The sequence below is a fragment of the Lethenteron reissneri genome, chromosome 71, assembly GCF_015708825.2.
Source record: "Lethenteron reissneri isolate LAM-NWPU_2019-01 chromosome 71, ASM1570882v1, whole genome shotgun sequence".
Lineage (NCBI taxonomy): Eukaryota > Metazoa > Chordata > Hyperoartia > Petromyzontiformes > Petromyzontidae > Lethenteron > Lethenteron reissneri.
The window spans coordinates 984,417-1,100,698 of NC_083849.1; the positions used below are offsets into that span (position 1 = coordinate 984,417).

The 116,282-nt window shown below is 53.7% G+C and overlaps 5 protein-coding genes and 1 pseudogene across 5 annotated transcripts; 4 read left to right on the forward strand and 2 right to left on the reverse strand.

Moving 5' to 3' along the window:
- Positions 1-2,881: 2,881 nt before the first annotated feature.
- Positions 2,882-8,630, forward strand: EDF1 (endothelial differentiation related factor 1; the record flags this gene model as incomplete). Its single annotated transcript, XM_061580064.1, has 4 exons — positions 2,882-3,059; positions 4,498-4,658; positions 6,053-6,146; positions 6,566-8,630. Coding segments are annotated over 4 exons (501 nt in total), but the record flags the coding sequence as incomplete, so codon positions are not given.
- A 5,392-nt stretch (positions 8,631-14,022) lies between these two features.
- Positions 14,023-22,322, reverse strand: LOC133361151 (THAP domain-containing protein 2-like). The gene is made up of 3 exons (XM_061580016.1): positions 22,105-22,322; positions 17,287-17,473; positions 14,023-15,649 (listed from the first exon to the last, which is right to left on the reverse strand). The coding sequence occupies exons 1-3, from the start codon at positions 22,173-22,175 to the stop codon at positions 14,858-14,860; spliced, it is 1,050 nt and encodes a 349-aa protein (XP_061436000.1). The 5' UTR covers positions 22,176-22,322; the 3' UTR covers positions 14,023-14,857.
- Positions 22,323-22,755: 433 nt separating this feature from the next.
- RPS5 (ribosomal protein S5) lies at positions 22,756-31,733 on the forward strand. The gene is made up of 6 exons (XM_061580047.1): positions 22,756-22,824; positions 26,324-26,429; positions 27,185-27,394; positions 28,854-28,982; positions 30,252-30,350; positions 31,615-31,733. The coding sequence occupies exons 2-6, from the start codon at positions 26,325-26,327 to the stop codon at positions 31,681-31,683; spliced, it is 612 nt and encodes a 203-aa protein (XP_061436031.1). The 5' UTR covers positions 22,756-22,824; position 26,324; the 3' UTR covers positions 31,684-31,733.
- Positions 31,734-34,019: 2,286 nt separating this feature from the next.
- SNAPIN (SNAP associated protein) lies at positions 34,020-38,723 on the reverse strand (the record flags this gene model as incomplete). The annotated part of the gene is made up of 4 exons (XM_061580011.1): positions 34,020-34,224; positions 35,680-35,798; positions 37,784-37,830; positions 38,539-38,723. Coding segments are annotated over 4 exons (450 nt in total), but the record flags the coding sequence as incomplete, so codon positions are not given.
- A 5,669-nt stretch (positions 38,724-44,392) lies between these two features.
- LOC133361145 (interleukin enhancer-binding factor 3-like) lies at positions 44,393-90,511 on the forward strand. Its single transcript, XM_061580013.1, has 22 exons — positions 44,393-44,645; positions 50,138-50,369; positions 50,999-51,209; positions 52,855-53,066; positions 54,838-55,075; positions 55,996-56,171; positions 61,752-61,842; positions 71,348-71,443; positions 72,696-72,800; positions 75,125-75,229; positions 75,694-75,784; positions 75,914-76,009; positions 76,301-76,506; positions 77,113-77,361; positions 79,044-79,184; positions 80,519-80,656; positions 81,713-81,806; positions 83,212-83,274; positions 84,585-85,547; positions 86,109-86,579; positions 88,343-88,426; positions 89,725-90,511. Exons 2-22 carry the CDS (start codon positions 50,188-50,190, stop codon positions 89,901-89,903), a joined length of 4,191 nt encoding a protein of 1,396 aa, XP_061435997.1. The 5' UTR covers positions 44,393-44,645; positions 50,138-50,187; the 3' UTR covers positions 89,904-90,511.
- Positions 90,512-95,718: 5,207 nt separating this feature from the next.
- On the forward strand, positions 95,719-107,897 carry LOC133361221 (arrestin domain-containing protein 1-like; annotated as a pseudogene).
- The last annotated feature ends 8,385 nt before the right edge of the window (positions 107,898-116,282 follow it).

The following is a 116,282-nucleotide window of genomic DNA, read 5'->3' on the forward strand; positions in this document are numbered from 1 at the left end:
GTGGTGTGTGTGATGTGTGGTGAGGGTGTGGTGTGTGTACGTGCTGTGTGTGTGTGTGTGGTGAGTGTGTTTGTGATGTGTGCTGTGTGTGTGGTGTGTGTGGTGAGTGTGGTGAGTGTGTGTACGTGCTGTGTGTGTGTGGTGAGTGTAAGTGTGCTGTGTGTGTGTGTGGTGAGTGTGGTGTGTGAGTGTGTGGTGAGTGTGGTGTGTGTGTGTGTGGTGAGTGTGAGTGTGCTGTGTGTGTGTGGTGAGTGTGGTGAGTGTAAGTGTGTGTGTGTGATGTGTGGTGAGTGTGTGTGTGTGGTGAGTGTGCTGTGTGTGTGTGTTTGATGTGTGGTGAGTGTAAGTGTGCTGTGTGTGTGGTGAGTGTGATGTGATTGTGTGTGATGTGTGGTGAGTGTAAGTGCGGTGTGATGTGAGTGTGGTGTGTGTGTGTGGTGAGCGTGTGGTGTGTTGAGCGTGTGGTGTGTGGTGAGTGTAAGTGTGTGTGTGGTGTGTGTGGTGAGTGTAAGTGTGCTGTGTGTGTGGTGAGTGTAAGTGTGGTGAGTGTAACTGCTGTGTGTGTGATGCGTGTGGTGAGTGGTGAGTGTGGTGTGTTTATGTTTGTGGCGCATGGAGTGTTGTAGTTGGTTTTGTAAATCAGATTTCCTTTGTGACAGAGTACAACCAAGTTGCGTAGGCCGTCTTGTCACCCTACACAACATGGCCACCACCCTCCACAACGTGTCTTGTCACCCTACACAACATGGCCACCACCCTACACAACATGGCCACCACCCTACACAACATGGCCACCACCCTACACAGCATGGCCACCACCCTACACAACATGGCCACCAGCCTACACAACATGGCCACCACCCTACAACGTGTCTCCTCACCTTACACAATATGGCCACCACCCTACACAACATGGCCACCACCCTACACAACATGGCCACCACCCTACACAACATGGCCACCACCCTACACAACATGGCCACCACCCTACACAACATGGCCACCACCCTACACAACATGGCGGGCCTGTTGTGATGTGGAGTGTTTCATCTGTGCGACGTGAGAGTTTGTGGCTGTGTCGTTTGTGTGTGTGCGTGGGACTTCTTTTGCACCGTACGTAGCCAACTATCAGAGGTGCGGCGGATGGGACCGCAAACTCGGCACAGAGAAGCAGTTTTAAAGAAATTGAATTTTCATTGGAGATTTAAAGTGCATAGTGTGTTGTGTAGTGAGTGTGTAGGGTGTGTAGTGAGTGTTTAGGGTGGGTAGTGAGTGTTTAGGGTGGGTAGTGAGTGGTGAGTGTTTAGGGTGTGTGGTGAGTGGTGAGTGTGTGGTGAGTGGTGAGTGTGTGGTGAGTGGTGAGTGTGTGGTGAGTGGTGAGTGTGTGGTGAGTGGTGAGTGTGTAGTGAGTGGTGAGTGTGTAGTGAGTGTGTAGTGAGTGTGTGAATGTTTAGGGTGTGTAGTGTGTAGTGAGTGGTGAGTGTGTAGTGAGTTTTTAGGGTGTGTGGTGAGTGTTTAGTGAGTGTTTAGGGTGTGTAGTGAGTGTGTAGTGAGTGGTGAGTGTGTAGTGAGTGGTGAGTGAGTGGTGAGTGTGTAGTGAGTGTGTAGTGAGTGTGTAGTGAATGTTTAGGGTGTGTAGTGTGTAGTGAATGTTTAGGGTGTGTAGTGTGTAGTGAGTGTGTAGTGAGTGGTGAGTGTGTATTGAGTGTTTAGGGTGTGTAGTGAGTGTTTAGTGAGTGTTTAGGGTGTGTAGTGTGTGTAGTGAGTGTTTAGGGTGTGTAGTGTGTAGTGAGTGTGTAGTGAGTGGTGAGTGTGTATTGAGTGTTTAGGGTGTGTAGTGAGTGTTTAGTGAGTGTTTAGGGTGTGTAGTGTGTAGTGAATGTTTAGGGTGTGTAGTGTGTAGTGAGTGGTGAGTGTGTATTGAGTGTTTAGGGTGTGTAGTGAGTGTTTATTGAGTGTTTAGGGTGTGTAGTGAGTGTTTAGTGAGTGTTTAGGGTGTGTAGTGAGTGTTTAGTGAGTGTTTAGGGTGTGTAGTGTGTAGTGAATGTTTAGGGTGTGTAGTGTGTAGTGAGTGTGTAGTGAGTGGTGAGTGTGTATTGAGTGTTTAGGGTGTGTAGTGAGTGTTTATTGAGTGTTTAGGGTGTGTAGTGAGTGTTTAGTGAGTGTTTAGGGTGTGTAGTGAGTGTGTAGTGAGTGTTTAGGGTGTGTAGTGTGTAGTGAATGTTTAGGGTGTGTAGTGTGTAGTGAGTGTGTAGTGAGTGGTGAGTGTGTATTGAGTGTTTAGGGTGTGTAGTGAGTGTTTATTGAGTGTTTAGGGTGTGTAGTGAGTGTTTAGTGAGTGTTTAGGGTGTGTAGTGTGTGTAGTGAGTGTGTAGTGAGTGTGTAGTGAGTGTGTAGTGAGTGTGTAGTGAGTGTGTAGTGAGTGTGTAGTGAGTGTGTAGTGAGTGTGTAGTGAGTGTGTAGTGAGTGTGTAGTGAGTGTGTAGTGAGTGTGTAGTGAGTGTGTAGTGAGTGTGTAGTGAGTGTGTAGTGTGTGTGTAGTGTGTGTGTAGTGAGTGTGTAGTGAGTGTGTAGTGAGTGTGTAGTGAGTGTGTAGTGAGTGTGTAGTGAGAGTGTAGTGAGTGTGTAGTGAGTGTGTAGTGAGAGTGTAGTGAGTGTGTAGTGAGTGTGTAGTGAGTGTGTAGTGAGTGTGTAGTGAGTGTGTAGTGAGTGTGTAGTGAGTGTGTAGTGAGTTATGTTGATGCTGATATAGCATTCGCAGGTTTGCTCTTATTTTCTTACATCTTTGTACTTGCTACGGCAACACAATTATATATATATGGTACGTGTGTGTTTCCCTGCGTCTGTGTGTGTGTCTCTGTGTATGTCTTGTGTCTTAACTTGCACACAGCCTGGCACAAGCGCCATGGTGTCGTCACCGCCACTTAGTGGCGAATGGCGGCGGTTGTTGTTGTTGTCTTGTGTGTCTCTCACTCCGTCTCTCGCTCCGTCTCCCGCCCGTGGTCCAGGCCGTCACCACGGCCATGCGCAAGGGCGAAGACGTGGAGACGTCTAAGAAGTGTGAGTGGCCAACGTGGACACGGACGGACAAGACGCGGCGAGAGAGACACTGAACAACCACACAGGGACATGAACAGCGACGCACGGACACACAGACAGGCACACACAGACACGTGCAGACAGCCCGTGTGCGTAGCTGTTGCCATGTCCGGTTGACCTACCAACTGGTGTACCGAGTGACGAACTGTCTGGGGCGCCACGGTGGCAAGATGTTGACTACCTCGCCTGGTACGCAGGAGTTCGTGGGTTCAATCCCGACCCTGACGCCTGCTGCTGTATATTTGGAGTTTGCGTCTCTCTCTCATCATCATCACGGTGGCTAGGAGATGTTAACTACCTCGCCTGGTCTACAGGAGGTCGTGGGTTCGATTCCGACCCCGACGCCTGCTGTATATTTGGAGTTTGCATCTCTCTCTCATCATCACAGTGGCTAGGAGATGTTGACTACCTCGCCTGGTAGGCAGGAAGTCGTGGGTTCGATCCCGACCCTGACGCCTGCTGCTGCTGTATATTTGGAGTCTACGTCTCTCTCCCCGTGGTCGTGGGGAATTTTCTCCGGGTCCTCTGGTTTTTCCCCTCCACATTTCGAATCGACGTCGCCACTCGTTCAGGGTATTTGGCTGCTACAAATTGCCACGCGAGGGTGATGAGGCACGTCTTTGAGCTGCTATCATTTGCGATGGCGAGGTCGCGTCTGAATAAGTAATATTTAAAAAAAACTTTCTTTATAAACACGCTTTAATGTACCGTACTCGTAATAGCAGAACTCCACGACTCCAGGAAGTGGCCCCGAAGTTTGCCACGTCAGGGGCCGTGGCCAATTACAGCCAACGTCAGTTGAGCGTGGACAATTAGACCCAAGCCGAAACATAACATCAAAAATGATGTTTAAAAAGATAGATTTTTTTTAAATGATGGAATATAGTATTGTCATCAGTATGACATACGTATACCAAGTTTGCAGTCGATACCACATTGGGAAGTGGGTTAAAATTGAGTTGCAAGATTTGAGGATACGACAACAACAACAGTGAGTTAAATAAAAGCGTGTAAAAGAGATTACTACGCATCTCAGCGGCCCCTTACCTGCTAATATAAAGTTTAGTTTATTCTAGATTTGCAGCTTTCGTGACTGCAAGGATTCATACCCTTAGGTTTTTTCGGTAAAGTCACGTAGGTAAAAAATAAACAATAAAATAAATAAGAAAAATTATATAAATTAATTAATAAATCCGTTTAGTTTATACTGACTGACTCACCGACTGACTCACCGACTGACTCACCGGCCTGACTGCCCTGGCTTTTGCCGTTGACGACGCTCCGGCCTGACTGTCCCCGGCGGTTGCCGTTGACGACGCTCCGGCCCGACTGCCCCCGGCGGTTGCCGTTGACGACGCTCCGGCCTGACTGTCCCCGGCGGTTGCCGTTGACGACGCAGGGTCGGCGGGTCAGAACCGTCAGCACGTCACTCACCGCAACACGGCGAAGCTGGACCGCGAGACGGAGGAGCTGCACCACGACCGCGTGCCGCACGAGGTGGGCAAGATCATCCAGAAGGGGCGCCAGGACAAGGGGCTCACGCAGAAGGACCTCGCCACGGTGAGCAGCTGCCGCAGGGTGCCGCTGTGCCCCCTGCCGTGCGCTCTGTGCTCGCCCTGGAGCTCGCTCTCTCCGTGTGTCTCGCTCCGTGTCTCTCCCCGTGTGTCTCACCCAGTGTGTCTGTGCCTCTCCCCGCGTGTGTCTCTCTCCCCGCGTCTCTCTCTCCCCGCGTGTCTCTCTCCCCGCGTGTCTCTCTCCCCGTGTCTCTCTCTCTCCGTGTCTCTCTCCCCGTGTCTCTCTCTCTCCGTGTGTGTCTCTCTCCCCGTGTCTCTCTCTCTCCGTGTCTCTCTCCCCGTGTGTGTCTCTCACCCCGCGTGTCTCTCTCCCCGCGTGTCTCTCTCCCCGCGTGTCTCTCTCCCCGCGTGTCTCTCTCCCCGCGTGTCTCTCTCCCCGCGTGTCTCTCTCCCCGCGTGTCTCTCTCCCCCCGTGTCTCTCTCCCCCCGTGTCTCTCTCCCCCCGTGCTCTCCCCGTCCTCTCTCTCCGTGTCTCTCTCCCCGTGTGTGTCTCTCACCCCGCGTGTCCTCTCTCCCCCGCGTGTCTCTCTCCCCGCGTGTCTCTCTCCCGCGTGTCTCTCTCCCCGCGTGTCTCTCTCCCCGCGTGTCTCTCTCCCCGCGTGTCTCTCTCCCCCGTGTCTCTCTCCCCCCGTGTCTCTCTCTCTCCGTGTCTCTCTCCCCGTGTCTCTCTCTCTCCGTGTCTCTCTCTCTCCGTGTGTCTCTCTCCCCATGTGTGTCTCTCTCCCCGTGTGTGTCTCTCTCCCCCGGTCTCTCTCCCCGGTCTCTCTCCCCCGCGTGTCTCTCCCCCCCGTGTCTCTCTCCCCCCGTGTCTCTCTCCCCCCGTGTCTCTCTCCCCCCGTGTCTCTCTCACCCCCGTGTCTCTCTCCCCCCGTGTCTCTCTCCCCCCGTGTCTCTCTCCCCCGTGTCTCTCTCCCCCCGTGTCTCTCTCCCCCCGTGTCTCTCTCCCCCCGTGTCTCTCTCCCCCCGTGTCTCTCTCCCCCCGTGTCTCTCTCCCCCCGTGTCTCTCTCCCCCCGTGTCTCTCTCCCCCCGTGTCTCTCTCCCCGTGTCTCTCTCCCCGCGTGTCTCCCCGTGTCTCTCTCCCCGCGTGTCTCCCCGTGTCTCTCTCCCCGCGTGTCTCCCCGTGTCTCTCTCCCCGCGTGTCTCTCTCCCCACGTGTCTCTCTCCCCCTGTCGTCTCTCCCCACGTGTGTCTCTCCCCCCGTGTCTCTCCCCCCGTGTCTCTCCCTCCGTGTCTCTCCCCCCGTGTCTCTCTCCCCCTGTGTCTCTCCCCCCTGTGTCTCTCCCCCCGTGTCTCTCTCTCCCCGTGTCTCTCTCCCCCCGTGTCTCTCCCTGTGTCTCTCTCCCCCCGTGTCTCTGACTATGCGCGTCCCTTTGCCGCAGAGAATCAACGAGAAGCCCAACGTGATCACGGATTACGAGGCTGGCAAGGCGATCCCCAACAACCAGATCCTGGGCAAGATCGAGAGAATCATCGGTGAGTTCGGGGGTGTGTGTGGGTGTGTGTGGGGGTGTGTGGGTGTGGGTGTGTGTGGGTGTGTGTGTGGGTGTGTGTGTGTGGGTGTGCGGGTATGTGTGTGCATGTGGTGTATTGGGAGCGGTGGTGCAGCCTTTAGCGCTACGCTGCGCTACGAACCCGGCGACCCGAGTTAAATTCCCGCTCACGGCCAATGCCAGTGATGATTATCCGAACCGGTCCTGTGCCTCCCCTAGGTCTGCTCGGCCTCAAATGAGTACCTGGTGCGGTGTGCGGTAAACATGGCCACTCGGGAGACACAGGCGGCCGGGCGTGGTGCTGGCCACCCACCCCTCGTGCGCCGCTGCTACTCGCTAACGGCATCGGCCTCTACAAGGCCTAAGTGGTGGTGGTGGTGGCGTCTGTGTCTCTGTGTCTAGGTCTGAAGCTGAGGGGCAAGGAGCTGGGAGAGCCGATGGGTGCAGTCATCCCCAGCAAGAAGAAATGAAACCCTGCTGCCCTTCCAGCCCTGCCCCCGCCTGCCCTTCTCCCTGTCAGTCCCCTGCGTGACATGAAGCTACGTCGGCTGGGCTGACGATGATGCCGCCAGCCAATGCTGTGCTGGTTAATGCACGCACTCGCGTACGCACACACGCATGCGCTCGCACACACACTCACGCACACACACTCACGCACACACACACATGCGCTCGCACACACACTCACGCACACATACTCACACACACACTCGCACATGTGTGCACGCTCACACTCGCACGCACACGCATGCGCTCGCACACACACACACGCACACACAGTGCCACACACACTGCACACCTACCCACACACACACAGCGCCACACACGCACACACAGCGCCACACACGCACACTCGGACCACCTCACCACAGCTCCAACTCCAACCACCAGTCCGTGGTGGTTGCTGTCAATTGTGAACCCCCACGCCACTCACCACGCTACTCACCACGGACACTCACCAACGGACACGCTTGCAACGCGGCCCAGTCACACACCTCGCCCCCCCCCCCCCCCTACTCCACAACCACTCGCTCACAAGTGGACAAAGGGGTCGGAGGGGCGGATTGCTTCCGCTGTGACCCCCCCCTTACCCCCCCCCCCCCCGTCGCCGCTAGGTTGAGCTGGAAGTCCGAGATAATTCGGGGGGGGGGTCAGGTTTGGAGCGTTCGGGGGGGGGGGGGGTCATTGTTCAAGGGGTCAGGGTAGACGTGGCAGGAGGCTGGTGCTTTGGTCTTATGATTAGTCGTGTGGTTGGGGTGTCAAGTGTTAGGACTCGTGTGTGTGGGGGTGACGTTAGTCTCACGGCGGCTGTGTGTGTGGGGGTGACGTCAGTCCCACGGCGGCTGTGTGGTTGGGGCTGGTGGTTAGCGTTGGGGTTCAGTGTTGGTTGCGAAGCTACGTTGAGTACTTGGGGCTACGATTGCTTGCGTCATCTGTCGGCCATCCGGGTTTTGCCGACTTGAGCGCAATTTGGTTCTTCTTGTCACCCGCTAATTGGCGACGTTCTCTTGAGCAGCAGCAGCAGCAGCAGCAGTAGTAGTAGTAGCAGCAGCTGCAGTAGCAACAGCAGTAGTAGTAGTAGCAGCAGCAGTAGCAACAGTAGTAGCAACTGCAGTAGCAGCACCTCGCCTGTCACTGGCCTTTCCCCGGTTCCTGTCGCCCACACGACCGGCACTCCGACTCCAATTCCTCTCAGAGTACAAAACAACGCAGTCTTCCCACTCATCATCACCACCACCACCACCACCCAGCCCACCCACTACTTCCCCGATACAGCTAAATAATTAAATATGTTTTTATATTCTAATTGACACACGTGGTTTTCTTTTCCATTTCTTTTATGCAGGCAACCTCGCCCCCCCCCCCCCGGTACTCTTCTTTGGTGTTTTTTTTAACCGACCCAAAAGTTGCTGCTTATAATCCACAAATTTTTTGTTTTTTAGAGAATTGCTGCAGCAACCATTGCCCGTGACACGTGCCCGTGACAGTCGCCATACAAAAATGTCCCCGGTGTGTCGCGGCCTTCGAGGCTCGGGGAAGGGAGTGGAGGGGGGGGGGGGTCTTGGGTTGCATGCAACCAGAGCCGGGTTGCAACGCAATCGAACCACCCGCAAGTCACCGGCGATTCCCGGTCAAAATCTCCGAGCGGTCTCGGTTGAGCGCTAAAGCCGTTGTTTGTTAGTGGTGGCGATTCGGTGCTGGAGGAGCAGCAACTGCGGACTTAGGTGGAGAGCATTTATCTGGTCCTGGTCGCGGTGGTGGTGGCTGTTGTTGTTGTTGGTTGTTGCAAGTTGTGGTCCTGCGACGGACAACAGTGTTGGGCTAAAAGCACGCGCGTGATTTTCTTTTTGTTTTTGCCGAACTCTCTCCTCCAGCCCCCCCACCCTCCCCCGTTACACCATCACCACGAATCACATTTTCATGAAAAAATAAAAATGTCATTGAAAAAAGAATTCCTTGAGCCTTCGGGTCGACTTTGGTAGATACAACAACAACAACAACCGCCATTCGCCACTAAGTGGCGGTGACGTCACCACGACGCTTGTGCCAGGCCAAGTGCACCTTGAGGCCACGTGAAGTGTCGAACGCCCGCTGGCAGGCCACGGGTCGACTGACCGATATGACCGAGATGACTGGCTGATGCACCACCTGTGCCCCCTACTGTACCAACTTGCTGTGCTTTAGCCACCCGGCGCTCCGCTCGTTGTTGTGAGCGTCGCTCCTCCGCCCTCCGTTGTTGTTGGAGGGTGACTGCCTCCAACTGCCCAGTAGCGTCCTTCACGAGCCTCCTCCACTGAGGCCGATCTTGACACCGCTGGTACCAGTCATTGGCAAGTCCATTCAGCTCCACGTCCTCCTGTGCCACATCACTCCATCTCTTCTCTAGCCCGTGCCACGCCCGTTTATCCCCCTCGATCCGGCTAAAGAAAATCTGTTCAAGCATGCAGTGGCTGGGCATGCGGGCTACATGGCCCAGCCAACGCAGCCTTGCCTGCCAGAGGAGCTCACCGATGGGACTTTGCCCAAATATTTAAAGGATTTGTGAGCTCCTCACACAATCCAGCCTGGTTAAACCCAGGATGGATCGTAGGCAGGCCAGCCTAAATGTTTCCAACCGGCTCCATTACGGGGGTCCACGTTTCGCAAGCGTAGAGAAGGGAGGGAATGACCGTGGCCAAGAAGACCTGAAGCTTCGTGCGGAGTGACAGACCAGGTAGCTTACACACAGCAGTATTACGCAATTGATGAATAGATAATGCCGCTCGACTGATTCAGAGTGAGACCTCTGCTGTTAAACTGGAGCCGGTCATAAGCACACTGCCCAGGTATGGGAAACTCTCCACTCTCTCCACAACTGCCCCATCACCGATTGGGAGTTGTGTGGGTGGAGTGTCCAATGGTACAAAATACCTAGGCAGGTGCTTAATTTTGGTGGGGCTGATGGTAAGGCCCCACCTCTCATACACACACACACTGGCATACACACGTGTACATAAGAACAAAGATCCCCCATATAGCCTGTAACAGACTGTTGGGGCAAGTGCTGTTAGCGAGCACCTATGAAGACCGGCTCGCCATACAAACGGGGTGGGATGTGTGTGCCCAGAACCACGCCCGGCCGCCTTTGTCTCCCCAGTGCCGATGTTACACGCAGCGTTGACGTTCACACGTCAACGCACTCGTTTCGGGGCCGAGTTGACCTCGAGCGGGGCCAGATCTCGGGGTTTGCCAGGTTCAAAGGTCGGCACGCGAACCACCGCATCGATGCGCGGGGAGCCGTCGACACGGCCGGCGAGCGGAACGTCGAGTAAGAATGGGCTGCATTAAGTGTTCCCGGATCTTCATAAAAATGAAAGTCGGGCCTGTAAGGTTGTGGACGAGGCACGGGGTCGAAGAAACACGGCCGCCAACGTACGTCAGAGAGTGCGTAGAGGGGGAGCAGTGGTGTAGCAGCGGCGGTGTGTAGTAAACATCGCCACTGGGGAGACAAAGGCGGTCGGGCGTGGTGCTGGCCACCCACCCACTCGTGTGCCGTTGCTTGCCTTCATAGGTGCTCGCTAACAGCACTTGCCCCTACAGTCTTAGGGCTATATGGGGGATCTTTGTGTATGGGGGAGCGGTGGTGTAGCGGTTAGCGCTACGAACCTGGTGACCCGAGTTCAATTCCCGCTCACGACCAACACCGGTGACGATTATCTGAACCAGTTCTGGGACTCCCCTAGGTCAACTCAGCCACAAATGAGTACCCGGTGCGATGTGTGTAGTAAACATCGTCACTGGGAGAGACAAAGGCGGCCGGGCGTGGTGTTGGCCACCCATCCGCTCGTGTGCCGTGCCGGCCTTCACAGGCGCTGCTCGCTGACAGCACTTGCCCCAACAGTCTGTTACAGGCTACACGGCCTGCATGCTGCTTTACATTACCACGCGATGATGATGATGATCTTCTTGATTCTTTCGGTAGTCACGTAGAAGCGAAATAATAAAATAATTCTCACGACGTTTCGGCCACAACGCAAGCAGCGGTCCTCAGGTGAAGAACAGGTCTGTCATTCAGACGCTGTCTTCCCGACAGACCTGGTCTTCACCTGAGGACGGCTGCTTGCGTTGTGGCCGAAACGTCGTGAGAATTATTTTATGTTTTATTTTTATTATTTCCCTTCTACGTGACTTTGCCGAAAGAACCAAGAAGATGAATCCCTGCAGTCACGAAAGCTTTACGTCGAAAGATGATGATAATGATCATCAGCCGACCACTTCCTTGAGCTATTAATTGCGATGGCCTGGGTCGCTTGTGCACAAAAAGAGCTCCACACCTCAGTTGGGGTGGGGGGGGGCGAGCGATCTTTGTGTTGTGTGTTCAACTTCTTTCGCGCCGTACGCACAACCAAAAAACCCGCGGATATCCGACTTCGCCAAATGTGACGGGACCTGCAACTCGTTGGCGGTGTTCGTGGGGGGAGGTGAGTGGGTGGCGTTATTTTATTTTATTGAAAAAAAAAATAGCCAGCGGCGTAATATTTACTAAACGCGTCGAGCCGAGCGAATGATCATCGGGATACGCGTTGACGGCTCGGCCCCGTCAAGTCACGTGGGGGGGGGGGGAGCAGAGGTCGTAACCGGGTACCCGATACCCGTACCCTACCCGATACCCGGCTACCCGTACCCGGCCGGGTATCGGGTACGGGTAGGCCGTGAGTCACTGGTGAGTCACCGTTTGTCACTCATTTCCCAACGTCTTGTCTCTTCTCACAATTCAAGTTCCTAGAATCAACCCACCCGCGCCTGCAACGTGGCTTCATCCCAGAGGTCGCAATCGAGTACCCGGCCGGGTACGGGTAGGGTACGGGTACGGCCGGGTATGGGTACCCGTTTGCGACCCTGGTGCGGCCGGGTACGGGCAAGGAATCAAAACCCGTTTGCGACCTCTGACCCTCGCCGCCGGCCCCCCCTCGCTGCCGGCCCCCTCTTAAGGACGATCCAATATGAACCGAGCGTCGCGTTCAGCTGCTGTGCTGCCGTGACCGCGGGGGGAGCGAGCCGTCCGCGGCCGCCACGAGCGCCCGCGCTGACCCAACGTGGTGAAGTATGGTCAAACACCCCCCCCCCCCCCCACTACTACGACCGACACGATTGGGAAAAGGCCTTCGTCCGGCATTAGATTAACAAAGGGTTGTATTATCATATGTACATGGTACTGTGCGTACGCGTGAGAGCGCGCGCGTGTGTGTACTGGTGTGTGTGTGTACTGGCATGCATGTGTGTACTGGCGTGTGTGTGTGTGTACTGGCGTGCGTGTGTGTACTGTGGACACACGCACACCCTGTGCCGTGCATGGCGAGTTGGTGCGTGTGTTTGTACTTGTGTACGTGGGGAGCGGTAGCGTATCGGTTAGGGGCCATCCATTTAGTACGCACGCAAACATCGGTAAAAATTTGACCCCTCCCCCCCTTCACTTTTTACACCCTCCCCTCCTGCGTTCGCTCGCTTGACGCACCACCCCACCCCCCCAGAATCCCATAGAACGGCCGATATTTTGTATAGGTTCAAAAGATCTGTTATATTCTTTGAACCCATCAACGTGACTTTACCCAAAGACCCATGAAAGCTTCAAGTCAAGATTTCAACGTCTCTTGTGATCTCAAAACACAATTAAAACTCGGTGAACTTGTCTTTATAAAAAGTGCGTCGACTGACCATCTGCTGTAACAGGAGCCCGATGCACAGACCAGTATTAGTACTCAAGTCCAGGCAGCAGCAGCAGCAGCACAGAGCGGCAGCTAAAATCTTGAGCGAGCGGCAGTCTGCAGCGAGGCAACATTGCAGGATGTGTGATCATCGTCCATGGTGGTACAGGCCGCCAGACGATGAGAGACTCACTGCTGAGCTGAGTGACAGTCAGGGGCACAGTGGCCAGAGGTCGCAAACGGGTTTTGATTCCTTGCCCGTACCCGGCCGCACCAGGGTCGCAAACGGGTACCCGTACCCTACCCGATACCCGGCTACCCGTACCTGGCCGGGTATCGGGTAGGGTACGGGTATCGGGTACCCGATTGCGACCTCTGGGATGAATTCTAGATTTGAAGCTTTCGTGACTGCAAGGATTCATATTCTTAGGTTTTTTCCGGAATTTCTCTCACTTGATACAGCAATCGTGCTGTAACGGTTTTCACCCGAAGACGGAAGCTTGTGTTGCCTCCGAAACGTCGTGGTTTTTATTTGATTTTTATTTTACTCTGGGATGAAGCCATGTTGCAGGCACGGGTGGGTTGATTCTAGGAACTTGAATTGTGAGAAGAGACAAGACGTTGGGAAATGAGTACCCGGCCGCACCAGGGTCGCAAACGGATACCCGTACCCAGCTGGGTACGGGTAGCCGGGTATCGAGTAGGGTACGGGTATCGGATACCCGGTTGCGACCTCTGACGGTGGCACGCAAGCGACACCTCTCCCACAGTCCCACTTCTCCCGGCAGTACAGCTCTAGACACTGAACTGTGGCTCACTTGAAGGCCGTATGTCGACAATTTGTTACCGAGGCTTCACACCCCCGTACATTGTCGGTAGACCCCCGATACGCAAGCGAACGCATTTGGGTTAACCCCCCCTCCCTCCCCCCTCCATGCGTACGGACTCAATGGACGGCCCCTTAGCGCCACGCTTGCGAACCCGGCGACCAGAGTTCCATTCCCGCTCACGAACACCGCCGACACCACCGCTGGCGATTATCCGAACCGGTCCTGGTGCCTCCTCCCCCTAGGTCGGCTCGGCCTCAAACGAGTATCTGGTGCGACGTGTAGCAGACATCGCCACCGGTGGGAGACAGAGGCGGCCGGGTGTGGTGGTGCTGGCCACCCGCCACCTCGTGTGCCACAGCGCCGGTCTTCGTAGGTGCTGCTCACTAACAGCACTTGCTTCCAACAATCTGTTAAGGCTACACAGGGGATCTTTGTTGTGTGTGTGTGAGCGAGTGTGTGTGTGAGCGAGTGTGTGAGCGAGTGTGTGTGTGTGAGCGAGTATGTGTGTGTGTGAGCGAGTGTGTGTGTGACCGAGTGTGTGTGTGAGCGAGTGTGTGTGTGACCGAGTGTGTGTGTGACCGAGTGTGTGTGTGAGCGAGTGTGTGTGTGTGTGAGCGAGTGTGTGTGTGTGTGAGCGAGTGTGTGTGTGTGTGAGCGAGTGTGTGTGTGAGCGAGTGTGTGTGTGTGAGCGAGTGTGTGTGTGTGAGCGAGTGTGTGTGTGAGCGAGTGTGTGAGCGAGTGTGTGTGTGTGTGAGCGAGTGTGTGTGTGACCGAGTGTGTGTGTGAGCGAGTGTGTGTGTGTGAGCGAGTGTGTGTGTGTGAGCGAGTGTGTGTGTGTGTGAGCGAGTGTGTGTGTGTGTGAGCGAGTGTTTGTGTGAGCGAGTGTGTGTGAGCGAGTGTGTGTGTGTGAGCGAGTGTGTGTGTGTGAGCGAGTGTGTGTGAGCGAGTGTGTGTGTGTGAGCGAGTGTGTGTGTGAGCGAGTGTGTGTGTGACCGAGTGTGTGTGTGTGAGCGAGTGTGTGTGTGAGCGAGTGTGTGTGTGTGTGAGCGAGTGTGTGTGCGAGCGGTTAGCGCTACGCTGCACTACAAACCAGGCGTCCCGAGTTCGATTCCCGCTCACGGCCAACACCAGCGACGATTGTCAGAACCGGTCCCGAGCCTCCCCTAGGTCGACTCAGCCTAAAACGAGTTACCTGGTGCGTTGTGTAAACATCGCCTCTGGGGAGACAAAGGCGGCCGGGCGTGGTGTTGGCCACCCACCCCCTCGTGTGCCGTGTCGGCCTTCATAGGTGTTACTCGCTAACAGCACTTGCCCCTACAGTCCGTTACAGGCTACAACGGGGAAATCGCCGGCGCCGCCGCCGCCATCACCACCACCGCCATCGCCCTACATGGTGAGGGAGATGTCCGTGAGCGCCCTCTGCAAGATGGTGCTCGCCATCATCACCATCATCACCGTCATCATCACCATCACCACCACCGCAGCCATCATCACCATCACCACCACCGCAGCCATCATCACCGCTGCCATCACCGCCACCGCCGCCCTACATGGTGAGGGAGATGTCCGTGAGCGCCCTCTGCAAGATGGTGCTCGCCATCATCACCATCATCACCGTCATCATCACCATCACCACCACCGCAGCCATCATCACCGCTGCCATCACCGCCACCGCAGCCCTACATGGTGAGGGAGATGTCCGTGAGCGCCCTCTGCAAGATGGTGCTCGCCCTCCCGCTGGGAAGCAGCTCCTTGGCCTGCAACTCCTCCACGAGTTCACGGAGGTCGCGCCAGCGCCGCTCGGCCCGGCGCGCGCGCTGCCGGCACAGCTTCAGCTTGCGCCGCGCCCCCTCCAGCTCCTCCTCGAGCCGCACGATCTTGCGCTTGGCCACGCCGGGCGTGCCCAGCGAGTAGTTGTGCTCGAGGCCGACTCCGCGCGGCGCCGGCGGGGCGCACACGCCCGCCACCGACAGGAGGCGCCCCACCGTCGCCACGGCGCTGGCGCGGCTCGGGGCGCCGGCGGCGTCGGCCGGCGCGTCGCCGCCGCCGTCGGGGCCGTCTCCGTCGCCGCCGTCGCCGTCGTGGCCGGGGCTCGGCATGAAGTGCGTGGCGTTGACGAAGGTCGCCAGCTCGCCGGCCACGGAGCCGTCGTCCAGGAGCTTGACGCGTCGGCGCCGCCGCTTGGGGTGAGGGGACGTGGCGGCGGCGGCGGAGTCGGCGCCATCTTCCAGCTGCTGCTGCGGCTGCTGCTGCTGCTGCGGCTGCTGCGGGGCCAGCTGCGGCTGATCCAGCAGCAGCTGCTGGAGCTGCTGCTGCTGCTGTAGCTGCAGCTGCAGCTCATACTGCTGCTCCTGTTCCTGAGACAGTGGCTGTAACTGCGGTGGCGGCTGGGACTGTGATTCTTGCTCCTCCTGCTGCTGCAGTTGCAGCTGCAGCTTCTTCTTCTTGAGTCGCCGGCGGGAGGTGGAGGCCTGGAGGAGAGAGAGAGACGGAGGCTACGTGGGGTGGTCTGTGTGTATCTGTGCGTCCGTGTGTCTGTGCGTCCCTGTGTGTGTCTGTGCATCGGCCTCTGTGGAGGAGGCTCGTGAAGGACGCTACTGGACAGTTGGAGGCAGTCGCCCTCCAACAACAACGGAGGGCGGAGGAGCGACGCTCACAACAACGAGCGGAGTGCCGGGTGGCTAAAGCACAGCAAGTTGGCACAGTAGGGGGCACAGGTGGTGCATCAGCCAGTCATCTCGGTCATCTCGGTCAGTCGACCCGTGGCACCTGCTGGGTCTTCCCCGTGACCTCCTGCCAGCGGGCGTTTGACACTTCACGTGGCCTCAAGGTGCACGTGGCCTGGCACGAGCATCGTCGTGACGTCACCGCCACTTAGTGACGAATGGCGGTTGTTGTTGTGTGTCCCTGTGTCTGGGTGTCTCTATGTTCCTGTGTCCGTGTGTGTCCCTGTACCCCTGTCTCTATGCCTGTGTGTCTACGCGTGCACAAGCGAGTATATTCATATGGCGAGAGGCGCTGCAGCGGTTAGCGCTACGCTGCGCTTCAAACCCGGCGACCCGGGTTCGATTCCCGCTCACGGCCAACACCAGTGACGATTATCTGAACCGGTCCTGCGCCTCCCCTAGGTCGACGCAGCCTCAAATGATGAGTACCTGGTGCGGCGTTCATTAAACATCGCCACTGGGGAGACAAAGGCGGCCGGGCGTGATGTTGGCCACCCCCATCACGTGCCGAAACCGGGCTTCATAGGTGCTACTCGCTAACAGCACTTGCCCCAACAGTCTGTTCAGGCTACACGGGGGGTCTTTGTCTGTGTGGTGCCGGACGGTAACGCTGTGGTGGTCGTGAGCAATGCCAGGGAAGGAACGCCGATCACCTCATGGTGCTCACAGCCACCACAGCGGCCAAACGGGGGGCTCTGGACGGGTGTGGGGGGCCAGTGACCCCTCCACCTTCACTCAAGTTCGTGCAAAATATCGAACTCGGCTTGACCCTAAAGTGCACACAGCCTGGCACAAGCGCCGTGGTGACGTCGCCGCCACTTAATGGCGGTTGTTGTTGTTGTCTGTGTATGCTTCTGTGCAGAGACACGCGCAGAGACACTTGGGAGACGCACGCGCAGACATGCTCACACAGACGACACACGCAGATGACACGCACAGACACACGCAGATGACACGCACAGACACACGCAGACGAGACACGCACAGACACACGCAGACGAGACATGCACAGACACACGCAGACGACACGCACAGACACACGCGGATGACACGCACAGACACACGCAGACGACACACGCAGACGAGACACGCACTCACAGACGACACACAGACGACACGCACAGACACACGCAGACGACACGCACAGACACACGCAGATGACACGCACAGACACACGCAGACGACACACGCAGACACACGCAGACGAGACACGCACTCACAGACGACACACAGACGACACGCAGACGACACGCACGCTCACAGACAACACGCACGCTCACAGACGACACACGCACACAGACGACACACACAGACGAGACACACAGACGACACGCAGACAACACGTAGACGACACGCACACACGTGTTGGCACGCCGTCTCACCGTGTACTTGGGGAAGCTGAAGATGGAGGGGAGCGAGTTGTCGCGTAGCCGCGTGGTCTGCCCCGTGCGGTCGAAGCAGGAGGAGTGGAAGTGCTTGGAGCACAGCGACGTGTGGCGGCTCGGCACGAAGTTGATGCGGCGCACGCGGCGCACCCACTCACGGCGCCGCAGCGGGTCCAGCGGGAACCTGGGGGGGGAGGGGGGGGTGGAGGGGAGGGGTGGAGGGGAGGGGGGGAGAGGTGGGGGGGAGGGGTGGAGGGGAAGGGGGTCGTGGGGGGGGGTCGTGGTGGAGGGGAGGTGTGGGGGGGAGGGGTGGAGGGGAGGGGGGTCGTGGTGGGGGGGAGGGGGGTCGTGGTGGTGGAGGGGGGGGGTCGTGGTGGTGGAGGGGGGGGGGTCGTGGTGGATGGGGGGGGGTCGTGGTGGGGGGGAGGGGGGTCGTGGTGGGGGGGAGGGGGGTCGTGGTGGAGGGGGTCGTGGTGGGGGGGAGGGGGGTCGTGGTGGAGGGGAGGGGGGGTCGTGGTGGAGGGGGTGGAGAGGGGGGGGAGGGGTGGGGGGGGAGGGGAGGGGGGGAGCGGGGGGGGTCGTGGTGGAGGGGGGGTGGTGGGGAGGGGGGTGGTGGTGGGGGAGGTGATGTGTAAACACCGCATCAGGTTACTCATTTGAGTCTGAGTCGACCTAGGGGAGGCCCAGGACCGGTTCAGATAATCGTCACTTGGTGTTGGCCGTGAGCGGGAATCGAACCCGGATCGCTGGGTTCATAGCGCAGCGTAGCGCTAACCGCGACACCACCGCTCCCCACACACACGTACCTACACACACGTACCTACACACACGTACCTACACACACGTACCTACACACACGTACCTACACACACGTACACACACCTACCCACACACACACCTACACACACACGCCTACACACACACACCTACACGCACACACCTACACGCACACACCTACACGCACACACCTACACGCACACACCTACACGCACACACACACACCTACACGCACACACACACCTACACACACGCACCTACATGCACACACGCACCTACACACACACGCACCTACACACACCTACACCTACACACACACCTACACACACACACACACCGACACACACACACACCTACACACACACACACCTACACACACACACCTACACACACAAAGATCCCCCGTATAGCCTGAACAGACTGTAGGGGCAAGTGCTGTTAGCGAGCACCTATGAAGGCCGGAACGGTACACGAGGGGGTGGGTGGCCAGCACCACGCCCGACCGCCTTTGTCTCCCTAGTGGCGATGTTTACACACGCACCAGGTACTCATTTAAGGCTGAGTCGACCTAGGGGAGGCCCAGGACCGGTTCAGATAATCGTCACTGGTGTTAGCCGTGAGCGGGAATCGAACCCGGGTCGCCAGGTTCATAGCGCAGCGCGCTAACCGCTACACTACCGCTACCCACCTACACACACACACACCTACACACACACACACCTACACCCACGCACAAACGCGTTGTGCACCGTCGCACTTTGGGACTCGCTTGCGCCCAGGGGATGTTGCCAGGGTGGGGACCGTTACCTCCGGCGCCCCTCTCGCTCCACGCGCCTCTCACTCGTCCCAATCGTCGTCACCCATCGTTCACTTCAGAGGCTCACCCACCCACCCGCTCGCTCACCCACCCGGTCACCCACTCGCTCACATACTCACCCACCCATCCACTCACCCACCCGCTCACCCGCCCATCCGCTCGCTCGCCCGCTCGCTCGCCCGCCCGCCCGCCCGCCCGCCCGCTCGCTCGCCCGCCCGCTCGCTCGCCCGCCCGCCCGCTCGCCCGCCCGCTCGCCCGCCCGCTCGCCCGATCGCTCGCCCGCTCGCTCGCTCACCCACCCACCCGCTCGCTCACCCACCCACCCGCTCACCCACCCACCCGCTCACCCACCACCCGCTTACCCACCCACCCGCTCGCTCACCCGCTCACCCACCCACTCGCTCACATACTCACCCACCCATTCACTCACCCACTCGCTCTCTCACCTGCCTACCCGCTCGCTCACCCGTTCACCCACTCGCTCGCTCACTCATTCATTCGCTCACCTACCCGCTCGCTCACCCACTCGCTAGCTCACCCATTCATTCGCTCGCTCGCTCGCACGCTCGCTCGCCCCGCCCGCTCGCCCGCCCGCTCGCCCGCCCGCCCGCTCGCTCGCCCGCTCGCTCGCTCGCCCGCCCGCTCGCTCGCCCGCCCGCTCCGCTCGCTCGCCCGCCCGCTCGCTCGCCCGCTCGCCCGCCCGCTCGCCCGCTCGCTCGCCCGCCCGCTCGCTCGCCGCCCGCTCGCTCGCTCGCCCGCCCGCTCGCTCGCCCGCCCGCTCGCTCGCCCGCTCGCCCGCCCGCTCGCCCGCCCGCTCGCTCGCTCGCCCGCTCGCTCGCCCGCTCGCTCGCTCGCCCGCCCGCTCGCTCGCTCGCCCGCTCGCTCGCTCGCCCGCTCGCTCGCTCGCTCACCCGCTCGCTCGCTCACCCGCTCGCTCGCTCACCCGCTCGCTCGCTCACCCGCTCGCTCGCTCACCCGCTCGCTCGCCCACCCGCTCACCACCCACTCGCTCACATACTCACCCACCCATTCACTGACCCACCCACTCGCTCACCCGCCCACCCACCCGCTCACCCACCCGCTCACCCGCCCGCTCACCCACCCGCTCACCCGCCCGCTCACCCACTCGCTCACATACTCACCCACCCATTCACTGACCCACCCACTCGCTCACCCGCTCACCCGCCCGCTCACCCGCCCGCTCACCCACCCGCTCACATACTCACCCACCCATTCACTGACCCACCGCTCATCCGCCCGCTCACCCACCCGCTCTAATCACCCGTTCACCCACCCGCTCTAATCACCCGCTCTAATCACCCGCTCACCCACCCACCCGCTCACCCACCCAGTCACCCGCTCACCCACCCACCCGCTCACCCACCCGCTCGCCCACCCACCCGCTCGCCCACCCACCCGCTCGCCCACCCACCCGCTCGCCCACCCACCCGCTCACCCACCCACCCCGCTCACCCACCCCCCCGCTCGCCCACCCACTCACCCACCCACTCACCCGCTCACCCACTCACCCGCTCACCCACTCACCCGCTCACCCGGCCACGCGCTTGATGACCACTCGCGCACTCTGCCGCTCACCACCGAGTAGCCCCCCCCCCCTTAGCCTCACAGCTGTTACTCCACCAAAGACAAACGTCCCCCGTGTAGCCTCTAACAGGCTGCAGGGGCAAGTGCTGCTAGCGAGCAGCACCTATGAAGGCTACCGGCACTGTGGCACACGAGGGGGTGGGTGGCCAGCACCACGCCCGGCCGCCTTTGTCTCTCCCCCAGTGGCGATGTTTACACCACCGGACCAGTTTACTCATTTGAGGCTGAGCCGACCTAGGAGAGGCCCACGACCCGAGTCCAAATAGTCAGCTCTATGAGCGTGAATCGAAATCTCGGAGTCGCTGGGTTCATATCGCGGCGCGCTAACCACTGCGCCACCGCTCCCTGTCACAACCGCGCACGCGCGCGCGCCACCGCCACACAAAGCTGCCCCGTATAGCCTCAACGTGCTGTGAGGGGCAAGTGCTGTTAGCGATGTGCACACACACAGACACACACACACACACAGAGACACACACACAGACACACACACACAGAGACACACACAGACACACACACACACAGAGACACACAGAGACACACACACAGAGACACACACACACAGACACACACAGAGACACACTCACACAGAGACACACACACAGACACACACACACACAGAGACACACACACAGAGACACACACACACACAGAGACACACACACACAGACACACACACACAGACACACACACACAGACACACACACACAGACACACACACACAGACACACACACACACACAGAGACACACACACAGACACACACACAGACACACACACAGACACACACACAGACACAGACACACACACACAGACACACACACACAGACACACACACACAGACACACACACACAGACACACACACACAGACACACACACACAGACAGACACACACACACAGACACACACACCAGACACACACACAGACACACACACAACACACAGAGACACACACACAGACACACACACACACAGACACACACACACACACAGAGACACACACACAGACACACACACACACAGACACACACACACACACAGAGACACACACACAGACACACACACACACAGACACACACACACACACAGAGACACACACACAGACACACACACACACAGACACACACACACAGACACACACACACAGACACACACACACACAGACACACACACACACACAGACACACACACACAGACACACACACAGAGACACACACACACACAGACACACACAGACACACACACAGACACACACACAGAGACACACACACGACACACACACACAGAGACACACACACACACGACACACACAGACACACACAGACACACACACACAGACACACAGACACACACACAGGCACACACACGACACACACACACGACACACACACAGACACACACAGACACACAAACAGACACACACACACACACAGAGACAGACACACACACGACACACTCACCAACGCGTCCGTCGGTAGTAACACAGCGCGGCGGTCGAAGTAAAAACACAACGAACGGACGGGCCCCGACGTTTCGGGCGATGGCCCTCCCCCCCCCTCTTCTGAATCTTCGCGCGCAAACGACCGCCTTAGCCGCGCGCACCACGCGATGCTCACCTGTGGAAACTGATGTCGTTGTTTTTGCTCACCACGGACTTGCAGCCGAACGCGGCGCACGTCGTGGGCATCCTGGAGCCGGGGATTTACTTTCTTATTTCGTGGGGGGCGCCCCCCCTTCCCACCCGCGCGCCTTTGCGCGGGAAAAACCGCGGGGGCCTCGCGAACGCCTTGACTAAGATGGCGGCCGCGCGGGGCTTCTTCTCCCTCACCCCGGGGTCACGTGGGCAGCCCCCTCCCCTCCCCTCCACCAACCGACGTGGCCCCGCCCACAGGCGCGCGCCACCCTCCCCCCTTTCCCAGTGACGTCATCGCGTAGAGAGGGAAGGGGGGGAACGTGGCTGCGCGAGGCGACGTGAGCCGTGCGCGGTGACGTCATCACGCACGGCAACGCGAGGCGACGTGAGCCGTGCGCGGTGACGTCATCACGCACGGTTGCGCGAGGCGACGTGTGCCGTGCGCGGTGACGTCATCACGCACGGTTGCGCGAGGCGACGTGAGCCGTGCGCGGTGACGTCATCACGCACGGTTGCGCGAGGCGACGTGAGCCGTGCGCGGTGACGTCATCACGCACGGATGCGCGAGGCGACGCGAGCGGTGACGTCATCACGCACGTATACGTGAGCCGTACGCGGTGACGTCACGCGCCCCTGCGCCCTGGCCCAGGGAAACCCCGTCGCCCTTCTCTCTTTCCCTCTCTCAAGACGAGGCGACGTGCAGGTAGGGCCGCTTCGCTCCGCGTGTCGCGCCGCGTTCGTCGCTCGCTCTCCCTTCCTCGTGATCACCGCCGCGCTCCCTCGGCTCCACCGAGCGAGGAGACGAGAGATCGGCAAGGGAGGCGAGGGCTGTGGCGGATTTGCCGCGTTCGCGACGACCACGGGGTGCAAGGGGGCCGAGAAGGCCGCGCGGAGCCTGAGCTAGGCCCAGGCTGCGTTTCGGGCCTAGTCCAATTTTACAATTAAAAGTTAAAGAGAGTTAAATAGTATCAAGTTGCCTTCTCCCCCCCCCCCCGACACGTAGCTTATCGTATTGGTGTGTGTTTGGATTTGGACGGGTGGCAAGTTATTTTTTGTTGGTGCCAAATTTCCTGTTATGAACCCCTCACGCAGTCGGGGGCGATATTTTCTCATTTTAAATTGTAAAGTTTTATCTCGTCACGTTTCGCACGCACACAACACACAACAACGTGTCGCAGTGCACGACTTCGCCACCGTTTTGCTTTGATACTCGCCCAACCACTAAATCGTAGTTCACCCCTAACGCGTGTTTAGTTGCTTGTATAGTTAAGCCCGCGAGTTGTAGCTTGCGACAAAGTCGCATTGGGTTGCAACATTGCAAGGCATCCGTCCGACTAACCCTTTTAAAGCTGCCCACAAAGCGGTTTGGAGAGTTTCTTTTGTCGACTACGGCAGAGCCATAGACGTGGCGGAGGAGTACAGCACAACACTGGGTCGTGTTGCGTAGCGTGGGGGGCGCTGGTACAGCGGATGGCGATTCCCACACAACGTGGTAGCGTCAAATTTGATTTAAAGATTTCGTGACTGCAGCAGGGATTCATCTTCTTGGTTCTTTCGGTAAAGTCATCACGTAGAAGGAAAACAATAAAATAATAAAAATACAATTCTTCTCACGACGTTTCGGCCACAACGCAAGTAGCCGTCCTCAGGTGAAAACCAGGTCTGTCGAGGCGACAGCGTCTGAATGGTATTGTCAGTGGCTATTGAATCATGGCCCTCCTCACGAGTACGACCCATCCTAACGCGAGTACCTGGTGCGGTGTTGACCGCTAGCACTGGGGAGACAAAGGCGGCCGGGCGTGGTGGTGTTCGCCACACCAACCAACCAACTCTTGTGCGCTGTAACAAGCCTTTATTGGGTGCTTGCAAAAAAGCCCTTGCCCCGGACAGCCAAAGTAGCAAGTCCAATCAGCATTGGACTTGCATAAAAAGCCCCAATATCGTCAATCTATCTTCTTGGCTCTTTCGGTAAAGTCACGTAGAAGGGAAGTAATAAAATGATAAAACATAATAAAATAATTCTCACGACGTTTCGGCCACAACGCAAGCAGCTGTCCTCAGGTGAAGAAGACCAGGTCTGTCGGGAGAGACAGAGTCTGAATGATAGCTCCTTCGCCCGTGGTGTTTGGTTCGTTTGACCACGATGGAGGTCCAGGCGTGTTGGTAACGGCGATAGGGGGAGCGTACGTAGTAGAACCGGGTGCTTAAAAACAATGTTTACACGTCTGAGAATTTGCAACAATACCACGAGAAATTGTGTGTCTCTGGGAGACCACCTGGAGAAAATTCCGGGCACGTGTTGACAACGATGGCGATGAAATGGAGACTCATATTTTTGGTTCTTTCGGTGACTTTACCGAAAGAACCAAGAATATGAATCCCTGCAGTCACGTAAGCTTTAAATCGAAAATAAAAAAGTGGAGACTCGTTGAAATGTTGAAGCTATTGACATGACATTTGTTATTATGTTGCAGTTATTCGTTATTTTTTTCCGTTAAAAACGATAGTCCCATATAAGTGTTGACATTTTTTCAAGCACTCTGTATATAACTCACAGTAGACGGTAACAAGAATTACTGTATACCAACATGACTTTACCGAAAGAACCAAATAGTATGGATTCCTGCAGTCACGAAAGCTTCAAATGAAGACTATAACTAGAATTGACAATTTTTCCTCGACTGGGATTATGCGTACCAATCACCACCCACCCCCTACTGGCAGACGGATGCCTTGGGTCACTCTGTGCCATTATTCTGGCTCATCCTGGCCTTGATATACGAATATGTTTTACCCTCTGGCAATACAACATTGGTTAGGATGTTAAAACACCAAACAGAAAAAAGATGTTAAAATACCAAACAGAAACCTTTTGCAAGGAGCAATCGGTTGCAAAGACGATGCATATGCTACCAGAGCATGTATTTTGTTTGCATGTTAACAAGTATATGTGGTTAATGCAGACATGATTCCTTGCAAATGATTTCTGTTTGGTGTTTTAACATCTTAACACAACTATTTTATTGCCAGAAAGGATAGAACCTATTCTTATATTTTGATACTGGCAAGGAAGCTCCCATGATGTTGCCTCCGAGTTCTCACGGGTTAAACAAAGTAAACTCGAAACTGAAATGGAACTGAAAATGAAACAGGTTGCGAAGTGTTCCAAGAGGTATTCTTGGAATTTCACTGAGACACGGGTAGGACATGGAACAGATTGATAATGAAAGTGGACTTGGGCTGGCAACAAGGAATTATTGGTTGATTGAGTCTGGTGAGTGATATTCTTAGGTTTTTTTCTGTAAAGTCACGTAGGTAAAAAAATTAATAAAAATAAAATAAAAATCACGGCGTTTCGGAGGCAACACAAGCTTCCGTCTTCAGGTGGAACCGTCACAGCACGATAGCTGTATCAAGTGAGAAATTCCAATAAAACAGTCCGTACACCATTGGAACCTCATTTGCCAGTAAAAAATATGATAATTGTTTTTTTACCCTTCCATCTGGCAACAAGGAGTCATGCAAACATGACTCCTTGTAAAAAAAGGTGTCAGTTTTGTTGCCAAATGGAAGGGTAAAAAACCAATTATCAAAACAGTCCTTGTGTATATATATATACTGGTTGAGGGTGGGAGGAGCCAAGGTAGGCCCTGAATATAATTGTTGTGAGATTCGGTGCGGCTGAAGCACGCTGTTAGGAATGAGCCTTTGTTGTGTAGACTGGTGAGTGAGCTAGCGATTTGGTGAGCTGGTGGGCGAGTCCACAGACAAGTTGGATAGTAAAGCTGCTGAGTGGACGGGTGAGTTGGCGAGCTCGTGAGTGAATGCAAGGCTGAGTGGGTTTAGTGACGGGGTGAGCGGTTGAGCTAGCGGGAGAGTTGGTGTTGATGCTGGGGACTCCACACGGCCTGCCCCCCCCACCCCTTGGCTCCTCCCCCCCCCCCCTAGTACCCTATAACACATTCCTGCGGAGGGAGCTGGTAGGAACGTTGGGTTGCTGGGTCAGTGGACTGTTCAGAAACCGCGTTATCGTGTTGTGCATTCCACGTTGTAATTATCCGCGTTGTGGACGAACCGAAAACGCGGTGTATGAACTCCTCCACGCGTTAAGCGAGGACCTGCCGTACGGTGGGGGGTGATGTTTGTGTGGATGAGAGTCGTGTTAATCGAGATGATGCTGATGGTTTGCCGTGTGGGTGCAGAATGGCAGAGCTTGAGGTGGCTCCTGTGGTGGCCGAGGCTCCGGAGATTAAACTGTTTGGACGCTGGAGCACGGAAGATGTGCAGATCAGCGACATCTCCCTGCAGGTGCTTGCTCACAAGACACGCACGGAGACACGCACGGAGAGACGCACGGAGACGCACGGAGACACACGCACGGAGACACGCACGGAGACACGCACGGAGACACGCACGGAGACACACGCACGGAGACACGCACGGAGAGACGCACGGAGACACGCACGGAGACACGCACGGAGAGACGCACGGAGACACACGCACGGAGACACACGCACGGAGACACGCGCACGGAGACACACGCACGGAGACACACGCACGGAGACACACGCACGGAGACACACGCACGGAGACACACGCACGGAGGACACACGCACGGAGACACGCACGGAGAGACGCACGGAGACACGCACGGAGACACGCACGGAGACACGCACGGAGACACGCACGGAGACACGCACGGAGACACGCACGGAGACACGCACGGAGACACGCACGGAGACACGCACGGAGACACGCACGGAGAGACGCACGGAGAGACGCACGGAGACACACGCACGGAGACACACGCACGGAGACACACGCACGGAGACACGCACGGAGAGACGCACGGAGACACACGTTGACAAAAGACAAAATAGTTCACTGCTTTAGCCCACCGTGACACTTTTTTGCTGATTGGCCGTGTCGGGTGGTGGAGGGTTACGACACATTTATAAATAACGCGATCTAAACCCAAAAACGTTGATTTTGGACTTGTGTTTGTACATCGCTACGTGGCCGTCGGGAAGCAATGCCAAGTGCGCGTGTGTGTCTGTGTACAGGACTACGTGGCCGTCAAGGAGAAGTATGCAAAGTACTTGCCCCACAGCTCTGGCCGCTACGCCGCCAAGCGGTTCCGCAAGGCGCAGTGCCCCATCGTGGAGCGGCTCACCAACTCCATGATGATGCACGGACGCAACAACGGCAAGAAGCTGATGACTGTGCGCATCGTCAAGCACGCCTTCGAGATCATCCACCTTCTCACCGGCGAGGTGAGTTAACCCACGGGCGCTCGCCCACCTACTCACGTGCTCACCCACTTACTCACGCGCTCACCCACCTACTCAGCGAGTCGACCGCACCCTCGCCAACCTCACCGGCGAGGTAAGTTAACCCACGCGCGCTCACCCACTCACGCGCTCACCCACTCACGCACTCACCCACTCACCGAATCGACCGTATACTCACCAGCCTCCTCACTGGTGAGGTGAGTTAACCCACGCGCCCTCACCCACCTACTCACGCGCTCACCCACCTACTCACACGCTCACCTACCCACTCATGCACTCACCCACCTACTCACCGAGTCGACCGTATACTCACCAGCCTCCTCACCGGTGAGGTGAGTTAACCCACGCGCGCTCACCCACCTACTCACCACCGAATCGACTACACTCACCAACCTCACCGTTGAGGTGAGAACCAAGCAAGAGTCAACTCCACCTCACTGATGATGATGATGATCAGGGTGATGATGATGATGATCAGGCTGATGATGATGATTAGGATGATGATGATCAGGGTGATGATGATGATCAGGGTGTTGATGATGATGATCAGGGTGATGATGATGATGGTCAGGGTGATGATGATGATGATCAGGGTGATGATGATGATGATCAGGGTGATGATGATGATGATCAGGGTGATGATGATGATGATCAGGATGATGATGATGATCAGGATGATGATGATGATCAGGGTGATTATGATGATGATCAGGGGGTCTTCCTTGCAAGTTGCACTTTCCCCAACACCGTTGTGGACCACATGGGGGGGTGGGCGGGAGCCCTCTCTGTGTCGAGCTTGCGGTGTATGCGGTCGGTTGGCCCCAACAGTCTGCTAAGGCTGTACGGGGGATCTTTGTCTTGTGTGTGTGTAGGGGAGCGGTGGTGTAGCGGTTAGCGCGCTGCGCTACAAACCTTGCGAGCCGGGTTCGATTCCCGCTCACGGCCAACACCGGTGACGATTATCTGAACCGGTCCTGGGCCTCCCCAAGGTCGACTCGGCCTCAAATGAGTACCCGGTGCATTGGCACGAGGGAGACAAAGGCGGCCGGGCGTGGTGTTGGCCAGAGGTCGCAAACGGGTTTTGATTCCGTACCCGGCCGCACCAGGGTCGCAAATGGGTACCCGTACCCGGCCGGGTACGGGTACCCATTCCCTACCCGTACCCATTCCCTACCCGAAATAAGTGACCAACAGTTACTCACCAGTGACTCACGGCCTACCCGTACCCGTACCCGGACGTACCAGGGTCGCAAACGGCTACCCGTACCTGGCTGGGTATCGGGTAGGGTACGGGTATCGGGTACCCGGTTGCGACCTCTGGTGCTGGCCACCCACCCCCTCGTGTGCCACAGTGCCGGCCTTCGTAGGTGCTCGCTAACAGCACTTGCCCCTACAGTGTTAAGGCTACACGGGGGGGGGGTCTGTGTCTTTGTCTTGATAGAACCCACTACAGGTGCTGGTGAACGCCATCATTAACAGCGGCCCGCGTGAGGACTCCACTCGTATTGGTCGTGCGGGCACCGTGCGGCGACAGGCGGTGGACGTCTCTCCCCTCCGTAGGGTCAACCAGGTCAGTCCACTGCTACACTGCCGACACGCACGATGCAGGACCCAGCACTACACCACTCAATGTCACAGCGCACTGGGTCACACACACACACGTATCTGCCCTTCGTAGGGTCAACCAGGTCTCTCCACTACTACTTTGACGACACGCACAGACACTGCTGATGCAGGACCCAGCACTACACCACTCAATGTCACAGCGCATGCAGTCCTACCGCACTGGGTCACACACACACACACACGTATCTGCCCTCCGCTAGGACAACCAGGTCTGTCCACTGCTACACTATACTAATACAATACTCAACCCTACTCCACTCGGTACAACTCCACACAATGAGACAACTACACTCCTACTCACCCGCCCCTCTGCAGGGTCGGCCAGCTACAACCGATTTGTGTATGTTATGGTGGTGCTGTATTATGTATACTTAAGGTGTTTTTGTGGTGCGGATTGTGTATAACGGTTGTTGTGTGGCCAGGCTATCTGGATGCTGTGTGTTGTGTGTAACGTGTGTGTGGTGTGTGTGTAACGTGTGTGTGGTGTGTGTGTAACGTGTGTGTGGTGTGTGTGTAACGTGTGTGTGGTGTGTGTGTAACGTGTGTGTGGTGTGTGTGTAACGTGTGTGTGGTGTGTGTGTAACGTGTGTGGTGTGTGTAACGTGTGTGTGGTGTGTGTGTAACGTGTGTGTGGTGTGTGTGTAACGTGTGTGTGGTGTGTGTGTAACGTGTGTGTGGTGTGTGTGTAACGTGTGTGTGGTGTGTGTGTAACGTGTGTGTGGTGTGTGTGTAACGTGTGTGTGGTGTGTGTGTAACGTGTGTGTGGTGTGTGTGTAACGTGTGTGTGGTGTGTGTGTAACGTGTGTGTGGTGTGTGTGTAACGGGTGTGTTGTGTGTAACACGTGCGTGTGTTGTAACGTGTGCGTGTGTGTAACGTGTGTGTTGTGTGTAACGTGTGTTGTAATGTGTGTGTGTAAAATAACGTGTGTTGTAACGTGTGTGTAACGTGTGTGTAACGTGTGTGTGTGTTGTGTATAACATGTGTTGTAACGTGTGTGTGTAACGTGTGTGTGTAACGTGTGTGTAACGTGCGTGTGTAACGTGCGTGTGTGTAACGTGTGTGTCGTGTATAAAGTGTGTGTGTGTTGTGTATAACGTGTGTTGTGTATAACGTGTGTGTGTGTAACGTGCGTGTGTAACATGCGTGTGTGTAACGCGTGTGTGTTGTGTGTAACGTGTGTGTAACGTGTGTGTTGTGTGTGTTACGTTGCAGGCGATCTGGCTGCTGTGCACGGGAGCGCGTGAGGCCGCATTCAGGAACATCAAGACGATCGCGGAGTGCCTCGCTGATGAGCTCATCAACGCTGCCAAGGTCTCACCACCACCACTCGCCACCACTCACCACCACCACACTCGCCACCACCACACTCGCCACCACGACACTCACCACCACCACTCGCCACCACTCACCACCACCACACTCACCACCACCACACTCACCACCACCACACTCACCACCATCACACTCACCACTACCACTCACCACCACTCACCACCATCACACTCACCACCACCACACTCACCACCACCACACTCACCACCACCACACTCACCACCATCACACTCACCACCACCACTCGCCACCACTCGCCACCACCACACTCACCACCACCACACCACTCACCACCACCACACTCACCACCACCACACTCACCACCATCACACTCACCACTACCACTCACCACCACACTCGCCGCCACCACTCACCACCACCACCACACTCACCACAACTCACCACCACCACACTCACCACCACCACTTGCCACCACTCACCACCACCACACTTCACCACCACACTTCACCACCACACTTCACCACCACCACCCACCACACTCACCACTCTCACCACCCAGTGTATCGCAGACCTGCCCATCAACGACGCCAAGGGCTCACCACTATACAATCACTGCTCGCCATCATAACTCACCACCCAGCGTCCCGTCTTTTCGGTTAGTTCACCGCCGTACGAATCCGGAAACCCGAATTAAATTCATCTTCTTGGTTCTTTCGGTAAAGTCACGTAGAAGGGAAACAATAAAATAAAAATAATAAAACATAATAAAATACAATTCTCACGACGTTTCGGCCACAACGCAAGCAGCCGTCCTCAGGTGAAGAACAGGTCTGTCGGGAAGACAGCGTCTGAATGAAACCCCCCAGGCTTGGAGCGTCTATTTAAGCTGCTGGGTTGGAGGGGGAAGAGCGCCTTGACAATAATTTGCATATCAAGAGGAATTTAGCATATTTATAGTACCGTTGTTGCGGTGTGTAAGCATCCGCAGTGGGGAGACAAAGGTGTCCAGGCGTTGGTCTGACCACACCGCCCCGTCACGAGCCTTGCCGGGCTTCATCGGTGCCACTCACCGCCAACAGCACTTGCCCCAGCAGCCTGCTATGTCTACATGTTGTATATTTGTGTGTGTGTGTCCGTGTGTGTAACCCATGTTGCTGTCTGTGTGTAACCCATGTCGCCGTGTGTGTGTAACCCATGTCGCTGTGTGTGTGTAACCCATGTGGTCGTGTGTGTGTAACCCATGTCGTGTGTGTAACCCATGTCGTTGTGTGTTTGCGCGCAGGGCTCTTCCAACTCGTACGCCATCAAGAAGAAGGACGAGCTGGAGCGGGTGGCCAAGTCTAACCGCTGAGCCCCTCACCACCATCACCACGGAAACCCAATAAACATGGTTCCTGCAGATACTGCCTCCCCCGTGTGTCTTTCATTCACATCTCAAACATGGTTCCTGCAGATACTGCCTCCCCGTGTGTCTTTCATTCACATCTCAAACATGGTTCCTGCAGATACTGCCTCCCCGTGTGTCTTTCATTCACATCTCAAACATGGTTCCTGCAGATACTGCCTCCCCCGTGTGTCTTTCATTCACATCTCAAACATGGTTCCTGCAGATACTGCCTCCCCGTGTGTCTTTCATTCACATCTCAAACATGGTTCCTGCAGATACTGCCTCCCCCGTGTGTCTTTCATTCACATCTCAAACATGGTTCCTGCAGATACTGCCTCCCCGTGTGTCTTTCATTCACATCTCAAACATGGTTCCTGCAGATACTGCCTCCCCCGTGTGTCTTTCATTCACATCTCAAACATGGTTCCTGCAGATACTGCCTCCCCGTGTGTCTTTCATTCACATCTCACGAGGTCCCCCCCCCCCTACTCGGGGTCTAAACTTGAGTTGATCCCCTTTTTTTGGTTCTTTCGGTAAAGTCATCACGTAGAAGGGAAGTAATAAAATAAAAATAAAATAATTCTCACGACGTTTCGGCCACAACGCAAGCAGCCGTCCTCAGGTGAAGACCAGGTCTGTCGATAAGACAGTCTAAATGACACGTCCTAGGCTTGGAGCGTCTATTTAAGCTGGGAGAGAGGAGGAAGACCGCCTTGACAAAATAATTTGCATATCAAGAGGAATTTAGCATATTTATGGAAAATGCAGGAATGCGACTAGTGCTAAATAGACGCTCCAAGCCTAGGACGTGTCTTATCGACAGACCTGTTCTTCACCTGAGGACGGCTGCTTGCGTTGTGGCCGAAACGTGATAATTATTTTATTATGTTTTATTATTATTTTATTACTTCCCTTCTACGTGATGACTTTACCGAAAGAACCAAGAAGATGAATCCCTGCAGTCACGAAAGCTTTAAATCGAAATTTGATCCCCTTTGTAGAATGAGGCAGCTGAGGCCGTGCCAAGGCAGTCTGGCACGGCGTGGGAGGTTGTTTTTCCCTGTGGAAGCCCAAACGGTGCTGCTCAAGGTGTGTGTGGGGTAGAGGCGTGTGTGTAGGTGTTGTGGTAATATTGGTAGGAACCTCCTGGTTACACCGGCCCACAGGGGATTATTGTGTCCGTCTGTCATGCAGGGAGGGGCTGGGTGGGGAGGGGCTGGCTGGGGAGGGGCTGGCTGGGGGGTGGGTGGGGAGGGGCTGGTCACCCCATGGTGCCCTTATAAAACTCAACGTTTCACCTACTCACGCCGGCTTGTGCCCGCCCACAGTCGGGCATGTTTGCGGAATACACCACGCCGCTGTTGACCCTGCAGGCCATTGACCGAGCAACCGGACGTTCCTACCAGCTCCCTCCGCAGGACAATGTGTTTCTGCATCCCCAACGTGCCGAATGCCATTTGCACGTTGTTGCGAGTTTGAGGTCGCAAACACTTTGCTCTCCATTTGCCTGGGTGAAAAGCGTGCTAAGTTTTACCTAATTCTGCACAGCTCAACAAAACGTTATAAACATGACATTAATTACCTTGGTCTCAAGCCAGACTAAGTACTTCTTGTGAAAATAATAAATGAAAAATAACTAAATTAAATAACGACGTTTCGGAAGCAAGACATCTCCATCTTCAGGTGGGACCGTCAGCTAAATTTACTGTATCAAGACGGACACTTGTTGCCTCCGAAACGTCCGTGATTGAATTTTTTTTTTTACCTACGTGACTTTACCGAACAAACCCAAGAGTATGAATCCTTGCAGTCACGAAAGCTTCAAATCTAGAACTTCTTGTGAAGGCCATCATGGTCTGGTTCTGGCTATCCAAACAGACTGTACAAGGTACAAGAAAACCCTCCCCTCGTACCAGAGGTCGCAAACGGGTTTTGATTCCTTACCTGTACCGGGCCGCACCAGGGTCGCAAACGGGTACCCATACCTGGCAGGGTACGGGTACCTGATTGCGACCTCTGGGATGAAGCCATGTTGCAGACGTGGGTGGGTTGATTCTAGGAACTTGAATTGTGAAAAGAGACAAGACGTTGGGAAATGAGTGACAGTTACCAGTGACGGCCTACCCGTACCCGGCCGCACCAGGGTCGCAAACTGCTACCCGTACCCAACCGGGTACGGGTAGCCGGGTATCGGGTACCCGGTTGCGACCTCTGCCTCGTACTGGCCCGGTTCAAACATGGCAGTGGAAAAAGGAATGACAGAAGACTGGGTTGCACGCGGAGAGACGCATGGAGCGGAGTAGATATTACACTTTATTTGATCGTTAAATGAAGGGTGGAGAAGTGATCATGGGTACACGGGAGGTGGCAGGGAGTGGTGGCTGTGAGGGCGGGGGGGGGGGGCAGTCACACGGGCCCAGGGAGCGGAGGATCCGAGGGGTCCAGGATTGTGCGTCTCCGTGCAGACTCGCGCGACACGTTGTGGTTCAGTCTGGCTAGACGTTCCTGCAACGTTAACAAGGTCACCAACATCATCGTCTGGACCCCATTGGAACCTCATTTGCCAGTAAAAAATATGATTGTTTTTTTACCCTTCTATCTGGCAACAAAACTGACACCTTTTTTTACAAGGAGTCATGTTTGCATAGACCACAATACCTGCAGTCATAATGCAAACAAAAAACACAACTCTGATAATGTTTGTGCACTGTCCTTGAAGTTGATTGGTCCACACCCGAGACAGCTTTCCTTAGAGCCTAGTCTCACATGGTGTTGGACCAGATGATGCCAAAAAGCGCACAACTCAAAGACAATGCACCATCAGAGTATGAGAGCTCGGGGTAAGCATTTACACCATTGGAACCTCATTTGCCAGTAGCAAATATGATAATTGTTTTTTTACCCTTCTATCTGGCAACAAAACTGACACCTTTTTTATGAGGAGTCATGTTTGCATAGACCACAATACCTGCAGTCATAATGCAAAGCAAAAAACACAACTCTGATAATGTATGCACTGTCCTGTTGTGTTTTTTGTTTGCATTATGACTGCAGGTATTGTGGTCAATGCAAACATGACTCCTCGTAAAAAAAAAGGTGTCAGTTTTGTTGCCAGATGAAAGGGTAAAAAACCAATTATCATCATCGGAAGTTGTATCTATGCACTTCCAACATCACCGTTGGAAGTTGTATCTATGCGACTTTACCGAAAGACCTAAGAATATGAATTCATGCAGTCGCGAAAGCTTTAAGTCAAGATTTAAGTTGTATGTACACATGATCTGGGATCTTGGGGTGGTTGTACGTGTACATTGCATGGACTTATTTCACGTCGTAAAGTAGAACAGACTTGCTAATACTTGTGCGAGTTGGAGGTGTGGATTCTGTAAGAACTTGTGGTTGTGATGTATTGTACCTGCATACTCTGTAGGATCTTGTATGGTGGAGATTGTGCCTGCATATTTTGTAGGATCTTGTACGATGATGATGGTGGTGGTGGTTGTGGAGGTGGTGTTTGTACGTGCGCCTTCTAATATCTTGTCGTGGTTGTACCTGCACGTTCTGTAGGATGTGGTGGTGGTGGTGGTTGTTGTTGTACCTCCATGTTCTGTAGGATGTTGTGGTGGTTGTTGTACCTTCATGTTCTGTAGGATGTGGTGGTGGTGGTGGTTGTTGTGCCTCCATGTTCTGTAGGATGTTGTGGTGGTGGTTGTTGTGGTTGTTGTACCTGCACGTTCTGCAGGATGTTGTGGTGGTGGTGGTGGTTGTTGTACCTTCATGTTCTGCAGGATGTTGTGGTGGTGGTGGTGGTGGTTGTTGTACCTGCACGTTCTGCAGGATGTTGTGGTGGTTGTTGTGGTTGTTGTACCTGCACGTTCTGCAGGATGTTGTGGTGGTGGTGGTTGTGGTTGTTGTACCTGCACGTTCTGCAGGATGTTGTGGTGGTGGTGGTTGTTGTACCTGCACGTTCTGCAGGATGTTGTTGACCAGCACGACGCGTCTCCGCGCGTTGAGCAGTTTCTTGACGTAAACGTCGAGGTCTGGAGCCCCGGCCTGCTCCTCGCTCACTCTGCGCAGCTCTGCACACAGACACAGGTGAGGGCGAGCACAAGCCGGCGTGAGTAGGTTAAACGTTGAGTTTTATAAGGGCACCACGGGGTGACCAGCCCCTCCACACCCAGCCCCTCCCCTCACACCCCCCACCCAGCCCCACCCTCCCCAACCAGCCCCTCTCCACCCTCCCCACCTAGCCCCTCCCCACCCAGCCCCACCCTCCCCACCCAGCCCCTCCCCACCCTCCCCTCCCCACCCAGCCCCTCCCCACCCTCCCCACCCAGCCTCTCCCTCCCCACCCAGCCCCTCCCTGCACGACGGACGGACACAATAATCCCCTGTGGGCTGGTGAAACCAGTGGGTTCCTACCAGTAAAATTCTGCATGTTGATTCCCCAAATAAGATTTGAAGCTTTCGTGACTGCAAGAATCCATACTCTTTGGCGCTTTCGGTAAAGTCACGTGGGTAGAAAATTAAGTGACTTTACCGAGAGAACCAAAGAGTATGGATCCCTGAATAAGGTTCCTGATTTATTGCCAGAAAGGGTTAAAACTATTCGGTAAAGTCACGAAGATAGATCAAATAATTAAAACAATAAAATCACGACGTTTCGATCGCAACACAAGCAATCGTCATCAGGTGAGAAATATCGCGAGAGAGCTGCTGAGAATATATTTTGTGATTATTTGATCTTCGTGGCTTTACCGAAAGACCCAAGCATATGAATTCCTGCATTCACGAAAGCTTTAAGTCGAGGTAAAACCTATTCATACTCTTAGGTTTTTTCGGTAAGGTCACGTAGGTAAAAAATAAAATTAATAAAAATAAAATAATTTTATTAAATTAATCGCATATCTGCATTTCCCATAAATATGCTAAATTCCTCTTGATATGCAAATTATTTTGTCAAGGCGCTGTTCCTCCCCTCCAACCCAGCAGCTTAAATATACGCTGCCAAGCCTGGTGGTGCCCATTCAGACGCTGTCTTTCCGACAGACCTGTTCTTCACCTGAGGACGGCTGCTTGCGTTGTGGCCGAAACATCGTTAGAATTATTTAATGTTTTATTGTTATTATTTTATTATTTCCCTTCTACGTGGCTTTACCGAAAGAACCAAGAAGAGATTCTAATTTAAAATTAATAAAAGTAATAATAGAAATAAAATATTATTTAATTTCTATATTACTTTTATTAATTTTAATTATATTTTTTACCTACGTGACTTTACCGAAAACCCCTAAGAGAGTATGAATCCTTGCAGTCACGAAAGCTTCAAATCTAGAAGTAAAACCTATTGTTATAAATAAAAATGTGTCTACTCGTTTGTGTTTCTCCCTTGTGATGGCACTTTGTAGGATGAACGTTGAGATTGATAGGGGGCACGAGGTGAGACCTATAAGATCTGAATCGGTCTGCCGTGAGGCCGGGCACCTACAAGGGGTTCACAGATCTTCTTGGTTATTTCAGTAAAGTCACGTAGAAGGGAAGTAATAAAATAATAAAAATAAAACATAATAAAATACAATTCTCACGACGTTTCGGCCACAACGCAAGCAGCCGTCCTCAGGTGAAGACCAGGTCTGTCGGGGAGACAGCGTCTGAATGAAACACCAACACGCTTGCAGCGTAGATTTAAGCTGCTGGGTTGGAAGGGGGGAAGGGCGCCTTGACAAAATAATTTGCATATCAAGAGGAATTTAGCATATTTATGGAAAATGCAGGTATGTGATTAGTACTACTTGTGAAATGCGTAGGAGGTTATGGCGGGGGGTTTTTCAAAGTCATTATTGACAGATTTTAGATATTTTTCGATTTAAAGCTTTCGTGACTGCAGGGATTCATCTTCTTGGTTCTTTCGGTCAAGTCACGTAGAAGGGAAGTAATAACGAAACGTCGTGAGAATTATTTTATTATGTTTTATTTTTATTATTTTATTACTTCCCTTCTACGTGACTTTACCGAAAGAACCAAGAAGATTTGAGATATACGCAGACGCAACTCAAGCACCCACCTGCAGCCAGACACTCGATCTGTTCTCGGAGATCCATCTGCGATTCCCTGCACGCCACACACACAGACACACACACACACAGACACACACACAGACACACACACAGACACACACACACAGACACACACACAGACACACACACAGACAGACACACAGACACACACACAGACACACACAGACACACACACAGACACACACACAGACACACACACAGACACACACACAGACACACACAGACACACACACACAGACAGACACACGTGGTGAGTAGGCAGACGGACGGGATATCACCACAGCACTCGCTCACGCTCTACGACAACGCGGAGAGATGACGCCCCACGTGCAGATGGAAGAGGCTGACGGGGCAAGCGCCGCCAACGGGAAGTAGCGGCAGCACCGCTGACAAAGGTCGGCACGGCACACGGTGGGGGGGTGGGTGGCACGGGGCGGTTAGTGGGTGGCACGATGGGTGGGTGGCACGGGGGGGTGGGTGGCACGGGGGGGGTGGGTGGCACGGTGGGGGTGGGGGTGGCACGGTGGGGGGGGGGGGTGGCACGGTGGGGGGGGGGGGTGGCACGGTGGGGGGGGGGGGGTGGCACGGTGGGGGGGGGGGGTGGCACGGTGGGGGGTGGCACGGTGGGGGGGGGGGGTGGCACGGTGGGGGGGTGGGTGGCACGGTGGGGGGGGGGGGGTGGCACGGTGGGGGGGTGGCACGTCTCTCACCCTGCCCCCCCTCCTGCCCCCACGTGTCTCACCTGACTGCCCTCACGCTCTCGTCCACGTCTCGCACGGCGGGTCTCAGAAGCCCCAAGAGGCCCGCGGAGATCGCCTCCCTCCCGCGGTCTCCCTGCGACTCCTGCGTACCCTGCGTCCCCCGTGTCTCCTGTCCCCCCTGTCCCCCCCGTGTCTCCTGTCCCCCCTGTCCCCCCCGTGTCTCCTGTCCCCCCTGTCCCCCACCTTCCCCGTGTCCCCCCTGTCCCCCCCGTGCCCCCTGTCCCCCACCTTCCCCGTGTCCCCCCTGTCCCCCCTGTCCCCCCCGTCCCCCACCTTCCCCGTGTCCCCCCTGTCCCCCCCGTGTCTCCTGTCCCCCCGATGTCTCCTGTCCCCCCTGTCCTCCACCTTCCCCCTGTCTCCCCCGTGTCTCAAGTCCCCCCTGCGTCTCCTCCACCCGAGTCGTCATCACGGGAGCCGTGGCACGCGGAGACGACACAACAACAACAACAACAAACACCGAAGCTACAAGGACGCGAGGGAGACACACGTGTGGAGACAACACCGAGACACGGAGACACACGCGGAGAGACACACACTGAGACACGCGGAGAGAGACACACGGAGACACACACGGAGACAGACACGGCGCAGAGAGACACACGGAGACACACACGGAGACAGACACGGCGCAGAGAGACACACGGAGACACACACGGAGACAGACACGGCAGAGAGACACGGAGCTGCACGTGAAACCCAAGAAACCCGGACGTAGACGCGGCGCACGTGACCCGCGCGCATTATTTATTTATTTGCGCGCGCGCGAGGGTCACGTGATCCCGGTCCGCGCTCGTCGTCACCACCACCAGCACCACGTGGTCTGTCTTCAAGTTCAAGTTCATTTATTAGGCGTAGCCCTGTGAGCCATTCAGCTCTTGAATCGGGTGCAACCGCAACAAACAAAAAACAAAAACATGAACAAAAAAACATCTTAAAGTGACTATGTGACTAAGTGCAAACAGAAAATCCAAGAAAAGACAGCAAAAATATTGCTGAAAAAACACCGTTACACCAACGCTGTGTGCAAAAATCCCAGTGGGATGCAAGTCAAACAACAACAACAACCACAAGACAACTTAGATTAAGGCCATCAGTCTAACTCTGTACTACAACAACACAAACATGGCTAAACCAATACACTTTTCGAAATCACCAAAATAAAGCCATGAAGGCAATAAAAAAGCAATCATAGGAACTGACGGAATTTTCACAATAAATGGCATAAACAACATGTACTACCAAAACCCTGCAGCCATAGCTGGCTGCATGAGTCACTCCACAACAGCAGGAGCATCAATCGGAGTATTGTAATTTTTCAATGCACCTTTAAGATCAGCACACTAAATCAAAACACAGGTCATACTTTGTAGCGATCATCCGGAGCGAAACATTTTATTTTAGGTCACTGAATAGCACTGGCAGCTAGGGGTGTACAACTCCTCTAAAGCAGCTTTGAGTGAAGATCTCATAGGTAGTGACTCAAGTTTCAATTTATTTGCAACAGCATTCCAGACCCTGGGGGCATCAATAGCAAAGGCCCTTCCTCCAGTATATGTACGGCAATAGGGAATATTAAGCTGGTAAATGAGTGTAGACCTTAGGTCAAATTTGTTCTTTGAAACAGAGACGAGATCCAGCAGGTAATCTGCAGATTTTTTTGCAAGTACATCATGAATAAATAAGATCTGGTGCACAAGCCGTCGAACATTCAGAGATGTTAAGTTTGACCCAATGTAGAGATCACAGTGGTGAGTCCTATATGGGCAGTTCAATGCAAATCTTAAGGCCGAGTGATACATTGAGTCAAGCTTCTTCAGTACAATACTTGGGGCTGATTTATACACAATGTCACAGTAATCAAGTAGAGGCAGTACGGTAGCTTTAATCAATTCCAAACGGAACATAGGAGGGAAGCAGTGCTTGTGTCGATATAGAAAACCAATTTTAATTTTTGTCTTTTTCCCAATATAATCAATGTGATCTTTAAAATTCAGTTTTGAATCCAGGATGACCCCAAGATACTTATAGATCTTGACTTGCTCTATTTGATCATTATTTAAGGTATGCAATTGGGGAAAAATAACTTCCCGCTTTAGTCCTGGTGAGAAGCATAGCACCTTGGTTTTGGCAGGATTTAGGACTAGTTTAAGAGCAACTAGCTGATGTTGTAGTTTGTTGAAATCACTCTGGAGCTTAGCAATCACGTCATCCGGAGAGCGGCCAGCAGTAATTAGTACCGTGTCATCTGCAAAAAGATTTACCCTGGAATAATCCAGTTCAGTGCCCAAGTCATTTACATGAAGAGAAAACAAGAGGGGGCCGAGAATGGAACCCTGTGGAACCCCTTTTGTTATCTTAACACTGTTTGACCTCCAACCATCTGTGAATACAGTTTGGGTGCGAGAAAAGAGGTAATTTTTTAACCATTTTACTGTGTTTTCGGAAAAACCGAGGCAACTTATTTTACTAAGCAGGATGTTGTGGTCTACTGTATCAAAAGCTTTGGACAAGTCAAGAAAAAGACAGGCGCAGTACTGCTTATTATCAAGGCTACTGTAAATGTGATTCAGAGAGTCTAATGCAGCAGATGTGGTGCTGTATTTTTTTCGGAACCCAGATTGTTTTAGATGTAATAGATTGTTGGCGGACAGGAAACTGCTAATTTGGTAGGTCAATAATTTTTCAAAAATTTTCATCAACGGGGACAAAATTGAGATAGGTCGGTAGTTATTTGGATCATCTTTAGGGCCCCCTTTGTGAAGTGGACGAACATAGGAATGTTTCCATTCTAGAGGAACTGATGCTTCTTTGATGGACAGGTTGAAAATATGGGCTATAGGTTTGTATATTAGGTGACCAACAGTTAGTAGAGCAAAGACGGGAATACTATCTGCTCCGGTAGAGGAGGACCCTTTGAGGTAGGACAGTTGTTTCAGAACATTACTTTCGTGGATTGGCTGAAAACTAAATTCGCTTAATGTTTGGACAGGAGTGTAGGAATTTGCATGAGCAGGGGTGACTCCCAATACATTATCAAATAGGGTACCAGTTTCAGAAAAATGAAGGTTAAAATTGTCAACTATTTTTGGGGATCTGAAAAATATTCCCTATTTCGGTTAAGCTGAACGGGTGGAGACACCACCACCAGCAGCACCACGTGGTCTATCCACTGCTGGTGGAGACACCACCAGCAGCACCACGTGGTCTGCCTACTGCTGGTGGAGACACCACCAGCAGCACCACGTGGTCTGTCTACTGCTGGTGGAGACACCACCAGCAGCACCACGTGGTCTGTCTACTGCTGGTGGAGACACCACCAGCAGCACCACGTGGTCTATCCACTGCTGGTGGAGACACCACCAGCAGCACCACGTGGTCTGTCTACTGCTGGTGGAGACACCACCAGCAGCACCACGTGGTCTATCCACTGTTGGTGGAGACACCACCACCAGCAGCACGTGATCTGTCTACTGTTGGTGGAGACACCACCACCAGCAGCACCACGTGGTCTGTCTACTGTTGGTGGAGACACCACCACCAGCACCACGTGGTCTATCCACTGCTGGTGGAGACACCACCACCAGCAGCACCACGTGGTCTGTCTACTGCTGGTGGAGACACCACCAGCACCACGTGGTCTATCCACTGCTGGTGGAGACACCACCACCAGCACCACGTGGTCTGTCTACTGCTGGTGGAGACACCACCAGCACCACGTGGTCTGTCTACTGCTGGTGGTAGACCTCCCCACCACCACCACCATCATCTTCACAATAATTATGCTAATTTCGATTTAAAGTTTTTGTGACTGCAAGAGTACATACTCTTAGGATTTTTCGGTAAAGTCACGTCGGTAAAAAAATAATAAAAATAAAATAATAATAAATGAAGAAACTCAATTAAATCACGACGTTGTGTTGCTTCCGAAACGTCGTGATTTAATTTAGTTATTTTCATGTATTATTTTATTTCATTACAGTATTTGACTTTACCTAAAAAACTTAAGAGTATTCATGTTCTTGGTTCGTCGTGAAATTTTTATTGTTTTATTTTATTCTTTTATAATTTCCCTTCTACCAAAAGAACAAAGGAATAACAATGATGCAAGTGATTATTTTAAACCAAAACCATTTTATTTGACGAGATGTAAGGCCCCGCCTCGCTGTGTATCTCTTTTCCAGAAGCGACACCGGATATTTTAATTGTCGGCAGCTCAACGAAGGGGGCCCCATCATCGTCATCGCCACGTGGGACATTATAGCAGCGGCCAAATCGTCTAAACGCGTGGTGGTGATGTTGATTTGAAGGTGATGTTGATTCTAAATGTGGAGGGACTGACTGAGGTGACCGGTAGATGCACCACCAGCTGTACCCCCCTTCTGTGCCAGGCTAGGTGCAGGAGTTCTCGGGACAGACCCAGCAGGTGCCATGGGTCGTCTGACTGAGATGATCGGTAGATGCACCACCAACTGTACCCCTACTGTGCCAGGCTAGGTGCAGGAGTTCTCGGGACAGACCCAGCAGGTGCCATGGGTCGTCTGACTGAGATGACCGGTAGATGCACCACCAGCTGTACTCTCTACTGTGCCAGGCTAGGTGCAGGAGTTCTCGGGACAGACCCAGCAGGTGCCATAGGTTGGCTGACTGAGATGACCGGTAGATGCACCACCAGCTGTACCCCCCCTGCTGTGCCAGGCTAGGTGCAGGAGTTCTCGGGACAGACCCAGCAGGTGCCATAGGTTGGCTGACTGAGATGACCGGTAGATGCACCACCAGCTGTACCCCCCCTGCTGTGCCAGGCTAGGTGCAGGAGTTCTCGGGACAGACCCAGCAGGTGCCATGGGTTGGCTGACTGAGATGACCGGTAGATGCACCACCAGCTGTACCCCCTGCTGTGCCAGGCTAGGTGCAGGAGTTCTCGGGACAGACCCAGCAGGTGCCATGGGTTGTCTGACTGAGATGACCGGTAGATGCACCACCAGCTGTACCCCCTACTGTGCCAGGCTAGGTGCAGGAGGTCTCGGGTGTCTGTTTGGGTGTTTTAACATTTTTAACAGGGTGGGGGGAGGGTGGGGGGAGGGGTGGGGGGAGGGTGGGGGGAGGGTGGGAGGAGGGGAGGGTGGGGGTTGTGGGGAGGGTGGGGGGAAGATGGGGGGGAGGGGTGGGGGAGGGTTGGGGAGTGTGGGGGGCGGGTGGGGGGAGGGTTGGGGAGTGTGGGGGAAGGGTGGGGGGAGGGGTGGGGCGAGGGTGGGGGGGGAGTGTGGCGGGGAAGGGTGGGGGGAGGGATGGGGGAGTGTGTGGGGGGAGTGTGGTGGGGGGGAGGGGTGGGGGGGAGGTGTGGGGGGAGTTGGGAGTGTGGCGGGGAGGGGTGGGGGGAGGGGTGGGGGAGGGTGGGGGGAGGGGGGGGTGGGGGTTGTGGGGAGGGTGGGGGGAAGATGGGGGGAAGATGGGGGGAGAGGTGGGGGAGCGTGGGGGGAAGATGGGGAGAGGGGTTGGGGGGAGGGTTGGGGGGAGGGGTGGGGGGAGGGGTGGGGGGAGTGTGGGGGGAGGGTGGGGGGAGGGTGGGGGGAGTGTGGGGTGAGGGTTGGGGGAGGGGTGGGGTGGAGGGGTGGGGGGAGGGTGGGGGGGGAGGGTGGGGGGAGGGTGGGGGGAGTGTGGGGGGAGGTGGGGGGAGGGTGGGGGGAAGGTGGGGGGGAGGGTGGGGGGGAGGGTGGGGGGGGGTGGGGAGGGTGGGGGGAGGGGTGGGGGGGATGGTGGTGGGGGGGGGTAAGTGGGAGGGGGGGGGGATTCCTTGGCGGGAAATCGCTGTCAAAGTTCCTCCAATCAAATCTCCGGCTCAGCGTCACGTGGTTCCTGCCTAGCGACAGTGCTGGGCAAGGTTAAGGACAGTGTCGTGGGCGGGTTGTAGTTTTTATTAAATGGCATTTTAATTGATGTAAACTTTCAATTTTCTTTCTGCTAAATTAATGTTCGTAAGCTTGTGTTGCTCGCAGCAGGGCGAAGGGATTTATTAGAAATCGCGAAATTTTCGGTGAAATCGACAGCGGAGCGCGAAGGGCTTCTCCTACGGCTAGGCCGCGTTTCTGAGGTAAAATAATTTCGCTTTAAAATTAAACGAAAATATATCGCGTTTGGTCGTGAATCTCCGTAAACTTTAGATGCAAAGTATCTTTATTTTATTGAGAATGTATGTGCCCGGCTAAACGATTAACGCTTGTCATGTATTGCAGTGTACGTAACACGCATTTATCGCGTCTGAGAAAATTTAATTTTAAGTAAATTTTTTATTTAAAAAGAACAACTTTCTCCGATCAAGCTTAATCCAAATCACGCGTTATTTTAATCATACCGTGCAAGTGTGTCCCGGCGTGAACGCGGAATCTTATTTTTAATTTGTTCGTGTGTATTAATGACCATACTTCTCCGCGCTGGTCAATGCAGCCTCTAACAGTTGCTAAGAACGGTGGCCATCCCAACACTGTTCATGTTGGGTGGTGTGCATGGTGACGGTGATGGTTGTGTTGGTGGTGGTGGTTGTGTTGGTGGTGTTGATGGTTGTTTTGTTGATGGTGGTGTTGTTGGTGGTTGTGTTGATGGTGGTTGTGTTGATGGTTGTTGTGTTGGTGGTTGTTGTGTTGGTGGTGGTTGTTGTGTTGATGGTGGTTGTGTTGATGTTGTTGTGTTGATGGTGGTTGTGTTGATTGTTGTTGTGTTGATGGTGGTTGTGTTGATGTTGGTTGTTGTGTTGATGGTTGTGTTGGTGGTGGTTGTGTTGGTGGTGGTTATGTTGGTGGTTGTTGTGTTGATGGTTGTGTTGATGGTTGTGGTGGTGGTGCTTGTGTTGGTGGTGGTGGTTGTGTTGGTGGTTGTGTTGGTGGTTGTTGTTGTGTTGGTGGTTGTTGTGTTGATGATGGTTATTGTTGTGGTGGTGGTGTTAATGGCGCCGGGGCGGCTAAAACGCAGCGGGGGTTGTGACAGTAGGGGGCACAGGTGGTGCATCTGCCAGTCTTCATCTTAGTCGGTCAACCCATGGCACCTGCTGGGTCAATCCCGTGACCTCGTGCACCTAGCCTGGCACAGAGGGGTACAGCTGGTGGTGCATCTGTTAGTCATCTCAGTCAGCCAACCCATGGCACCTGCTGGGTCAATCCCGTGACCTCGTGCACCTAGCCTGGCACAGAGGGGTACAGCTGGTGTGCATCTGCCAGTTATCTCAGTCAGCCAACTTTGGCACCTGCTGGGTCTGTCCCGAGACTTGCACTTAGCCTGGCACAGTAGGGGGGTACAGCTGGTGGTGCATTTACCGGTCATCTCAGTCAGCCAACCCATGGCACCTGCTGGGTCTGTCCCGAGACCTGCACCTAGCCTGGCACAGTAGGGGGGTACAGCTGGTGGTGCATCTACCGGTCATCTCAGTCAGCCAACCCATGGCACCTGCTGGGTCTGTCCCGAGACCTGCACCTAGCCTGGCACAGTAGGGGGGTACAGCTGGTGTGCTTCTGCCAGTCATCTTAGTCGGTCAACCCATGGCACCTGCTGGGTCAATCCCGTGACCTCGTGCACCTAGCCTGGCACAGAGGGGTACAGCTGGTGGTGCATCTACCAGTCATCTCAGTCAGCCAATCCATGGCACCTGCTGGGTCTGTCCCGAGACCTCCTGCACCTAGCCTGGCACAGCAGGGGGGTACACCTGGTGTGCATCTGCCAGTCATCTCAGTCAGCCAACCCATGGCACCTGCTGGGTCTGTCCCGAGACTTGCACTTAGCCTGGCACAGTAGGGGGGTACAGCTGGTGGTGCATCTACCGGTCATCTCAGTCAGCCAACCCATGGCACCTGCTGGGTCTGTCCCGAGACCTGCACCTAGCCTGGCACAGTAGGGGGGTACAGCTGGTGTGCTTCTGCCAGTCATCTTAGTCGGTCAACCCATGGCACCTGCTGGGTCAATCCCGTGACCTCGTGCACCTAGCCTGGCACAGAGGGGTACAGCTGGTGGTGCATCTACCAGTCATCTCAGTCAGCCAATCCATGGCACCTGCTGGGTCTGTCCCGAGACCTCCTGCACCTAGCCTGGCACAGCAGGGGGGTACACCTGGTGTGCATCTGCCAGTCATCTCAGTCAGCCAACCCATGGCACCTGCTGGATCTGTCCCGAGACCTCGTGCACCTAGCCTGGCACAGAGGGGTACAGCTGGTGGTGCATCTACCGGTCATCTCAGTCAGCCAATCCATGGCACCTGCTGGGTCTGTCCCGAGACCTCCTGCACCTAGCCTGGCACAGCAGGGGGGTACAGCTGGTGTGCATCTGCCAGTCATCTCAGTCAGTCAACCCATGGCACCGGCTGGGTCAATCCCGTGACCTCGTGCACCTTGCCTGACACAGAGGGGTACAGCTTGTGGTGCATCTGCCAGTCATCTCAGTCAGCCAACCCATGGAACCTGCTGGGTCAATCCCGTGACCTCGTGCACCTAGCCTGGCACAGAGGGGTGCAACTGGTGGTGTATCTGCCAGTCATCTCAGTCAGCCAATCCATGGCACCTGCTGGGTCTGTCCCGAGACCTCCTGCACCTAGCCTGGCACAGTAGGGGGGTACCGCTGGTGGTGTATCTACCGGTCATCTCAGTTAGCCAACCCATGGCACCTGCTGGGTCTGTCCCGAGACCTGCACCTAGCCTGGCACAGTAGGGGGGTACAGCTGGTGGTGCATCTACCGGTCATCTCAGTCAGCCAAACCATGGCACCTGCTGGGTCTGTCCCGAGACCTGCACCTAGCCTGGCACAGTAGGGGGGTACAGCTGGTGTGCTTCTGCCAGTCATCTTAGTCGGTCAACTCATGGCACCTGCTGGATCTGTCCCGAGACCTCGTGCACCTAGCCTGGCACAGAGGGGTACAGCTGGTGGTGCATCTACCGGTCATCTCAGTCAGCCAATCCATGTCACCTGCTGGGTCTGTCCCGAGACCTCCTGCACCTAGCCTGGCACAGCAGGGGGGTACAGCTGGTGTGCATCTGCCAGTCATCTCAGTCAGCCAACCCATGGCACCGGCTGGGTCAATCCCGTGACCTCGTGCACCTAGCCTGGCACAGAGGGGTGCAACTGGTGGTGTATCTGCCAGTCATCTCAGTCAGCCAACCCATGGCACCTGCTGGGTCTGTCCCGAGCCTTAGACACTTCACGTGGCCTCAATGTGCACCTGGCCTGGCACTGGCACCGTGGTGACGTCCTTGTCACTTTGTGGCGAATGCCGGGTATTGGTATTGGTTGGTGGCATTGATCGTGATGGTGCTGTTGGTATTGGTGCTGTTGATAGATATCCCGATGCTGTTATCGGTGGTTGTGATAATGATGGAGGTGTGGATTGCTGCTGGTGCTTCCGTTGGTGGTGGTGCTGTTGCTGACAGTGCTAGTGGTGATTGTGGTGGTGGTTGTGGTGGTGGTGGTGCTGTTGCTGACAGTGCTAGTGGTGATTGTGGTGGTTGTGGTAGTGGTTGTGGTGGTGGTGGTGATGCTGATCAGAATATTTATCCTGGAGGCATCCGATGACCTATAATGCTCGTTTTCACAGACGTCCAGTCGTGGCACGGGGTCAGAACGTTGCAACAACAAACACAATACACACAAACACGATAGTGCAAAGTATAGGATCAGTAAACAAATCACTTAAAAAAATGTGTATCTTCTCAGGTAAAGCCCACTGAGCTATTACCTTATTAAATCCTTTATATTAAGTTCGCTTGCTTGCTTGCGTGCTTGCTTGCTTGCTTACGACCGTGCAAACCTTTCGGTCGTTTTTTAACCCACTTCCCGTGATCCAATCGAGCTGACATTTTGCACACAGACTCGTTGTGCGAGACAATTAATGTTCGTGAAATTTTTTCCCCAAAATTTTACACTGTTTAGGGAAAACAAATTAAATATTTAATTACCAATTGCTTAATACTGGCAGACAATCATCTGACCCATAGGTGGCAGCCATCTCAAGCCAGAGGACGAGAGGTCTCTAGCCGCCACGCATATAAAGGATTTAGAGTGAAAAACTTTGTTTTTACGGGTTATACTTATTTTTCAGATGTGACCTGGCCACATATGATGGTGCTGGTGTTGATATTGGCGGTGCTGTGGATGAGTGGTTGGTGGTGCTCCATCATATCGTTTGTTTTGGGTTCGATCGCATAAATATAACTGTGTCGTTAAGCCCGCCACCACCCAACACAGCGAATTAGTAAGGGTTGTCACGTAAACAAAACATGCCCATTCGTTACTACGGTAGTACAGCAGACCGGTGTGTTGGAGAGCAAATCTACAACATTTACAATCTTGAGTACGATGTTTCACCAGTAATTACAACTAACATTTTTTTCTCCTAAATCATACTTCTGCCAGTATTGATGCTGGTGCTGTTCACTTTGTTGCTGGTGTTGATGCTAGCAGTGTTGATTCAGATGACGGTGGGGCTTGTGTTTATGCTGCCACTGGTGTAAATGCTGGTTGTGTTCGCTTTGGTGTTGATGCTAGTGTTGTTGATTCTAGCTGCGGTGGTTGTTGTGTTTATACTGCCACTGGTGTTAATGCTGGTTGTGTTCGCTTTGGTTTTGATGCCAGTGTTGTTGATTCTAGCTGCGGTGGTGGTTGTGTTTATGCTGCCACTCGTGTTAATGCTGGTGGTGTTCGCTTTGGTGTTGATGCCAGTGTTGTTGATTCAGATGACGGTAGTGGTTGTGTTTATGCTACCACTCGTGTTAATGCTGGTTGTGTTCGCTTTGGTGTTGATGCCAGTGTTGTTGATTCAGGTGACGGTGGTGCTTGTGTCTATGCTGCCACTGGTGTAAATGCTGGTGGTGTTCGCTTTGGTGTTGATGCCAGTGTTGTTGATTCAGATGACGGTGGTGGTTGTGTTTATGCTGCCACTCGTGTTAATGCCGGTGGTGTTCGCTTTGGTGTTGATGCCAGTGTTGTTGATTCTAGCTGCGGTGATGGTTGTGTTTATGCTGCCACTGGTGTTAATGCCGGTGGTGTTCACTTTGGTGTTGATGGCAGTGTTGTTGATTCAGATGACGGTGGTGGTTGTGTTTATGCTGCTACTCGTGTTAATGCCGGTGGTGTTCGCTCTGGTGTTGATGCCAGTGTTGTTGATTCAGATGACGGTGGTGGTTGTGTTTATGCTGTCACTGGTGTTAATGCCGGTGGTGTTCGCTTTGGTGTTGATGCCAGTGTTGTTGATTCAGATGACAGTGGTGGTTGTGTTTATGCTGCCACTGGTGTTAATGCTGGTTGTGTTCGCTTTGGTGTTGATGCCAGTGTTGTTGATTCGGATGACGGTGATGGTTGTGTTTATGCTGCTACTGGTGTTAATGCTGGTTGTGTTCGCTTTGGTGTTGATGCTAGCAGTGTTGATTCGGATGACGGTGGGGCTTGTGTTTATTGTGCCACTGGTGTTAATGCTGGTTGTGTTCGCTTTGGTGTTGATGCTAGCAGTGTTGTTGATTCAGATGACGGCGGTGCTTGTGTTTATGCTGCTACTGGTGTTAATGCCGGTGGTGTTCGCTCTGGTGTTGATGCTGGCAGTGTTGTTGATTCTAGCTGCGGTGGTGGTTGTGTTGACGCCGCCGCTGCGCGTGGCGCTGGTGCCGATGTTCCCGGTGATGAAGCCGGTGTTGGGCGCTCAGACCATGCACAGGCTGAAGGGGCGCGGAGGCCGTGGGGTGCCCATGGAGGTTCCCATTTGGGATGAGCGCCAGGCCTACGAGGAACTTCTCTACTGGGAGGACCTTGTCCGTCGCGGGAAGCGTCTGCGGCCCGACGACTTTAAACGGTAATGCCCTACCCCGGCCTTTTGCTCTTGCCCCGGTGTCTTGTCGTTACTTCATGGCCCAGTGTGCATCGTACGTAGCCATCCGTGATAATCGGAAGGACAACAAACTAAACACAAAAAGCAGTTCTATTAAGTGAGTTTTCTATCGAGATTTTAAAGTGCCCTGCACACAACCACCCACCGTCCACTTGCCGCCCTTTATTTCGCACTGTTTTTCACTGCTTTTTCACCGTACTCTTTGGTTCTTTCGGTAAAGTCACGTAGATAGAAAATTAATGGGTCACGACGTTTCGATCGCAACACAAGCGACCGTCTTCAGGCGCTCTAGAACAGACGGTCGCTTGTGGTGCCATCGAAACGTCGTGATCTATTAATTTTCTACCCGCGTTGAGCTGTCATTTGTGATGGCCGGATCGCTTTGAAACAAAAAAAAAGATCGCTATAGCTCATTGTTTTTTACCTGTTAAATAAACAGTTTAGTTTAACATACGGACGAGCACACAGACGGACAGACTTACAGACCAGACCTTATTTACACGCATTTTCAACCTTAGCTTGATAGTGTTCAAACCACCTATTAAATTAACACTGCCCCACACTCGCCCCACCCCCCCATCGCTACCCAACAGCTACGAGGACCTGAGCTTCTGGTACGAGCGCTATTGCTTCGAGGAGGACATGCGCTACCAGGAGGACATGCGCGCCTACGAGGCGGAGATGCGCTACTGGGAGGAGTACCAGCGCTACGAGGAGGAGCTGCGCCACTACGAGTACCTGTCGGCGCAGGAGCGCTCCGACCAGGCCGTGCGCAAGCCCAAGCTGCCCTCTACACCCGGCCCGGTACTGACGCTCACTCACTCGCTCGCTCGCTCACCTGATAGCCTATTGGGTTATTCACTCGCTGGTTCGCTGGCTAATCTGCTGCATCACTCACTCGCTGACTAGTTCCCTGGCTAACTTACTTGCTGGCTTGCTCACTGGCTCGCTCAATGACTCGCTCGCTGGGTCATTCACTCACTCGCTGACTAGTTCCCTGGCTAATTCACTTGCTGACTTGCCGGATTGCTCACTGACTCGCTTACTGGATAACCCACCGAGTCACTCGCTTGGCTCGCTCAATGGCTCGCTCGCTGGGTCATTCACTCACTCGCTGGCTAATCCGCCGCGTCACTCACTTGCTGGCTAGTTTCATGGCTAACTTACTTGCTGGCACGCTCACTGGCTCGCTCACCGGATAGCCCACTGAGTCATTCGCTCGCTGGCTAGCCCGCTGCGTCACTCACTCGCTGACTAGTTCCCTGACTAATTCACTTGCTGACTTGCCGGATTGCTCACTGGCTCGCTCACCTGATAGCCCACTGGGTTATTCACTCGCTGGCTCGCTGGCTAACCTGCTGCATCACTCACTCGCTGACTAGTTCCCTGGCTAATTCACTTGCTGACTTGCCGGATTGCTCACTGGCTCGCTCACCGGATAGCCCACTGAGTCATTCGCTCGCTGGCTAGCCCGCTGCGTGACTCACTCGCTGACTAGTTCCCTGACTAATTCACTTGCTGACTTGCCGGATTGCCCACTGGCTCGATCACCGGATAGCCCACTGAGTCATTCACTCGCTGGCTAGCCCGCTGCGTCACTCACTCGCTGACTAGTTCCCTGGCTAATTCACTTGCTGACTTGCCGGATTGCTCACTGGCTCGCTCACCGGATAGCCCACCGGGTCAGTCACTCGCTGGCTCGCTCAATGGCTTGCTCGCTGGGTCATTCACTCACTCGCTGGCTAATCCGCCGCGTCACTCACACGTTCGCTAATTGGCCGGCTAACTCATTGCTGGCTCACTGGCTCGCTTGTTCGCTGGTTCACTCACGAGCTACCTGCATGGGTCGTTTGCTCGCACACTCGCTCGGTCACCCGCTGTCTTCATGCTGACTTGCTCAAGGGTTGCATGTATGCTTGCACACTGGCAAATAGATTAAATATGTACAGGAATGCAGGACGTTTCACTGTATTTGTAAAACAACGCAGACAGTGCCAACATCATTGTCACCACCTCCAGCCATGATCTATCCACTACTGCCTCCGTTCCTCACGGTCCTACGACACGACGCAATTCGGTGAAGAATATGGGTAGTTGTGCGAGTGAGTGAGTGCGTGAGTTAGCAAGCACGTAGACGGCTCGTGAATAAGTGAGCAGGTGAGCGAGCGAGCGAGTGAGCGAGTGGCTAGGTGACCGACCAAGCTAGTGAACATGTCAGCATCGAGTGGCTGACTGACTGAGTGAGTGACCGGGTTAGTGAGTGAACGAGTAAGCGAGTGACACAAAGCTCGCCCCACTTTCAAAATCCGTAATGCTCTCTCACCCCCCCCCCCACTCCTTTGTCTCCGTCTCTCCGCCACACTCGCCCCCATCCCCGTGCTTTGCCCCCTTGCTCTCCTGCCCCCCCCCCCAACGCCCCGCCGCCGTGGCGGTACCTGTCACGCTGAAGGCTCAGCGGCCCACGTGCCACTCAGAGTACGAGCGCCACGTGTTGGCCAAGCACACGGCCATCTACCCCACGCAGGCCGAGCTCGAGGCTGTGCAGACCCTGGTCACCGTCACCGAGAAGGCTCTGAAGCTCCTGTCCGATGATTTGGATACCGACGCCGGGGCTGCTGGTGCTGCTGGTGCTGCTGCTACTCCCGGAGCCGCCTCTGTCGGGTATTTTTAAATCCTTTATATTAAGTTTGCTTGTTTGCGCGCTTACGACCGTGCAAAGCTTTCGGTCGTTTTTTAACCCACTTCCCGTGATCCAATCGAGCTTACATTTTGCACACAGACTCGTTGTGTGTGACAATGCATTTTCGTGAAAAAAAAATTCCAAAATTTTACACTGTTTAGGGATAAATAAATATTTGTTTGCCAATTGTTTAATGCTGCCAGACAATCATCTGACCCATAGGTGGCAGCCATCTCAAGCCAGAGGACGAGAGGACTCTAGCCGCCCCGATGCCACGCATATAAAGGATTTATAGTGAAAAGCTTTGTTTTTACGGGTTATACTTGTTTTGTAGTTTAACACGTTGCACCCGATGAGTTGATGAGTCAATGATGACGTCACCCTGCTGCGGCTGCTGCTCTATTTAAGACCGGGAGCCAGAGCAGAGCCTCACCATTCTGGCGAATTGTCCGATGATGCTGGATGCAATTACCAGCGAAACGTCGTACTCAAAATTTTTTTTTGTTGTAAATGTTGTGGTTTCACGCTTCAACACACCGGTGGGCTAAAGCAGTGAACTATTTTGTCTTTTGTCAACGTGACACTTTTTTGCTGATTGGCCGTGTCGGGTGGTGGAGGGTTTACGACACATTTATAAATAACGCGATCTAAACCCAAAAACGTTGATTACGAATATTTTTTTGTACTTTCTGAAAATGAAACTTTTTTTGTTCAACGCAGGAAAGCCTCAAGGCTCTGCAGGACAGTCTTGCGGCTCTCTAGATTGAAAACTACTTTCTTTAGAACTGCTTATTGTAGTTTTGTCCTTCTCTCCCACACCTTGGCATGGCTGGACTATGTACGGTGAGAAAGGAGTACAACATACATACAGCATTGGGATGTCTGGCCGCATACCGGTTACATTCTATACTTTATTTATTTGTAGCTATTGGGAAACCGGAGAACCAGAGAAAACCCAAAGACACCAAGCGGGGAAACGTACAAACGGCACGCAGAAAGGCACATGGGTGCCGGGAATTTAACCCGGGCCCCTTCTTGCTGTCAGGCACGAGTGGTACCAGATTTGAAGCTTTCGTGACTGCAAGGATTCATATTCTTAGGTTTTTTTCGGTAAAGTCACGTAGGTAAAAAATTAAAATTACTAAAAGTAAAATAAAACATCATCCGCACATAGTTTACACAACAAAGGCTCATTCCTAACAGCGTGCTTCAGCCGCACCGAACCTCACAACAATTATATTCAGGGCCTACCTTGGCTCCTCCCACCCTCAACCAGTATATATACAAATGCTGTGTTCTTGGAATTTCTCTTACTTGATACAGCTATCGTGCTGTGACGGTTCCACCTGAAGACAGAAGCTTGTGTTGCCTCCGAAACGTCGTGATTTTTAATCTCAATTTTGGAGCTTTCGTGACTGCAGAAATTATCATTTGGTTCTTTCGGTTAAGTCACGTATAAAGATAAAATAATAAATTAAATACTAGCATACTACGACGTTTCGATTGCAACACAAGCAATCGTCATCAGGTATAAAAGAAATAGCAACAAAAATCTAACCAGAAAACTATAGACAGACACACAAGCAGACAGACATCACACACACAGAGAGAGAACACGTATCGGCAGAAAGAGAGAGGTCGTTTCTGTGACGAGGCCTTAAATATTGAGAGGGGGCCGGGTCGGAGACTTTACCGAAAAAACCTAAGAATACGAGTGCTACCGTTGCTCCCCACCCCGTTGTGTGCTTTCAGGGCTCCTGCTGCTGCTGCTGTTGCCGCTGGCGCCGGGGCTGGTGGCGCCGGCGGTGGGGCTGGCGGTGCGGTAGACCCAGCGGACCGCACGCTGCGTGGCGTGATGCGCGCTGGTCCCGTCGCCAAGGGGTTGCTGCTCAAGGGAGACTTGGAGCTGGCGCTGGTTTTAATCTGTAAGGACAAGCCGACCAAGACGCTGCTGGGACGCATCGTGCAACTTCTGCCCAAGCACCTCAAGGTTCCACTCGATAAGGGGGAGGATGGGAGGGGGGCTGTACATTTCAACGTCCATGATAAGGCAGCTCGCGCTCATTTGTGGCCGGGTCGCTTTTGAAAAATAGCTACATTGCTCAGAGGGCCTCGCCTGGTAAAAGACAAAATAGTTTATTGTTTAAAATAGTTTTAGACCTGCTCTTTGGTTCTTTCGGTTAAAGTCACGTGGTTAGAAATAAAATAAAATAAATCACGACGTTGGTATGTGCTGATCACCCGCCACACACGCGACCTGTCAACAGACTTAACAACAAGCGGTGTAGCCCATTCGTAGTTACGGGACTGGGTTTAAGAAACTTGCGCTGTCCGTTTCAACTGCCGTCCCAGGAGATGGAGTCGAACTTGGATTGCGAGTCCAGTGTGATGAGGACATGACACCCACAGTAGCATCACATCATATATCTTTCCAGAACAGGTCTGTCGGGAAGACAGAGTCAGAGTGTTCCCGACAGACCTGTTCTTCACCTGAGGACGGCTGTTCTTCACCTGAGGACGGCTGCTTGCGTTGTGGCCGAAACGTCGTGAGAATAATTTTATAATGTTTTATTTTATTATTTTATTATTTCCCTTCTACGTGACTTTACCGAAAGAACCTAAGAATATGAATCCTTGTAGTCACGAAAGCTTCAAATCTAGAATCAACACGGTTAAGTCAGTTGGCAGATCGCGCATGCGGTGGGTTTTCAGTGTGCATCCTCCCACCTCTTTTCCGAGACATTCGGCCGGACAGCGTGGAAGAGTAGGCCAACAACGCCCTCCTTAAGAGGTGCTCTCTCTGTTGGGAATGTCTCAACGGGCCGCCCCTTCTCCGCCAGCGTTGCCGCGCTGCGGGTTGGGTGGGCTGCGCTCTCTGACCTACGAAATTTTCCACTCTTGACCCTGCAGACGGTGCGTGCGCAGGCGGTGGCCGAGAACAAGGAGTCGTTCGGGGTGGAGAACCAAGCCAAAGAAGCAGCCCTGCTGGTCACCTGGAACCGGCCGGGGGCACCGACCCTCACCATCACCGTCACGCTCACCTGCCCCCTCATCCGTGAGGAGGCCGATCGCAAAGCCGAGGCTGACAAGAAGGCCGCCGCCGCATGTCGCCGCTGCAGCTACCGCCGGCGCGAGCGTCGCTGCCACAACCCCGACAGCCGGTGCCAAAGGTGCCGCCCCTAAAACGGCTGTCAAGACCGAGTCAACAATGCCTCCAGCGGCGGTGAAAAGTCAAAAAGGTAGTGTGAGAGCGGACGCCGGTCGCTGACGGTCGTGTTGGCGGTTTCCGTTGTGTCAAGTGCTGCTGCGTGATCGTAGCTTGTCGGTTAAACGCCATCAGTATTACCTATGTCTTTCTAAGGGACGGCAGACCCAACAAAGTGCTGGAGAACGCAAAATGTAGCCCAATTTTCACCCGGGCAACTGTAGATCGGCACATTACTAAGTGTGTCTGACCTAACATTAAAACTGACAGTTAAATATTTAAGAATCGCAAGAGACAAACAAATATATACTTTTAAAAAGAAGAATAAAAAAATGTTTACTTACTTAAAATGTCATTAGTGTAAACGTACACCGCCCTGATGCTTGTATTGTCGGCGTTGATGTCACCTAACCCTGAACCTTTTCCCAGTCTTCGCCATCAAGAGAAGAACAACTTTGTAGATCCTTCCGATAGATTCTAAACAAGCGCCACCCTCTGCATAAACATAACAACAACAACATTTAGCTTGCGCAGTAAAAAGAAAACGCTTACAGATCACAAACAACTCACGTGGCAGGGAACAAATTGCAGTCACTTCCCCATGCAGCACTCAGCATCGCCATATACCCGCCCACCCGCCCGCGACCGCGTTTGTCGGTCAATCCATCTGCCTACTCCACAACGGCTTCCCCTCTTGACACCGATCGCCACGACTCCGTAATCCCCGACACTGTCCCCCGTTCCGGGCAGTTCCAATCGGATCCCCAAACTACAGGGGACGGATCTCTGCGGCGTTCCAAAACGGCTCTTCAAATATTAGAACCCTTCGCTTTCGAGCATCTTGACCGCACGAATCGGGCGCTCGAACTTGCGTTTCAATTCGTGGTGCGTGCTGTTGCTCCTGTCACGTCCGTCATCGGCGTCGCGAGCGCTTTCATTGCAGGGGCTGCACCGATCCCGTCACCTTTGTTGCAGCTGGCTAGTTCGCGATAGCTGCAGCCAACGTGGATTCGAGACGCATCGCGTAGCAATGCTATCAATTTTTTTCCTCACACGTGCGTGTGTGTGTGTGTATCAATTCTCTCCGAATCGAATTGTGACCCCGAATCGTGGCATGAGGAAACACGGACCGACCCGTCGATTCAAAGCTCCCTTTCATCGCTCGCTCCCTCGACTCCGAGCTACGTTTGCCATCTCTTCCCCTCCGTAGCAGCTCCCCCCGTTCGGCACGGAGCGTGACGAACCGATCTGGTGCGATCGTCAATAACACTGGTCAACAACTAAAAAAACACTTTTTTCTGGCCTGGACTTTTGCAGCTGTTCTAGACTAATTTCAGGGTGCTGATTCCAAACCTGATCTCAGATTTGCTCTATCACATCTCATTTTATCGGCATACCCCTTTTTCATTGATTTTACCCGAAATTAATTCCGTCGCTTATGATTGCAAGTTGCGAGTTCAGTGGCTGCTTTAGTGTTAAAAAATGGTTCCTGTATTTTTAGAATAGTGTGTTTATAATATCATTTACTTTAGATATCCACATTTATTTAATATTTTTCTTCCGCAGTTTTTATTGACAAAATGCAATATTTGATATCTCAAAAACCTGATGTGATAGACAAAAACTGATGCCAGATTTGGAATCAGCACCTCAAAATTACATTAAAACCGTTGGAAATACCTCATGCCAGACAAAAGCGTGTTGACCAGTGTAGTAATAAACCCCCGGTCGGCTGTCCCGTGCGCTTCCGTGCTATGCTGCCGTGCGTTTTTCGGCACGATGTTTCCCGACACTTTTCGCGCTGCGCCAGTTTCCTCGGCGACCGAACGGAACGCCTGAATTTGTTCCCCGGGTTCCTGCGTAAGCGTTGCCAGCCGCTGCTGCAGCCTGTCGTAGGCCGGACGGTGTTGGTTATTTGGTTCGTTGGGGACGGAAAACAATCGGGTGTAGCCAGAGGGAGAAGCTGGAGCAGCCACAGAAAGCTCCCGTCACCTTGCCGAACAACGACGCGGTTCAACCCACGAGCGCACGGGAGAGTTGCGTGCGGCACAACTGCGGGAAGAAAAACCTCCGCAAGCGACGGAAACGAGCGCGGTTGTGTAGACGTGACACCGGATGTGGTTTACGTCCCCAAAAAACGTCGCACATAATGTTAGCGATAATAACACCGCCTCGAAGAGGTTGTTTTATTTCCTTTGAAACGTTTGGGTTCAGAACTGATCGCACCAGAGCTGATTCATTGTTCTTTTCGTGTCGAATAGGCGCTGCAGTTGCCAGAGGGAATGTGGTGATAGCGCCAAAGCAAATCGCACGTGTTGAAACTGATTTGGCTACAAGTGTCGGAAAACGAACAAAAATCTGCGGCCGAGTCACTGTCAGTCTTTCATTTTTTTGCCGCTGAAAATGTTATGTTCGCAGATTTTTCGTTTTTCAAAAGCCGTGCAAATTATCCGATCGCCGCACAGCGTAGAATCACACTGCCAGCCCGCAATTCCCTACGCCTCCCGGTGTTCCCAAAGGTGAATGAAGGCTGCATGGGGATACTGCAACACATTCTCGGTTACAATTCTAGGTTGTTATAACGGAGGCGACGGAGAGAGTTTGAGTACACCTTCGGCAAGCGGCATTCTGCGTGCCAGCCTGTGTCAGACCGGCCGTCCGCTGGGAAGAGAAACAACAACCCAAGCCAGCGGAACAAAATAATTTCAGCGAAACAAATGTCCATCACCGTTGCCGTCACTGTCATTTCTACCCCAAGTATTGCCTTGCTTTGAGCCCAGATGCTTCACGTTGCAATAATGCTCAATTTACTAGCTTATTGCGGGGCTCTTTAATCTGACGGACCGCCTTGATCGTGGCCCGTCTAGCTATGGGCCGCTCGCGCTTCCTTTTCCACTGCACAACCGAGCCACGCCTGGGGGCGTTGCCGAGCCAGCTTGACGTGGCTCGGGTCGTTTTTTTTCCACTGCGGAATCTCAAGCCGTGCCACCAACGACCTCGCCGTTCCCCCCGCCGCCCTCCCCCCGAGCCAGAATGGGACGTCCCCTTGAGGCCAGCGTAGCACGGTTTGCTTCCGGCTCTGCACGGAAAACGGCCAGTGGAAAAACCACCTGCACAGTGAGGGCCCCAAGCTTGCTCGGCTCAGATGTAGCAGTGGAAAAGGGGGCGCAAGTGGACACGGTTTGCCGAGACGTAAGGAGTTACACACTCGTGAAATCAAACCGCGATGGACGAGAGAGAGAGAGGGCTATCGGGAGGCGAGGGGCGGATTGACGGTTGTGTGTACAGACATTATCACTTTGACGCTCTTCGACGTAAAGGGCGGTGGGGTGGCACAAAGCGGAAACGCTCGTGCGCCACAGTAAGAAGGACTGGGGTTCGATTACCGAATCGGCCATCCTTCTGTGGGGAGTTGTGTACATCCTCTCTCCCCCTGTTCTGCATGGGTTTACTCCGGATTCTGTAAACGGCTATTGACCAAAACAACCCAGTGCTGATAAATTGGCTTGCAAATGAACTCAATTGGGATTGCAACATCGCCCCAAGACTGAACTTGGCAGGATCTTCCAGCAAAGAGAGTCTTGAGACTCGGTGAGGCTTTCCTGGGTAAAACAAGCGCTGGTGGTAATGTCTGTACACTGGACCCATGACATCACTATAGGAATTACTGTGGTCTTCCGTAACGTACATTCGGAAGAAACTTTTGTTCATTTGGGTGGAGCCTGGCGAGGAAGGGAATGTACACCGGATGAATTGGCTTGGAAGGTCCCTCCGCCCCGTCGTGCCAGTCTGGTGCAGAGCAATAATTAGTCGTGATGGCGACGGCAACGGCAATGTGACCACATTTGCATCGCAAAATCAAAGGGAAGAAAGAACGTGTTCACCGAAAGGGTCCAGAGACCATACGATCTTTTGGAAGACAAGACCCTCTTGGTTTTTCTCATCTTATTTTCTTATATATATTTGTCTAGCGCTTTATTCCAAGGCGCTTTACAGCAATTCTAAAATTGTAAATAACATGAGTGGTGTAGATAGTGAAGAGTGTTATTAAAAGTGGTGGTGTGGTTATGGTGACGGTGAGGAGAACAAGCGGGAAAAGTTAAGGAGGTTGGGGACGTCCTGCTCGTAGTTGGGGAACGTGGGCAGCAAGCAGCGAGCAGTGGTACTGATAGGAGTAGGGGTAGTGATAATGGTAGAGGGTAGTGATTAGCGTAGTGATGGCGGGTTGGGGTACTGATGGTAATAGGAGTGGTGATAAAGGCAGGGGTAGTGATAAGGGTTGGGGTACTGATACAAATAGGGGTAGTGATGGGGGTTGGGGTAGTGATGGGGGTTGGGGTAGGCCTGCTCGTAGCTGGGGCGCCCGGGCAGGGAGTAGCAGTAGCAGCAGGACGATGATAGTTGTTCTCAGGGAGGAATGGAAGCAGCAGGTTTCCATAGTGAAGATGGTTGTTTTATGTCACGTTCTCATTGGCAGCTTGCGTGACACAACCAGCTCGGAGAACGGTTTTAGTTGCCCTTGCCATTCATCAGCAAGTCGTAGCCGGTTCCCGCAGTCGATTAGAAGTCGAAGGTCGAACGTTCTCTCCTTTCGGTGAACGCGTTTTTCCTCCGTCAAATGCGCACAAACACGCACCACAACAAAACAATCAAATCAACTTCCACTTGGTGCAAACGATTGCCGGGACAAGTGCTGTTTCGCGAGCACTTATTAAGACCGGCGCAGCACACCAGGGGATGGTGTGGCCAACGCCGCGCCCGGTCCGTCTTTGTTTCCCCAACGTTAATTCTACACGTGGGTAAAACCGCCCGGTTCATTCGACTTGAGGGAGACCCAAGACTGGTTCAGCAATCGCCACCGTTGTTGGTTGCGAATTGAACTCCGGTCGCCAAGTTCGTCGTGAGTGCTGCGCCACCGCTGTTGAACAACTGGGTTCGCTCGTTCATCCTAGACAGGCCGTTGGGGCAAGTGCTGCTAGTGAGCACATACTCTTGAGTGAGGTACATGCTGTTAGTGAAAACATACGCAGGGAGTGTGCTGCACTGCATTCAACACCGACCCCCTCCGCAGAATGGCGTTACTCAAGTTCCTCTCCCCCTAGCACCCCACCCCTTACATCACCTCACCCTTTGCCTCACCACTCACTCTCCTGCCCGCCGCCTTACTCGTCCACTCGCCCACACATCCGACCAGCCACGTTGACTCACCCCGCCTGCCTACCCACTCTCTCTAACTCGCCCAACCAGTCGCCCACCCACCAACCAACATACTCACCCGCTCAACGACTCAACCCAGTCACCCACCAATTCACTCATTCATTCACTCGCCGTCCCACCAACTCATCCACCCACCACCACCAACCCATCTACCCAGCCCACCCACCCATCCGAGCGTCCCACACCTCTTCAACAAGCGAGCAGCAGCGGTGACGTCTCTTCCCCCTTATCGCCACCTAGAGCTGACGGCGCCCACTCCAGACGGGCCGGACGCGCTGGACAGGCAGAAATGCCTTGACGCGTTGGCGTCCCTGCGACACGCCAAGTGGTTTCAGGTTGGGTTTTGTCCCCCCTTTGTACCCCCCCCTCGCTCCCCCGCCCGTCACCCTATTACCCCGTTAACCGCGCGTGGAGTTACTGTGTACACACACGCACGCACGCATGTGCCCCTTCCGTCCACAATTGACGGACGGGTTGTGGGGAGCTAATTGTTATGGCTGGTCACTGGCGTGTACCCCCTCTCTCCCTGCCGCATGGGGAGTACGGGCTACAGCTTGTGACCTGCTTGTTCACTCTCTCGCCAAGGTCACCCCCGGGGCCAATGCTGCCCCGACTGCGCTCTGGTCGCTAGCTTAACGGACGATGCGACGCGACAGAATGACTGAGCGGTGCTCTACCTGCAGATGCGTCCCTGTGCCACGTGCCGCAGGCTCCGATACGAGTTTGAGGCTTCGTTAAATTCTATAAGTAAATATTAGGGGAGACGTGTGTCGCCCGCCATTGTGAATTGGCGTGGTGCAAAGTTGTTAGACTGTCGTCGCGGGGGCTGACATCACCGGAGCGCCAGGATGTATGGCGCTCTGTGGTGAACGTGAAGTCCTCTTTTGCGCATTTAATGAAGATTCAAACTCGTGTTTGGTCAGCCCAGTCCACACGGCCTAGGCGTGCATATCTACAAGGTAGGAGCTGCTTGGGTGTTTTTTTATCCGTCGCGTCCAACTTTGCACGTTGGGCCCGCTTGGTGCCATGATCGCGATGCCCGGATCGGTCGGAAGGGTCATCAGTGGGATGCCCAGTTGAAGGTGGGGGGGGTGAATGGATAGACTTGCCCGATCACCATCGTATCTCCCGGTGTTGATAAAACGAGTACCGAATTGTGGGAAATCCTGCAGAGAGAGAGACACACCATGGGTCGTTGCCCCGCTGTAGAGCCAGCGACAGAATTTTCACCGCTGGTTCCCAAACGGTTGCCCAATAGCCCTCGGGGGAGGGGTGGGGGGCGGGGGGTGATGGGAGTTGAGGAAAGATCTGGGAGGGTTCAGAGTTGTGTCAACCAAACCCCCACCTCCCCCCTTCCTCCCACCACCACCACTATCGTGTAGGCCGCGCAGCATAGCATTTCATACCAGGGCAATTGGTGAAATGGCATCGGCATTGCTTGTGGGGGTGACCTTGATGTGTAGGTGGGGGGGGGGGGGGTCCATGCGCTGATACATTTTGCTGTCCGATTGGAACCGTTGTGAAGAAAAGTAATATTTATTTCCACACCGGTCTGCCGACGATTGTAAACAACGTGATGTAAGAATTTATAGTCGCACTCGGATGACGACGAGATGTGCTCGTAATGCTCTCGTTGGCCCAGAGGCACCGCGGTTTCCCGAACTCTCTTCCGATCTGCGGCTCGACTTCTGTGCGCCGTCCAATTGGACTACGATGGGGCCCACAAACTCATTTAATTTGGAATTCAAACACACGAGGGGTGGGCGGTCACCGTGCAGACTTCTGCATTTGCGCTGCTGCTCTGTAGCTCTCCGACGCGCGTCGTGCAGCTCTTGCCTTGCGTAGTTTTGTTGTGCGCCGTCCCGACGTTTCGCCACCCCCCCTCCCCCCCGACACGTGCTCACGGCATCTTCAGGAACTCCCCCAGTACGGGCAGACCTCGCCGAGTGCCACCCCCCCCCCCCCCCCCATTTCAATTCTGTGAGTGCTCCCTTCCTCCCAGGAAGGAAAGAATCTATGGGCATCGAGCGAGGTCTGCCCGTATTCGGCCGCACGTTGATATTTTGGTTTTCCCGGGCCGGTGGGGCGGAACGTCGGACTTCGTGCCGAACAAACACACGGTACAGGCCCGTAACAGCATCGGAGGGCTAGAGTGCCACAGTCTGCGTTGGGTCCATATCAACCTCACCCCAGAACCTTCACCTCTAAGCCCCCGCCATCTCTCACATCCTCCAAAAATTGAAGCTGCCAATTCCACGATTGCCCTCTGCGGCAATGCGAGTGCCTGGGCCCGGTTTTGGCGGAGGCTGCATCCCAGTGGCGTGGCTCAGCTGTGAAGGTTGTTGGGGTGAAATGAGTTGAGCGGCGAGTGCAGGGTTTTAAAGATATTTTTGCGCACCGTTCGTTTGGCGAGTTTCGTAAAGGAATTGGAAAGCACTTCCCCCCCCCACCCCCGTCCGTCTCTTGTGTAGGAATTCGTTCAATGCTATGATGACAACCCACGGTTTAAATTGCTTGTGACGATGCCTGTACGCTACACGGTGACTCCACGCGCATGATGTTGTCCCTTTTGTAGCCTTGCGGAACTGATGTGTGTACCAATATTTCACCGTTACCAAGCGGCGATTGCCGTCAGGTGGTATTAGAAGCTTCATTGCAGCTCGAAAGCAGTGATCATTTGGCAAACAATTAGCAACGGAAATATTTGTCGAATCGTTTTTTTAGTTTCGTCGACGACGATGACTGATTGGACAGAACTGGTAAAGTGTGACGATGTCAACGCCTACTACTGACCACGATCATCACTAATACTACAACCCAACATCATCGTAACTGCTATCACTACTGTCGTGATCACTACTAGGACCCATCACTGCTACCACCACCATCGTCGTTACCGTCATTGCAAACACCACCATCACTACTACCACAACCATCATCATCACTACTACTACCATCACCATCTAGCTGTGAGACTGACTGTGACGAGACGTAATTAGTTTGAATGAAGATGCAGACTTGAGATAATTTGACAACATTACTGAGACTGAAGTGGACTAAAGGAAGACCAAGCATGGTAATTGGCTGTGTGTGTGTAGATATATAAAGATTTAGCCAGGTCACTGATTGGCTGACATGATAATATTGGTGTACCCTTCACACCAACATTTAACAAGTATCAGTGACTTAATGTTTGCTTTAGTCAGTGAGGCTAGACTAAGAGAATTACTCCATGAAATCCACAGATAGGTTATGATAATTGGTTTTTTACCCTTTTATCTGGCAACAAAACCAATTATCATATTTTTGCTACTGGCAAATGAGGTTCCAATGGTGCCACAGATAGGTTGTCGTCGATCAGACTAAGACTGTGACTAAAATAAGAAATGCCAAGTTAAATCAACTCTGTTTACAAGTCTGCGATGCCCAATTATTTTTTTAAGTTGCAGAAAGTTGACCGTTACGGAAATTGGCCAAACGTCTCGGGGTAGGACTCTCCCAAATAACCTGCAGTTTACTCGGTTGGGAAAACAATTAAAATTGGTAAGGTCACCCTCTGGCTACAGTGGCCCATTGAGCTTCAGTGTAGCCGGACCCTCCTGGAAGAGAGTCCAGAGACTCACTTGAGGATTTAATGTGGCCAGACCCTCCTGGAAGAGAGTCCAGAGACTCCCGTGAGGATTTAGTGTAGCCGGACCCTCCTGGAAGAGAGTCCAGAGACTCACTTGAGGATTTAATGTGGCCAGACCCTCCTGGAAGAGAGTCCATAGGCTCCCGTGAGGATTTAGTGTAGCCGGACCCTCCTGGAAGAGAGTCCAGAGACTCACTTGAGGATTTAATGTGGCCAGACCCTCCTGGAAGAGAGTCCATAGGCTCCCGTGAGGCTTCAGTGTAGCCGGACCCTCCTGGAAGAGAGTCTATAGGCTCCCGTGAGGATTTAATGTAGCCGCACCCTCCTGGAAGAGAGTCCATAGGCTCCCGTAAGGCTTCAGTGTGGCCAAACCCTCCTGGAAGAGAGTCCAGAGACTCACTTGAGGATTTAATGTGGTCAGACCCTCCTGGAAGAGAGTACATGGACTCCTTTCCATCAGTAAATGAATAACTTAAATTAAATTTACTTAAATAGGGAGAATACAATTATCCCTAGTGATGTTATGCAACATTTTTATTTTATGTATGTATTTTGAACTTCGTTTGTACCATACGTGTAGTGCTAATCGGAGGTGCAGGGGCTGGACAACAAACTAAACACAATAAGCAGTTCTAAAGAAATTCGTTTCAATCTCGTATATTGGTGTAGTGTACAATGTAGTGTGTGTAATGTAGGGTGTAGTGTAGTATTATGTATGTTGAACTTCTTTCGCACCATACGGAGCCAACCGGGCTAATCGGAGGTGCAGGGGAAGGACAACAATCTAAAGTACAGCAGCAAGCAATTAACGAGATGCCAAAAACAATAATTCTCCATTGCGTAAAAATAATGTTATCCCTATACCATTGTCCTGTAGCATATATTGATAATGCCTAAGAATCAGTCATGATTATTCTTAGGTTTTTTCGGTAAAGTCACGTAGGTAAAACATTAAAAAAGTAAAATAATGGTGACGGTCCCACCTGAGGACGGAAGCTTGTGTTGCCTCCGAAACGTCGTGATTTTTATTTTATTTTACTTTTTTAATGTTTTACCTACGTGACTTTACCGAAAAAACCTAAGAATATGAATCCTTGCAGTCACGAAAGCTTCAAATCTAGAATCAGTCATGAGGCTACGAAACTATTGTTTATGGGCTTTTTTGTTGTCTTGCCAAAAACTTGACAGAGTGACAAAAAGAAATGGCTCCGCAGTTTGAAAGTCAGTCGATTCTTAGTCAAAGCTTTTTTTTTTTAGAAGGAAAGAAATCTATCTGTACAAGCCGGTCGTTGCTGCGAGTTTCAACTCACAACTCATATATTTGGCTAACGCGGTTATCCTCCCTTTAGAGCCTACTGATTTATCGCTCATCTCAGTCCAGCGCGAATCTTTGCATTATAAGATTCTCCTGGTAACCGTTTAACGTGAACCCCGTAAATAGTACAGCGTTGTGGAGAATGTAGTAAAAAAACGACTCGCTTGAGTTGAGTAACAGAAATCGGTTATCTCCACACTGCTATCGGCTTGCGATGTCCGTCAATGCAAGAGTTTGTTGGTAGGGTAAACGAACTGAACATTTACACCTGAAAGGTCACCGTGATTGTCTTTTGCTCGGGAAAAGGAACTAAAAAATGAAATGTGCCGACTTGGATGAACGCAAAAAATTCCAAGAGGTGTTTCTTTTCCCCCCTTGTTTTAATCGGTGGAAACATAACTAAATAACATGCCGGCTTTTCGCGACAGAAGTGATATTTGCGGAACGTGTTTGTCAAAATCTAAAAGCCACCTTTTGCATCGACAAAGAATCGCCCTTAACACATTCGGCGGCCAAAGTGACGCTTGGCTCAATTTTAATTCCGATGGGTTGTCTGAAATTCTTGTATCGAGGCACGGACCTCAAAATCCTGAGCGCGGGCTAAACTGCTGAAGGTTCCGCGTCTTTTTTTTGAGAGTCGAAAACTGAGCGGTCATCAATGTGGTGTTTTGGCTGAAGTCTTCCGAATTGCCCCGTGCACTTCTTAATGGCGCTCAACTCCGGCAATTCACTCGTCAACCCGGCGGGGGGCGGCGGGGGGGGGGCACCACCTTCCGTCGAAAACAAAACCACAACCGCGTCACCTCACCTGACGCCCCCCCCCCCCCCCACAACGCCTCTCTCGGTCGTGTCCAGCTCCTCCCACCTCTTATTGCCTGTGAACAAGAAGAGGCGGAGGTGTAAAACTGGCGCGGTTTGTCCTGGTCGTGCCACGGCGTCTCCTGGTTCGCAGGCAGAGGGAATTTGCCCTGCCGCCCCCTGATTTGCACGGCAAAACTGGATCATGTGACACCCTCCTCCCCCCTCCCCCCCCCACAATATTTTTCTGAGCCATGAAGCGATGGTGCTGATTTGCTTGGACCGGCGGGGGGTGGCGGGGGGGGCGATTTCAACCACCCAACGATCTTGAAGGCGACGAATCGTGCCGACGCCACATTGCATTGTGGGCTTTTCTCATTCTCTGTGGCAGCGAAGTCCACTGGTTTTTACCGTTGGTTGCCACGGTTTAAATCAGAGGCTCCCAAACTGGGGGACGAATAAACAAAAACTCCCAAGCATTTTCGTCAACAACAACAACGCAAGGGGCAGTGTTGATTGATGAACGTGCAGAGCTTTGGTTATTTGCGCGCCACCGCCAACGTCGCAAGAAAGAATAGTTGAGCTCGAAAACTGGGGAGCTACGGCTTCCTATTGAGAGCGGAAGTCGAGTCCTATTATTTGTTCAAGGTGTGTCCCTCGGTCCAAATGAGGTTGAGAGAAGCTCCCCGTTGTGCATTCGGCTTGCGCCGCTGAATGGCGTTCGGCACACGGATGTGTGCGGCGTTTCGCCCCCACGTGCCGGGAGCATTCTTTCGAGACGAATGCTGTTGCCGTATAATGGAGGGAGAAAGCGAGCCGCTCCATTCAGTTCCTCAAGAAGCTGCTATCGCTACGTGGGGCTGAAACGTCAGGAGCTGCTATTGCCACGCGGTGGCGGCGGTGACGGCATCGGGGGCGCAATCCGAAAAGCGCGGCGGAGAGCCATGCAGCGGCACAGCCGTGAACAAAAACAACCGCACGCAGTGCTTGAGGAGGTCAGGGAGGAGCAGAGGATGAAGCCGTTACGTGAATACTTGGTGCAGGCACGAGTGTGGGACGCAGTCGGATGGCTCTTTTGGACAAAGCCAGACAACCTGGGGAAGTTTTCCCCCTCTCGAGACCAGACATCTCCACCCCGTGTCGTTCCAAAGAGTCTTGGCCAGGATGAGCACAGCAGTTGGATTGGGCGTTTCGATTTGCTTACTGCCCCGGGGGGGTGGGGGGGGCGGCGGGGGGCGGGGGTGGGAGGTTCGAGGTTCGCTCACAGGACTGCTGCTGATGGCAGGAAAAGTTAGTATTGATTTGGCGGACGAAACAACTTCAAGCAAAAACCTGGAGAACTCGCCCCTCTGGTCCCAAGTGCCGTTCTTCTGGGTCGGGCCAAGTGTTGAGCTTTTTTTCTCTCACGCTTTACGCCACGCACAACTTTCCCAGCAGTCGTCTCGAGGAGTTGCAGTGAAAATCGGGGGGTTGGGGGAGAGGTGCTTCAGGAAGCTCCAATTCGAATCGTTGGCACGTTAGGTGTTCGTGCCATTCTTCACGGCGCACGAGGCTTTCGTGAAGGGTAGTAGTCACGGTCATGTCGATTTGGTTTCGCCAGGAGAGTCTCATTTGCAAGAGTGACCCGTGGGGTCACCGTGGCGACGTGCTTCGCCGACGCAACCTGCGGTAGTTCCACGGCAGGTGGCGACGATTGGTGCGTTTTCGCATTTTGAGTAATTTCGCGGTGCGCTTAACTTTTCGAATTTGGAAAAAAAATTGGGACTGGAAACCGTCAACAGTCGGCAACGTGCGGCGAACGCTCTACTACACTCGGCCTTGTGTTTACACGGAGCTCGGTAGAAAGCAGAGGTCGCAAACGGGTTTTAATTTCTTACCCGTACCCGGCCGCACCAGGGTCGCAAACGGGTACCCGTACCCGGCCGTACCCTACCCATACCCGGCCGGGTACGGGTAGGGTACGGGTATCGGGTACCTGATTGCGACCTCTGGGATGAAGCCATGTTGCAGGCGCGGGTGGGTTGATTCTAGGAACTTGAATTGTGAGAAGAGACAAGACGTTGGGAAATGAGTGACAAACGGTTACTCACCAGTGACTCACGGTCTACCCGTACCCGTACCCGGCCGCACCAGGGTCGCAAACGGGTACCCGTACCCGGCCGGGTACGGGTAGCCGGGTATCGGGTAGGGTACGGGTATCGGGTACCCGGTTGCGACCTCTGGTAGAAAGGCGTGGGCCCCGCACCTGAGCGATCACGTTGCATGCAACTGGAATCGCTCGTGTGCGGAGGATGGCTCTGCAACCAGAGACCTCGTCCGTGCGTGAGCGTTCAATCGAGGTGCCCGTTTTTCTTCGTTGCTGCTGCGCAAGCGAACGCCAGGGCCGTGGGCCCGCCCCAAGAAGCCTGCCGTCGTGCGTTTGCCGGAAGCTTTTGAGAGAAGACGCGGCTCAACACGCGGCCTGACCCTTGAAGTAGCCCACACTTGGAGCTATGAGCGGCTGGGGCAAAACAACAACAAAAAGTGCTCATGAATTGACACCCCGGTCTGGCTGAAGCTTGCAGGGTTATGTGGCAGGGGAGACGGTGGCGCACCGATGCTATAGCTTATAACCTGGAACCGAAGATTCGGTGAACGGTGGCTGCCGAGTTCGGTTAACTTTCCGACGTTCTTCTCATCGGACGGTTAAACGAATGGGAAGGCGCGTCGCAGATGCATTAGGTTGCTTTTCAACCGGTTAGGGTCGGGGGTGCAATGCTTGTAAAATAAAAGATACAACTAATCCGGGCCAAAAGCAAAACCTAACTCGATGGGTTTGGTGTTTTGGGAATGACTTTGTAATCCAAGTGGATTTTGTTTTGGCCCGGACTTGCACTCGCCAGTCGAAAAGTCGAGCGGAGTTTCACTTTCGAAGTCTCGCCGTGAGTTTTTTTGCGACGCTCGCACGTTCGGTTATTTTCTGGCCGCTCGCGATGGATCGCAAACGGTCAAAAACGTAACGGAATCGTCACGATTTTCCAAGCGTCCCTTGAGTTTAGCGGGAATTGAGACGTCCCAATGGATTTGCCCGCTCAAAATGAACGTCGAGAAGGAGGACAGAGAAAAACAAAAGCGACGCAAATTGTCCCTCGTCGCAGGTGCAAACGCGTCTGCCTCCCACCTGAGGTTTACTTCAGGGTCTCATGAGGAGTCGGGCGTGTTCAACAAACGCAGCTCGTTTTCTTGGTTCTTTCGGTAAAGTCACGCAGAAGGGAAATAATAAAATAATAAAAATCAAACATAATAAAATAATTCTCACGACGTTTCGGCCACAACGCAAGCAGCCGTCCTCAGGCGAAGAGGACGGCTGCTTGCGTTGTGGCCAAAACGTCGTGAGAATTGTATTTGATTATGTTTTATATTTATTATTTTATTATTTCCCTTCTACGTGACTTTACCGAAAGAACCAAGAAGATGAATCCCTGCAGTCACGAAAGCTTTAAATCGAAATTCAAACGCAGCTCGGTCGCCAGCTGTTATCGACAAGAGCTCTCCGTATAAACCGCGGGGCCCTAAAGACACGCTTGAGATTTCCTCAACAGCGAAATGAATATAGAAAATAGGTTACATTCGTATCGTAGAATCTGAGTGTGTTCCCTCTGACTGTGTGTATGCATCTGTGCATTCTCTGGTCGTTGAAGTTCACTCCCCACAGCAAAAGAACAAACTGTTGACTAAGCGTCCCAATGTAAGCAGGCCCAAAAGAGTTGGTGATTTCCTGTCCAAGTGGCCATTGGCAGTTAACCTGCCGTTTTAAAGCCCTGCAGTGCCAGTGGTGTGAAATCACACGTTTCCCATGCAGTCTGTCCAGAGTTAAATCCACTCTTAGGTGTTTATTTTATCTGCCACGGAGGGATGATGGGCCGAGGGTGAACGCCCCAACCAGGGTTTGAACTCACTACCCACCACCGGGCTACCTGGCCGGTTCATTCCCTCCCAAAAGCAGAGTCTATAGATAACCAAAGGACGTTGTTATATTAATGTTAGTTTAAAATTTTTCTCGCATCGTCATTAATTTGTTTTTCTCCCCCCCCCCCACCACCGCCCCTCCCCGAAGGCCCGTGCATCGTCTTTGAGGTCGTGCGTCATCGTCATCCGCATACTCCGTGACCTGTGTGCGCGCGTGCCCACGTGGTCTTCACTCAAGGGATGGGTGAGTCCTTGAAATCCGTCGGTGTCCGTAAACGATGAGAACTTTTCTCGCCGCACAACGCGGCGGGTGGCGCGGTGGTGCCCCCCGTGCCTCACAGCAACGAGGTCGAGGGTTCGATTCCAGACTCGGACGCCTTTTCCACGTGGAGTTTGTGTGTTCTCACCCCGTTCTGCGGTGTGAGTGAGCGAGTGGAGTTTGTATGTTCTCCCCCTGCTCTATAGAGCGAGTGGAGTTTGTATGATCTCCTTTTGTGGTACAGAGCAAGAGTGACTGTGTGTCGTTTGTTTGATCTCCCCCTGTTCTACAGAGTGAGTGAGTGGAGTTTGTATGATCTCCCCCTGTTCTACAGAGTGAGTGAGTGGAGTTTGTATGATCTCCCCCTGTTCTACAGAGTGAGTGAGTGGAGTTTGTATGATCTCCCCCTGTTCTACAGAGTGAGTGAGTGTAGTTTGTGTGATCTCCCCCTGTTCTACAGAGTGAGTGAGTGGAGTTTGTATGATCTCCCCCTGTTCTACAGAGTGAGTGAGTGGAGTTTGTATGATCTCCCCCTGTTCTACAGAGTGAGTGAGTGGAGTCTGTATGATCTCTCCCTGTTCTACAGAGTGAGTGTGTGTAGTTTGTATGATCTCCCCTTGTTCTACAGTGAGAATGAGTGAGTGTAGTTTGTATGATCTCCCCCTGTTCTACAGAGTGAGAATGAGTGTGTAGTTTGTGTGATCTCCCCCTGTTCTACAGAGTGAGTGTGTGTAGTTTGTGTGATCTCCCCCTGTTCTACAGAGTGAGTGTGTGTAGTTTGTATGATCTCCCCCTGTTCTACAGAGTGACTGAGTGAGTGGAGTTTGTATGATCTCCCCCTGTTCTAAAGAGTGAGTCTGAAGTGACATCCGATAGCCTAAAGAACAGCGTGTCCAGGGTTACGGCGGAGACGACGATGGGCACAGTGGTGACGCCGCTGGTAGGGTTCATGATGACGACGATGATAATGACGACGATGATGACGACGATGACATTGTTGATGTTGCAGGCGATGGAGCTGATCTGTGAGAAGGCGATCGGCACGAGTGAGCGCCCGCTGGTAGGGTTCATGACGATGATAATGACGACGATGATGACGACGATGACATTGTTGATGTTGCAGGCGATGGAGCTGATCTGTGAGAAGGCGATCGGCACGAGTGAGCGCCCGCTGGTAGGGTTCATGACGATGATAATGACGACGATGATGACGACGCTGACATTGTTGATGTTGCAGGCGATGGAGCTGATCTGTGAGAAGGCGATCGGCACGAGTGAGCGCCCGCTGGGCGTGGGCGAGGCTCTGCGCCGCGTGCTCGAGTGCCTCGCCTCGGGCATCCTCCTCGAAGGCAAGAGCAGCACCACCATCATCATCAGCAGCACCACCACCATCACGAGCAGCAGCACCACCACCACCACCACCATCATCATCAGCAGCATCATCATCATCAGCAGCACCACCATCATCATCAGCAGCACCACCACCATCACGAGCAGCAGCACCACCACCACCACCATCATCAGCAGCATCATCATCATCATCAGCAGCACCACCATCATCATCAGCAGCACCACCATCATCAGCAGCAGCAGCACCACCATCATCAGCAGCACCACCACCACCGTCATCAGCAGCAGCACCACCATCATCAGCAGCAGCACCACCATCATCAGCAGCAGCACCACCATCATCACGAGCAGCAGCACCACCACCACCACCACCATCATCATCAGCAGCATCATCATCATCAGCAGCACCACCATCATCATCAGCAGCACCACCACCATCACGAGCAGCAGCACCACCACCACCACCATCATCAGCAGCATCATCATCATCATCAGCAGCACCACCATCATCATCAGCAGCACCACCATCATCAGCAGCAGCAGCACCACCATCATCAGCAGCACCACCACCACCGTCATCAGCAGCAGCACCACCATCATCAGCAGCAGCACCACCATCATCAGCAGCAGCACCACCATCATCAGCAGCAGCAGCATCATCATCAGCACCACCATCATCAGCAGCAGCACCACCATGACCATCAGCACCACCATCATCATCAGCAGCACCACCATCATCATCAGCAGCACCATCATCAGCAGCAGCACCATCAGCAGCAGCACCACGATCAGCATCATCAGCACCACCATCATCATCAGCAGCAGCACCATGACCATCAGCACCACCATCATCATCAGCAGCACCACCATCATCATCAGCAGCACCATCATCAGCAGCAGCACCATCAGCAGCAGCACCACCATCATCAGCAGCAGCACCACCATCATCAGCAGCAGCACCACCATCATCATCAGAAGCAATTTCACCATCATCAGCAGCGTCATCATTATCAGCATCAGCAGCAGCATCATCATTATCAGCAGCATCATCACCATCATCAGCAGCACCACCATCATCACCATCAGCACCACCATCATCAGCAGCAGCATCATCACCATCAGAAGCAATATCACCGTCAGCAGCAGCGTCATCATTATCAGCAGCAGCAGCGTCATCATTATCAGCAGCAGCAGCAGCAGCGTCATCATTATCAGCAGCACCATCATCAGCAGCAGCACCATCAGCACCATCAGCAGCAGCACCATCAGCTATCTCAGGGAATTATAAGGGAATGTTACACTTGTTTAGCCAGGAAAGCCTCATTAATTTAAATGTTTTAATTAAAAGCTATCTGAGGGAATTATAAGGGAATGTTACACTTGTTTATCCAGGAAAGCGTCACTGAGTCTAAAGGCTTTTGTAGGGTCATGCCAAGTGTTTGCAGTAGGGGGCGATGTTGCTACACGGACGGACAAACGGACGGACGATATAATCTATTGTAGGCTGGTCCACTTCGTTCCTACCAGTATCGGCATCATCACAATCAGCAGCATCATGGCAGTGCGTCTCTCTCTCTCTGTCCCTCTTACGCTGCCTGCCAGCAGCGTGAAGGAAAGCTGTAATGCAAGTTGAATAAAAGACCGGATTCCAGAAGTCGCCTCAACGACCCTTATTACATTCTAGATTTGAAGCTTTCGTGACTGCAAGGATTCATATTCTTAGGTTTTTTCGGTAAAGTCACGTAGGTAAAAAATTAAAATTAATAAAAGTAAAATAAAATAAAAATAAAATAAAAATCACGACGTTTCGGAGGCAACACAAGCTTCCGTCTTCAGGTGGAACCGTCACAGCCCGCTTGCTGTATCAAGTAAATGAGAGATTTCAGATTTACGGGATAGTATCTCTTGGAATCTCTCATTTACTTGATACAGCAGTCGTGCTGTGACAGTTCCACCTGAAGACGGAAGCTTGTGTTGCCTCCGAAACGTCGTGATTTTTATTTTATTTTTATTAATTTAAATTTTTTACATATGTGACTTTACCGAAAAAAACTAAGAATATGGACCCTTTCGATTTAAAGCTTTCGTGACTGCAGGGATTCATCTTCTTGGTTCTTTCGGTAAAATAATAAAAATATAAAACATAATAAAATTATTCTCACGTGAGAATAATTTTATTATGTTTTATATTTTTATTATTTTATTACTTCCCCTCTACGTGACTTTACCGAAAGAACCAAGAAGATGAATATGGACCCTTATTACAGATACATTGAGTATTGAAAGCTATCTTTGGTGGCCTTGTCTGTTCCCCACCTCGCAGACGGCTGTGGCATCTCTGACCCATGCGAGAAGGAGTTGACGGACGCCCTGGCCTCGATGACACAGCAGCAGCGCGAGGACATCACGCAGAGCGCGCAGGTGAGTCTGCTGCTCCGTCATAGTAATGTGGAATTTCCCTTGACACGCGGGGGACATCCAATGTCGCGTGAACACTCGGCGAGTATGTTCTTGGTTCTTGGTTCTTTCGGTAAAGTCACGTAGAAGGGAAATAATAAAGTAATGAAAATAAAATACAATTAAATTCTCACGACGTTTCGATGGCAACACAAGCAATCGTCATCAGGTGTGAAAACCGCGGCAAGAAAATTTGAAGAAAGTGGCGTTTTTTTCTTAACATCAGCACCACAGACAGCAATTGGAGGTTGTTCAGACTGACGAGTCGATCTATGCTCGGCACGGAGGAGGGGGGAGAGAAAGAGAATGGAATGCGGTCTGAAAATCACCGTAAGCGTGAACATACAGCACTTGTGCCAGTGGTCTGCGGTGGGCTACGTGGAGGATCTTTGCCTGTGTGTGTGTGTGTGTTGTTTGTGTGAGAGCAGCATGCGCTGCGGTTGCTAGCCTTCGGGCAGGTCCACCGTGTGCTGGGCATGGATCCGCTCCCCAAGAAGGGCAAGGGAGTCAGCGACGCAGGTGAGAAATGTCGGCCCGCGCGCAGCTTCTCCTGACGGCGCCATCGTTGTGATGAACGTGCCGAGCCGGTGGTTCGCTCGCTCGCTCGCCAACTCCTCGGTTTTCCGTTTGTCGCTCCGAACCGGGCAGGTGATACGGTACAAGGCGCCGGCCCCGTGGCTCTGAAGAGACCCCTGGAGAACTCCTCTCAGCCCGACGCCAAGAAGCGCAAGTTCGGCCTCAAAGGTAGGGCGTTGGGACGTCGCTCCAGGCCGACCACGGCGTGATGGAGTTTGGCGTTTTTGCTAAAAAGAAATCGGCGCGGCCCTCACGGCACCTCGGCGCGTTCCGTGCCCCGCGGCCTCCTGCCCAGCGGCGAGCCTTTGACACGACACGCGACGGCTTCAAAGCAGCCCCCAGCCTGGCGCAAGCGCCGGGGTTATGGGGGTGAGGACGACGATGACGACGTCACCGCCGCTCGGTGGCCAACGCCGGTTGTTGTTGTTGTTGTTGTCGTCGTCGCTGCTGCTGCTGTAGGGGAGGTTAAGGGCAAGGAGTCGAGCCAGCCGATGAATGCGGTGATGCGCCTGAACCACATCCGCACGGGGCTGCAGTACAAGCTGATCTCCGAGTCGGGGCCCGTGCACGCGCCCGTCTTCACCATGGGCGTGGAGGTCAACGGCGTCGCCTACGAGGCCTCGGGATCGTCCAAGAAGGCCGCCAAGCTGCACGTCGCTGTCAAGGTGTGACGGGGGGGGGGCGGTGGTGATGGGGTTGTAAAGGAGGTGGCGTCAGTGGGCCGGAGGTGTGGGCGGCAGGTGGGCAGGAGGTGGGCGGAGGCAGAGGTCGCAGCCGGGTACCCGATACCCGATACCCGGCTACCCGTACCCGGCTGGGTACGGGTACCCGTTTGCGACCCTGGTGCGGCCGGGTACGGGTAGCCGGGTAGGCCGTGAGTCACTGGTGAGTAACCGTTTGTCACTCATTTCCAAACGTCTTGTCTCTTCTCACAATTCAAGTTCCTAGAATCAACCCACCCGCACCTGCAACATGGCTTCATCCCAGAGCTCGCAATCGGGTACCCGATACCCGTACCCTACCCGTACCCGGCCGGGTACGGATAGGGTACGGGTACGGGTACGGCCGGGTACGGGTACCCGTTTGCGACCTCTGGCGGGAGGTGGGCAGGAGTGGACGGAAGGGGATGGGAGGGGTGGATAGGAGGTGGGCGAGAGTGGACCGGTGTTATTGTGTTGAGTTTTTATTTTATTTTGTGCACCGCTGCCAAGGCCAGCATCGGCAAATAATCTGTCTGATGTGTATACATCTCCGTGCATCTCTCACGACAGGTGCTTCAGGCTCTGGGCCTACCCACAGGCGTGGAGATGAAGATGATGGAGGAGGAGGCAAAGGCCAGTGAGGAGGGCCTCAAGGGCGAGGCCTCGGCGGGGACCTCGGTGGCCTCGGTGGCCTCGGTGGCCGCGGTGGTGACGGTTGTGGAGGCGGGCACGGCGCTGACCGAGGTCAAGGCGGAGGGCAAGGGAGCCAGCAGAGAAGCGGCGTCGGCAAACTCCGCCGCTACCACCAAGACTTGCGTGGTGAGCGGGCTCGGTGGAGAAGTCCTGCTCATAGACCCAACACTGCCCATAGACTTGGCACTGCACCATAGACTAACACTGCTACCCATAGACTCAGCACTGCCCAGAGACTCAACACTGCACCATAGACTAACACTGCTACCCATAGACTCAGCACTGCCCAGAGACTCAACACTGCACCATAGACTAACACTGCTACCCATAGACTCAGCACTGCCCAGAGACTCAACACTGCACCATAGACTAACACTGCTACCCATAAACTCAGCACTGCCCAGAGACTCAACACTACCCATAGACTCAGCACTGCCCATAGACTCAACACTGCCCATAGACTCAGCACTGCCCATAGACTCAACACTGCCCATAGACTCAACACTGCCCATAGACTCAACACCGCACCATGGACTCAACACTGCACCACAGACCCAGCACTGCCCATAGACTCAGCACTGCCCCTTTTCATTAAACAATCCTCCTCCTTCTTAACCTCCTTCCATTCCTCTTAAAGCCTCGAATGAGTGCCTTGTGCGGTGTGTAAACATCGCCACTGGGGAGACAAAGGTGGTCAGGTATCATCCTGGCCCCCTCACGTCACGTGCTGAGCCGGCCTTCATAGGTGCTCGCTAACAGCACTTGCCCCAACAGTCTGTTCAGGCTATACGGGGGATCTTTGTCTTGTGTGTGAAGTGGTCGTGTAGTGGTTAGCGCACTGCACTACGAACCCGGCCACCCGAGTTCGATACCAGCTCATGGCCAACACCAGTCATGATTATCTAAACCAGTCCTGGGACTCGCATATATTGATTCGGACACAAATGAGTACCGAGAATGATGTGTAAATGTAATATCTGATGTGTAAATATTGTTACTCGGGAGACAAAGGCGGCCGGACGTGTATGGTGATTATGCTAACGCCGTGTATGTGTGTGTGTGATGATGCACCTAGCCTGGCACAAGCACCGTGGTGACATCACCCGCCACTGATTGGTGAACAACGGTTGTTGTTGATAATTGGTTTTTGATCCTTTTATCTGGCAACAAAACTGACACCTTTTTTACGAGGAGTCATGTTTGCATAGACCACAATACCTGCAGTCATAATGCAAACAAAAAACACAACTCTGATAATGTATGCACTGTCCTGTTGTGTTTTTTGTTTGCATTACAACTGCAGGTATTGTGGTCTATGCAAACATGACTCCTCGTAAAAAAGGTGTCAGTTTTGTTGCCAGATTAAAGGGTAAAAACCCAATTATCATATTTTTTCTTCTGGCAAATGAGGTTCCAATGGTGTAAATGCTTACCCCGAGCTCTCATACTCTGATGGTGCATTGTCTTTGAGTTGTGCGTCTTTTGGCATCATCTGGTCCAACACCATGTGAGACTAGGCTCTAAGGAAAGCTGTCTCGGGTGTGGACCAATCAACTTCAAGGACAGTGCATACATTATCAGAGTTATGTTTTTTGTTTGCATTATGACCGCAGGTATTGTGGTCTATGCAAACATGACTCCTCGTAAAAAAGGTGTCAGTTTTGTTGCCAGATAAAAGGGTAAAAAAAAACAATTATCATATTTTTTACTGGCAAATGAGGTACCAATGGTGTAAGCGGTTGTTGTTGTTGATGATGATGATGGTGGCCACGATGCTAACGACGGGAGCGCGCGTGCGAGGATCACAGGCGGTGATGAAGCAGCCCGGCCTGGTGCTTACCGCGCAGGGCAAGAACCCCATCATGGAGCTGAACGAGAAGCGTCGCGGACTCAAGTACGAGGTCACGTCGGAGGAGGGGGGCAGCCATGACAAGCGCTTCATCATCCAGGTGGCCTGCTGCTGCTGCCGCCTCCTCCTCCTCCTCTCTTTCCTCTCTCCTCATCCCCCTTCCTCCCTCCACATCCTCCCTCCTCATCCTCCTCCCTCCTCATCCTCCACCCTCCTCCCCCTCCCCCCTCCTCCCTCCACAATCCTCCCTCCTCCCCCCCTGCCTCCTCATCCTCTGCCCTCCTCCCCCTCCTCCCTACCCGTACCCTACCCAAAATGAGTGACAAACGGTTACTCACCAGTGACTCACGGCCTACCCGTACCCGTACCCGGCTGGGTACGGGTAGCCGGGTATCGGGTAGGGTACAGGTATCGGGTACCCGGTTGCGACCTCTGCCTCAGAGGGGTCCTGGCTACCGTTGGCCCAACCGGTCCGGACTGGTTTCTACCGCTCCCCACCAAGGGGCGCGGGGGGTTCTGTGGGATCGCAGACGCTGCCCACAGCCCCCCCCCCCGGCGGGTCCCGGCTAAGAGTACACAACCTCCCCGTACCGGTAAGCACCCTGGTTCTGGCGTGTGTGTGTCAACGTGACCACCACACCTTTAAAACTAGAACGTGAGCGTGCTAGGAATGCACACGTGCACGCACCTGCGTGCGAACGTGCGCGGGGCAGTTGTGTGGCACTTGGCTCGCTGCGCTACGAACCCCGGTGACCCCGAATTCGATTCTCACTCGCGCCCAATTACGGTGACCAGTATCTGAACCTGTCCTGTGGGGCCTGCCTCTAGGACGACTCGGCCTTAAATACGCACCCGTCACGTGCCGTGCCGGCCTTGGTAGGCTCTGCAACTCGCGGGATCTTTGTGTTTGTTGTTGTTCTTCTTGGTTCTTTCGGTAAAGTCACGTAGAAGGGAAGTAATAGAATAATAAAAATAAAACATAATTAAATTATTCTCACGACGTTTCGGCCACAACGCAAGCAGCCGTCCTCAGGTGAAACCAGGTTTGTCGAGGCGACAGCGTCTGAATGAAACAGCACACATGCTTGGAGCAAATATATAAGCTGGGTTGGGAGGGGGGGGAGAAGGGCGCCTTGATTAAAGAATTTGCATATCAAGAGGAATTTAGCATATTTATGGGAAATGCAGGTATGTGATTAGTACTACTTATGTCCGTGCATTATGCAGGATTAGCAGCATCAAAGGGAGGGGATATGGGAAATGCAGGTATGTGATTAGTACTAAACGTCGTGAGAATTATTTTATTATGTTTTATTTTTATTATTTTATTACTTCCCTTCTACGTGACTTTACCGAAAGAACCAAGAAGATGAATCCCTGCAGTCACGAAAGCTTTACATCGAAAATTGTTGTTGTTGCGCTCCGTGGTGCCAGGTGGAGGTGGACGGTGAGATGTTCAAGGGGACGGGCAGCAACAAGAAAGTGGCCAAGGCCAACGCGGCACTCGCTGCCCTGGAGAAGCTCTTCTCTGGGCCCAACGTGCCGTGCCCCCCCACCAAGACCTTCAAGCAGGTGCAGCTTGGGGGGGGGGCTTGGGTGGGGGGGAACGGAAGAGGGGGGCTGCATACCCTCGGTGTACAAACCGTAGCTGTGAAACTCATTCGGTTTATCTTCTTGGTTCTTTCGGTAAAGTCACGTAGAAGGGAAGTAATAAAATAAATAAACTAAAACATAATAAAATAAAAAATATTATATAATAAAATATTGTTTTTTAAATCCTTTATATTAAGTTCACTTGCTTGCTTGCTTGCGACCGTGCAAATCTTTCGGTCGTTTTTTAACCCACTTCCCGTGATCCAATCGAGCTGACATTTTGCACACAGACTCGTTGTGCGTGACAATTTATTTTCGTGAAAATTTTTTTCAAAAATTTTACACTTTTTAGGAAAAAATAAATTATATTTAATTACCAATTGCTTAATGGTGGCAGCCATTCATCTGACCCATAGGTGGCAGCCATCTCAAGCCAGAGGACGAGAGGATTCTAGCCACCACGCATATAAAGGATTTAGAGTGAAAAACTTTGTTTTTACGGGTTAATTTTTTCTTGCTGTGGTTGCCCCACCTGATGACGATTGCTTGCGTTGCGATCGAAACGTCGTGATCTATTATTTTTCTACCCACATGACTTTACCGAAAGAACCAAAGAGTGTGGATTCCTGCAGTCACCAAAGCCTCAAATCAAGAATGCTCGCATAAAATATATGAATTGTCTTTCAAACCGATTGGCCTATGCCAGAGATGGCCTTCTTTATAGCCTCGTCTTACTGGAGAATGACAATTGAAATATTATCAGAGCATTTTTGTTTTCACCCTCACAATTATTCACCGCCGCCAATCACTGTTATCATCATCATCATCATCATCGCAACAATGAACATTAGCAGTATCATCCTTGCCGTCAAACACCATGGTCGTCAGAAGGTGATTATCGTTATCCTTACTAATACCCTCGCCACCATTACGGCAATTGTGGCGCACGCAATAACACCTTCACGTAACAGCACGTGCCCCCACAGTCTGTTTCAAGGATACACGGGGGGTGCATCTTTGTCTTTGTGCCATCAGAATATTCCTGGAGGTCGGGGCAGAGGATTCGGCCGTGGGAGAAGTCGTGGCAGAGGATTCGGCTACAGTTCATATGACGGCGGAAATAAAACCGGTGAGAACAAGTGGGCGGGGTTGGTGGGGTGGGTGGTGTGGGTGGTGTGGGTGGTGTGAGTGGTGTGAGTGGCGTGGGTGGTGTGGGTGGTGTGGGTGGTGTGGGTGGTGTGGGTGGTGTGGGTGGTGTGGGTGGTGTGGGTGGTGTGGGTGGTGTGGGTGGCGTGGGTGGCGTGGGTGGCGTGGGTGGCGTGGGTGGCGTGGGTGGCGTGGGTGGCGTGGGTGGCGTGGGTGGCGTGGGTGGCGTGGGTGGCGTGAGTGGCGTGGGTGGCGTGGGTGGCGTGGGTGGCGTGAGTGGCGTGGGTGGCGTGGGTGGCGTGGGTGGCGTGGGTGGCGTGGGTGGCGTGGGTGGCGTGAGTGGCGTGGGTGGCGTGGGTGGTGTGAGTGGTGTGGGTGGTGTGGGTGGGGTGGGTGGTGTGGGTGGCGTGGGTGGCGTGGGTGGCGTGGGTGGTGTGGGTGGCGTGGGTGGCGTGGGTGGCGTGAGTGGTGTGGGTGGCGTGGGTGGGGTGGGTGGTGTGAGTGGCGTGGGTGGCGTGGGTGGCGTGAGTGGCGTGGGTGGCGTGGGTGGCGTGGGTGGCGTGGGTGGCGTGGGTGGCGTGGGTGGCGTGGGTGGCGTGAGTGGCGTGAGTGGCGTGGGTGGCGTGGGTGGCGTGGGTGGCGTGGGTGGCGTGAGTGGCGTGGGTGGCGTGGGTGGCGTGGGTGGCGTGGGTGGCGTGGGTGGCGTGGGTGGCGTGAGTGGCGTGGGTGGCGTGGGTGGCGTGGGTGGCGTGGGTGGCGTGGGTGGCGTGGGTGGCGTGGGTGGTGTGGGTGACGTGGGTGGCGTGGGGTGGCACAGCCGTGCCAAGCACACAGATCCCGCACACACGTGTTGCCCACGCCCCTTCCCTGAACTCTCTCACCGCGCCACCACGTCACGATGCCGGTCCGCATTGGGTAGAGCCGCCCTCCTTCTCGGCGGCGCGTGTCTCTCGCGAAGCGATTCACGCGCCTTAAGCGACTTCCTCTCAACACTTTTGAAAATACACACCCACCCACCCCCCACAGTGGTGTGGGGGGTGGGTGGTTTTTGGGTGAGATCACGTACAGGTAGCCGGGTATCGGGTAGGGTACGGGTATCGGGTAGGGTACGGGTACCCGGTTGCGACCTCTGGCTCGCGGTCAGCACCGGTGACGATTATTTAAACTGGTTCCGGGCCCTCCCCTAGGTGGACTCGGCCTCAAATGAGTACCCGGTGCAGTGTGTAAACTTCTCCACTGGGGAGACAAAGGCGGCCGGGCGAGGTGCTGCCCAGCCCACCCCCCCCTCGTCTGCCGTGCCGGCCTTCGTAGGAGCTCACTAACAACGCTTGGCCCAAAAGTGTGTTACCGCTGCAAGGGTGGATCTTTGTTTTTTGCTGTGTCTACAGGCTACAACCCCAGCTCCAATTTTGGAAATGATGGTAACATTCAAGGCCATGGTGGTGGTGGTGGTGAGTATGTTACCATAACTCTTAAACACTTGGCACTATATCCCCCCCCCCTACCAAACTATATACCCATGTAAACTAACACTATACTCATATTCTATAACATCACCCTATTCTTTAAGGCTTATCATATATCCTAACTTCATACCTTAACCATATCGCCAATAGACTCAACACTGCATCTTAGACTCAACACTGCCCATAGACTCAACACTGCCCGTAGACTCAGCACTGCCCATAGACACAACACTGCCCATAGACACAACACTGCACCATAGACTCAGCACTGCCCATAGACTCAGCACTGCCCATATTCTCAACACTGCCCCTGTATGTTAAGCTGCCCCTCCTTAACCTCCTTCCATTCCTCTCTATGTCCGTAAAATAAGAGAACGCTTACACCATTGGAACCTCATTTGCCAGTAAAAAATATGATCATTGTTTTTTTACCCTTCTATCTGGCAACAAAACTGACACTTTTTTTACAAGGAGTCATGTTTGCATAGACCACAATACCTGCGGTCATAATGCTAACAAAAAACACAACTCTGATAATATATGCACTGTCCTTGAAGTTGATTGGTCCACACCCGAGACATCTTTCTTTAGAGCCTAGTCTCACATGTCTCGGGTGTGGACCAATCAACTTCAAGGACAATGCATACATTATCAGAGTTGTGTTTTTTGTTTGCATTATGACTGCAGGTATTGTGGTCAATGCAAACATGACTCCTTGTAAAAAAGGTGTCAGGTTTGTTGCCAGATGGAAGGGTAAAAAACCAATTATCAAGAGAACACTTGATAATTGTTATTCTCATTATGACGACACTTGAGCCTCAAGACTCCACATCAGTGAGCGGCCTCTTCTCGCCGTGCCGCCCTCCTCCTATAGCTGCAGAGTCTGGTGGTAGTACATGTTGTTGACGTCGCGTTTATTGTGAAAATTCGGTCACAGTTCCTGTGACCACTGTTTCATTGCTTTTATGGCTTTATTTTGGTGATTTTCGAAAAGTTTTTTGGTTTGGCCATGTTTGTTTGTTGGAGTACAGAGTTAGACTGATGGCCTTAATCTAAGTTGTCTTGTGGTTGTTGTTGTTTTGACTTGCATCCCACTGGGATTTTTGCACACAACGTTGGTGTACGGTGCTTTTTCTGCAATATTTTGCTGTCTTTTCTTGTATTTTCTGTTTGCACTCAGTCACTTTAAGATGTTTTCTTGTTCATGTTTTGTTTTTTGCGGTTGCACCCGATACAAGAGCCGAATGGCTCACAGGGCTGTACCTAATACATGAACTTTGAACTCCACATCCCAGGTGGCTTCTTCTCAAGCGGTGGCTTCCTGAGCTCCGGCTCCCAGAACCAAGGTGGTCCGGCAGGCGCCGGCAACGCCACGGCTGCCGCCGCCGCCGCCCCTACTGCCCCGGCACCTGGGCCATCCTTCCCCAGCAGTGGTGGTGGTGGCGGTGGCGGCGGTGGTGGTGGTGGTGGTGGTGCTGCTGGTGGTGGCGGTGGTGGTGGCGGCGGCGGCAGCATTGGGTCATCGGCATCATCCGCGGCAAATAAGAACCAGTACCTGCCCGCCAGTGGAGGTCGGGGTGCTGGGAAACCGCAGTACGGTGGTGGAGGAACAGGCGGTGGCTTTCGTGGTGGTGGTGGTGGAACTGGTGGTGGTGGGAGTGGTGGTGTGAGCGGTGGTGGTAGTAGCAGCGTTGGTGTGGTTAGTAGCGGTGGCGGACCTCCGCCCAAGCCGATTTCTGCACCAGCGACACGTGGCGCTAAATCGTACCACTATCAGAAACAGGGCGGCTACGGTGGTGGTGGTGGTGGCGGTGGCGGTGGTGGCGGTGGCGGCGGTGGTGGTGGTGGCGGCGGTGGCGGAGGCGGCGGCGGAGGCAGTAGTGGCGGTGGTAGTTACCACCAACAGCACCAGCAACAACAGCATCATCAGCCACAGCACCAGCAGAAGCCTCAGCAGCAGCACCACCATCATCAACAGCAGCAGCAGCAACAGCCTCACCACCATCAGCAACAACAACAACAGCAGCAGCAGCAGCAGCCGCAACAACAGAGTAGCGGCTACCAGAGCTATCAGACCCATGGCGCGAGCTACCAGGCATCCGGCGCTGGCTACCAGCAGTCGAGCTACGCGCCGGCGGGCAGCTACGGGGCTCAGGGCGCCGGCTACCAGAGCTCATCGGTGCCGTCCAGCTACAAAAGCCACGCGGCCAGCGCCGGCAGCGGGTACAGCACCCCGGCGTCGGCGTACGCCGGCTATGGTGAGTGTGAGCGGCACCTGCTGGGTCTGCCCCGTGACCTCCTGCCAGCGGGCCTTCGGCACTTCACGTGGCCTCGGAGTGCGCACAGCCTGGCACGAGCGTCGTGGTGACGTCACCGCCACTTAGTGGCGAATGGCGTTTGTTGTTGTAGTGTCGGTATGTGACCCGTGTGTGTGCCAGTGTGTGTGTGTGTGTGTCTGTGTGTGTGTCTACGTGTTTCACGTGTCTTCGCATGTGTGTGCCAGTCCGTGTGTGTGTACGTGTGTGTGTACGTGTGTTACCACGTGTCTTCGCATGTGTGTGCCAGTGTGTGTGTACGTGTGTGTGTGTACGTGGATGGCGGTTGTTGGTGTAGTGTTGGTATGCGCGAGTGCGCGTGCGCGTGTTACGTTGGTGTGCATAGTGACGCGCGTGCGTGCGTGCGTGCTTGCGCGTTACATGCGCGTGAAGCCGCTGGCGAGCGTTGGTTCGGGCGAGCCAGTGAGTGAGTGCGCACGTGCGGGCCGAACGTTGCCAGCCCCTTGCCTGCCCCCCCCTAAGGGGACTAACTCCCGTCCGCAGGCCAGGGCAGCTACTCCAGCGCCGGCGTCGGCGGCGGCGTCGCCGGCACCTCCTCCGCGTCCGTCTACGGCTCGGCCCAGCCGGAGCCGGCGCCCGTCGACCACTCCCTGCGCTACTACTCGTCGGCGCAGGGCGGCTACTCCGGCGCCGGCTACGGCGCCATCGGCCAAACCGTCGGCGCCACCACCGCCGCCGTGGCGGCCGCGGCGGCGGCGGCGGCCATGGCGGCGCAGCACAAGAAAGCTTACGACAGCGCCGCGTCGGCGGCCGGCAAGGCGGTGTACGCGGTCGGGACCACCGGCTCGGCCGCCGTCAAGCAGCAGCAGCAGCAGCAGCAGGTTGCGCAGTACCCGTTGGCGGCGGCGCAGGCGGTGCAGGCGGTGCAGATGGCGCAGTACCCGTCGGTGTACGGGGCCGGCGGGTACGCGGCGAGCTACGCGGCGCAGCCAGCCGCGGCCACCGACTACGACGGTGAGCGGAGGAGCGCCGACTTTCGCGGTGGAGTGTCTGGAACTTTTTCACCGTTGCCACCTGCCCCCCACGCTCGATGGGGATAGCAGATTCCAAGAACACCGGATGAGATGTTACTATCCTTTGTGCAAGCACGTTCAAGAGTCCATGAACAGCGAGCCTGGTGAAATTTGGGGAGCGCATCGTCAGTAGTGAACCTTTGGTTCCCAGGGTGTTTCGGCCTTTCACACTATACACCCTCCCCACAGGCGGCCAGCGACAGGGTGATCAATCCTAGGCTTGCGTCCCATTCCCAATTAGTCATAGGAGTTGCCTTGTTGTTGATAGCCAACATCCCATGGGACTATGCATGGCAGGGGCGTACTCCTCCCTGAGTCAAGCATTGTTGACCACATACCTCCTGGCCCTCTCACTTCGGGGCCCAGCTGGGGTCTTTCCTCTTCATCCGCCTCCGATACAGCTCTGATTGCCGAACGCTGGCTCTGGCCCTTAATTCCAGCAATACTAGTGATGCAGGCAGACCTCGCTTAGTGCCACCCCGTGGAACGCCGATTCGTTATGACAAAAGTGACAAAAAAATGTAAAGTCCTTACGAGTGAGAGAACGCGTACAGCACTGCCGCCTTGTAGGAGTACAGTAAAATCACTCGTGAGTGCAGCACAAGCCACTTGCCGACATTGTAATTAATTATTTTTTATTCATGAAATAATGTTTACCCACCTGTATTGATATCGCACTTTTATGAAAGCGCTTAACAAGATTGTAAATGGTAGATTAGTCATTGGCTGATTGGGGGAAAAAGGGATGGGATTTGAGTGTGTGGGGAGGGGTAGGGGATGGCAAGGAAAGGGTGGTGATGTTCTTCTTGGTTCTTTTGGTAAAGTCACGTAGAAGGGAAATAATAAAATAATAAAAATAAAACATAAAAAAATTATATTTATTATGTTCTATTTTTATAATCAATTTTATTGTTTCCCTTCTACGTGACTTTACCGAAAGAACCAAGAATATCTTTACATCTTAACAAAAGCTTAACATCTGAACATCTTAAAACACGATTTAAAGCTTTCGTGACTGCAGGGATTCATCTTCTTGGTTCTTTCGGTAAAGTCACGTAGAAGGGAAATAATAAAAATAAAACATAAAATAAAATTTTCACGACGTTTCGGCCACAACGCAAGCAGCCGTCCTCAGGTGAAGAACAGGGCTGTCGAGAAGACAGTGTCTGAATCGGAAAGACAGCGTCTCATTCAGACGCTGTCTTTCCGACAGACCTGTTCTTCACCTGAGGACGGCTGCTTGCGTTGTGGCCGATACGTCGTGAGAATTATTTTATTATGTTTTATTTTTATTATTTTATCACTTCCCTTCTACGTGACTTTACCGAAAGAACCAAGAAGATGAATCCCTGCAGTCACGAAAGCTTTAAATCGAAAGGGTGGTGATGGTTCGGGAAAGGGAGGGGTGGCGGTGTTAGGAAGGGGGGGGATGGTAAAGGTTTTGGGGACGTTGAGAGTGGAAGTGGTGGAGGGATACGCGATTGAAAAAAGATGAGTCTTAACGGAGGAACGAACAGTGGAGGGTGAAGTTGCCCTGTGGGAGTTTATTCCAATGGAGGGGGGAGCCAGGGGGGAGACGGAGCGGAAATGTGACGGAGCACCGACACCCCCAACGAAGCCCTCGCACGTTTTCTTGGTTCTTTCGGTAAAGTCACGTAGAAGGGAAATAATAACGAACGTTGTTTTTCCCCCGTTCCCTCGCAGCGAGCGGCTACGGAACCTCCTACGCGTACGGAGCCACCGCGGGGTTCGCAACTCCCATCCCCGCGGCCACGGGATACGCCACAGGTGAGAGAGATTTCGATTTAAAGCTTTCGTGACTGCAGGGATTCATCTTCTTGGTTCTTTCGGTAAAGTCACGTAGAAGGGAAATAATAAAATAATAAAAATAAAACAATTAAATAATTCTCACGACGTTTCGGCCACAACGGCTGCTTGCGTTGTGCCCGAAACATCGTGAGAATTATTTAATTGTTTTATTGTTATTATTTTATTATTTCCTTTCTACGTGACTTTACCGAAAGAACCAAGAAGATGTGAGACAGAGCCCGCTCCCTCGGAGCCATCGGTCTCCCCTGCCGCCCTCACGCCCCTCCAACCTTTCCCTCCCCTCCTCCGCCCCTATCCCGTACAAACTCCTCTCCGTGACCCCCTCCCCTCCCCTACCCTTCCCCTACCCCCCACCCACCCCTGTACCGTGACCCCCTCCCCTACCCTTCCCCTACCCCCCACCCACCCCTGTACCGTGACCCCCTCCCCTACCCTTCCCTACCCCTAACCACCCCTGTACCGTGACCCCTCCCCTACCCTTCTCCTACCCTCTACCCACCCCTGTACCGTGACCCCCTCCCTACCCTTCCCCTACCCCTCACCCACCCCTGTACCTTGACCCCCTCCCCTACCCTTCCCCTACCCCCCACCCACCCCTGTACCGTGACCCCCTCCCCTACCCTTCCCCTACCCTCTACCCACCCCTGTACCGTGACCCCCTCCCTACCCTTCCCCTACCCCCCACCCACCCCTGTACCGTGACCCCCTCCCCTACCCTTCCCCTACCACCCACCCACCCCTGTACCGTGACCCCTCCCCTACCCTTCTCCTACCCTCTACCCAGCCCTGCACCGTGACCCCCTCCCTACCCTTCCCCTACCCCCCACCCACCCCTGTACCTTGACCCCTCCCCTACCCTTCACCTATTCCCCACCCACCCCTCTCCCGTGACCCCCTACCCTTCTACCCCCTACCCACCCCTGTACCTTGACCCCCTCCTCTACCCTTCCCCTACCCACTACCCACCCCTGTACCGTGACCCCCTACCCTTCACCTACCCCCTCCCCTACCCTTCGCCTACCCCCACGCACCCCTCTACCGTGATCCCCTCCCCTACCCTCCGCCTACACCCCCACGCACCCCTCTACCCGCGGTCACACATCCCTCGTGTCCCACGCACGCCCCCCCCCCCCGCCCCCCATTGCTGTCTAATCCTCGCGTGCAGTTCGTACCGCTGGCTCGCTTTCGTTCGTCATTTCTCGGTCGTCGTCGTCGTCGTCGCTAACCGCCTCGATGGCCCCGTCACACCCGGGCAGGCTACGGCGCCCAGTCAACGTTCGCGCCAGCCGGGGCGGCCCCCGTGACGTACGCGGCGGCCCCCAGCGCGGCGCAGGCCTACATCGCCACCCCCACCGTCTACATCTCGTCGCAGCCCGTGGCAGGATACGGACGCGCCGACCCCTCGCTGCTGCAGACCTACCAGCAGTACCGCTAGCCCTGCCCCCTGCCCCCTGCCCCCTGCCCCCTGCCCCCTGCCCCCTGCCCTCTGCCCTCTGCCCTCTGCCCCCTGCCCTCTGCCCCCTGCCCCTCTGCCCCCTGCCCCATGCCCCCCTTGCGTTTGAAGCGAAAGTTCCAAGGCTTAAGTGTTCCCACCCCGCCGTTTGGTTTGACCCGGGTTCGACACGCTATATCCATTGTGTGATATACCCATAGTTGCCGGCATACAGATACACAGGCATACAGATACACAGGCATACAGATACACAGGCATACAGTTACACAGGCATACAGATACACAGGCATACAGTTACACAGGCATACAGTTACACAGGCATACAGATACACAGGCATACAGTTACACGGGCATACAGATACACAGACACAGGCATACAGATACACAGACACACAGGCATACAGATACACAGGCATACAGTTACACAGACACACAGGAATACAGATACACAGGCATACAGGCATACAGATACACAGACACAGGCATACAGATACACAGACACACAGGCATGCAGACACACAGGCATACAGACACACAGACACAGGCATACAGTTACACAGACACACAGACACACAGGTATACAGATACACAGGCATACAGATACACAGACACAGGGCTACATACACACAGACACACAGGAATACAGATACACAGGCATACAGGCATACAGATACACTGACACAGGCATACAGTTACACAGACACACAGACACACAGGTATACAGATACACAGGCATACAGATACACAGACACAGGCATACAGATACACAGACACAGGCATACAGATACACAGACATACAGATACACAGACACAGGGCTACATACACACAGACACACAGGCATACAGATACACAGACACACAGACACACAGGCATACAGACGAGAGGGAGATACAGCTACAGACTAACATACATATGATGTTAAGCTTTCGTGACTGCAGGTATCCATGCTCTTTGGTTCTTTCGGTAAAGTCACGTGGGTAGAAACAATAACAGATCACGACGTTTCGATCGCCACGCAAGCAATCATCTTCAGGTGGGAGAGAGAAACAGGCTGCTGAAACAATTTCCTTATATGTAGAGAGCCGAGAGGGGGAGAGGACCATCTGAGGACCCAATCAAAACCATCACCTTGCCATGCATAGCTGGGGTTGCCAAAAAAGATTTCCAAAATCTTTTCAGGTTCGATTCAACACGGTACACAAAATCCGCGGCCTGATCCCATCTGTGAAAGATGCGATTCCTGGCATGCAATACCCTGGTGTCTACAAACTTAAGTTGTGTTTGCGGTAAAAGTTACATTGGGGAAACGAAAGATGGGTTCAATTAAGCAATCATTGGAAGGACGTTATAAAGCCAGGTAAAGCCTTAACTGGTTCATCTTCTTGGTTCTTTCGGTAAAGTCATGTAGAAATAATAAAATAATAAAAATAAAACATAATAAAATAATTCTCACGACGTTTCGGCCACAACGCAAGCAGCCATCCTGACAGACCTGTTCTTCACCTGAGGACGGCTGCTTGCGTTGTGGCCGAAACGTCGTGAGAATTATTTTATTAAGTTTTATTTTTATTATTTTATTATTTCCCTTCTACGTGACTTTACCGAAAGAACCAAGAAGATGAATCCCTGCAGTCACGAAAGAAGCTTTAAATCGAAACTTTAACTGGTTGTTGATGTTTCCATCCTACTTGCCATTGTCAGCAGTTATTTCCAACTCTCTCAGCAACGTTGGCTTTGTTAGTGAGTCATTTAGCCCGTTAATGTAAAGACATTTAACTTGGTAATGTAAATTGGTAATGTCACTCAGAGTCGGAAATAACTGCTGACAATGGCATGTAGGATGGAAACATCAACAACCAGTTAAGGCTTTACCTAATTAATAACGTCCTTCCAATGATTGCTCTATTATTTGAAGACAACTTTAGTTTCCCCAATGTAACTTTTACCGCAGACACAACTAAGTTTGTAGACACCAGGGTATTGCATGTCAGGAATCACATCTTTCACAGGTGGGATCAGGCCACGGATTGTGTGTACCGTGTTGAATCGAACCTGAATCTTGCGTTTGTTCAAGATTTTGGAAATCTTTTTGGTAACCCCTGCTATGCATGGCAAGGTGATGGTTTTGATTGGGTCCTCAGATGGTCCTCTCCCCCTCTCGGCTCTATACATATAAGGAAATTGTTTCAGCAGCCTGTTTCTCTCTCCCACCTGAAGATGATTGCTTGCGTGGCGATCGAAACGTCGTGATCTGTTATTGTTTCTACCCACGTGGCTTTACCGAAAGAACCAATGAGTATAGCTATGATAGCAGACAGACAAAGACAAAGATCGCCCCTATAGCCTTAGAGGTTTTTTTTGTGGACAAGTGCTGTTAGCGAGCACCTACACAGGCCGGCACAAGAGGGTGGGTGGCCATGCACCATGCCCGATTGGCAATGTTTACACACCGCACTAGGTACTCATTTGAGGCTGAGTCGACCTAGGGGAGGCCCCGGACTGGTGGAGATAATCATCACGCGCATGCAGACAGATACACGGGCAGACAAAGGGCATACACGGACACCTCACGCACTCATGAGCGTCGCCAAGTAGCGTCGGGTTTTGTGTCGTTTGGTTGTGTTTATATAATGACAGTTTTGTTAATTTTAATTTTCGCCGATTGCACACGTTTCTTGTTCATTAAAACAACATAATTCTCGGTTGTGTTGGCTCCGTTCAATGTCGGCAGCCACGCGAATTTGGAGTCTGCCTCGTTAAAGTTATGGTCATTTGGACGTATTGGGATGGTTTACCCAAATTCTTGTGCGGGGAAATTGATGAAAATGAATAAAAATAAAATTTAAATAAATGAAAATAAATCAATGAAATCACGACGTTTCGGAGGCAACACAAGCTTCCTTCATCAGGTGTAAAAAGGCACAGCAAAATATTTTCATTCATTATTTTTTACCTACGTGATTTTACCGAAAAAACCTAAGAGTATGAATCCTTGCAGTCACGAAAGCTTCAAATCTAGAATCGGGGAAATTGAGTTTTCAGGTCCATATGGGCAAACAGCCGTTTAAATACGGACAAAAAAAATCGTTAGCAAAACATTGTTTTAATAAATGAACACAATGTTTTGCTAATGTTTGTCCATTTGTTTGTGTCTCTCCCTTGTGATGGGACTTTAAAGGATGAACTTTGAGATGTATAAGGGCACGGGGTGACCAGTAAGGTCTAAATTGGTCTGTAATAAGCGGCTGGTAAGGGGTTGACAGGTAAGTATTGTCGGTCCCACACCGGCGCAGCAGCATAACAGAGCGGGTTCCGGGTAGAACGGTCCTGACGATGACAATTGGTTTTTAAAAATCCTTTATATTAAGTTCGCTTGCTTGCTTGCTTGCGTGCTTGCTTGCCTACGACCGTGCAAATCTTTCGGTCGTTTTTTAACCCACTTCCTGTAATCCAATCGAGCTGACATTTTGCACACAGACTCGTTGTGCGTGACAAATTATTTTCGTGAAAATTTTTTTCCAAAATTTTACACTGTTTAGGGAAATTTTTTTTTATTACCAATTGCTTAATGCTGGCAGACAATCATCTGACCCATAGGTGGCAGCCATCTCAAGCCAGAGGACGAGAGGACTCTAGCCGCCACGCATATATAGGATTTAGAGTGAAAAACTTTGTTTTTACGGGTTAATTTTTACCCTTCTATCTGGCAACAAAACTGACACCTTTTTTTACAAGGAGTCATGTTTGCATAGACCACAATACCTGCAGTCATAATGCAAACAAAAAACATAACTCTGATAATCTATTTGCACTGTCCTTGAAGTTGATTGGTCCACACCCGAGACAGCTTTCCTTAGAGCATAGTCTCACCAGTCAACTTCAAGGACAGTGCATACATTATCAGAGTTATGTTTTTTGTTTGCATTATGACTGCAGGTATTGTGGTCTATGCAAACATGACTCCTTGTAAAAAAAAGGTGTCAGTTTTGTTGCCAGATAGAAGGGTAAAAAAACCAATTATATTTTTTACTGGCAAATGAGGTTCCAATGGGGTCCAGACGATGTCGCCGTTGCCCCTCGAGTGGAGCTGCGTTGAGATCCAGCGGCGGCCGCTTAACCTATTCAAGTTCATGTATTAGGTGTAGCCCTGTGAGCTATTCGGCTCTTGAATCGGGTGCAACGGCAACAAACAAAAAACAAAAACATGAACAAAATAACATCTTAAAGTGACTGTGACTGAGTGCAAACAGAAAATCCAAGAAAAGACAGCAAAATATTGCAGAAAAAGCACCGTGCACCAACGCTGTGTGCAAAAATCCCAGTGGGATGCAAGTCAAACAACAACCACAAGACAACTTAGATTAAGGCCATCAGTCTAACTCTATACTCCAACAAACAAACATGGCCAAACCGAAAAACTTTTCGAAAATCACCAAAATAAAGCCATGAAAGCAATGAAACGGTGGTCATACGACAACAGATTGTGAAGCTTCGTGTTCAGCCAGCCGCTCATATAAACGTTGCTTCTTCCGACCACTTCCACGTCACGAGAACCGATTTTGACACACCACCACCACCCTCAAGATTTTCCAGAGCCGGGGTTGCCAATCTTCCGGTGGGGAAAATAAATAAGAGTAGTGGGAAAACAAGTTCTATTTCTCTTTCACCAGTGGCAAAATATAGTAATAGGCTTTTACCCTTGCTTACCCCGAGCTCTCAATACTCTGATAGTGCATTGTCTTTGAGTTGTACGCCTTTTGGCGTCATCTGGTCCAACACCAATGGAGATTAGGCTCTAAGAAAAGCTGTCTCGGGTGTGGACCAATCAACTTCAAGGACAGTGCATATCATGATCATCATCAGAGTTGTTTCTTTTTGTTTGCATTTTGACTGCTTGTCTTGTGGTTATTGCAAACATGATGCCTTGTATAAAGGTGTCAGTTTTTGTACCAGTTGAAAGGGTAAAAAACCTATTACTATATTTTGCCACTGGTAAAGGAGGTCTCATAGTGTAAATGCTTACCCTGAACTCTCAATACTCTGATAGTGCGCTGTCTTTGAGTTGTACGCCTTTTGGCGTCATCTGGTCCAACACCAATGGAGACTAGGCTCTAAGAAAAGCAAATTCTGGACCGGTTTGGACATTCCATTGGTTCGTCGGCTCCGCCTGAGCACGTGATACAACCGCAGTCGAGCAGCTGTGACTGACCTCCGAGCCACCTCGGCCCAGTACCAAGGAGCCCGCGTCACTATGAATGGAAAGTCACCGTTAAGCGCCATGTGTGGAGAATGTTGCTCATAGAATAACTGACTTAGCAACATGTCAGCCGGGGCGTCTCCTCCCTTACCAACACGTCAGCTGGGGCGTCTCGTCCCTTACCAACATGTCAGCTGGGGCGTCTCGTCCCTTATCAACATGTCAGCCGGGTCGTCTCCTCCCTTACCAACATGTCAGCTGGGGCGTCTCCTCCCTCACCAACATGTCAGCCGGGGCGTCTCCTCCCTTACCAACATGTCAGCCGGGGCGTCTCCTCCCTTGCCAACATGTCAGCCGGGGCGTCTCCCTTACCAACATGTCAGCCGGGGCGTCTCCCTTACCAACATGTCAGCCGGGGCGTCTCTTCCTTAACCAACATGTCAGCCGGGGCATCTCCCTTACCAACATGTCAGCCGGGGCGTCACGTCCCTTACCAACATGTCAGCCGGGGCGTCACCCCCACCCCCTCGGCGTCGTAATCCGATTCGCCCCCTCTCGGCAGCGAGTGGCTGGCGCGTTGTGTGCAGAGTACAGTGCAACTCCTGCGACATGCGCCTGTGAGCATGTAGGCGCCCCACACTCGATCGCTCGCGGCACTTGCCCCAGCGAGCCGTCGTGGGGGGTCCCACACAGACACTGAGACACAGACGCACCCACTCAGAGTCACACACAGACACTGAGACACAGACGCACCCACTCAGAGTCACACACAGACACTGAGACCAGACGCATCCACTCAGAGTCACACACAGAGACACGCAGATGTCCTCACAGACACACATAAAGACACTCACATAAAGACACACAGACACACTCAGACACAGGTAGACACACACAGGTAGACACGCACACAGATACACATTCAAACACAGACATACACACAGACACACAGACACACACTCACAGACACTCTCTCACAGACACTCACACAGACACACACACATACACTCTCTCACACACACACAGACACACACAGATACGCACACACATACACACACACACAGACACTCTCTCTCACACACACATACACACACACAGACACACACACACAGACACTCGCCCTCACACACAGACACACACTCACACACAGACACACACACACAGAGACACACACACACATACACACACACAGACGCACACTCACACACAGACACACACACACAGACACACAGACACTCACACACAGACACACACACACAGACACACACACACAGACACACACACAGACACTCACACACAGACACACACAGACACACACACACACAGACACACATACACACACAGACACACACAGACACACACACACTCTCTCACACACACTCTCACACACACAGACACACACACACGCGCCACGCTCGCGATGGGCAAGGCGGAGTCGCTGCGCGTGCTGCTGCACGGCGACCGCCTCGTCTACTACCCCGGGGACATCGTCTCGGGCGACGTCCTCGTTCAGCCTCGGCGGGGCAGCCTCCTCCTGGCTCAGAGGTCTCTACTCCACCACCACTCCACCAACAACTCCACCACCACCTCCACCACCAACTCCACCACCTCGCACCACCACCTCGCACCACCACCACCACCACCTCGCACCACCACCACCACCACCTCGCACCACCACCACCTCGCACCACCACCTCGCACCACCACCCCTCAGCCTCATCATCCTCCTGTCCTCTCCTGCTCACGTCTCTCCACCTCCACCACGTCAACCACCACCACCTCCACCTCACGTCTCTCCCTCCACCACCTCCACCACCTCCACCTCCATCACCTCCACCTCCACCACCTCACCTGCTCACGTCTCTCCACCACTACCACCTCCACTTATCCTCCCAACTCCACCCTCTCACCACCCTCTCCCTCCCTCTCCCCACCATCTCCCCACCCACCCTCTCCCTCCCTCTCATCACCCCCTCTCTCTCTCACCACCCTCTCCCCACCCTCCCCACCCTCTCACCACCCTCTCACCACCCTCTCACCACCCTCTCACCACCCTCTCACCACCCTCTCACCACCCTCTCACCACCCTCTCACCACCCCATCACCACCCTCTCACCACCCTCTCACCACCCTCTCACCACCCACTCACCACCCTCTCACCACCCTCTCACCACCCTCTCACCACCCTCTCACCACCCTCTCACCACCCTCTCACCACCCTCTCACCACCCTCTCACCACCCTCTCACCACCCTCTCACCACCCTCTCACCACCCTCTCACCACCCTCTCACCACCCGCTCACCACCCTCTCACCACCCCTCTCACCACCCTCTCACCACCCTCTCACCACCCCCTCACCACCCGCTCCCCACCCTCTCACCACCCTCTCACACCCACCCCTCTCACCACCCTCTCACCCACCCTCTCCCTCCCCTCATCACCCCTCTCTCTCTCACCACCCTCTCCCCTCCCTCTCACCACCCTCTTACCACCCTCTTACCACCCTCCCCCACCCTCTCACCACCCTCTCACCACCCTCTCCCTCCCTCTCACCACCCTCTCACCACCCTCCCCCACCCTCTCCCTCCCTCTCACCACCCCTCCCCCACCCTCTCACCACCCTCATCACCACCCTCTCACCACCCTCTCCCACCCTCTCCCTCCCTCTCATCACCCCTCTCTCTCTCACCACCCTCTCCCTCCCTCTCACCTCTGCAGCCTCTCAGCTGCTTTGACGCAATCGCGAACTGGTGAGTCACTGAATGTTGAAACTGGTCCAGAGTTTTCTAATCATCCCTGTGTGTGTGTGCGCGCGTGGGTGTGTGTGTGCGTGTGTGTACCCGTGCGTGTGTGTGTCCGTGCGTGCGTGTGCCCGTGTGTGTGTGTGTCCGTGTGTGTGTGTGCGTGTGTGTGCCCGTGCGTGTGTGTGTTCCGTGCGTGTGTGTGCCCGTGCGTGTGTGTGCCCGTGCGTGTGTGTGCTCGTGCGTGTGTGTGTGTGTCCGTGTGTGAGTGTGTGTCCGTGTGTGTGTGCCCGTCCGTGCATGTGTGTCCGTCCGTGCATGTGTGTGTCCCTGCGTGTTTGTCCGTGCGTGTGTGTGCGTGTGTGTGTGTGCGTGTTCGTGTGTGTCCCTGCGTGTGTGTGTGTGTCCGTGCGTGTCCGTGTGTGTGTCCCTCTGTGTGTCCGCGGGGCCCCCCACCACCCGACCCGGGGCCCCCCAGCCGTGCACGCCAAGTGCGTGGGCCGCTGCCAGGTGAGCCAGAAGGGGGGGGGCTCCTCATCCGAGCCGGAGGCAACGGAGCAGTACGTGCGCCTCGCGCTGCTGCTGTGGAAGAAAGGTAACGTGGAGTGGGCACACGGGGGGGGGGCACTCCCCCACTCCCTGCCCCCACTCCCTGCCCCCACTCACTGCCCCCGCTGGCGGACTCAACTGCACAACAAAAACAACAACCACAACAACAACAAGAGGCATTTTTTTCGAATTCGGTCAAGAAATGAAAGGGCACTGCTTAGGAATGCCACGCAGGCCAATAACGGGGAAGGTGGTTGTGGTGGTGGTGGTGGCGGCGGTGGTGGCGGTGGTGGTGGTGGTGGCGGCGGCGGTGGTGGCGGTGTTGGTGGTGGTGGGGGTGATGGTGGTGATGGTGGTGGCGGTGGTGGTGGCGGTGGTGGTGGCGGTGATGGTGGCGGTGTTGGTGGTGGTGGCGGCGGTGATGGAGGTGGCGGCGTTGGTGGCGGTGGTGGTGGTGGCGGTGGCCCGTGACGTCTCCGCTAGGTGGGGCTGTTGTGAGTGACCTCTGACAATCTGGAGTTGTCATCAAGAGAAGAACCTCCTAAATTCGCTCGCTCACTCACTCGGTCACAAATTAAATTATTTAATTTAATTTATTATTTTATCTTTAGACGTGACTTAACCAAAAGAACCAAATAATAATTCCTGCAGTCACGAAAGTTCTAAAATTAAGAAAGAACCTCCTCGTGGTTCTTGACCTTCCCGTGAAAGCGACGTCACCGTCTTGTCTACCAACGATGGGCGTTCATCAACGATACGACAACGAGCGATGGTCCGGCACCGGTTGAGATGCACAACCACCACCCCCTGGCCTGGCTCGCTCTGGCTCGCTCGCGTGGCTCTGGCTCGCTCTGGCTCGCTCGCGTGGCTCGGGGCGCCGTTGACCCGCGCGGTTTCCCTGTTTTCCAGACTCGTCAGGAGCACTGGGCTCCGGCAACCACTCCTTCACCTTCCACTTCCCCCTGCCCAGTGAGCCGGCCGCACCGCTCGCCCTCACTCGCTCGCTCACTCGCTCAATCACTCGCTCACTGGCTCACTCACTCACTCACTGGCTCGCTCACTCGCTCGCTCACTCACTCACTGGCTCGCTCACTCACTCACTCGCTCACTCACTCACTGGCTCACTCACTGGCTCACTCGCTCACTCACTCACTCGCTCGCTCACTCGCTCAATCACTCACTCGCTCGCTCACTCACCTCACTCACTCAATCGTCACTCGCTCGCTCGCTCACTCACTCACTCACTCGCTCGCTCACTCACTGGCTCACTCACTGGCTCACTCGCTCACTCACTCGCTCGCTCACTCGCTCACTCGCTCGCTCGCTCACTCACTCACTGGCTCACTCACTCACTCGCTCACCACTGGCTCACTCACTCACCGCTCACTCGGTACCACACTGACTCGTTCACTCACTCACTGGCTCACTCGCTCACTCACTCGCTCCCGCACCGACTCGTTCACTCGCTCACTCGCTCACTCATTCGGTACCACACCGACTCGTTCACTCACTCACTCACTCACTCGTTTGCTTCCTCACTCGCTCACTCATTCGCTCACTCACTGGCTCACTCGCTCCCACACTGACTCGTTCACTCGTTCACTCACTCGCTCAATCGCTCACTACCACACTTGCTAACTAATTCACTCACTCGCTCAATCGCTCGCTCCCGCACTCGCTCACTCGCTCGCTCACTGGCTCACTCACTCGCTCACTCACTACCACACCGACTCGTTCACTCACTCGCTCAATCTCTCGCTCCCGCACTCGTTCACTCAATCACTCGTTCACTCACTCGCGCTCCCACACTTGGTCATTCACCCCCCGCTCGCCCGCTCACTCTCGTCTGCCCCCGTCTCCCCCCACCCCACTCTCCCCACCCCCACTCCCCCCACCCCCACTCCCCCCACTCCCCATTCCCCCCGTGCCCGCCCAGTGTCGGTGCCGACGTCGTTTGAGGGCCGCTTTGGGGCGCGTGGAGTACTCGGTGCAGGCCGTGCTGGAGGCGGCGTGGTACCGCGCCGACCAGAGCGCCCGCACACCCCTCTACGTGCTCAACCCCCTCGACCTCAACCTGCTGCCCGACTGCCGCGTCAGTCCCCGCCACCGCCACCATCACCATCACCCGCCATCACTATCACCATCACCGCCATCACTACCACCATCACCGCCACCACCATCACCATCGCCATCACCATCACTACCACCATCACCATCACTACCACCATCACTACCGCCATCACCATCACTACCACCATCACTACCACCATCACCGCCATCACCATCACTACCATCATCACTACCACCATCACTACCATCACTACCCGCCATCACTACCGCCATTACTACCACCATCACTACCATCACCGCCATCACCCGCCATCGTCACCGCAGACATCGCCACCGCAGCCGCCACCATCACCACCACCATCACCGCCATCACACCACCATCACCCGCCATCACCACCATCACTACCACCATCACCGCCTCACCACCATCACTACACACCATCACCGCCATCACTACCACCATCACCGCCATCACTACCCACCACCACCGCCATCACCATCACCGCCACCACTACCACCATCGCCATCACTACCACCATCACCGCCATCACTACCACCATCACCACCACCGTCGTCACCCACTGCCATCACTACCACCATCACCGCCATCACTACCACCATCACCGCCATCACTACCACCATCGCCATCACCATCACTACAACCATCACCATCACTACCACCATCCACTACAGCCATCACCATCACTACCACCATCACTACACCATCACCGCCAATCACCATCACTACCATCATCACTACCACCACACTACCATCACTACCGCCATCACTACCGCCATTACTACCACCATCACTACATCACCGCCATCACCGCATCGTCACCGCAGACATCGCCACGCGCCGCCCACCATCACCACCACCATCACCGCCCATCACCACCACCATCACCGCCATCACCGCCATCACTACCACCATCACCGCCAATCACCACCATCACTACCACCATCACCGCCATCACTACCACCATCACCGCCATCACTACCACCACCACCGCCATCACCATCACCCGGCCACCACTACCACCATCGCCATCACTACCACCATCACCGCCATCACTACCACCATCACCACCACCGTCGTCACCACTGCCATCACTACCACCATCACCGCCATCACTACCACCATCACCGCCATCACTACCACCATCACCATCGGCATCACTACCACCATCGCCACCACCATCACTACCACCATCGCCATCACTACCACCATCGCCATCATCACCACCATCACCATCGCCATCACTACCCGCCATCGCCATCGTCACCACCCACTGCCATCGCCATCAAAGCGACAGTGATAGGATCACAGAGCTCGGGCGATTTGATGTGCAAGTCTCTGTGTGAGTCTGTGGGTCTCTCTGTGTGGTGAGTCTGTGGGTCTCTGTGTGGTGAGTCTGTGGGTCTCTCTGTGTGGTGAGTCTGTGGGTCTCTGTGTGATGAGTCTGTGGGTCTCTGTGTGAGTCTGTGGGTCTCTGTGTGATGAGTCTGTGGGTCTCTGTGTGGTGAGTCTGTGGGTCTCTGTGTGAGTCTGTGGGTCTCTGTGTGAGTCTGTGGGTCTCTGTGTAGTGAGTCTGTGGGTCTCTGTGTGGTGAGTCTGTGGGTCTCTCTGTGTGGTGAGTCTGTGGGTCTCTGTGTGATGAGTCTGTGGGTCTTTGTGTGATGAGTCTGTGGGTCTCTGTGTGGTGAGTCTGTGGGTCTCTGTGTGGTGAGTCTGTGGGTCTCTGTGTGGCGAGTCTGTGGGTCTCTGTGTGATGAGTCTATGGGTCTCTATCATGAGTCTATGGGTCTGTGTGGTGAGTCTGTGGGTCTCTGTGTGGTGAGTCTGTGGGTCTCTGTGTGGCGAGTCTGTGGGTCTCTGTGTGGTGAGTTTGTGGGTCTCTGTGTGGTAAGTCTGTGGGTCTCTGTTTGGCGAGTCTGTGGGTCTCTGTGTGGTGAGTCTATGGGTCTCTCTGTGTGGTGAGTCTGTGGGTCTCTGTGTGGTGAGTCTGTGGGTCTCTGTGTGGTGAGTCTGTGGGGCTCTGTGTGATGAGTCTGTGGGTCTCTGTGTGATGAGTCTGTGGGTCTCTGTGTGGTGAGTCTGTGGGTCTCTGTGTGATGAGTCTGTGGGTCTCTGTGTGGTGAGTCTGTGGGTCTCTGTGTGGTGAGTCTGTGGGTCTCTGTGTGGTGAGTCTATGGGTCTCTTTGTGGGTGAGTCTATGGGTCTCTGTGTGGTGAGTCTATGGGTCTCTGTGTGGTGAGTCTGTGGGTCTCTGTGTGGTGTGTCTGTGGGTCTCTGTGTGGTGAGTCTGTGGGTCTCTGTGTGAGTGGTGAGTCTGTGGATTCTGTGTGGTGAGTCTGTGGGTCTCTGTGTGGTGAGTCTGTGGATCTCTGTGTGGTGAGTCTGTGGGTCTCTGTGTGAGTCTGTGGGTCTCTCTGTGATGAGTCTGTGGGTCTCTGTGTGGTGAGTCCTGTGGGTCTCTGTGTGGTGAGTCTGTGGGTCTCTGTGTGAGTCTGTGGGTCTCTGTGTGGTGAGTCTGTGGGTCTGTGTATGGTGAGTCTGTGGGTCTCTGTGTGGTGAGTCTGTGGGTCTCTGTGTGTGATGAGTCTGTGGGTCTCTGTGTGGTGAGGTCTGTGGGTCTCTGTGTGATGAGTATGTGGGTCTCTGTGTGATGAGTCTGTGGGTCTCTGTGTGGGGAGTCTGTGGTGCTCTGTGTGATGAGTCTGTGGGTCTCTGTGTGACGAGGCTATGGGTCTCTGTGTGATGAGTCTATGGGTCTCTATCATGAGTCTATGGGTCTGTGTGATGAGTCTATGGGTCTCTGTGATGAGTCTATGGGTCTCTATGATGAGTCTATGGGTGTCTATGATGAGTCTATGGGTCTCTATGATGAGTCTATGGGTCTCTATGATGAGTCTATGGGTCTCTGTGCGAGTCTATGACTCTCTGTGTGAGTCTATGTGTCTCTATGATGAGTCTATGGGTCTATCTGTGTGTTGATGAGTCTATGGGTCTCTGTGTGAGTCTATGGGTCTATCTGTGTGTGATGAGTCTATGGGTCTCTATGATGAGGTCTACGGGTCTCTGTGTGAGTCTATGGGTCTCTGTGTTAGTCTATGGGTCTATCTGTGTGTGATGAGTCTATGGGTCTCTGTGTGATGAGTCTATGGGTCTCTGTGTGATGAGTCTATGGGTCTCTGTGTGATGAGTCTACGTGTCTCCTACGCTGAGTCTATAGGTCTCTGTGTGAGTCCTATGGCTCTCTGTGTGAGTCTATGGGTTTCTATGATGAGTCTACGGGTCTCTGTGTGAGTCTATGGGTCTCTGTGTGAGTCTATGGGTCTCTGTGTGAGTCTATGGATCTCTATGTGAGTCTATGTGTCTCTGTGAGTCTGTGGCTCTCTGTGTGAGTCTACGGGTCTCTATGATGAGTCTATGGGTCTCTGTGTGAGGTCTATGGGTCTCTGTGTGAGTCTATGGCTCTCTGTGTGAGTCTATGGCTCTCTGTGTGCCCGCCCCGTTGCGGCTGGCAGTGCCCGTCCGTGGTGGAGGGTGCAGAAGAAGGTGAACTACTCGCTCTTCAAGAGCGCCACGGTCACGCTGGCCGTGAGCTCCGACCTGCGGGGCTACGTGCCGGGCCAGGGTCATCCACCTCACCTGCCTCATCAACAACGGCACCGGCAAAAGCGTCTCCGGCATCACCGCGACCCTTGTGCAGGTGGGGCGGGGGGGGGGGGGTGACCCCGGGCACCGGTGCCAGGCTTACCGATGCCGTGCGTGGTCAACGTCCCCACCGGGGTGGGCGGGGAGAGACAGGGCCGGGCGGGCGGGCCGTACGTGCTCTGCCCACGCACAACGCTCCTTCGTAGGCGCGGAACGCTCTGTTGAAGGCTACACCGTCCGTGCGTGTGTGTGGTCTGCGTGTGTGTGGTGTGTTGTGTCTGCGTGTGTGTGTGTGCGTATGTGTGTGTCTGCGTGCACGTGTGCGTGCGTGTGTGCGTGTGTGCGTGTGCGCGTGGTGCGTGTGTGAGTGTGTGTGTGCGTGTGGTTGGTGTGTGTGCGCGTGTGCGTGTGTGTCTGCGTGTCCTGCGCGTGTGTCTGCGTGTGTGTGCGTGTGTGTGGGTGCGGTGTGCGCGTGTGCGCGTGTGAGTGTGTGTGTGCGTGTGTTGGTGGTGCTGTGCGTGCGTGCGTTCGTGTGTGCGTGCGTGTGTCTGCGTTGTGGTGCGTGCGTGTGCGCGTGCGTGCGTGTGCGTGTGTGCGTGCGTGCGTGTGTGTGCGTGTGCGTAGAAGGGACGTTCCGCGGGCGCTGCGTGATGTACGACATGCGCACGCTGGCGCAGCGGGAGGCGGCTCGGTGGGGGGCGCGCCAGCAGGCGCAGTGGCTGGAGCGCATCGCGCTGCCGCCGCTGCCGCAGTCGCAGCTCTTCCTGTGCCACCTCATCGACGTCGACTACTTCGTCCAGGTACCGCCCCCCCTCCCCCATAACCCCACTCCTCTCCCGGCGACGATCTTTTTTTTTCCACCGCCACATCCGACCCGGCCCGGATGCGGCGCGGGTCGTCTTTTTCCACCGCCTCATCTGAGCCGAGCCGGCCCGGATCCGGCGCGAGTCTTTTTCCACCGCCTCATCTGAGCCGAGCCGGCCCGAATGCGGCACGGGTCGTCCTTTTTCCACCGCCACAATCCGAGCCGAGCCGGCCCAGATGCGGCGCGGGTCGTCTTTTTCCACCGCCACATCCGAGCCGACCCGCCTTTGCCTCCCTCCCCCGTCCCCGCAGGTGGCGATCCGCAGCATCGGCGTGGCGGCCACGCTGCCCATCGTGGTGGGGAACGTGCCGGTGCTGCGCTCCCTGGGCCCGGGCCCGCCACGGCGCTCACGCCCACCGCACCGCCCCTGCCGCCACCCACGGCGGTCGCTATGGCGGCGGCGGTGGTGGTGGAGACGGCGGCTGTACGGTGAGACGCCGACACTCAGCCGTGTGCACCCTGTGTGTGTGTCGCACCTGTGTGTGGTCACCCTGTGTGTGGGTGTCGCCCTGTGTGTGGTGTCACCCCTGTGTGTGTGTGTCACCCTGTGTGTGTGTGTCACCCTGTGGTGGTGTGTCGCCCTGTGTGTGTGTCACCCTGTGTGTGTTGTGTGCGCCCTGTGTGTGTGTCACCCTGTGTGTGTGTGTCACCCTGTGTGGTGTGTGTCGCCCTGTGTGTGGTGTGTCACCCTAGTGTGTGTGTGTCACCCTGTGTGTGTGTCGCCCTGTGTGTGTGTCACCCTGTGTGTGTGTGTCCCCTGTGGTGTGTGTGTCGCCCTGTGTGTGTGTGTCACCTGTGTGTGTGTCGCCCTGTGTGTGTGTGTCACCCTTGTGTGTGTCACCCTGTGTGTGTGTCAACCTGTTGTGTGGTGTCGCCCTGTGTGTGTGTGTCAACCCTGTGTGTGTGTGTCGCCCTGTGTGTGTGTCACCCTGTGTGTGTGTGTCACCCTGTTGTGTGGGTCACCCTGTGTGTGTGTCACCCTGTTGTGTGTGTCACCCTATGTGTGTGTGTCACCCTGTATGTGTGTCCCCCTGTGTGTGTGTCACCCCGTGTGTGTGTGTCGCCCTGTGTGTGTGTCACCCTGTGTGTGTGTGTCACCCTGTGTGTGTTGTCACCCTGTGTGTGTGTCACCCTGTGTGTGGTCACCCTGTGTGTGTGTCACCCCGTGTGTGTGTGTCACCCTGTGTGTGTGTCACCCTGTGTGTGTGTGTCACCTGTGTGTGTGTTGCACCCTGTGTGTGTGTCACCCTGTGTGTGTGTCACCCTATGTGTGTGTCACCCTATGTGTGTGTCACCCTGTGTGTGTGCACCCTGTGTGGTGTCACCCTGTGTGTGTGTCACCCCGTGTGGTGGGTGTCACCCTGTGTGTGTCACCCTGTGTGTGTGTCACCCTGACCCCGTGTGTATCACCCTGTGTGTGTGTCACCCTGACCCCCGTACACCACGCTCACCGCACACCACGCTCACCACACCGCGCTCACCACAATCACCGCTCACCGCGCTCACCACCGCGATCACCACACCACGCTCACCACACTCACCGCGCTCACCCCCCTCCCCCCTCGCCGCCCCCTCCCCCCACCCCGTGCCGTAGAGGCCTCTGCGACCGCTCTGCCACCAAGCTGCACTCGCAGCTGCAGGACGGACGCTACTTCCCCACGCCCACGCACAGCCGCGTTGACGCCGACACCCTCCGGTGCCAGCGGCGGTGCCTTAGCCCCCCTGGCACCGGTCCCCCCGGCGTCGCCGTTTGGTGTTGGCGCCCCTCAGCTTTGCCTGCGCCGGGGGAGACGGTGCCGTTCTTCACGGCGGCGCTGCCGGTGCCGCCGCTGGCGCCGAGCCCGCCTCGTCCCATCATCCTTTGCTGCTTCCTCCCGAGTTCAGTGCCGCCCTCTTTCCCTACGGTGAGTGGAGGGCGGCTGGGGGGATGTGTGCGTGTGTGTGTATGCGTGCGTGTGTGTGTATGCGTGCGTGTGTGTGTATGCGTGCGTGTGTGTGTATGCGTGCGTGTGTGCGTGTGTGTGCGCGCGTGTGTGTGCGCGTGTGTGTGTGCGCGTGTGTGTGCGTGTGTGTGTGTATACGTGCGTGTGTGCGTGCGTGTGTGTGTGCGCGTGTGTGTGCGTGTGTGTGTGTGTGCGCGTATGTGTGTGCGTGCGTGTGTGTGCGTGTGTGTGCGTGCATGGGTGCTTGCGTGTGTGTGCGTGTGTGTATGTGTGTGTACGTGTGTCTGTCTCTGTGTCTGTCTCTCTGTCTCCGTGTCTGTGTCTGTCTCTGTCTGTCTGTCTCTGTGCTCTGTCTCTCTGTCTCTGTGTCTGTCTCTGTCTGTCTGTCTCTGTGTCTCTGTGTCTGTCTCCGTGTCTGTCCCTGTGTCTATCTCTGTGTCTGTGTCTGTCTCTGTGTCTGTCTCTGCGTCTGTCTCTGTGTCTGTCTCTGCTCTGTGTCTGTCTTTGTGTCTGTCTCTGTGTCTATCTCCGACTGCTGTGTCTCTGTCTCTGTGTCTATATCTGTGTCTCTGTGTCTATATCTGTGTCTCCGTGTCTCCGTGTCTATCTCCGGCTGCCGTTCTCTGTCTCTGTGTCTATATCTGTCTCCGTGTCTCTGTCTCTGTCTCTGTGTCTATATCTGTGTCTCCGTGTCTCTGTGTCGTCCTCTGTGTCTCCGTGTCTCTATCTCTGGTCTATATCTGTGTCTCTGTGTCTATATCTGTGTCTCCCTGTCTCTGTGTCTGTCTCTGTGTCTCCGTGTCTCTCCGCACCCCCAGACCCGCCGCCTTCTACTACTAGAGCTGTCAGGCGGCGAGCGGCGACGGCGCACAGATGGACGCGCCCCCCCCCCGACCTCGCCAAGGCGGCAGCGGCGCCGGGGGGCCAGGGGCCCCCTGCGGGGAGTGAGGGGGGCCCCACCCCCCACCGCCACTGCCACTGGGGGTCCCCTAGGCAGAAAGACGCTGGCGGAGTGCACGGGGGGTGGGTGCAAGGCGCTGCGGCTCGCAAGCAGCGCCACTGGGCACGCACGCCACCACACCACCACCAGCACCACGACCCATGGCTCTCTGTTGGGTCTGTGGGTCTCTGTGTGAGTCTGTGGGTCTCTGTGTGAGTCTGTGGGTCTCTGTGTGAGTCTACGTGTCTCTGTGTGAGTCTGTGGGTTCTGTGCGAGTCTGTGGGTCTCTGTGTGTGAGTCTGTGACTCCGTGTGAGTCTGTGGTTCTCCGTGTGAGTCTGTGGGTCTCTGTGTGAGTCTGTGGGTCTCTGTGTGAGTCTGTGGGTCTCTGTGTGAGTGTGACCTCTGTGTGAGTCTGTGGGTCTCTGTGTTAGTCTGTGGGTCTCTGTGTGAGTCTGTGACTCCGTGTGAGTCTGTGGGTCTCCGTGTGATCTGTGGTCTCTGTGTGAGTCTGTCGGTCTCTGTGTGAGTCTGTGGGTCTGTGTGAGTCTGTGGTCTCTGTGTGAGTCTGTGACTCCGTGTGAGTCTGTGGGTCTCTGTGTGAGTCTGTGGGTCTCTGTGTGAGTCTGTGGGTCTCTGTGTGAGTCTGTGACTCTCTGTGAGTCTGTGGGTCTCTGTGAGTCTGTGGGTCTCTGTGTGAGTCTGTGACTCCGTGTGAGTCTGTGGTCTCCGTGTGAGTCTGTGGGTCTCTGTGTGAGTCTGTGGGTCTCTGTGTGAGTGTGGGTCTCTGTGTGAGTCTGTGGGTCTCTGTGTGAGTCTGTGACTCTCTGTGTGAGTCTGTGGGTCTCTGTGTGAGTCTGTGGGTCTCTGTGTGAGTCTGTGACTCCGTGTGAGTCTGTGGGTCTCCGTGTGAGTCTGTGGGTCTCTGTGTGAGTCTGTGGGTCTCTGTGTGAGTCTGTGGGTCTCTGTGTGAGTCTGTGGGTCTCTGGTGAGTCTGTGACTCTCTGTGTGAGTCTGTGGGTCTTTGTGTGAGTCTGTGGGTCTCTGTGTGAGTCTGTGACTCCGTGTGAGTCTGTGGGTCTCTGTGTGAGTCTGTGACTCTCTGTGTGAGTCCGTGACTCTCCGTGTGAGTCTGTGGCTGTCAGGCGATGAGTCGTGGCTCTCTGCACGAGTCCTACGTGTCTGTACATCACGTGTAGGTCTGTGAGTTTCGACGTGAACGTGTGCGCCTTTGTGTTCAGTACGCCTGGTGTTGCGTGCAGCCTTGTGCCGCACAGGGACAGCTGCCACTGGTGGGGGGGGGGGTCCCTAGGCTTAGAAGCAGCAGCAGCACGGTCAAGATGCGGGCGCGGAGTAGAACATCGACAACCGGGAGAGGCAAAGGCGGACGCCCCCGACCCGGCTGGTGCGTCACAGCGTGCCGGCCTTCGTAGCCGCCGCCGCCGCCACCGCCAGCGACTCGCTACGAGCAGCACTTGCCCCAAGTGTCGCTCGGAGGCGGCGCGCGGGAACCTTGTCTGCCTCGCGTGCGCCGTCGTGCACCGGCGCGCGCCGGCGTGCGAAGCCGGATCCGCGGCGTGTAACGACGACGCTCACTTGTGTCGTTTTTGTTTTCCTTTTTAATTTTAGTTGTTGATGTTGTTGTTCGGGTAACTCTGCGCGACTCGCAAGAGCGTCGTCATGGCGACAGGCACGGGCGCGACGCGTCGTCACGGCGACAGGCACGGGCGCGACGCGTCGTCACGGCGACAGGCTCGGGTGACGCGTGACGCCGATGGTGGCGGCCCGTGGCGTTGGCGGCGGTTGTGACGCTATCGAGCACCGCTAGCACGCGGTAAGGGGTCATCCATTGAGTCCGTGCACATGGGGGGGTTGACCCAAACGCGTTCGCTTGCCACTACCACCACTACCGCTACTACCACCACTACCACTACCACCACTACTACCAACTACTACCCCACCACTACCACCGCTACTACCGCTACTACCACCACCACTACCACCACTACTACCACTACTACCACTACTACTACCCCACCACTACCACCCCACTACCACCACGACCACCACTACCACCACTACTACCACCGCTACCACCGCCACTACCACCACAACCACTACCACCACTACACCACCCCACCACCACTACCACCACCACTACCACCACTACTACTACCACCACTACCACCACCACTACCACCACCACTACCACTATACTACCACCACAACCACTACCACCACCACTACCACCACCACTACCACCACAACCACTACCACCACTACCACCACCACTACCATCACCACTACCACCACCACGACCACCACAACCACTACCACCACCACTACCACCACCACTACCACCACCACCACCACTACCACCACCACTACCACCCACCACTACTACCACCACTACCACCACCACTACCACACCACACTACCACCACTACCACCACTACCACAACCACTACCACCACTACCACCACTACCACCACCACCACCACTACCACCACCACTACCACCACCACTACCACCACAACCACTACCACCACAACCACTACCACCACTACCACCACACTACCACCACCACACACCACCACTACCACTACTACCACCACTACCACAACCACTACCACCACTACCACTACTACCACCACTACCACCACCACTACCACCACTACCACCACCTACCACCACCACCACCACTACCACCACTACACCACTACTACCACCACCACCACCACTACCACCACTACCACCACCACTATCACCACACACACACCACTACACCACTACCACCACTACCGTCGACGTCGTCAACACCACCACCACTACCACCACCACACTACCACCACCACTACCACCACTACCACCACCACTACCACCACCACCACTACCACCACCACTACCACCACCACTACCACCACCACTACCACCACTACCACCACCACTACCACCACCACTGCCGTTGGCGTCGTCACCACCGCGGTCATCAGCGACTGTGGCTCTTGTAGAGAGTGCCGGGGGGGCCGGGGGGAGATGGGGGGGGGGGGAGGGGGGGGGGCAGGGGGGGGGGCCGTGTGTGTGCGCTGCACTTTATGAATGTAAGTTTAGCGGAACAGAAAGTGTGCCGCTTGCCACGGGCTGCACAATGTAGAAATATAAAATCCATGTTTATGTGTAGTGTGTATATACACAGTATAATACATGTTTATATATTAAATACATGTTATGTGTAGTGTGTATACACAGTATAATACATGTTTATATATAAAATCCATGTTTATGTGTAGTGTGTATATACACAGTATAATACATGTTTATATATAAAATACATGTTTATAGTAGTGTACAATGCACAGAAAATACATTGCATATATAATGCATATTTGTATCTATACATGTACACATGATATAACATTGTATATTGCATTGTATATCTACAATTTAACATACAATATGAATGTTTATACAATGCGTATGTAGATTAAAGTAGAACCCCTCTTGATGACTAATCGATTACCGACCATTCCCCTGTTAACGACAGGGGCGGTTGTAGCGACGGTAAACTTGTATCGATTAAATCGTTTCGATGTAAAGCTTTCGTGACTGCAGGGATTCATCTTCTTGGTTCTTTCGGTAAAGTCACGTAGAAGGGAAGTAATAAAATAATAAAAAGAAAACAATATTTTATTTTATTATGTTTTATTTTTATATTTTATTACTTCCCTTCTACGTGACTTTATCGAAAGAACCAAGAAGATTAAATCGTTGTTTATTTTACTACGATGCTTCTCTATGATGTCGTCGGCATTTTTACGCGTTAATGCGAGTTGTTTTTAAATCCTTTATATTAAGTTCGCTTGCTTGCTTAGGACTGTGCAAATCTTTCGGTCGTTTTTTAACCCACTTCCCGTGATCCAATCGAGCTGACATTTTGCACACAGACTCGTTGCGAGACAATTAATGTTCGTGAAAAAAAATTCAAAAATTTTACACTTTTTAGGACAAAATATTATATTTAATTTCCAATTGCTTAATGGTGCAATGCAATCATCTGACCCATAGGTGGCAGTCATCTCAAGCCAGAGGACGAGAGGACTCTAGCCGCCACGCATATAAAGGATTTATAGTGAAAAACTTTGTTATTACGGGTTATACTTGTTAACATCGCAAAGTACTGCTTAGTGGGTGAATGAATGAAGTCTTGGGCGTGTGTTTCCCAGACTCGATGGACCACCAGTTCCTTGGAACAAATTGACGTCGTTAAGAGGAGTTCTGCTGTATACGTAATGTTTATATACATTACATATACAATGTGTATAACATAATGTTTATACACATTATATAGACGAAAATTGCTTTGGACTAATCTCCATCTGTTCCATCTCACTCCCTTCTACACCGTGTGTGGACTAATCTCCATCTGTTCCATCTCACTCCATTCTAGCACTATGTGTGGACTAATCTCCATCTGTTCCATCTCATTCCCTTCTAGCACCATGTGTGGACTAATCTCCATCTGTTCCATCTCACTCCCTTCTAGCACTATGTGTGGACTAATCTCCATCTGTTCCATCTCACTCCCTGCTACCCCTGTGTGGACTAATCTCCATCTGTTCCATCTCACTCCCTGCTACCCCTGTGTGGACTAATCTCCATCTGTTCCATCTCACTCCCTTCTACCCGTGTGTGGACTAATCTCTATCTGTTCCATCTCACTCCCTTCTATACCGTGTGTGGACTAATTTCCATCTGTTCCATCTCACTCCCTTCTACACCGTGTGTGGACTAATCTCCATCTGTTCCATCTCACTCTCTTCTACACCGTGTGTGTGGACTAATCTCCATCTGTTCCATCTCACTCCCTTCTACACCGTGTGTGTGGACTAATCTCCATCTGTTCCATCTCACTCCCTTCTACCCGTGTGTGGACTAATCTCTATCTGTTCCATCTCACTCCCTTCTATACCGTGTGTGGACTAATCTCCATCTGTTCCATCTGCGTTGTTATCCGGGTTTTACGCTCGTGTGAAACACGCTCCGTGCCGTTGGCTGGAGACATCTTCATCAGCGGAGGACGGCAGAACTTGGGCAACTGTCGGCGCTGCCTCTCCATCTCCGCCCGTCCGCAACTCCTGGCGATGTCGAGAGAGATGGCGATTTGAAACGAATGCCAACACCACCGCCACCACCACCACCAACGCCACAACTGCCGCCACCACCTCTGCCACCGCCACCACCGCCACCACCACCACCTCTGCCACCACCACCGCTACCGCCACCACCACTGCCACCGGGGAGAGAGAAAGTAAACACTCTTAAAGAAAATAACAACAACGGGACTACCACCGTTATCACTACCACTATCACTACCCCCTACCACTATCACTACCCCTACCACTATAACTACCACTACCTCTACCACTACCTCTACCACTATCACTATTACCACCACTACCCCTACCACTATTACCACCCCTACCACTATAGCTACCACTATCACTACCCCTACCACTATTACCACCCATATCACTACCCCTACCACCACCACCACCAGTGCTGGGGTAGAACGTGGGGGACACCCTCACTGGAGCCCCCCCCCCCCCCCGTGCCGGATGAAGCGAGTGCAGGACCTGTAGCATTTGTTGTTATAAAGGGGCCCTCAATGAAAAAAACACAAAAAATCTAAACACGCAAATGTTTTACTTGCCCAGTAAAGTAATTGTATGTTTTCATTTGCTACACAGCCAGATAATGACAGATCGCTACCCTTAAACACCCGGTCGGTCGTAAAAGTTGAAGGCGGTATAGTACTATAGTAATAGAGCAAGTGCAGAATCACTGAACCGGAATTGATAGCTTTAAAGCATTTAGCGCTGGGCCCTTGAAAGTGCGTGTGTAGCTACTACATATGTAACTACTACACATGTAGTAGTAGCTGCACATGTAGTAACTACTACACGTAGTAGCTACTACACGTGTAGTAGCTACTACTTATGTAGTAGCTACTACTTATGTAGTAGGAGCTGCACATGTAGTAGTAGCTGCTACACCATGTGTAGCTACTACTTATGTAGTAGCTACACATGTTGTAGTAGCTGCACATGTAGTAGTAGCTACTACACATGTAGTAGTAGCTGCACGTGTAGTAGTAGCTACTACACGTGTAGCTACTACTTATGTAGTAGCTACACATGTTGTAGTAGCTGCACATGTAGTAGTAGCTACTACACGTGTAGTAGCTACTACACGTGTAGTAGCTACTACACATGTAGTAGAGCTGCACGTGTAGTAGTAGCTACTACACGTGTAGCTACTACTTATGTAGTAGCTACACATGTTGTAGTAGCTGCACATGTAGTAGTAGCTACTACACGCGTAGTAGCTACTACTTATGTAGTAGCTGCTACACGTGTAGTAGGAGCTGCACATGTAGTAGTAGCTACTACTTATGTAGTAGCTACACATGTAGTAGTAGCTACTACACGTGTAGCTACTACTATGTAGTAGCTACACATGTTGTAGTAACTGCACATCTAGTAGTAGCTACTACACGTGTAGCTACTACACATGTAGTAGCTACACATGTTGTAGTAGCTGCACATCTAGTAGTAGCTACTACACGTGTAGCTACTACACATGTAGTAGCTACACATGTTGTAGTAGCTGCACATCTAGTAGTAGCTACTACATGTGTAGCTACTACTACACGTGTAGTAGTGTAGTAGCTACTACACTGTGTAGTAGCTACACATGTAGTAGCTACTACTACACGTGTAGTAGTGTAGTAGCTACTACACGTAGTAGCTACTACTTATGTATACTACTTATGTAGTAGCTGCACATGTAGTAGTAGCTACTACATGTGTAGCTACTACTACACGTGTAGCTACTACACACGCGTGCTCCTGGGATAATAAGACATTGCCTACCCACACTGTTCAAGTTAAAGTGTCGGAGGTTATAGCCTCGGATGGGTGCGATGTACATAGAGCGTCTGCAATGATTTTATTGTGTCCGCTTGTACATATTTTTTGGATGAACACTTGATTTATTAAATAAAGTATTCACTATATACAATGACACTTTTGGAGTCGGTGTAAGTCTATGGGTCCCTTAAATGCATGGTGTATCTTGTAAGTCTGTGGGTCTCTGTGCATATATGTGTAACGGGTTCCGGAGACACTTGTAGAGGTAACTTCTTTATTACAATACAACACTCCAACAGTACTCCAACAGTCCAACACTCCAACTCTCCAACACTCCTGATACTCTGTTACAGCCTAGGTACACAGCCTAGGTACACAGCCTAGATACACTCCTCTGGCTACGCTCTGGAACTCGCCCTCACAAGGTCGTAGAGTCGGGAGTTCCAGAGTCCCACCACTGGCCCTCACAGCGTCCCAGGGTCCTCACATGGCTGGTCTTGGGTCTTGGGTCTTGAGCTACAACTGGCCATGATCGTCCAGGGAGCTCCCCTTTTATGCCTAGTCCCCAACGAGGGGTGGGGCCGTGTGCGCCCCCAGATATCCCACAGAGCACACACAGCCCCCCCCCCCTTTGGCGGTGCCAAGGGGATTAAGCGCCTGGGAACTCAACGCCTGACGCCAAGAGGCTTAAGCGTCTGACCCGCCTGGGAACTCACGCCTGGTGCCAAGAGGCTTAAGCGTCTGACCCACCCAGGGTCCCAGAGCCCCCAGCAGCCCCTCCCTTCTTATGTCACTACATATGTGTAAGTCTATAGACCACTGAGTCTATGGGTGGCTGTGATGAGTCTATGGGTGGCTGTGTATGTCTATGGCTCTACAGTGTAGATCTATGGGTCCCAATGTTAGTCAGTGGGTCTCAATGTGAGTCTGTGGGTCTCAATGCGAGTCTGTGGGTCTCTATGTGAGTCTGTGGGTCTCTATGTGAGTCTGTGGGTCTCTATGTGAGTCTGTGGGTCTCTATGTGAGTCTGTGGGTCTCTATGTGAGTCTGTGGGTCTCTATGCGAGTCTGTGGGTCTCTATGTGAGTCTATGGGTCTCTATGTGAGTCAATTGGTCTCTATGTGAGTCTGTGGGTCTCTATGTGAGTCTGTGGGTCTCTATGCAAGTATGTGGTCTCTATGCGAGTCTGTGGGTCTCTATGTGAGTCTGTGGGTCTCTATGTGAGTCTGTGGGTCTCTATGCGAGTCTGTGGGTCTCTATGTGAGTCTGTGGGTCTCTATGTGAGTCTGTGGGTCTCTATGCGAGTATGTGGGTCTCTATGCGAGTATGTGGTCTCTATGCGAGTCTGTGGGTCTCTATGTGAGTCTGTGGGTCTCTATGTGAGTCTGTGGGTCTCTATGTGAGTCTGTGGGTCTCTATGCGAGTATGTGGGTCTCTATGTGAGTCTGTGGGCTCTCTATGCGAG

Excerpts from the sequence above, each read along its gene's own strand:
- LOC133361151 (XM_061580016.1), bottom strand. The coding sequence starts at position 22,175 with ATGCCCACGACGTGCGCCGCGTTCGGCTGCAAGTCCGTGGTGAGCAAA. Across the intron at positions 17,474-22,104 it reads AACGACATCAGTTTCCACAG|GTTCCCGCTGGACCCGCTGC; the intron begins GTGAGCATCGCG and ends CTCCCCCCCCAG. Across the intron at positions 15,650-17,286 it reads TCAGCTTCCCCAAGTACACG|GCCTCCACCTCCCGCCGGCG; the intron begins GTGAGACGGCGT and ends TCTCTCCTCCAG.
- RPS5 (XM_061580047.1), top strand. The coding sequence starts at position 26,325 with ATGGCAGAGCTTGAGGTGGCTCCTGTGGTGGCCGAGGCTCCGGAGATT. Across the intron at positions 28,983-30,251 it reads CCCTCCGTAGGGTCAACCAG|GCGATCTGGCTGCTGTGCAC; the intron begins GTCAGTCCACTG and ends GTTACGTTGCAG. Across the intron at positions 30,351-31,614 it reads AGCTCATCAACGCTGCCAAG|GGCTCTTCCAACTCGTACGC; the intron begins GTCTCACCACCA and ends GTTTGCGCGCAG.
- LOC133361145 (XM_061580013.1), top strand. The coding sequence starts at position 50,188 with ATGTTCCCGGTGATGAAGCCGGTGTTGGGCGCTCAGACCATGCACAGG. Across the intron at positions 81,807-83,211 it reads TGACGGCGGAAATAAAACCG|GCTACAACCCCAGCTCCAAT; the intron begins GTGAGAACAAGT and ends CTGTGTCTACAG. Across the intron at positions 85,548-86,108 it reads GTCGGCGTACGCCGGCTATG|GCCAGGGCAGCTACTCCAGC; the intron begins GTGAGTGTGAGC and ends TCCCGTCCGCAG.